Source organism: Triticum aestivum, chromosome 5D (genome assembly GCF_018294505.1).
Source record: "Triticum aestivum cultivar Chinese Spring chromosome 5D, IWGSC CS RefSeq v2.1, whole genome shotgun sequence".
Lineage (NCBI taxonomy): Eukaryota > Viridiplantae > Streptophyta > Magnoliopsida > Poales > Poaceae > Triticum > Triticum aestivum.
This window is the reverse complement of record NC_057808.1, coordinates 490,964,133-491,108,311: the sequence shown is the minus strand read 5'-3', so window position 1 is coordinate 491,108,311 and position 144,179 is coordinate 490,964,133. Positions and strand designations below refer to the sequence as shown.

General features: G+C 46.6%; 4 protein-coding genes across 5 annotated transcripts; 2 read left to right on the top strand and 2 right to left on the bottom strand.

Annotated features, from left to right (window-relative positions):
- The first annotated feature begins 29,744 nt into the window (after positions 1 to 29,744).
- LOC123123097 (CCR4-NOT transcription complex subunit 9) lies at positions 29,745 to 36,047 on the top strand. 2 transcript variants are annotated; one of them, XM_044543541.1, is made up of 9 exons: positions 29,745 to 30,006; positions 33,187 to 33,258; positions 33,447 to 33,536; positions 33,675 to 33,717; positions 33,868 to 33,974; positions 34,314 to 34,409; positions 34,884 to 35,074; positions 35,157 to 35,226; positions 35,337 to 36,047. In XM_044543541.1, exons 1-9 carry the CDS (start codon positions 29,818 to 29,820, stop codon positions 35,667 to 35,669), a joined length of 1,191 nt encoding a protein of 396 aa, XP_044399476.1. In that variant the 5' UTR covers positions 29,745 to 29,817; the 3' UTR covers positions 35,670 to 36,047. The 2 variants fall into 2 exon arrangements, with proteins under 2 accessions (XP_044399476.1, XP_044399475.1); XM_044543540.1 differs by lacking the exon at positions 29,745 to 30,006 and adding an exon at positions 31,438 to 31,753.
- Positions 36,048 to 41,423: 5,376 nt separating this feature from the next.
- On the top strand, positions 41,424 to 45,064 carry LOC123123096 (ferredoxin--NADP reductase, root isozyme, chloroplastic). The gene is made up of 6 exons (XM_044543539.1): positions 41,424 to 41,678; positions 41,754 to 41,813; positions 42,240 to 42,566; positions 43,141 to 43,360; positions 44,020 to 44,260; positions 44,414 to 45,064. The coding sequence occupies exons 1-6, from the start codon at positions 41,655 to 41,657 to the stop codon at positions 44,670 to 44,672; spliced, it is 1,131 nt and encodes a 376-aa protein (XP_044399474.1). The 5' UTR covers positions 41,424 to 41,654; the 3' UTR covers positions 44,673 to 45,064.
- An 18,016-nt stretch (positions 45,065 to 63,080) lies between these two features.
- Positions 63,081 to 63,827, bottom strand: LOC123125679 (uncharacterized). The gene is made up of 2 exons (XM_044546152.1): positions 63,442 to 63,827; positions 63,081 to 63,280 (listed from the first exon to the last, which is right to left on the bottom strand). The coding sequence occupies exons 1-2, from the start codon at positions 63,737 to 63,739 to the stop codon at positions 63,255 to 63,257; spliced, it is 324 nt and encodes a 107-aa protein (XP_044402087.1). The 5' UTR covers positions 63,740 to 63,827; the 3' UTR covers positions 63,081 to 63,254.
- A 3,572-nt stretch (positions 63,828 to 67,399) lies between these two features.
- On the bottom strand, positions 67,400 to 69,812 carry LOC123125678 (GDSL esterase/lipase At5g45910-like). Its single transcript, XM_044546151.1, has 4 exons — positions 69,487 to 69,812; positions 69,025 to 69,395; positions 68,653 to 68,932; positions 67,400 to 68,018 (listed from the first exon to the last, which is right to left on the bottom strand). The coding sequence occupies exons 1-4, from the start codon at positions 69,755 to 69,757 to the stop codon at positions 67,792 to 67,794; spliced, it is 1,149 nt and encodes a 382-aa protein (XP_044402086.1). The 5' UTR covers positions 69,758 to 69,812; the 3' UTR covers positions 67,400 to 67,791.
- Positions 69,813 to 144,179: the final 74,367 nt, after the last annotated feature.

Genomic DNA, 144,179 nt, shown 5'->3' with positions numbered 1-144,179 from the left:
GGTAAATCTAAGGACACCAAAAAGCCAAAGCTTGGGGATGCCCCGTAAGGCATCCCCTCTTTCGTCTTCGTCCATCGGTAACTTTACTAGGAGCTATATTTTTATTCACCACATGATAAGTTTTTTGCTTGGAGCGTCTTGTATGATTTGAGTCTTTTGTTTTTGGTTTACCACAATCATCCTCTCTGAATACACTTTTGATAGAGACACACATGATTTGGAATTTATTAGAATACTCTATGTGCTTCACTTATATCATTTTGAGAGTCCTACAAAACAGCATGGTAATTTGCTTTAATGGTGAAATTAGTCCTAATATGATAGGAATACAAGTTTAGTGAAAACTTTCTTATAAGTGCGTTGAATACTAAGAGAAGTTCGATACTTGATAACTGTTTTGAGATATAAAGATGGTGATATTAGAGTCATGCTAGTTGAGTGGTCATAAATTTGAGAAATACTTGTGTTAAAGTTTGTGATTCCCGTAGCATGCATGTATGGTGAACCGTTATGTGATGAAGTCGGAGCATGATTTATTTATTGATTGTCTTCCTTATGAGTGGCAGTCGGGGACGAGCGATGGTCTTTTCCTACCAATCTATCCCCCTAGGAGCATGCGCGTAATACTTTGTTTTGTTAACTAATAGATGTTTGCAACAAGTATATGAGTTCTTTATGACTAATGTTGAGTCCATGGATTATATGCACTCTTATCCTTCCACCATTGCTAGCCTCTCTAATACCGCGCACTTTTCGCCGGTATCATACACCCACCATATACCTTCCTCAAAACAGCCACCATACCTACCTATCATGGCATTTCCATAGCCATTCCGAGATATATTGCCATGTAACTTTCCACCGTTTCGTTTACTATGACATGCTCCATCATTGTCATATTGCTTTGCATGATCATGTAGTTGACATCGTATTTGTGGCAAAGCCACCGTTCATTATCTTCATACATGTCACTCTTAATTCATTGCATATCCCGGTACACCGCCGGAGGCATTCATATAGAGTCATATTTTGTTCTAGGTATTGAGTTGTAATACTTGTGTTGTAAGTAAATAAAAGTGTGATGATCATCATTATTAGAGCATTGTCCCAAGTGAGGAAAGGATTATGGAGACTATGATTCCCCCACAAGTCGGGATGAGACTCCGGACTAAATAAAAAAAGGAGGGGCCAAAAAAAAGAGAAAAGGCCCACCAATAAAAAAATGAGAGAAAAGAGAGAAGGGACAATGCTACTATCCTTTTTCCACACTTGTGCTTCAAAGTAGCACCATGATCTTTATGTTAGAGAGTCTCTTGTTTTGTCACTTTCATATACTAGTGGGAATTTTTCATTATAGAACTTGGCTTGTATATTCCAATGATGGGCTTCCTCAAATTGCCCTAGGTCTTCATGAGCAAGCAAGTTGGATGCACACCCACTTAGTTTTCATTGTTGAGCTTTCATACACTTATAGCTCTAGTGCATCCGTTGCATGGCAATCCCTACTCACTCACATCGATATCTATTAATGGGAATCTCCATAGCCCGTTGATACGCCTAGTTGATGTGAGACTATCTTCTCCTTTTTGTCTTCTCCACAACCACCATTCTATTCCACCTATAGTGCTATATCCATGGCTCACGCTCACGTATTGCGTGAAGATTAAAAAAGTTTGAGAACACCAAAAGTATGAAACAATTGCTTGGCTTGTCATCGGGGTTGTGCATGATTTAAATAATTTGTGTGGTGAAGATAGAGCATAGCCAGACTATATGATTTTGTAGGGATAACTTTCTTTTGCCATGTTATTTTGAGAAGACATGATTGCTTTATTAGTATGCTTGAAGTATCATTACTTCTATGTCAATATTAAACTTTTTATCTTGAATCTTTCGGATCTGAATATTCATACCACAAATAAGAGAATTACATTGAAAATTATGCCAAGTTGCATTCCACATCAAAAATTCTGTTTTTATCATTTACCTACTCGAGGACGAGCAGGAATTAAGCTTGGGGATGCTTGATACGTCTCCAACGTATCTATAATTTTTTATTGTTCCATGCTATTATATATATTCTGTTTTGGATGTTTAATGGGCTTTATTATACACTTTTATATTATTTTTGGGACTAACCTATTAACCGGAGGCCCAGCCCAAATTGCTGTTTTTTGCCTATTTTAGTGTTTCGCAGAAAAGGAATATCAAACGGAGTCCAAACGGAATGAAACCTTCGGGAACGTGATTTTCGGAACAAACGTGATCCAGAGGACTTGGAGTGGACGTCAAGAAACGAACGAGGAGGCCACGAGGAAGGGGGGCGCGCCTACCCCCCGGGCGCGCCCTCCACCCTCGTGGCTCCACCGACCTACTTCTTCCTCCTATATATACCTACGTACCCCCAAACCATCGAAGAGCACCACGAAAACCTAATTCCACCGCCGCAACCTTCTGTACCCGTGAGATCCCATCTTGGGGCCTTTTCCGGCGCTCCGCCGGAGGGGGCATTGATCACGAAGGGCTTCTACATCAACACCATAGCCTCTCCGGTGATGTGTGAGTAGTTTACCTCAGACCTTCGGGTCCATAGTTATTAGCTAGATGCCTTCTTCTCTCTCTTTGGATCTCAATACAAAGTTCTCCTCGATTCTCTTGCAGATCTATTTGATGTAACTCTTCTTTTGCGGTGTGTTTGTCGAGATCCGATGAATTGTGGGTTTATGATCAAAATTATCTATGAACAATATTTGAATCTCCTCTGAATTCTTTTATGTATGATTGGTTATCTTTGCAAGTCTCTTCGAATTATCAGTTTGGTTTGGCCTACTAGATTGATCTTTCTGTTGGGGAACGTAGCAATAATTCAAAATTTTCCTACGTGTCACCAAGATCAATCTAGGAGATGCTAGCAACGAGAGAGAGGGAGTGCATCTTCATACCCTTGAAGATCGCTAAGCGGAAGCGTTACAAGAACGCGGTTGATGGAGTCGTACTCGCGGCGATTCAAATCGCGGAAGATCCGATCTAGCGCCGAACGGACGGCGCCTCCGCGTTCAACACACGTACAGCCCGGGGACGTCTCCTCCTTCTTGATCTAGCAAGGGGAGAGGAGAAGTTGAGGGAGAACTCCATCAGCACGACGGCGTGGTGGCGATGGAGCTCGTGGTTCTCCGGCAGAGCTTTGCTAAGCACTACGGAGGAGGAGGACTTGGAGGAGGAGAGGGCTGCGCCAGGCAAGGGGTGCGGCTGCCCTCTCTCTCCCTCATGATATATAGGGGGAAGGGGGTGGAGGAGGCGCCCTAGGGTTCCCTAGGGGAGGGGCGGCGACCACAGGGGAAACCTTAGATGGGTTTGGGCGCCCCCACCCCTAGGAAACTTGCCCCCCAAGCCGGGAGGGGTGGCTGCCCTAGGGGAGGCGCCCCCACCTCTCCACGTTACGTGAGAGGGGTTGGGAGGGGCGCACAACCCCTTAGTGGGCTGGTTTGCCCCTTCCCCTTGGCCCATAAGGCCCCCCAACGCTTGCCGGGGCCTCCGAAACACCTTTCGGTCACGCTGGTCGTCACCCGGTACTCCCAGAACAATTCCGGACTCCAATACCCTTCGTCCAATATATCGATCTTCACCTCCGGACCACTCCAGAGTTCCTCGTCATGTCCGGGATCTCATCCGGGACTCCGAACAACCTTCGGTAACCACATACTATTTCCCATAACAACTCTAGCGTCACCGAACCTTAAGTGTGTAGACCCTACTGGTTCGGGAACCATGCAGACATGACCGAGACACCTCTTCGGCCAATAACCAATAGCGGGATCTGGATACCCATATTGGCTCCCACATGTTCCACGATGATCTCATCGGATGAACCACGATGTCGGGGATTCAATCAATCCCGTATACAATTCCCTTTGTTTATCGGTATGCTACTTGCCCGAGATTCGATCGTCGGTATCCCAATACCTCGTTCAATCTCGTTACCGGCAAGTCTCTTTACTCGTTCCGTAATGCATGATCCCGTGGCTAACTCCTTAGTCACATTGAGCTCATTATGATGATGCATTATCGAGTGGGCCCAGAGATACCTCTCCGTCATACGGAGTGACAAATCCCAGTCTCGATTCATGCCAACCCAATAGACACTTTCGGAGATACCTGTAATGCACCTTTATAGCCACCCAGTTACGTTGTGACGTTTGGTACACCCAAAGCATTCCTACGGTATCCAGGAGTTGCACAATCTCATGGTCTAAGGAAACGATACTTGACATTAGAAAAGCTCTTAGCAAACGAACTACACGATCTTGTGCTATGCTTAGGATTGGGTCTTGTCCATCACATCATTCTCCTAATGATGTGATCCCGTTATCAATGACATCCAATGTCCATGGTCAGGAAACCATAACCATCTATTGATCAACGAGCTAGTCAACTAGAGGCTTACTAGGGACATGTTGTGGTCTATGTATTCACACATGTATTACGGTTTCCAGTTAATACAATTATAGCATGAACAATAGACAATTATCATGAACAAGGAAATACAATAATAACCATTTTATTATTGCCTCTAGGGCATATTTCCAACACTTTCTTGCAATGGGAGAAGTGCTTAGCTTTGGGTTCAATCTTGCGGTGCTCGATCCCAGTGACAGTAGGGAAACGAAACGTATTGTATTGTTGCCATCGAGGATAAAAAGATGGGGTTTATATCATATTGCATGAGTTTATCCCTCTACATCATGTCATCTTGCTTAAAGCGTTACTCTGTTCTTATGAACTTAATACTCTAGATGCATGCTGGATAGCGGTCGATGTGTGGAGTAATAGTAGTAGATGCAGGCATGAGTCGGTCTACTTGTCACGGACGTGATGCCTATATACATGATCATAGCTAGATATTCTCATAACTATGCTCAATTCTATCAATTGCTCGACAGTAATTCGTTTACCCACCATAATACTTATGCTATCTTGAGAGAAGCCACTAGTGAAACCTATGGCCCCCGGGTCTATTCTCCATCATATTAATCTTCCATCAACAAATTATTTCTATCTTTGTTTACTTTGCAATCTTTGCCTTTACTCTTTATCATAAAAATACCAAAAAAATTATCTTATCATCTCTATCAGATCTCACTCTCGTAAGTGACCGTGAAGGGATTGACAACCCCTTTATCGCGTTGGTTGCGAGGTTCTTATTTGTTTGTGTAGGTGCGTGGGACTTGAGTGTGGCCTCCTACTGGATTGATACCTTGGTTCTCAAAAACTGAGGGAAATACTTACGCTACTTTGCTGCATCACCCTTTCCTCTTCAAGGGAAAACCAACGCAGTGCTCAAGAGGTAGCAAGCAGATGCACAGGACCTTGTCCAACGATGCTTTGGACGCCAACTCTTCGCCAACCAAAGCCATATGCCCCCAACTGCCCTACAAACAATCCCCATCACTTGGCCTTTCGCGGTCTGGGGACTGGATATGGTCGGACCCCTTAAAGGTGGAAGCCATAAGAAAAAATATCTGCTGGTCATGGTGGATAAATTCACTAAGTGGATTGAGGCCAAACCAGTTAAAACGGTCGAGCCTGGGCCGGTGATAGAATTCATATCTAGCGTTGTGCACCGTTATGGTGTTCCACACAGCATCATCACTGATAACGGCTCCAATTTCACAGTCGACGAAGTGAAAGCCTGGTGCGCTAATCTGGGCATCAAGCTCGATTACGCCTCTGTCTATCATCTGCAAACAAATGGTCAAGTCGAACGAGCCAATGGTCTTATTATGAGCGGCATCAAGCCTAGACTAGTGCGGTCTTTGAAAGAATCAGACAAGCACTGGGTTGAGGAGCTCGACTCCATACTCTGGGGGCTGCGGACCACGCCCAATCGCGCTACTGGATACACACCTTTCTTCATGGTGTACGGTGCAGAGGCAGTGTTACCCTGCGACATTATTCATGACTCACCTCGAGTGCGCATGTACGAAGAGAGAGAGGCCGAGCTTGATCGGCAGGACAGCTTAGATGCCCTGGAGGAGGAGTGCGACGTCGCAAAAGCCCGCTCCGCATTTTATCAATAGCAGGCTCGCAGGTATCAAAGCAGAGAAGTGCGGGCCAAGACTTATAACGTTGGCGAACTCGTTCTACGCCTGCCGGGGAAGAAAAAGGACAAACTCAAGCCCAAGTGGGAGGGTCCCTTCATCATTGACGAAGTTCTCACCGGAGGAGCGTACCGCCTGCGTGATGCGTCAGACAATCGCCTAGAGCCGAACCCCTGGAACGCGGCCAGACTCCGAAGACTCTATGCCTAGCGCCGAACTCTTTGTTCGTCTCCTTCCCCCTGTCGTTTCCATCATTTTTTCTTTTTTTCGGTTTTCTCTTTAGCCTTAAAGCTTTCGTGCGGTTAGACCGTGCACCCCTGACGCATACATCTTCAAATATGTACGTCCATTATACCTGGGGGCTTCTTGGACACAAGCTTGCTATTATTATTTTTCGAGCATCAAGCTCATCACATATGCGTTTTTTCCCATACGTACCTTTTCTTCGCCATTATATGCATCGATATGAATTAAGTTTTGGCCAAGCTGGGTTGCCTGGCTCCTGTGCTTATGCCCTACGTTCCTGTTAGTTCGGCTAGGGCATAAAGGGAGCACCTCTGCGATTATTACTGCCGGGTCATCCGGACGTGTACCTCAGACTGGGTGAAGCCGAAAGCTAGCGTTCTGAAGGGAATATTCGGTCGGTGGATTAAAGATGTTTTTTGCATTCACTCCATTGTGAACCCCCAGAAGTTACATATACTGCGATTTTTTAATCACAGTTCGGACATGCACATTAACGCATGCACACCCAAGGAAAGGAACCCTTAACGGAACTATTCTCTCTGGAAGATGTTTCTTACAATCTTAATGTAATATAACATAACTAGCCAGATACAACTTGTCTGTTCAAGCAACTATGACCCCTACGCCTGGTTTCCATGCATACCCCGGTCCATTCGGCCGCTCTGGTATTCGGAAACACTCCGCACCTTCGGGTCCAGAGGTTGAAGCGAAAAGGTCTGCCATGACAATCGTTTTACAATTCAGCTAGAGTTACATATATCAAGGAAAGTACATAGTCACTTGGACTCATAAATTTCCTCCTCTATACCGTCCAACAGGTTGTCTAACTTACAATCCTATTGGGAATATTTGGCAGCTACTGCTACTTGGTCATATACCAAATTAACGGGCACTTCTTTTCCATCTAACCCTAAACGTCCGACCCGGGCCATGCGATTCGGATCAAGCTTGGTATACCGTGTTTTCACCATGGACCAGGCCTCTCGCGCACCCTCCCGGCAGGCCGATATTTTCCATAATCGGATACGCCGCCGCGCTCCCTTGAATAGCTCTACAAGCTCTTCCATACTTCCTAGAGGGGAGGCGGATGGCCATAGGGCCTTGGCAACACTCCGCATTGCCTGCCGAGCTTGCTCGTGCATTTGCGACAACCCTTGTAGCAGATCGTCCGATAGACTGGACATCTCCTCTTCGGGACGGCCCGTCAGCATACCTGCAAACATAACTCTATCAGTTCCTTTCATCTCCGACCTGTCATAAGGTAAGTTCGGCCACATACTGAATATGCCGCCTCGCAGCCTTTTATTCTCCTTCACGGAGTTGGCCAGTTGGGCCCGCACATCTTTCAGTTCCTCGCCTAGCTGAGTGTTTGAATCCTGGAGTTTGTTTTTCTCCTCTCTGACCCGGGTCAGAACGCGCTCGCCTGCAGCGAGTAGTCTTTTTGCCTCTTTCTCGCCTGTTTGAGCGCCTTTCAATTTCTCCTCCAGTTGGTCTGACGACCCTGTTATGAGATAAGCAACGGCATTAGCACAAACTGGTATATAATTATTGTTTCTCGATGGAGGGAAATATTACTAGAGGACGCCTTCTTGGACTTTTCCAGTTCGGCGGTAACAGCAGTTAGCTGTGTCCGACACTTTTCCAACTCCTGGGCTAGCAGGTCGTTCTTCTTCGTAAGAACCTGGTTATACAAGGATCCTTAAATCATTTGTACCAACGGCTTCAAGTCTCGGGGGCTACTGGCACATGGTTATCATATTCTGACAAAGTAAACTTACCTGCACATCTTTTAAATGCTGCTCTGTGGCTCTGTTAAGCCCATCTCGAGCAGCCCGGATGTATGCATCAGCCGAGCTGAAGGCACTGAACGCCTCTTTTGAGAAGCGGGGATCTCGTAAAACGGCCCTCCGGCACCGATGATTCATGGCGCTCTCCACTTCCGAGTTGGTGACGGACATATCCTCCGAGCCCTCAGCTGAAGGACAGTCCGGCGCCACTCCCATATCGGGCCCCGTCTCCTCGGCTGGGACCAAATCCTGGCTATTGGGAGTACGACTGGCCAGGTCCCCGGACACAGTCTAGCGAACTCTTTTCCTGATGCAGGACGAACATAGGAGTCACAGTTGGACGCGACTGCTAAAGAACATAGTTGCGAACCCATACCTCTTCGATGAAGGCTCAGCCGTATCTTTGTTTGCCTTCTTCTTCGGAGGCTTGCCCGGCGTGGGGGCCGCTCTCTTTGGAGATACCCCTGAGGAAGCATGACGCGCTGAACGCCTCCCCTTTTGAGCATAGGACGGTGCGGTGGGTGAGGCAGAATGAGAGAACTCTTTCGGATGAGATGCCTCCTGATTACTTACGTGTGAAGCAGGGAGAAGACCTGGATAATCGGCGATGATGGCCACTTCTGTGCCGTCATAGCTCTCCTAGTAAAACACCCCATCCTCGAGCACCATGAATATATCCGGATCCTCTTCGAATCCGGGGTCAAGGTCCCGATTGTGGCCCTCGGGCTGCGGGGCGGGGCTGTGAAGCCCTTCGGAAATCTTTCGCCAGTGCTGTTATAAATGGACGGGTTAATTGAAAGTAGCTCAAGGAGTGGAATGAGTAGAGTAGAGGAGTTGGGGGCTTACCCAGCTAGGAGGACTGTACATGGAAAACCCTTCTCTGCGCTTGATACGCAGGAATTCCTCTTCCTCCCCTTTGAATAGTTCGGCCAATATTTTGGCCAGAGCGGCGGGGGTGTCCGGACCCTTTCTGCCAGAGCGGGAGGCGTCATCCTCCCCATTGTAGTGCCACAGGGGAAGCCCTCTGTATTGGAGTGGCTGAACCCCCCGCACTATGGAGGTCGCCATTACTTCGACTATCGAGAATCCGAACTGGGCGAGCGTCCTTATCTTGCTCAAGCGTTGGCGAACTTCCGCGCTATCTTCCCCCTCGAGGCTCCGAGGGCGCCAGCTGTGGCGTTTCTTCAAAGGAACGCTTGTGAACTCGAGAAGACCTCTCCGAACTGGGTCTGGAAGTGCGACGTCCTCAATATAGAACCATACGGAAGGCCACTCTTAGGATGCCTTCTTTGGTGTGCCGGATAGGTATCCGGTCTCGGCGATCCGCCATATTTCGGCTCCGCCCACTTCAAATATTGATCCCTCGTGATTACGCAGGACGAGGCAGAATAGTCTTCTCCACAATTCAAAGTGGGCCTCACAACCCAATAATAGCTCGCAAAGAGCGACGTAACCCGCGATGTGCAGAATGGAAGCCGGAGTGAAGTTGTGCAGTTGGAGGCCATAGTACTCCAGAAGCCCTCTGAGGAACGGATGAATTGGAAACCCGACGCCTCTTAGCAGGAAGGGGACGAAGCACACTCGTTCTCCCTCAGATGGATTGGGGAAATTCTCCGCCGGGGCCCCACCATTGAAGGAAGTCAACCCCGCTCGAACGGGGACCAGATCCGCAGGGGGGAGAAATCCCTGTGTTTGCAGCTTCTCCAGCTGACCATGGGATACGGAGCACCTCTCCCACTCGCCTTTTTCTGGGCTGCGGGGACGGGAGGAGGAGCTGGGAGCGCTAGCCATGATGGAGCGGTCTTTCCTAGCAATCTCTGAGGATTTTTTTCGCGTGGTGCCGAATGGATCTGAGATCCAACCTCTTTAAATAGACACTCCTTCTTGCACGGCCGGGGTGTTATGTGCAAAAATACCCTGACCTCTCGCATTCGCTTGACACGTGGAAGCTGAAGTCGTTGATACACAGAAGCCGAGGGGTACGACATTAAATGGAAGGCCGGATACATCACCTTGAAGTCATCGGAGGAAGAACCCGCCTTGCAATGCCGAAGACAATCTGTGCGCCGGACACCTCGTCATTGAAGTCTGGTTCGGGGGCTACTGAGGGAGTCTTGGACTAAGGGGTCCTCAGGCATCCGGCCTATTAGCCACGGGCCGGACTGATGGGCTGTGAAGATACAAAGACCGAAGACTCCACCCGTGTCCGGATGGGACTCTCCTTGGCGTGGAGGGCAAGCTCGGCGATCGAATATGAAGATGTTGGAAATATGCCCTAGAGGCAATAATAAAATGGTTATTATTGTATTTCCTTGTTCATGATAATTGTCTATTGTTCATGCTATAATTGTATTAACTGGAAACCGTAATACATGTGTGAATACATAGACCACAACATGTCCCCAGTAAGCCTCTAGTTGACTAGCTCGTTGATCAATAGATGGTTATGGTTTCCTGAACATGGACATTGGATGTCATTGATAACGGGATCACATCATTAGGAGAATGATGTGATGGACAAGACCCAATCCTAAGCATAGCACAAGATCGTGTAGTTCGTTTGCTAAGAGCTTTTCTAATGTCAAGTATCATTTCCTTAGACCATGAGATTGTGCAACTCCCGGATACCGTAGGAATGCTTTGGGTGTACCAAACATCACAACGTAACTGGGTGGCTATAAAGGTGCATTACAGGTATCTCCGAAAGTGTCTGTTGGGTTGGCACGAATCGAGACTGGGATTTGTCACTCCGTATGACGAAGAGGTATCTCTGGGCCCACTCGGTAATGCATCATCATAATGAGCTCAATGTGACTAAGGAGTTAGCCAGGGGATCATGCATTACGGAACGAGTAAAGAGACTTGCCGGTAACGAGATTGAACGAGGTATTGGGATACCGACGATCAAATCTCGGGCAAGTAACATACCGATAGACAAAGGGAATTGTATACGGGATTGATTGAATCTCCGACATCGTGGTTCATCCGATGAGATCATCGTGGAACATGTGGGAGCCAATATGGGTATCCAGATCCCGCTATTGGTTATTGGCCGGAGAGGTGTCTCGGTCATGTCTGCATGGTTCCCGAACCCATAGGGTCTACACACTTAAGGTTCGGTGACGCTAGAGTTGTTATGGGAAATAGTATGTGGTTACCGAAGGTTGTTCGGAGTCCCGGATGAGATCCCGGACATGACGAGGAACTCCGGAGTGGTCCGGAGGTGAATATCGATATATTGGACGAAGGGTATTGGAGTCCGGAATTGTTCTGGGAGTACCGGGTGACGACCAGCGTGACCGAAAGGTGTTTCGGAGGCCCCGGCAAGCGTTGGGGGGCCTTATGGGCCATGGGGAAGGGGCAAACCAGCCCACTAAGGGGCTGTGCACCCCTCCCAACCCCTCTCACGTAACGTGGAGAGGTGGGGGCGCCTCCCCTAGGGCAGCCACCCCTCCCGGCTTGGGGGGGGGGGCAAGTTTCCCAGGGGTGGGGGCGCCCAAACCCATCTAGGGTTTCCCCTGTGGCCGCCGCCCCTCCCCTAGGGAACCCTAGGGCGCCTCCTCCACCCCCTTCCCCCTATATATGGTGAGGGATAGAGAGGGTAGCCGAACCCCAGGCCTGGCGCAGCCCTCTCCTCCTCCAACTCCTCCTCCTCCTCCGTAGTGCTTAGCGAAGCTCTGCCGGAGAACCACGAGCTCCATCGCCACCATGCCGTCGTGCTGCTGGATTTCTCCCTCAACTTCTCCTCTCCCCTTGCTAGATCAAGAAGGAGGAGACGTCCCCGGGCTGTACGTGTGTTGAACGCGGAGGCGCCGTCCGTTCGGCGCTAGATCGGATCTTCCGCGATTTGAATCACCGCGAGTACGACTCCATCAACCGCGTTCTTGTATCGCTTCTGCTTAGCGATCTTCAAGGGTATGAAGATGCACTCCCTCTCTCTCGTTGCTAGCATCTCCTAGATTGATCTTGGTGACACGTAGGAAATTTTTGAATTATTGCTACGTTCCCCAACAGTGGCATCATGAGCTAGGTCTATGCGTAGATTCTATGCACGAGTAGAACACAAAGTAGTTGTGGGCGATGATTTGTTCAATTTGATTACCGTTACTAGTCTTATCTTGATTCGGAGGCATTGTGGGATGAAGCGGCCCGGACCGACCTTACACGTACTCTTACGTGAGACAGGTTCCACCGACTGACATGCACTTGATGCATAAGGTGGCCAACAGGTGTCTGTCTCTCCCACTTTAGTCGGATCGGATTCGATGAAGAGGGTCCTTATGAAGGGTAAATAGCAATTGGCATATCACCGTTGTGGCTTTTGCGTAGGTAAGAAACATTCTTGCTAGAAACCCATAGCAGCCACGTAAAACATGCAACAACAATTAGAGGACGTCTAACTTGTTTTTGTAGGGTATGCTATGTGATGTGATATGGCCAAAAAGATGTGATGAATTATATATATGTGATGTATGAGATTGATCATGTTCTTGTAATAGGAATCACGACTTGCATGTCGATGAGTATGACAACCGGCAGGAGCCATAGGAGTTGTCTTAATTTATTGTATGACCTGCGTGTCAATGAAAAACGCCATGTAATTACTTTACTTTATTGCTAACCGTTAGCCATAGTAGTAGAAGTAATAGTTGGCGAGACAACTTCATGAAGACACGATGATGGAGATCATGGTGTCATGCCGGTGACGAAGGTGATCATGCCGCGCCTCGAAGATGGAGATCAAAAGGCGCAAGATGATACTGGCCATATCATGTCACTTTATGATTTGCATGTGATGTTTGTCATGTTTACATCTTATTTGCTTAGAACGACGGTAGCATAAATAAGATGATCCCTCACTAAAATTTCAAGAGATGTGTTCCCCCTAACTGTGCACCGTTGCGAAGGTTCGTTGTCTGGAAGCACCACGTGATGATCGGGTGTGATAGATTCTAACGTTCGCATACAACGGGTGTAAGCCAGATTTACACATGTGAAACACTTAGGTTGACTTGACGAGCCTAGCATGTACAGACATGGCCTCGGAACACAAGAGGCCGAAAGGTCGAACATGAGTCGTATAGTAGATACGATCAACATGGAGATGTTCACCGTTGATGACTAGTTCGTCTCACGTGATGATCGGACACGGTCTAGTCGATTCGGATCATGTATCACTTAGATGACTAGAGGGATGTCTATCTAAGTGGGAGTTCATTAAATAATTAGATGAACTTAATTATCATGAACATAGTCAAAAGGTCTTTGCAAATTATGTCATAGCTTACGCTTTGGTTCTACTGTTTAAGATATGTTCCTAGAGAAAATTTAGTTGAAAGTTGATAGTAGAAATTATGCGGACTGGGTCCGTAAACTGAGGATTATCCTCATTGCTGCGCAGAAGGCTTATGTCCTTAATGCACCGCTCGGTGTGCTGAACCTCGAGCGTCGTCTGTAGATGTTGCAAAACATCTGACATACACGTTTTGATGACTACGTGATAGTTCAGTGCGTAATGCTAACGATTTAAAATTATGGCACCAAAGACGTTTTTGAAACGTCGCAGAACATATGAGATGTTCCAAAGACTGGAATTGGGATTTCAGACTAGTGCCCACGTCAAGAGGTATGAGACCTCAGACAAGTTTCTTAAGCCTGCAAACTAAGGGAGAAAAGCTCAATCGTTGAGCATGTGCTCAGATTGTCTGAGTACTACAATTGCTTGAATCGAGTGGGATTTAATCTTCCAGATGAGATAGTGATGGTTCTCCATAGTCACTGCCACCAAGCTATTAGAGCTTCGTGATGAACTATAACATATCAGGGATAGACATGATGATCCTTGAGCAACTCGCGATGTTTGACACCGTGAAAGTAGAAATCAAGTAGGAGCATCAATTGTTGATGGTTAGTAAAACCACTAGTTTCAAAAAGGGAAAGGGCAAGAAAGAAGGGATACTTCATTAAACGGCAAATCAGTTGCTGCTCTAGTGAAGAAACCCAAGGTTGAACCCAAACCCGAGACTAAGTGCTTCTGTAATGAGGGGAACGGTCACTGAAGCAGAACTACCCTAGATACTTGGTAGATGAGAAGGCAGGCAAGGTCGATAGAAGTATATTGGATATACATTATATTAATGTGTACTTTACTAGTACTCCTAGTAGCACCAGGGTATTAGATACCGGTTCGGTTGCTAAATGTTGGTAACTCAAAATAAAAGGCTACGGAATAATCGGAGACTAGCTCAAGGTGAGATGACGATATGTGTTGGAAGTGTTTACAAGGTTGATGTGATCAAGCATCGCATGCTCCCTCTACCATCAAGATTGGTGTTAAACCTAAATAATTGTTATTTAGTGTTTGCGTTGAGCATAGACATGATTGGATTATGTTTATCGCAATACGGTTATTCATTTAAGGAGAATAATGGTTACTCTGTTTATTTGAATAATACCTTCAATGGTCTTGCACCTAAAATGAATGGTTTATTGAATCTCGATCGTAGTGATACACATGTTCATGCCAAAAGATATAAAATAGTAACGATAGTACCACATACTTGTGGCACTGCCATTTGAGTCATATTGGTATAAAACACATGAAGAAGCTCCATGTTGATGGATCTTTGGACTCGCTCGTTTTTCAAAAGATTGAGACATGCGAACCATGTCTATTGGTAGATATGCATGAAGAAACTCCATACAGATGGATCATTTGGACTCACTTGATTTTGAATCACTTGAGACATGAAAATCATAACACATGGGCAAGATGACTGAAAGGCCTCGTTTTCAGTAAGATGGAACAAGAAAGCAACTTGTTGGAAGTAATACATTTTGATGTGCGCAGTCTAATGAGTGCCGAGGCATGCAGTGGATATCGTTATGTTCTTACTTCACAGATGATTTGAGTAGATGCTGAGTGTATTTACTTGATGAAACACAAGTATGAATTATTGAAAGGTTCAACAGGCAACCCGAAAGCGTTGTTTAACAAAGACACGTCTGAATTTGAAACGCAATCCGGCAGAGAAAATAAACTTAAGTAACCACCAGTTGAAACTGAGCGAGGATGCCTCTCCTAATGGAAGTTACGGGCTCAAACAATACCTAATGGTAGGCAACTTTGCTACCCGAGCATCTCTTTCTGTAATTTCAGAGTGAAGTTGAAGATCGTCGTGACAAGAGGATAAAATGTCTGTGATATGTTCATAGAGATGAATATCTGAGTTACGAGTTTGGCACACAATTAAGACATCGTGGAAATTGTTTCACAACTAATACCGCCTGGAACACCATAGTGTGATGGTGTGTCCGAACATCATAACTGCACCCTATTGGATATGGTGCATACCATGATGTCTCTTATCAAATTACCACTATCGTTTATGGGCTAGGCATTAGAGACAACCGCATTCACTTTAAATAGGGCACCACGCAATTCCGTTGAGACGACACCGTATGAACTATGGTTTAGAGAAACCTAAGCTGTCGTTTCTTAAAAGTTTGGGGCTGCGACGCTTATGTGAAAAGGTTTCAGGCTGATAAGCTCGAACCCAAAGCGGATAAATGCATCTTCATAGAATACCCAAAACAGTTGGGTATACCGCCTATTTCAGACCCGGAAGCAAAGTGATTGTTTCTAGAAACAAGTCCTTTCTCGAGGAAAAGTTTCTCTCGAAAAAATTGAGTGGGAGGATGGTGGAGACTTGATGAGGTTATTGAACCATCACTTCAACTAGTGTGTAGCAGGGCACAGGAAGTTGTTCCTGTGGCACCTACACCAATTGAAGTGGAAGCTTATGATAGTGATCATGAAACTTCGGATCAAGTCACTACCAAACCTCGTAGGTCGACAAGGATGCGTACTACTTCAGAGTGGTACGTAATCCTGTCTTGGAAGTCATGTTGCTAGACAACAATGAACCTACGAGCTATGGAGAAGCGATGGTGGGCCCAGATTCCGACGAATGGCTCGAGGCCATAAAATCCGAGAGAGGATCCATATATAAAAACAAAATATAGACTTTGGAAGAACTACTTGATGGTCGTAAGGCTGTTGGGTGCAGATGGATTTTAAAAGGAAGACGGACAATGATGGTAAGTGTCACCATTAAGAAAGCTCGACTTGTCGTTAAGATGTTTTCCGACAAGTTCAAGGAGTTGACTGCGATGAGACTTTCTCACTCATAGCGATGCTAAGAGTCTGTTGGAATTATATTAGCAGTTACTGCATTATTTATGAAATCTTGCAGATAGGATGTCAAAACATTGTTTCCTCGACGATTTTCTTGAGGAAAGGTTGTATGTGATACAACCAGAAGGTTTTGTCAATCCTGAAATATGCTAACAAGTATGCAAAGCTCCAGCAATCCTTCTAAGGACTGGAGTAAGCATCTCGGAGATGCAATGTACGCTTTGATGAGATGATCAAAGATTTTGGGTTTATACAAAGTTTATGAGAAACTTGTATTTCCAAAGAAGTGAGTGGGAGCACTATAGAATTTTTGATGAGTATATGTTGTTAACATATTGTTGATCAGAAATGATGTAGAATTTCTGGAAAGCATACATGGTTATTTGAAAAGTGTTTTTCAATGGAAAACCTCAATTAAGCTACTTGAACATTGAGCATCAAGATCTATAAGGATAGATCACAAACGCTTAATAGTACTTTCAAATGAATACATACCGTGACAAGATTTTGAAGGAGTTCAAAATAGATCAGCAAAGAAGGAGTTCTTGGCTGTGTTACAAGGTGTGAGTATTGAGTAAGACTCAAGACCTGACCACGACAGAAGAGAGAGAAAGGACGAAGCTCGTCCCCTATGCTTTAGACGTAGGCTCTACAGTATGCTATGCTGTGTACCGCACCTGAAGTGTGCCTTGCCATGAATTAGTCAAGGGGTACAAGAGTGATCCAGGAATGGATCACATGACAGCGGTCGAACTTATCCTTAGTAACTAGTGGACTAAGGAATTTTCTCGATTATGGAGGTGGTAAAAGAGTTCGTCGTAAAGGGTTACGTCGATGCAAACTTTGACACTAATCCGGATGACTCTGAGTAGTAAACCGGATTCGTATAGTAGAGCCGTTATTTGGAATAGCTCCAAGTAGCGCGTGGTAGCTGCATCTACAAGATGACATAGAGATTTGTAAAGCACACACGGATCTGAATGTTGGAGACCCGTTGACTAAAACCTCTCTCGTAAGCATAACATGATCAAACCCTAGAACTCATTGAGTGTTAATCACATGGTGATGTGAACTAGATTATTGACTCTAGTAAACTCTTGGGTATTAGTCACATGGCGATGTGAACTTTGAGTGTTAATCACATGGTGATGTGAACTAGATTATTGACTCGAGTGCAAGTGGGAGACTGTTGGAAATATGCCCTAGAGGCAATAATAAAATGGTTATTATTGTATTTCCTTGTTCATGATAATTGTCTATTGTTCATGCTATAATTGTATTAACTGGAAACCGTAATACATGTGTGAATACATAGACCACAACATGTCCCTAGTAAGCCTCTAGTTGACTAGCTCGTTGATCAATAGATGGTTATGGTTTCCTGACCATGGACATTGGATGTCATTGATAACGGGATCACATCATTAGGAGAATGATGTGATGGACAAGACCCAATCCTAAGCATAGCACAAGATCGTGTAGTTCGTTTGCTAAGAGCTTTTCTAATGTCAAGTATCGTTTCCTTATACCATGAGATTGTGCAACTCCTGGATACCGTAGGAATGCTTTGGGTGTACCAAACGTCACAACGTAATTGGGTGGCTATAAAGGTGCATTACAGGTATCTCCGAAAGTGTCTGTTGGGTTGGCATGAATCGAGACTGGGATTTGTCACTCCGTATGACGGAGAGGTATCTCTGGGCCCACTCGATAATGCATCATCATAATGAGCTCAATGTGACTAAGGAGTTAGCCACGGGATCATGCGTTACGGAACGAGTAAAGAGACTTGCCGGTAACGAGATTGAACGAGGTATTGGGATACCGACGATCGAATCTCGGGCAAGTAGCATACCGATAAACAAAGGGAATTGTATACGGGATTGATTGAATCCCCGACATCGTGGTTCATCTGATGAGATCATCGTGGAACATGTGGGAGCCAATATGGGTATCCAGATCCCGCTATTGGTTATTGGCCGAAGAGGTGTCTCGGTCATGTCTGCATGGTTCCCGAACTAGTAGGGTCTACACACTTAAGGTTCGGTGACGCTAGAGTTGTTATGGGAAATAGTATGTGGTTACCGAAGGTTGTTCGGAGTCCCGGATGAGATCCCGGACATGACGAGGAACTCTGGAGTGGTCCGGAGGTGAAGATCGATATATTGGACGAAGGGTATTGGAGTCCGGAATTGTTCTGGGAGTACCGGGTGACGACCAGCGTGACCGAAAGGTGTTTCGGAGGCCCCGGCAAGCGTTGGGGGGCCTTATGGGCCAAGGGGAAGGGGCAAACCAGCCCACTAAGGGGTTGTGCGCCCCTCCCAACCCCTCTCACATAACGTGGAGAGGTGGGGGCGCCTCCCCTAGGGCAGCCACCCCTCCCGGCTTGGGGGCAAGTTTCCTAGGGGTGGGGACGCCCAAACCCATCTAGGGTTTCCCCTGTGGCCGCCGCCCCTCCCCTAGGGAACCCTAGGGCGCCTCCTCCACCCCCTTCCCCCTATATATGGTGAGGGAGATAGAGGGCAGCCGAACCCCAGGCCTGGCGCAGCCCTCTCCTCCTCCAACTCCTCCTCCTCCTCCGTAGTGCTTAGCGAAGCTCTGCCGGAGAACCACGAGCTCCATCGCCACCATGCCGTCGTGCTGCTGGAGTTCTCCCTCAACTTCTCCTCTCCCCTTGCTGGATCAAGAAGGAGGAGACGTCCTTGGGCTGTACGTGTGTTGAACGCGGAGGCGCCGTCCGTTCGGCGCTAGATCGGATCTTCCGCGATTTGAATCGCCGCGAGTACGACTCCATCAACCGCGTTCTTGTAACGCTTCCGCTTAGCGATCTTCAAGGGTATGAAGATGCACTCCCTCTCTCTTGTTGCTAGCATCTCCTAGATTGATCTTGGTGACACGTAGGAAAATTTTGAATTATTGCTACGTTCCCCAACAGAAGATTCCTTTCTCTGTAAACTGATCTGATGTAACCCTAGATCCCTCCGGTGTCTATACAAACTGGAGGGCTAGGTCTGTAGAGGCCAAGACTCATAGCCATAGACATACAGGCTAGACTTCTAGGGTTTTAGCCATTACGATCTCGTGGTAGATCAACTCTTGTAGTACTCATATTCATCAAGATCAATCAAGCTGGAAGTAAAGTATTACCTCCACAGAGAGGGCCTGAACCTGGGTAAACATTGTGTCCCTTGTCTCCTGTTACCATCGATCTTAGACGCACAGTTCGGGACCCCTACCCGAGATCCGCCGGTTTTGGCACCGACACCCGTAGCAGCCACGTAAAACTTGCAACAACAAAGTAGAGGACATCTAACTTGTTTTTGCAGGACATGTTGTGATGTGATATGGTCAAGACATGATGAGATATAAATTGTTGTATGAGATGATCATGTTTTGTAAAAGTTATCAGCAACTGGCAAGAGCCTTATGGTTGTCGCTTTATTGCATGAAATGCAATCGCCATGTAATTGCTTTACTTTATCACTAAGCGGTAGCAATAGTCGTAGAAGCAATAGTTGGCGAGACGACAACGATGCTACGATGGAGATCAATGTGTGAAGCCGGTGATGATGGAGATCATGACGGTGCTTTGGAGATGGAGATCAAAGGCACAAGATGATGATGGCCATATCATGTCACATATTTTGATTGCCTGTGATGTTTATCCTTTATGGATCTTATTTTTCTTAGTACGGCGGTAGCATTATAAGATGATCTCTCACTAAATTTCAAGGTATATGTGTTCTCCCTGAGTATGCACCGTTGCTACAGTTCGTCGTGCCGAGACACCACGTGATGATCGGGTGTGATAAGCTCTAAGTTCACATACAACGGGTGCAAGCCAATTTTGCACACGCAGAATACTCGGGTCAAACTTGACGAGCCTAGCATATGCAGATATGGCCTCGGAACACTGAGACCGAAAGGCCGAACGTGAATCATATAGTAGATATGATCAACATAGTGATGTTCACCATTGAAAACTACTCCATCTCACGTGATGATCGGACATGGTTTAGTTGATTTGGATCACGTGATCATTTAGATGACTAGAGGGATGTCTATCTAAGTGGGAGTTCTTAAGTAATATGATTAATTGAACTTTAATTTATCATGAACTTAGTACCTGATAGTTTTTGCATGTCTATGTTGTTGTAGATCAATGGCCCGTGCTACCGTTCCTTTGAATTTTAATGCGCTCCTAGAGAAAGCTAAGTTGAAAGATGATGGTAGCAACTACACGGACTGGGTCCGTAACTTGAGGATTATCCTCATTGCTGCACAGAAGAATTACGTCCTGGAAGCACTGCTAGGTGCAAGACCCGCTACAGGAGAAACTCCGGACGTTATGAACGTCTGGCAGAGCAAAGCTGATGACTACTCGATAGTTCAGTGTGCCATGCTTTACGGCTTAGAATTGGGACTTCAAAGACGTTTTGAACGTCATGGAGCATAAGAGATGTTCCAAGAGTCGGAGTTAATATTTCAAGCAAATGCCCGAGTTGAGAGATATGAAGTCTCCAACAAGTTCTATAGCTGCAAAATGGAGGAGAATAGTTCTGTCAGTGAACATATACTCAAAATGTCTGGGTATCATAACCACTTGACTCAGCTGGGAGTTAATCTTCCTGATGATAGTGTCATTGACAGAGTTCTTCAATCACTGCCACCAAGCTATAAAGGCTTTGTGATGAACTATAATATGCAAGGAATGGAAAAAACAATTCTCGAGCTCTTCGCGATGCTAAAGGCTACGGAGGTAGAAATCAAGAAATAGCATGAAGTGTTGATGGTTAACAAGACGACTAGTTTCAAGAAAAGGGGCAAAGGGAAGAAGGGGAACTTCAAGAAGAACGGCAAGCAAGTTGCTGCTCAAGTGAAGAAGCCCAAGTTTGGACCTAAGCCTGAAACTGAGTGCTTCTACTGCAAAGGGACTGGTCACTGGAAGCGGAACTGCCCCAAGTATTTGGCGGATAAGAAGGATGGCAAAGTGAAAGGTATATTTGATATACATGTTATTGATGTGTACCTTACTAATGCTCGTACTAGCGCCTGGGTATTTGATATTGGTTCTGTTGCTCATATTTGCAACTGGAAACAGGGGCTACGGATTAAATGAAGATTGGCTAAGGACGAGGTGACGATGCGCGTGGGAAATGGTTCCAAAGTCAGTGTGATCGCCGTCGGCACGCTACCTCTACATCTACCTCCGGGATTAGTTTTAGACTTGAATAATTGTTATTTGGTGCCAGCGTTAAGCATGAACATTATATCTGGATCTTGTTTGATGCGAGACGGTTATTCATTTAAATCAGAGAGTAATGGTTGTTCTATTTATATGAGTAATATTTTTTATGATCATGCACCCTTGATGAGTGGTCTATTTTTGTTGAATCTCGATTGTAGTGATACACATATTTATAATATTGAAGCCAAAAGATGCAAGGTTAATAATGATAGTGCAACTTATTTGTGGCACTGCCGTTTAGGTCATATTGGTGTAAAGCGCATGAAGAAACTCCATGCTGATGGGCTTTTGGAATGACTTCATTATGAATCACTTGATGCTTGCGAACCATGCCTCATGGGCAAGATGACTAAGACTCCATTCTCCGGAACAATGGAGCGAGCAACTGATTTATTGGAAATAATACATACTAATGTATGCGGTCTGATGAGTGTTGAGGCTCGCAGTGGGTATCGTTATTTTCTGACCTTCACAAATGATTTGAGCAGATATGGGTATATATACTTAATGAAACATAAGTCTGAAACATTTGAAAAGTTCAAAGAATTTCAGAGTGAAGTGGAAAATCATCGTAACAAGAAAATAAAGTTTTTATGATCTGATCGTGGAGGTGAATATTTGAGTTATGAGTTTGGTCTTCATTTGAAATAATGTGGAATAGTTTCGCAACTCACGCCACCTAGAACACCACAGCGTAATGGTGTGTCCGAACGTCGTAACCGTACTTTATTAGATATGGTGCGATCTATGATGTCTTTTACTGATTTACCGCTATCGTTTTGGGGTTGTGCTTTAGATACGGCTGCATCCACGTTAAATAGGGCACCATCTAAATCCGTTGAGACGACACTATATGAACTGTGGTTTGGCAAGAAACCTAAGTTGTCGTTTCTTAAAGTTTGGGGCTATGATGCTTATGTGAAAAAGCTTCAACCTGATAAGCTCGAACCCAAATCGGAGAAATGTGTCTTCATAGGATACCCAAAAGAGACTGTTGGGTACACCTTCTATCACAGATCCGAAGGCAAGATATTCGTTCCTAAGAATGGATCCTTTCTAGAGAAGGAGTTTCTCTCGAAAGAAGTGAGTGGGAGGAAAGTAGAACTTGATGATGTAATTGTACCTTCTCCCGAATTGGGAAGTAGTTCATCACAGAAATCAGTTCTAGTGATTCCTACACCAATTAGTGAGGAAGCTAATGATGATGATCATGAAACTTCAGATCAAGTTACTACCAAACCTTATAGGTCAACCAGAGTATGATCCGCACCAGAGTGGTACAGTAATCCTGTTTTGGAGGCCATGTTGCTTGACCATGACGAACCTACGACCTATGAGGAAGGGATGATGAGCCCAGATTCTGCGAAATGGCTTGAGGCCATGAAATCTGAGATGGGATCCATGTACGAAAACAAAGTGTGGGCTTTGGTTGACTTGCCCGATGATCGGCAAGCCATAGAAATAAATGGATGTTCAAGAAGGAGACTGACGCTGACGGTAATGTTACCGTCTACAAAGCTCGACTTGTTGCGAAAGGTTTTCGAGAAGTTCAAGGAGTTGACTGCGATGAGACCTTCTCACCCGTAGCGGTGCTTCAGTCTGTCCAAATCATGTTAGCAATTGACGCATTTTATGATTATGAAATTTGGCAAATGGATGTCAAAACAGCATTCCTTAATGGATATCTTAAAGAAGAGTTGTATATGATGCAACCAGAAGGTTTTGTCGATCCTAAAGGTGCTAACAAAGTGTGCAAGCTCCGGCGATCCATTTATGGACTAGTGCAAGCCTCTCGGAGTTGGAATATATGCTTTGATAGTGTGATCAAAATATATGGTTTTATACAGACTTTTGAAGAAGCATGTATTTTTACAAGAAAGTGAGTGGGAGCTCTGTAGCATTTCTAATATTATATGAAGATGACATATTGTTGATTGGAAACTAGATCATTGATGGCGCGCGTTGCTGCGCCCGTCCATTTTGACGGTAGAATGGTAGAAATTGTCGTAAATATATGGAGGCAAAAGCTAAACAAAACCAAAATTTGAACTACAAGAAACTAAAATATGTTGAAATAAGTTGTTCCAAGCATGTTTCCCTTTTGTTTTGACATGTGAGGTATTCTAATCAGTAGTAAGTAGAAATTGAAAAGAGAAAATACGTTTTGTTCAGAATAATAAGAAGAATTGAAATTGCCCAACATCTGAACTCTTTTGTGTCAGCTTATATACATGATGATATACTTACTAAATATCTCCACAAGCCTACCTCTAGAGCACACGTGTTCCTGCGCCTGTAAAGTTTTTCAATAATAGGTTTTTTTTGCCAAAATATGAGTCATGACAAATCAGGTTATAAAAATCATTATAATATCAAAAATCTATCTTGTAGCTAACCAAACCAAACAATTTTTTGCCAAAATATGATAGGATTTTTTTTTGAAAAATAAAACCACACCATACTCAAATGTAAGCTTACTACTTGCAATCTATCCTATAAACTATCGATACCATGGTGTGTGAATTGCACCTTAAAGATATACCCATTATCAAACATGAGCCGAATTGTAGTTGTAATACAACGACACATCTTGGTTTCCGACTTTTATAGAGCATAAACATGAAAGATAACAAACAAGATCTATCCTATAAACCATCGATACCTTGGGTTGTGAATTGCACCTTAAAGATATACCCATTATCAAATATGAGCCGAATTGTACTTGTAATAAGATGACATCTTATTTTCCAACTTTGATAGAGCAGAATAGAAAAACATGAAAGATAACAAACAAGCCTACCCAGATAGAAATGCAATAGTGGATATCCCTAAAAAAAAGTGCATAATACTATAGTCATAGTAGTCAATTTGTCCCTGCAAAAAAAAGGTCATAGCCAATTTGTACCACGGCTACCTTAAACTGAAAATTAAATATGAACAGCCAGCAATGCAACATCACGGGCACCACCTAATCTGCTAAAATCACAGCATCAAAGATCCATCAAGAAATCCAATAATACTAATAATACTGAACTTACCTGTACTTACCTCGTACATAGTTCCATCAAGGTACACTATGTTGCATGGTTCATACCTCGTACATAGTACTAACAATACTGAACTTACCTGTACTGGAAGCATCAGAAATTTCACAAAACCAAAGATCTTATATAGCACAGATGCTATATAAAACAACACAAATCCGACTGTGTAGTCTCTGTGTTTATACACCTTGGCGTGAACCAACAGATAGGGTGATTATTTGCAAACTACATTAAAAAAACAAAGATGTAGCTTCTTTTTCTTTCATAGCTTCTGATTTTGTGTAGGACAGACATCTCATTCCAGAATCCAGATTATCACAATCATACTGAATAGCACTTAAATCACGTACTTACTTTGTTTTGAAAATAAATCACGTACTTACACTTGAACATCCAACACCTCTCAGCTAGGGAAAAAAGCAACAATCCTTTAGGTTCATATAAGTCTTGGTGTTAAAAAGTTGGGGAGCCCAAGAACCAGCTTAGCCGACGATACGAACACGACGTCCAGACCGCCTGTATTGACGGCGGCGGCAGCCGGCAACCAGTCCGACACTGCACGGACGAACTCCCTCGTATCACCAGGTTCCACTCCGAAGAGACACCATGCCGAATGCTGGAAGAACTGGAGGCAGCGGTGGTAGCGGTCACCGAGGGACTGACCGGAGGCGCTGCAGCACAAAGCTACATCCCTTCTCATCTACTTCGGCTTGGACATGCTTGAATGGTGTTGCGAGAGCGAGCCGGTGGCTCCAAACTGACGCGACGAAGACAATCTCGCGTTCCGACCTCCAAACCCTAAACGTCGGTCCGCCGGTCCGACGCTGGTCAACAACATCAAGCACCTCGCACGGATTGCATCGACCAACCCGTCCCATGTGTGCGGTCCATGATTTTTTTTTCTCGTTTGATGATGGACACGAAAGCGATTACTACAGACCGAAGGCCCAATAGGCCCAATTAACAGCAGGTGGTGGATTTTGTTTCGGGAGGCGCGGCCTAATCCATGTGCGCGATCTGCACAGCGAAGGAAGCCCAGGCAGGATTAGAGGAGGATCCAATGGCCAGAAACACCCACTACTTGAGATCTGACGGCTAAAAACGGTAATGGCTTGAGAGAGCTAGAAGAGTGCACGGTTATAATGTCTCTAGATAATACAGAATTTCTGGATAACATAAAAGGATACTTGAATAAGAATTTTTCAATTAAAGACCTCGGTGAAGCTGCTTATATATTGGGCATCAAAATATATAGAAATAGATAAAGACACTTAATTGGACTTTCACAAAGCACATACCTTGATAAAGTTTTGAAGAAGTTCAAAATGGATCAGTCAAACAAAGGGTTCTTGCCCGTGTTACAAGGTGTGAAGTTGAGTCAGACTCAATGCCCGACCACTGCAGAAGGTAGAGAGAAAATGAAAGTCATTCTCTATGCCTCAGCAAAAGTAATCCAGGAGTACATCACTCGACAACGGTCAAGAACATCCTGAAATACCTGAAAATGACTAAGGATATGTTTCTCGTTTATGGAGGTGACAAAGAGCTCGTCGTAAATGGTTACGTCGATGCAAGCTTTGACACTGATCCGGATGGCTCTAAGTCACAAACCGGATACGTATTTATATTGAATGGTGGAGCTGTCAGTTGGTGCGGTTCCAAATAGAGCGTCGTGGCGGGATCTACGTGTGAAGCGGAGTACATAGTTGCTTCGGTAGCAGCAAATGAAGGAGTCTGGATGAAGGAGTTCATATCCGATCTAGGTGTAATACCTAGTGCATCGGGTCCAATGAAAATCTTTTGTGACAATACTGGAGCAATAGCCTTGGCGAAGGAATCCAGATTTCACAAGAGAACCAAACACATCAAGAGACGCTTCAATTCCATCCGCGATCAAGTCAAGGAGGGAGACATAGAGATTTGCAAAATACATACGGATCTGACTGTTGCAGACCCGTTGACTAAGCCTCTTCCACGAGCAAAACAAGATCAGCACCAAGACTCCATGGCTGTTAGAATCATTACTGTGTAATCTAGATTATTGACTTTAGTGCAAGTGGGAGACTGAAGGAAATATGCCCTAGAGGCAGTAACAAAGTCGTTATTTATATTTCCTTATATCATGATAAATGTTCATTATTCATGCTAGAGTTGTATTAACCGGAACCTTAGTACATGTGTGAATACATAGACAAAACTGAGTGTCCCTAGTATGCCTCTACTAGACTAGCTCGTTAATCAAAGATGGTTAAGTTTCCTAGCCATGGACATGTGTTGTCATTTGATAAACAAGATCACATCATTAGGGAATGATGTGATTATTGACTCTAGCCATGGACACCCGTTTATTTTTATTGCTATTGCTTTTTTCATGACTTATACATGTTCCTATGACTATGAGATTATGCAACTCCCGAATACCGGAAGAACACTTAGTGTGCTATCAAACGTCATAACATAACTGGGTGATTATAAAGATGCTCTACAGGTGTCTCCGATGGTGTTTGTTGAGTTGGCATAGATCGAGATTAGGATTTGTCACTCCGATTGTCGGAGAGGTATCTCTGGGCCCTCTCGGTAATGCAAATCACTATAAGCCTTGCAAGCAATGTGACTAATGAGTTAGTTGCGGCATGATGCATTACGGAACGAGTAAAGAGACTTGCCGGTAACGAGATTGAACTAGGTATGATGATACCGACGATCGAATCTCGGGAAAGTAACATACCGATGACAAAGGGAATGACGTATGTTGTTGTGCGGTTTGACCGATAAAGATCTTCGTAGAATATGTAGGAGCCAATATGAGCATCCAGGCTCCGCTATTGGTTATTGACCGGAGAGGTGTCTCGGTCATGTCTACATAGTTCTCGAACCCGTAGGGTCCGCACGCTTAACGTTTCATGACGATTGGTATTATGAGTTTATGTGATTTGATGTACCGAAGGTTGTTCGGAGTCCCGGATGAGATCACGGATGTGACGAGGAGTCTCGAAATGGTTGAGACATAAAGATTCATATATTGGAAGGCTACATTCGGACACCGGAATGGTTTAGGTCGTTTCGGATAAGTTTCGGAGTACCAGGGGTTACCGGAACCCCCTAGGAAGCTATTGGGCCTTATGGGCCTTAGTGGAGAAGAGAGAGGGCTGGCAAGGAGGTGGCGCGCGCCCCCCTTGCACCAATCCAAATTGGACAAGGGGAGGGGGCGGCGCCCCCCTCCTTCCTTCTCTCCTCCTCCTCTTTCCCCCCTTCTCCTACTTGGACTAGGAAAGGGGGAAACCTACTCCTACTATGAGTAGGAATCCCCCCTTGGGCGCGCCCCATGAGGCCGATCCTCCTCCTCCCCTCCTTTATATACGGGGGAGGGGGCACCCCATAGACACACAAGTTGATCTTTAGCCGTGTGCGGTGCCCCCTCCATAGAAACACACCTCGGTCATATCGTCATAGTGCTTAGGCGAAGCCCTGCGCCGGTAACTTCATCATCACTGTCACCACGCCGTCGTGCTAACGAAAATCTCCCTCGGCCTCAACTGGATCAAGAGTTCGAGGGACGTCACCGAGCTGAACGTGTGCAGATCGCGGAGGTGCCGTGCATTCGGTACTTGGATCGGTTGGATTGCGAAGACGTTCGACTACATCAATCGCGTTACTAAACGCTTCCGCTTTCGGTCTACGAGGGTACGTGGACACACTCTCCCCGCTCGTTGCTATGCTTCTCCTAGATAGATATTGCGTGATCGTAGGCAATTTTTTTGAAATATTACGTTTCCCAACAATCCGAGCCAGTAATCAGAGAACGGAAGACAAGCTCAGCCCCTGGCAAGATTCTTGCCGGGATGGTTTGCGAAGTCCCGACAAGATTCTTGCCGGGATGGTTTGCGAAGTCCCGACAAGATTCTTGCCGGGATGGTTTGCGAAGCCCCAGCAAGACCACCACCCTTGAGGTTGAGAGCTCCGACACCATCGACAATGTCAAAAACCAAGATCCATGGGCGTCTGTGTGGTGGCACGCAGATCTTTGTGAAGACTAAAATACGAAATTCCGAGCAAGATTCTTGCCGGGAACGTTTGCGAGGCCCCGGCAAGATTCTTGCCGGAGACGTCTGCGAGCCCACGGCAAGACTCGCACCCGACGAGGATCCCACCGCCCTGCCACCGCTCCAGCGCAGCGACTAGCCTGCCCACCTGGCCCCGCGAGCCTCGTCACCCTGAACGCGTGTCGAGATGGTGTGAGGCGACAACGGACGGGACGGGCTCTGTTACCGTCCTCGATAAAGTTAGGGACACGTAAACGGCACATTAAATGCGTTTGTCCTAAGACGACAGGGATAAGTGTAAGCACTGTAGCAGCTTTACACCTCCTGTATGCCTGTATACCACTGTGGTAGCCCCTTGGTATAAAAGGAGGCCCAAGGCGATGCGGGAAGGGACTTTTGGGACTTTCTGGCCCAGTTTGTATGCGTAGCAGCTAGCCAGAGCTCAAAGAACTCTCAATACACTAAAGCAGGACTAGGGTTTTACGCTTCTCAGCGGCCCGAACCTGGGTAAAAATCCCTCGTGTTGATCGTTAGATATGCTCTTTGTGCACACTTCTTCCCTGCCAAACCGTAGAAGGGATCCACGGGATCCCATAGGTGTCATTTCCCCGACAACAACCTTAGGTGGGGAGTAGGTGGGACGAGTAAGGAGTGGGACAAACATCGACCGACAAGTCCAGTTGGATCCATGCTCTGGCTGCCGTGGCAGCTTCTAGGATGCGTGTGATACCATAGTAAGGCATTAGAAAGGACAGTTGGAGAAATGAATCCACCAACGAGTCCAGCTGGATTCATGCCCTGGCTGCCATGGCAGCTTTTAGGATGCGTGTGATACCATCGCAAGCCATTAGAAAGGACGGCTAGAAAAATAGATCCACCGATTAGTCCAACTGAATTCATGTCCTCACCGCTATGGCAAGTTTTAGGATGCGTGTGATACCAAAACAAGGCATTAAAAAGATGGCTAAAAATGTTTCATCTATTTAGAGACAAATGAGCAAAGTGGAAAACGACTGTCGATTCTTTGGCCTGCCCCTCCTGACAGCATATCGCTTCTACTATAACCTCACCCTCCACGGGGCAGAGCTACTCCTCCTCCTCCTGACCACCTCCTCATTTTTTCTCGCTCGCGACACTTCTCCCTCCTCTCCTCAATGGCAGATCTGCCGCCGTCCCTCGCCACCAGCCCCTCCTCCCCGCCTCCGCCCCCACCCCCGTACGGGCCGTCGACCGCGACGCCGGCTGCGAGGGGGAAGGACTGGAATAAGGTTCCCGCGGAGCAGCTCGTGATCGACTTCTGTGACCCGGAGTTGCGTGAGGACGCCCTCCGCCAGCTCTACAAGGTCGCTTACTTCCCCCACCCCTCCCTCCCACCGCGGAGAGCCCCATGCTTCTCTCTAGCTTTCCCCGTTGAGGAAGATTTCGCGTTTGTAGATCTCTAGTGGGTGTTTATGGGTCGGATTTGCGACGGGGAATCAGGAGATCTGTATGTGTCGTGTGGTGGTTGGTAAAGATGCGACCTTGGTGATGCAATGTTGTGTTTAGGCGAAAGTAGATTGGGGACCCTGATGATCTATCCGATGTCAGTTGTTGTGAGATTAAGTAGGCAAATCTGCTCATGTGGTATCTAGGTTCTAGGGTATAGATCAATGCACATCTTGTCTTTCCCTCTTACTCCTTGTTTCGTGTTTTGTAAGGAAATGGTGCTTTTCGACCCCCGATAGCGATTCCATGACTAGCTTGCGGTATGTTGGGTAATTTAGTGCAACTCTGCGTGCTCGTGTCTGGAGTATGACGAGAATAAGTTAGAATCTTATTTTTGATGCTAATCGTTCTTCACAAATCGGTCTTACATTAAAGATATGTTTTTAGGAGGACATTAAAGATAATATTGAAATCATGCTATTGTTTCCATGTTTGTCAAAATATCAGACCAGTCATGAATATAGCGCTCGTTTTTACCGAGTTAGGTAAAAAGAGTGGCAACAAGAAATCTACATGAAGGTACCATTCATCCACTCTTCCGCATTAATCTTCATCGTGAGCAACATCGCCTGAAGTTTACATTGAGTTCATTCACCAATTTGTTTACATGTTTGAAAATACTTGTTCCATGATTGATAATGAGTCATTGGGTTCACCCTGAACCAACTGACCATTAATTCGATGTCTTCTCTACATGTCTTGAGTGGCCACGCCACTTCCTCTGTATCGTCTCCGGCGGCGGAGGTTCCTAGGGGAGATTAAACGTCGACGGCGACGACGACGGAGGAGAAGACCGACACAAAGACGGCAGAGGTCTCGAAAGCGTGAGGCCAACGGAGGTCGTCAAAACAACGCAACCAATGTTAGGTGGCGAGCAGGTGCGTCGAGGAAGGAGTGGGGACAAACGCCCGCCGGGCAAAACAACAACCAACGTTAGGTGGCGAGCAGGTGCGCCGTGGAAGGAGTGGGGACAAACGCCCGCCGGGCAAAACAACAAACAAGGTTAGGTGGCGAGCAGGTGCGCCGCGGAAGGAGTGGGACAATCGCTCACCGGGCAAAACAACAAACACTGTTAGGTGGCGAGCAGGTGTGCCGAGGAAGGAGTGAGATAGACGCCCACCGACGAGTCGAGCCGAATTCATGCCCTGGCCGCCATGGCAGCTTCCAAACATGATGAGTAGGAAGCGTGCAACACCATTACAAGGCACTGGAAAGGACGGCTGGGAAAATGTTTCATCTCCGTTTGAAGACAAGGAGCAAAGTTGGAAACCGCCGCCGATTCCCTGTCCTGCCCCTCCTCGTAGCATACCGCTTCTAGTATAACCTTGTCCTCCGGGGGGGCAGACGGAGCCTCTCCTCCTTCCCTGTCCTGACCACCTCCTCAGTTTTTCCTCACCCTCCTCAATGGCGAATCTGCCGCCGTCCCTCGCCGCCGGCCCCTCCTTCGGCGCGCCCTCCCCGCCCCCGCTCCCGCCCCCGTCCGGCTCGTCGGCCGCGGCGCCGCCCGCCGGGGGGAGGGACCGGAAGATGGTGTCCGCGGAGCAGCTCGTGCTCGACCTCTGCGACCCGGAGCTGCGCGAGAACGCCCTCCTCGAGCTCTCTAAGGTCGTTTCCTCCCCCTGCCCCCCACCCTGCCGCCGCGGAGAACCCCGCCGCTTCCTTCTAGCCCTCCCCGTCGATTAAAATTTCGCGTTTGTAGCTTCCTGGTGGATGTTTAAGGGTCGGATTTGCGGTGGGTAATCGGGGGATCTGTATGTGTCATGTGGTGGTTGGTAAAGCTGCGACCTTGGTGGTACAATGTTGTGTTTAGGCGAAAGTAGATTCGGGACCCTGATGATCTATCTGATGTCAGCTGCAGGGCAGTTCTCTATGGGTAAATCGGCTCACGTGGTGATCTAAGGTTATAGGGTATAGATCAGTGCACGCCCGTCTTTGTCTGTTATCTTTCATCCGTGCTTGGTATGGAAATGTTGCTCTCCGATCTCCCTAGGGCGATTCTGTGACTAGCTTGTGGTGTTTGGTAATTTAGTGCAACTCTGCCTGCTCATATCTGGAGTATGAAGAGAATTGGGTGATTTTGTGCAGTCCTTTAGCTTGCTGTAGACTTGTAGATATGTAGCGAAAGCAAGTAGGGTTTGGTATGTGATTTTTGTAGCTTTTATTGTGATACATTCTTTAAACATGGGCTATGCTGTACCTGTTATTAGCATCTGTAGCGGGAACGCTTACCGATCTCTGTTGGGCACACTCGGATGGCAGTTTTGATGTGTGCATCAGATAACTGTATTCATTTTAGTTCTGCTTGCTCTGATTAAAGTGGAAAGTACTACCGTTATCTTATATGTTGTTCTGTTAGGATTGAATACGACAAGACATGTGCACATTTCTGTTATAGTACCCCTGAATAAAATGTTAAATACTGCAGTTATCATATACAATCTCTCAGGAGTGAATACCACAAGAAGCGCATTTTTGTTAATATCCCCTGCTTCCTGATGTATTTGTTTCTTGGTAGAAGTGAACTTCCAATGAATATTTTTGTGTTGGAGCAGGCTGCAAGGTCTGTATTCGGCTGTGCACATTTAATTATAGTATCTGGTGGAGATACCCTGTTCAAGGACAGGGGGGGGGGGGGGTAAACTTTGTGAAATCCTGTCCTATTGATGACTTTGCAAACTTATTAGGAGGTGGTGTTAAGAAATCTAAACAGTTTAGACTATATATAGGAAGACATTTATAGGTTAGAAACAGTCTGTTCTACTTCTGCAGATTATCTATATAAGTGATGAAGTTTAGTTAGTATAGTATTTTTTTCTGTCACTTCTTTATCTACCAAATGTGTGAACCCATGGTATGAGCCACTAATGCAAGCATCATCATTCTTTTCTTAGTGAAACATCAACTTTCCAACAATACCCCAAACTGAACAGTTGATACATGGAACTATTTTACTTTAACATTTAAAGTATGGCTGCAAATCTGGGATGCAGGAGGTGAAAATTCATTGTCTAATCTGTTTCTCAGTTTTCCTCTTTCAGAAGCGAGAGATTTTTCAAGACCTTGCTCCACTGCTGTGGCACTCCTTTGGCACCGTTGCTGCACTGCTCCAGGTAGGTTACAATTATTGCACAGTTCAAATTCAGTCGCAATGGCAAGAGTAAATATGTACTTGTGCAGTTCTTGTTATTTAAGTTAGGGTGGTTGTGCATGTGTATTGATTCTTTCAATATGAAATTTATTGATGGTTCTGCGCATTTTCCTTATTCAGTCTGCCTTGCTATTTTGAAAATCTATGCAGGAGATTGTGTCAATCTACCCTTCACTTTCACCTCCTACTTTGTCGCCAGTTGCATCAAACCGTGTCTGCAATGCACTTGCACTTCTTCAGGTATGCTTTTACATGAGAAAGAAAGGAAACCCTCACTCCTGGTGGGCCTTGTGGTGGATTGAGAATACTACTGTTTCATATCATACTTGCTTGCCATCTGCCCCTCAATTTCATTTTACTTTTGTTTTTTAATTGCAGTGTGTTGCTTCACACCCTGATACCAGGATCCCGTTCTTGAATGGTACTGAGCGCTACTGTTTCTATGCCAAGTCTTAAATATTTCCATTGTTTATTGTTAAAAAAGCTTTCCTCATTGGTTCTGACTTTACAAAATAACTAAATCTTAATTAGCAGTGGTTAACAATTGAGTCTTCTTCCTTTTCCTTTGCAGCTCACATCCCACTGTACCTGTACCCGTTTCTGAATACTACCAGCAAGACTAGACCTTTTGAGTACTTGAGGCTTACCAGCTTGGGTGTTATTGGTGCTCTTGTGAAGGTAATTTAAAACTAGATATTTATGCAAACTAGGAATGGATGGCCTATATAGATTTTTGCTTTAAATGGTGAGAGGGTTGAACCAAAGGGGAAAACAGTGATGGGGAGTGGCTGTATTCTTTATTTTTTGTAGACTCTATCTGGTTCTTTTGGTATTCTCATTCCAGTGATCAAGTCATTTTAATCAAATGGACTGGTTGGGATTTGGATCCCAGGAATCCCAACAAGAACTGTTATGTTTGAACTGAACGGGCTAATGAAATTCTATTGTTTCTTTTATTGTATATCAGTTTTGCTAATCATAAGGATATTTTCTTCGCTTTATTTTTTATATATGCAGGTTGATGATTCTGAAGTTATTGGGTTTCTGCTTCAAACTGAAATAATTCCTCTGTGTCTCCGTACTATGGAGATGGGCAGTGAACTTTCCAAAACAGTATGAACTCGGCCCTTTTTATAAATCTGATGATTGTCTAGTTCTTGGTTATATGTTTTGTAGCCTTTGACAATGCATCGGCATGGTTGATTATTCTTGTGTGAATTTGCATGGTGCAGCACTGAAATCATGCTGCAACCTAATTTGGTTATGGGTATGGGTATGAATTGCTATGATTGTATATGGTAGCGGCCTTCTGTAGGTTGCTTCAGAAATCCTTTTCATCTTATCTTACTGGGATATTTTATCTTTTAACAATTATATAAATTGTATTATTTGGATTGCCTTGGTAGTATCTAATAAATACTGATGTCGATGCCAAGAAACTTTGGAAAATCAAACTGGATGTTGAACTGTGATTACTTAAAGCTGTCATAGATAATTTTTACTAGATTGTTGGATCTCTTTGCTCTGTGAGATCTACAGTAATTGCATCAGTCTCACTAACTCCGTCGAGGTTACTGTTACTTGCAGGTGGCCACCTTTATTGTTCAAAAGATTCTGCTTGATGACATTGGGCTGCGTTACATCTGCGCGACCGCTGAGCGTTTCTTTGCTGTGGCCACTGTTTTAGCACAGATGGTCCAGGCGCTTGCTGAACAGCCGTCTGCAAGATTGCTGAAGCACATAATCCGCTGCTACCTCAGGCTGACAGAGAACCAGAGGTTGGTAATGGTAGCGCCATCTTTCCAAACCACAGCCTGTATAACTGGCCGTTCCTAAGTCTCTCTATGTGATGTTATGCAGGGCTTGTGCCGCGCTCAACAGTTGCCTCCCCACCGTGCTGAAGGACGGGACATTCAACAACTTCCTTCTTGTGCGTTTCCCAGCTCGTGCTTTCTCTAGCTAGATAGACAAGCTTGACATATCTGCAGCGGGACAGTTTGGATCGTTTACTGACGCCTACTTCTTTACCCATGGACGCAGGATGACAACGTTACAAGGCGGTGGCTCCAGCAGCTGCTGAGCAACATGTCGATCGCCGGCTTGGGCGGGGGAAGCTCCCACACTGGTATGGGCGGGGGAAGCTCTCTCGGCGGCATGGGCGGGGGAGGCTCTCTTGGGGGCATGGGCGGCGGAGGCTCTCTCGGCGGCATGGGCGGAGGAGGCTCTCTTGGCGGTGGCATGGGAGGCGGGGGCTCTCTCGGCGGCATGGGCGGGGGAGGCTCTCTCGGCGGCGGCATGGGAGGCGGGGGCTCTCTCGGCGGCATGGGTGGAGGAGGCCCTCACGGGGGCCTCGACCACCTGATGGGGCTATGAGCGAGCGAGCGAGCGAAAGAAGCCGTGTCTGCAGGCTATGCGAGAGCCTGAACCAACCCCCAGCGCATGCATGTGTCTGTCGGTCTGTCTGTTGTAGATGTAGTAGGGGGGAAGAAACTCCGTGCTGTTTGTAGTTGTTTGTGTTGTCAAAAACAGGAAGAAGAGAGTCGTCTGTCTGTCTGTCTGTCTGTCTGTGTGCCCTTTGTGGGAAGAAGAAGATAGTAGTGTGTTATAGTAGTGTGTCTAGATGTTTGGGTTGTGCTTTGTGTTTGCTGGACTGCATGTAAAAAGACAAATAAACCGGCGCAGAAGCTCTCCCTGCTCTGCTCTTTGGCAAATGTTGAAGGGTGAAGAGGGATAGCAAGTTGAAACTGAAAATCAGAGTTTTACTTTTACAGTTGTATGTGGCATGGTTTTCTGCTTGTGCTCGAGCATGCTGGGGTCTCTCTTTTGCAGGTAACGTTGAACCTGCAAGGGCAGGTGTGATGGTACCATCGGCCAATGCCATGAAAGATTCTTTTCCCCCGGCAACGCCATGAAAGGTGACATGGGCAGGGACTGAGATCCCGTGCCTTGCTGTAGTCAAGTCACCGCGCGCCTTGCCCCCTACCATCCAGCGTCCATGTTGATCCTATGGCCAGCAGCAACTCACAGTCAAAATACCCACCTGTACACAGAACAGCAATAACTGGCAGAGGAAACAGAGGCCCTTCATGCAAAGAACAGAGCAGAACATAAGTTCAGTTAACACGCAGTTCAGTCTATCAAAACAGCAAGAGTCTGACAAAACAACAGTCTTACAAGGCTGTAAACAACGTAACAAAATACAGTTTAATTTAGCAAGCAAAAACACTTCGGTTCGGTTTAGGAAACATCAAGAAAAAAGGAAAACCCAAGCCATTTTAAATACAAGGACATTCAGTTAAGAGGTTCAGGAAATTAATAGGGCAGAAAGGTGAACACGGTACAGAGCCTTTTGTAGGCGTGAATAAACTAATTTTTGAAGCAAGTTACCATAGAAATTTGTTCTTACATAATCATTCAAGTACATAGTGTTGGCCCTTTTACTTGTACACTTAGGGCACAAAAGACTATAGTTAGCCCCCAAGTCCAAAATACTATAGTCAAGCACTGTCCAAAATACTAGTCGACACTCCCAAAATACTATCTAACAAGCTTCGGTGACACGGTACACTTAGGGATTGAACAAGGTAACGGGATACCGACGATCGAATCTCGGCCAAGTAACATACCGATTGACAAAGGGAACTGTATACGGGATTGATTGAATCCTCGACATCGTGGTTCATCCGATGAGATCATCGAGGAGCATGTGGGAGCCAACATGGGTATCCAGATCCCGCTGTTGGTTATTGACCGGAGAGTCATCTCGGTCATGTCTGCATGTCTCCCGAACCCGTAGGGTCTACACACTTAAGGTTCGGTGACCCTAGGGTTGTAGAGATATTAGTATGCGGTAACCCGAAAGTTGTTCGGAGTCCCGGATGAGATCCCGGACGTCACGAGGAGTTCCGGAATGGTCCGGAGGTAAAGATTTATATATGGGAAGTCTTGTTTTGGTCGCCGGAAAGGTTTCGCGCATTATCGGTATTGTACCGGGAGTGCCGAAAGGGGTCCGGGGGTCCACCAAGGGGCCCACAGGCCCCGGGGGGGCCACATGGGCTGTGGGGTGTGCGCCTTGGCCTATATGGGCCAAGGGAACCAGCCCCAAGAGGCCCATGCGCCAAGGGATAAGATAAAGGAGAGTCCTAAAGGGGGAAGGCACCTCCAAGGTGCCTTGGGGAGGATGGACTCCTCCCTGGCCGCACCCTTCCTTGGAGGAAGGGCCAAGGCTGCGCCCCCCCTCTCCCTTGGCCCTATATATAGTGGGGGGGGGGAGGGAGGGCAGCAACACCTAAGCCCTGGCGCCTCCATCTCCCTCCTGTGACACATCTCCCTCCTCCCGCAGCGCTTGGCGAAGCCCTGTTGGAATCCCGCTACTTCCACCACCACGCCGTCGTGCTGCTGGATCTCCATCAACCTCTCCTCCCCCCTTGCTGGATCAAGAAGGAGGAGGTGTCGCTGCTCCGTACGTGTGTTGAACGCGGAGGTGCCGTCCGTTCGGCGCTAGGATCATCGGTGATTTGGATCACGACGAGTACGACTCCATCAACCCCGTTCTCTTGAACGCTTCCGCTCGCGATCTACAAGGGTATGTAGATGCACTCCTTCCCTCTCGTTGCTAGTAAACTCCATAGATTGATCTTGGTGATGCGTAGAAAATTTTGAATTTCTGCTACGTTCCCCAACAGCTAGCACCAACATAGGGGTGTGCATCTTGATTCTTGGCAATTTCTTCCTTGCATCAAATTCAGATTGCAATTCCTTTCTTCTTTTTACTTCCACTGTCCTCTCAAAATGCATCAAGAACCGAACAATATGGAAATCTGATTTCAAATGGTTTTTCAATGAATTGTTGAAGCTTTCACTAAGTTGTGTACTTCTCACTCCCAAACTAAACACATCTCTCATATAACATTCAGCCCATTTTTCTTTCAACTTGTAGATACTATCTAACCATGTTTGCTTGTGCACTTTATGCCTCATATTGTTAAATGCTTCCTGAAATTCTGTTTTGTCCTCATAGCCATACATACATTCACTAAAATCAGTGAGAATATGAGACTCCTCATCTTCATCCTCATCTTCATCTTTCCCATCATCTTCATCTTTCCCTTCATCTTTCTCTTTCCCTTCATCTTTTTCTTCACCCTTAAATGGTGATAAATGCTTGACAGCATTTTGCATTATATGAAAGGTGCACAATCCATGATATGATTCCGTGAAGACTTTTCCTATAGCTTTCCCCATTGCTGCATCTTGGTCCGTATAAATAGTTCTAGGTTTCTTCCCATTATGTGCAGCTAGAAAAGTCTCAAAAAGCCATGTAAATGAGTCACATGTTTCATCAAATAGCAATGCAGCACCAAAAATGGTGGTTTCTCTAAACTGATTGAGTCCAAGAAAAACACCAAATGGCCTATATTCTTTGTTTGTGCCAAAAGTGGTATCGAATGTGACAACATCGCCAAAGTGTGCATAGTCAAGAACCATTTTAGCATCAGCCCAGAATATGTTGGTTATATGCTCCTCACAGTCCAACTGCAAAGCATATTGGAAAGATGGGTTCTAAATGATTTTGTCATAGAAGTACTTCAACATACTACCAGCCTATCCAAAAGCCAACTCTCTCTGCCGCTTGCTTCGCAAATGATTCTTTTGGTCAACACAAGTGTAGCCGAGGTTAAGTGGTCCACCAACTTGACGACAAGCAAGCTCATGTGCAGCTTTTGGCATGATTCCAGAGTCATCAGCGGCTTCTATTTCAAAAGCTTGTACTTCGGAAATCTTCCTTTGTGATGCCATCAAGTGACAAGTTTGTGGCAATTGGAGGTAATGATTGTGTTCTAGCACAATATCTGTGACTTCATAATTTTTCCCCACTCGATCCAATGTTATAGTCATCCGGGCTTTGCAATTTGTTCTTGTTTAAGCTCTAATACGCTTTGGCACATGATCCAATGTTATCCCTTTTTTCCTAAGACCCTCATTGGAACAAACAAATCTGCATGAAGTCACTTCACCATCAAACTTGCTTACATGCTTGTTTCTCTTCCTCACATCAAACCCTGCACGGCCACCATATGCAACCCAAAACACCCAAGCTTCATCTACATTTCTGAACCTCATACCAACTTGAGGTATTCCCTTATCAATTTCACCCATTGCACAACACTTGCAAATGCACAACACTCACAACACTAAAATCTTGTCAAATTGCACAACTCCGCAGCCCAATCAGCAACAATTCTGTTAAATGGGACAGTACACACATCAATTTCACACAGCACATAAAAAAAATCAGCTAAATAGCAAAGACGACTACCTGTTTGAGTCGGCCTGGAGCTCAATGGCCACTGCAGGGGAGCCGCGGGAATGGATGGAGGGAGCCGTTGGAGCCCGTCGGATGGGGCGGGGTGGAGGAGCCCGGAGTGGCGACGGAGGAACCCGTCGACGCCGTTTTCTTCAGTGGCCGCGGCCGGAGCTCGATCCACTCCGTTTCCTGCGGCGGCGGGGCGGAGAGAGGGCGACGGGAGCGGGGACGGGCCAGAAAGAGGGCGGCGAGGGCGAGGGCGGCGACGGGCGCGGCGGGCAAGCGGAGGCGGCGGACGCGACGGGCGAGCGGCGGCGGCCGATGCCCCAGCCCGCGCAGTTTTCCCCTGCCCACGCGAATTTGTCTGGCAGCCCGCGTAGTTTTCCCCTGTATTGAGTCGCTTTGACTAGATGTGAAATGCTGCCAGCCGTAGGATTGATTTGAACGATGGATGTAGGGGGCAAGGCACTCCGTGACCCGCCTCTGGCGAGGCACTGGATCTCGGTCCCATGGGCAGATCCCTGTGCTCTGGCTGGGAAGTAAGGCCCCAGTACAATGCAAGGTGTTTAAGGAGGTGTTTAGTAAAATAAATTGAGTTTTTCTTAAGCACCAAATGCTTAGGTCTATAGAAGGGGTGCCTAATTAAGCATCTGCCCTAAGCATCCAAAAAACCTGATTTGTTTTTCTAAGCATCTTGCATTGCACAAGGCCTAATACTACTAGTAGTGTCTTGGGGCGAAAAGGCGACTAGGGTTTCCTCCTTCCGTCGACGGTTGGTGCCGTTGTCGATTTGCCTCATCTCGTGTGGCCTTATGGTATGGGGGCTTGGTGGATCCTTGCCTTTACTGATGAGAGAGCTATGGAAAATAAAGTTCTTTTCGCCTAACATTCGTCCTAGTGGTGCGTCTAGCATCGTTCTAGCGGTGCGTTTAGCGTCTAATCATGCTTGGCGGTGTCTCTGGTGGATCTCTCGGGATTTAGTCGGTGGCTGTCTTCGATGGATCTCTCGGGATTTAGTCGGTGGCTGTCTTCGATGGATCTCTCGGGATTTAGTCGGCGGCTGTCTTCGATGGATCTGGTCTTCGTTCGCCCACTTTGTGTGTGTATATGTTTGATCATGTCAATCTACGATTCTCTTAATCGACGATGATTGTTGTTCTGATGCGGTGGTCCTGTGGGGTCTTTTAGCATGACGACTTTTCGATGGGTCTACTATAACAAAGTTTGTCTGACTCTGATGAGGGAGGGATGTTGATGGCAGCGTAATGCGCGTTTTTTGGCTAACTCCCACTAAATACGCATCGCCAGAAATTCTGAAATAAATGCGAGCACCAGGACTTGAACCTTGGTGGGCTGGAGATGCCACAGTCCCTCTAATCATCCAACCACACGTTGGTTCACAATGACCGGGCAGGTTGGGCGAACGCAATGACCAGCACATTCTTCTGCTGCCCCCTGACAGTCCCGACCGATTAAAATCCCATCGGCCACTCTCTAGTTTTGGAGGGCTTCCAGGAGGTACGCGGTCACACAAGCACGCCTGCGCCGCTTCATGCGTTCACTCACCTGTCCTGAGCCAGGTTGCACGCACGTCTGACTTTGTTTATTTGGCCCTTCACGGCCACCGCGAGGCCATTTCATTTCAAGCGGCCGAAGGAGGCGCTCGAAGCAGCCAGCCAGCCAAGTAGCCACGCCACCACCTGCCTCCGGCTGAACGAGCGAGGCTCAGCTAACCTAATCGAAACTTTCATCCACTAATCTAATCACAGCCCCGGCGATTACTCTAATCGACGGTCCAGAATAATTTAGTAGACAATTTTAGGGGCCGACTGATGATCTGATTACTAGCGTGGGTCGCCGTCACCAACCCCCAGCAGCCAGCGCCAGCAGCGGACGGACGTCGCCGTCCCTTCCGTCGCCTCAAGGGCCTCCGGCTCCGATCCCCTCCTATAAACCCGCCGCCCCCTCCCCCCACCTTTCCCCAGATCAAAACCCCTCCTCCCCTCTCCCTCCTCCCTCCATCCCTCGAACCATCCGTCCGCCCGTCGGCCATGGCCACCGCCGCCGCGTCCCAGGTACGCCCGCGCCGACACCGGCCCGCCCCTGGGCGACGGCTTCCGACTTCTCACCGTTTCCCTCTCTCTCTGCAGGTGGCCTTCTCCGCGCCCGTCGGCGGCTCGGACCGCGCCGTCAGGAGCTCCGGAATCCAGGTGCGCGTCTCCACATCCCTTTACGCGGCGCCAATCGTGCGCTAGTGCGTGAACCAGTGGGAGCAGTTTTAGGCACGAGATTCGATAGCGCTGGCTGCGACTTTGGCTTCGTGCTATATGGTGTCTGGACTGCACAGATTAGCTAGTATCACCTGCACACAGACACACACACTTGTACTGGTACTGGTGCTAGTAGATGCACATTCACTAGTGATTGGTGAATTCTTCAGCGCTCTTGCTTTGGTTGCAGAGATTAGCTAGTAGTATAACTTACAAATAGGACACACATAGCAGTAGCAGTACATGCGCATTCAGTACTTCTTCAGGGCTCTTGCTTCGCTATGCCGTGGAGCCCCAGTTCACAGCCCTTTCAGCGCCGCCCCCAACACCAACAGTATGCTGATTTCACCTTTTGTTACATTTCAGGGCATCAACAGTCTCAGCTTCGGCAACAAATCATGGATCGGCACCGCATTGGCGTGCGACAGCAAGGCCGCGGCGCAGCGGGGGCATGTCTGCCGGGCTGTCCAGCAGTCGAGCAAGAGCAAGGTCTCTGTCGTGCCCCTCGACCTGGAGAGTGCCAAGGAGCCGCCGCTCAACACCTACAAGCCCAAGGGCCCTTACACCGCCACCATCGTCTCGGTTGAGCGGGCTGTAGGGCCTAACGCCCCAGGAGAGACGTGCCATGTCGTCATCGACCATGGTGGCAATGTGCCGTACTGGGAGGGGCAGAGCTATGGGATTATTCCTCCGGTAAGTGTTTAGCCCATTCCATCACTTTCTCAGCTTCATCCTCTGTCTTGTTGAATACTGAACAGGGGACTCTTTGTCTTGCTAAATATAAGAGGATAAACATATCAAGTTGTGCTGTACTGAAAAAATTATGTTCAAAGTTATAGACGTTGATTTGCGTATGCTGCTTGATTTTATTCTAGGAGAATTACCTTAGGGTTATTCCTCCAGTTAGCGTTTAGCCATTTCAACCACTTTCTCTTTCATCCTGTGTCTGTCTTACTGAATACTGAACAGAACAGGGGTTGTATATATTATTAAATAAGAGGATAAACATATCAAGTTATGCTGTACTTGAATTATGTTCAAATCTGTAGACATTGATTTGAGTATGCTGCTTGATGCTTTGTGTAGGAGAATTGCTTTAGGTTAACTCAAGTACCACATATCTGTTCATAGCATTTCCTGTCGTCCATGTTTTCACCATCTTTAGGTTAACTCAAGTACCAAATATCTATTCATTACCTTGCTGTCGTCCATCCTTGTTTTCACCACCCATCTTCATTGCTCATTGAACCTTGTGTGCATCTATCAGGGAGAGAACCCAAAGAAGCCTGGAAACCCACAGAATGTCAGGCTGTACTCCATTGCATCTACTAGGTATGGGGATTCATTTGACGGGAAGACTGCCAGTTTATGTGTTCGCCGTGCAGTTTATTATGATCCTGAAACTGGCAAGGAGGACCCCTCGAAGAATGGTGTCTGCAGTAATTTCCTATGCAACTCAAAGCCTGGGGACAAGATTCAGATGACAGGTTGGTTGCTTTCTTTTAGATGGATGCAAAAGGCTCTTGTGTGTTAGCAGTTTTATATGAGCGCCTCTAACTCTAAAAGGGCTAAGTTTTCTCGTTTACGTGTTCCTAAAGTTCATTTGTCTTAAACCATCTATTTCTGAATCCTTTGACAAAAAGAGCATTAGACATATATACACATTGTGTAGGATGTAAATTAAGATGGAGTAGGGAGTAACCATTCTTCCAGAACATTAAGAAAGAGGGGAATTTTTCACAGTGCCACTGGCTTACAGTGTACATTCTGAATAAGAGCAACTTTTTTTGGGGGGTAACTTCTGACGCACTAGCCAGACAAATAATAAATCCTTTGTATCCAAGAGCCTCTTACAGTATGGCTACCGCTGACACTAATAGCTATCTTCTTTCTGTCCTGCTGGCTGCTGCCAACTGGATCTGTTCTATTAGTTTTGTCGTACTTGATTATTATTTTTGGATAAAAGTCTAATTTCGATGCATATAATAAATGTCCTTCAAACAATGTGCTGCTTCCTGTTCCGAGATACAAACCAAACATGTATGCACATACTCTTTCTGGTAGAATTGTGTATACTCATAGTTCATGGCATATGATGGATGTTCTAAAGTTTATGCATCACACTATCATTTCTTTCTGACCCCAGGGCCCTCTGGCAAAATAATGCTCCTACCTGAGAGTGATCCAAATGCAACCCATATCATGATTGCCACTGGCACTGGTGTTGCTCCCTACCGCGGGTACCTACGCCGCATGTTCATGGAAGATGTCCCAAATTTCAGATTTGGTGGCCTGGCTTGGCTCTTCCTTGGTGTGGCTAATTCGGACAGCCTTCTTTATGACGAAGAATTCACAAGCTACCTGAAGCAGTATCCAGACAATTTCAGGTTATTAGACCTCTTCCATCTTCATACCCTGTTTCTGTTATTATCTTTACACATGCCCCAAACGCCATTTTGTTATTGACTTGGATGCTTCTGTGATCGTAGATTGGGTGTGCACAATTGAATATAACATAATTGAGTGTGTTGAATTTGTAGGTTCGACAAAGCACTAAGTAGGGAGCAGAAGAACAAGAGTGGCGGCAAGATGTACGTTCAGGACAAGATTGAGGAGTACAGCGATGAGATTTTCAAGCTTTTGGATGGCGGTGCACACATCTACTTCTGTGGTTTGAAAGGAATGATGCCAGGGATTCAGGATACACTCAAGAAGGTGGCAGAACAGAGAGGGGAGAGCTGGGATCAGAAGCTATCGCAGCTCAAGAAGAACAAGCAATGGCACGTTGAGGTTTACTAGGATCGGAACCGTTCAGTTATCTATGATTCGCTCTGCTGTGAGACGATGTCAGAAAAAGGCAGAACACACACATGGGATGATTCTTGTGATGGTGTAGAATTATCAAACATTATTTTGAGAGAATCATAAGACTGTCCATGTAATTCATAAGCTTCTGCATCACATGATGCGTGAAATGAAGCATGTAACTTTTGTTCCTATAATTTCTTGAGGTGTTTTGTCTGAAGCCGAATTTAAGCACCTGTCCTGGTTGTTCATGGATGAAGTGCAATACTATATTCTAGATTGTTATTCATTCAAATATTCAGAGGGCACATGCATATTCTGTGCGTACTTCATGATATTTTGTACGGAAATTCTTGCTAATTTCAATGATACTTATTTAGTATCCATATTTGTGTTGCCATTTTACTCTCTACCAGCCCTCGTATACGAATTAGGCTCATGCCATTGGTTTTTCAACTTCCATTGCATGTTGTGCTTCATCGGGTTCCTTACCCATTGAGGACAGTGAGCAGAATTTGCTTTCTTCGTGTATATCAGGAATGTTTCGAGCCAGCACATTCATGAAGGAATCCAACACAAAATTCGACACTCAAAAGTCAAAACTCTTGATAAACTCTTCATGCAAGAGGCTTATACAGATATAATTCAGCGAAGCTTATATTCATAAAAGGAAGTGAAAACAGGAAGAGCCAGTTTTTTTTTTGTTTTTTTTTTTTTGAGAAAACACAAAAGGCTTAGTGTCTTGATACATAGAACTGACAGAAAATGTTATGTACAAGTCCACAAAAAGACACCCAACATGCGATTGCAAGAGAAAGTCGAGGCTACTGGAGGGAAACAGACACCCTGATTCTAGGTTTGGCCCAACTGCACATACCACATATGCTTCCCAACTTCAGGTACAAATGCCAACTATCCGGGATATACTCCCAAAGTACTACTGCACATGGTGTACATGCTTGAATATAATATAGGCACACTTGCCACACAGCCCATCCGAGGGGTAAACTCATTTCTTTTATTTGTCTTAAAACACACTACAGATGCAAATGCTCACACACTCTTTCTCATGAACACACACACATCCTATCCTTGTGAACACCTTCGAGAGACCAAGCCAACAAATCTTGAGATTGATGAAGTCATAACAAACGCCTCATAGTCAATGTAAACGTCCTCTTCCACTAAACGAACATCACCAGAAAGCCTAGAAGAAATTCAGGAAAATGCACACACCCGTGCAAGTCTTGGACTTAAACCTGGCAGGCTGGTTCCACCACAAGAAACCTAACCATCTAAGCTATGCTCAATTCAGAACTCAAGTTATTAGTGATGCCAACCAATTCGAATACAATCCGGAAGTTTTGAAAGTATTGCAGAAGGAGAGATAGTCGGCGACACTATATGGCGATGGCACGACTCTGCACAAAGTGCTGTTTAAGATGTAGTTTGCCGGCTTGTTGCTTTTTGTCGGTGAGATAGTAGGCCTCAATGTGCTCATCAAATCTATCCTGAAGATCAAAGCTAAAATAGATAGTGTCACCACAAATGGAGGGGAAAACCCTCGTGCACACCGAGAAAGAGTAATGCATCCCCAAGAACAGCGCCCGCTCGCTCAAGGTCTTGACCTGGAGTAGTCTCTTGTTATCCAAATCCAGTCGATACACTTTGTACCTTGAGTTGTGTGAACGAGAAAGCATGCGGTGCACCACCATTAACTCTCCACCGTTGTCGATGAGGTGCGCGGTACTCGCCGTCCTACAAACGTTCCCCCGCAACTTGGCAGCCACCTTCATCCGTGGTCGCCGATCCGCCCTCATCTCCAGCACCATGAGGTTGTCTGTGGTGTAGTACAAGCGACCTAAGAACATCAAGGGAGCTGTACCTCGAAAATATCCGATCTGAACCAGTGTCCAACGCTCATCGCCAGGCTTGGCAATGCCAATGATGAGGAACCCGTCGAGGTAGAGAGACAACACGCACAGGTAATGCCGGAGCCCCACTCTCTAATATGGTTCGCGAATGATAAACATTTTTTGCAAATTCATGAACATTTCGCGAATGCATGAACTTTTTTTGAAATCGTGAACATTGTTTTTAAATTCGTGAACATTCTTTTACAAATTCATGAACATTTTTTGAATTCCTGAGCTTCTTTTTGAAATAATGATTTTTTTTTCGAAATCATGATTGTTTTTTTTTCAAAATTAGCAACTTTTACTGAAATTTAGAAGCTGTTGATATCCTGAATTATTGAAAAAAAGGAAAAAACGCAAAGGAAAGGACAAAAAAAAAACAGGCGGCGTGCCGGCCGCACATGGGCCGGCCCAGAAGGGAGTGGGGGGTGTGCGCCCGCTGCGTTCTCAGCGCGTGGCGCGCCATATAGGAGGACTCGTTCTCCAGTTACTTGTCCAATTTTCTTCCCAAATGGTTCTCAATTTTTTTTCTTCCCAAATGTTGCCACACATTAGGTGCGTGGCGCTGCGGCCATGACATTTTTCGATGGCAATTTCAGTCACAAATTCCAGTGACACACGACAAATTTACACATAGTTTATTTTTGACCAAAATGTGCATTACACCGATAAAGCTCAATGTTCTAGGAGATCCCATTTGTTGCACGCATTGTGTGTTTCCTTTCACCTATATAGGACCAAAATATACATATGAGGATTGTGACTCTCGGGTGCCAAAAGCATTAAAAATACCAGTTTTTTTTGAAAAATCTGGAATTTTGGGGTATCAAACCTGGTGCCTATTGTACATTCAAATTCAGTTTCGTGGGGAATGGTTGCCCATGATAATCTCGGTAACAAAGCTAAAAAATTCCTATGTATAGAAAAAACTATTTGGATGGATCGTATGTCGGACTGTACTTCCTTCGCCACGGATACCACGGTACCCATTCACCACAGAATTGAGCATGGGTGTAAAGTGGGCAGTCAAGTTTTAATATCCCAAAATTTCAGATTTTTTTTGAAATTTTCTGATATTTTATTTAATGTTATGTTCATACAGGGGTGTGTGGCACCCGGGAGCTCCAATGCATTTCCCCAAAATATACACAGAATATATTTTTTGCAAAAATATGCACACAATTTCTTTTGAGAAATCAACAAACTAGCTTTTTTTTTTATCATCGGCAATGCCGGAGTCTCGAATTGTAAATCAGTTCCGATCCAGAGGCATAAGTACACATGGTGTTTGAATCAATATCTTGTAACCCAAACCTAATATCGTGCCAAAGTTAGAATTAAGCAAAATATTCGTTCATATGTAGGACACTGGAGAACGGTTTTTTTCCCGAGAAAATGCAAAAGATTTTGCTTCTCAATGAATTGATGGAAGAAAATACAAGCATTCAATTAGGTACACCCTCCTACACATGTGATTGCAATGGAACGTCGAGCCTTTCGGACAATTATAGCCCGTCCAAGCTGGTACAATAGCTAAACGAGAACAAATACAACTCAAATCACTGATGATAAATGTTTGCAATTTAGTTTGACAACATTGCACAAGGAGAGACAGTCGACAAGAGTATGGGGCGATGGCAGCGCTACCATGGAGGTGTTCAGGATGTAGCTTGCAAATTCAGTACCTCTATCGACAACATTGTAGGCTTGAATTTGCATATCCACTCTCTCATCCAAATCGAAGCTCATGTAGATAGTGTCAGAACTAATGGAGGGAAAAACTTCTGTGGACACGGAGAGAGAGCAATGTCTAGCCATAAACAGTGCACGCCCATTGAAACTGTTTGCCGGGAACAATAATTTCCCCATGTCCAAATCCAGTCGATACAGGTTGTAGTCGAACCTCCTGGGGCTACTCCGAAGCATGCGGTGCACCAACATTAGCTCCCCGCCATTGTCCACCATGTGCATGCTATGAAAAGTTGAGCAAAGTGGCCTACACAGCTCGGCGGCCACCTCCATCCGTGGTGGTTGATCCGCACTCGTCTTTAGCACCATGAGATTATCCTCGGTGACACAGTAAAAAGTTTGGACGGATGGCTTTTGTATGAAACCGATGTCCAGCGCTCATCGCCAGGCTTGGCGATGGCGAGGATGCGAAGCTTGTGTAAATACAACACGATTACGGAATCATTGGTGATGCCGCAGCCCCACGCTGTCATGCATTGTTCGAAATGAGGAGTACTGATAAGATAGGTGTACCGGTCAGGAGGCAGCAGCGTGATCAGTGGCGGGAGCTCTTCGAGGTGGCGCGTGAGCGGATTCAGTAGTCGAATGTTGGCGCGCTTGTAGAGCAGGAAGAGGAGGCCCTCGGAAGTGCGCCCAAGTGTTTCGTGGTCGCGGAGCTCTGGTAGATCAAGTTTTATGCACTCGCCCGTGGAGACGTTGAGGAAGCGACGGCGGTGGGAAGGGGCGAGTTTCTCCTGGAGCATGATCCAGCCCCTAGCCGCACGATGCGCGCGTCTACACCGCACGATTCCTCCCCTCGCCCCCCGTGCGCTTGTCTTCTTCCTCTCGACAGCTCCCCAGGCCTCCTGCTTCCTCCCCTCGCTGACCAGCCACGACTCCGCGTTTGTCCCTGCGCCGCCCGTGCTCGCTGGCCGCCCGCGGCGCCGCGCTCGTCCTCGTCGGCCGCCTGCGCCACCGCGCTCCCGTCGCCGTCGAATGGTTGCAGCTTTTTCGCCGGGCGTTTCCAGCATCCTTGATGGGAAGTTCTAGCACTGCCGGTGGTGACCACCGCAACTCCGGGGAGCAGCGCCGCCGGCGCTCCGTCAGACTGGTTCCAGCATCAATCTCGCTCCACCGGTCCACGGTTGCATCATCCCAAAAAATCAAGATCTCGCCCCCTCCCCTTGCAGCTCCACTGCACCGCGGTTCCAGCACGCCGGACAACGGTTGCAACATCCCAGCCGCAGGGGGTCGCCTTGCAGCTCCGCTGGACAGCGGTTCCAGCTCTTGTGGCCATGGTTGTAGCTCCCCTTGCCTGGTTGCGGCACGCCATGCTGGTGGCCATGTCGTCCCGCCGTCACCGATGCAGCAAAATTGGTCGCCCGTAGTAGCAAAACAAACCACGGTTGCAGCTCCCGTTGCAGCGCCCGTAGTAGCAAAATTGGTCGTCCCGACGGATGTAGGCATGTAGCAAATTTGATCACTGGTTCCAGCAAATCCAGATGCCCATTCCAGCAAAAATAACTACCACCATCGTTGCTCCCACCGGTTGTAGCAAAAAAGACGTCCAATTCCAGCATTTGGTGTGGTCGGTTGTAGCAACAGAAGTTGCTGGTTGTAGCTCCAACCCTGGCCGGCTCTAGCACCGGCGGTGAGCAGCTGGTAGCGTCCCTCCATGGCTTAGCACCAGCGTCGGTGATGGTCGAATTCAGTGTCGGTGGTGGCAGCAGCGTAGCGTCAACCTGCCCCAAGGTGGCGCTTGCTTGCTAGGACAGCTCGCGGCCGTTGTCGTGGCGACGGCCTGGCCATGAACGGGCGGTGAGAAGAAAGAAGATGGCGTCCGTTGTGGACGAGTGGAGGGGAGTACGCGTGAAAAGATAAGGCTCGCTCGGTGTGCGGTCCCACCCCGCCTGCGTCCGCGTGAGCTGTTCAGTCAGCTTTGACCGCGTGGTGTGCGCGAGTCCGGCCCAAGATTCAGCCGGTCCACCGGCACTAAACGTTTTCCTTTTTTTTATTTTGATAAGAGATGAATTCTATTAACTCAAATGAAGCATCAAGCACAATGAGTACACACCAGCCTCTACATAGCTAGTATCCATACATTCAAATAAACACGCTGGTAAAGAGCAAAATCAAAGAGCCCCGTCATGTTCGCTTCCACACTCCTACGGCATGTCACTCTGGCGCCTGCAGCCATCCCCACTGCTTCCGCCGGCTCTGCTTCTCCGCTCAGCGCCTCCTCGTCCTCGTCGCGGTTCCCGCCTGGTTTCCCGTCACCGCAGTTCCGGGGACAGGAGCAGGTGGCCTTGCTCTTCCCGTAGCTGCTGGATGCCGCTCCAGATCTGCGGCTGAAGGTTGCCCATCCTCTGCCCGCGACTGATGCGGTCGCCTCCGGGGTTGTCAAGGTTCCCAACAAGGTGAGGTTTGCCTTCAATGCAGATCTGTTGGGGATACGCCCCTCGCCCCCCATTCATGGCGCCCACCGACCCTGCATCAAACCTGCTTCTGCTGCTTCATTCAAGTCCTTGGCGATGCGTGCGGAGCGGCGTCCCTCGAGCCCTACGCTGACCAGGGACGAGTCAAGAGGAATTACTGCAACAGAGGAGTGGCATTTGGTGCGGCCACCATACTCCCCTTTCTAGGGTTAGAAGAATTTCATCAAGCTGGGGGACCGTGAGTGCCATCGCTGCCTCTTCACTGGCCATTGCAAAGCGGACTGCCACAAACCCTTCACATGCAGGCGCTGCAGGCAGTTTGGACACAGGGCGAGGGGCTACACCAACACTCCCTCCCCTTCCCCTCTGTCCTCTCCATCGGCTTCGGCGACTGCTGCTGGGAATGCACTCCATCGACCTGCTACGCCCCCTGCTGGACCTGTGCTATGCGCCATGCCACGCCGTGACATCCGGGTGGGAGACCCGTTGCTACGCCCTGAAGAGGGGAACATGGTGATCGTTTCCTCGCCGGAGATGGAGGCAAATGCAGCACGCATGGCGTCCCTGGGTGCCTTCCTCTAGCTTGGGGGAAACACGCCCTCGGTGAGCCCCGCCGAGATCCAAGAAGCCATCCGCGTGCAATTTGGGGTCAGTGGTGTCAAGGTTGTTTCTCACTTCCAGGAGGATTTCTTTGCTCTGTTTAACTACCAGCATCACTGTGACAAGGTTATGGCAGCGCCGGGGCGGTTCCGCCACAACGGGCCTAGATCAGTTAGATTCAGCGCATGGAGGCCCAGGTCAGTTAGACTACCAGTATCACCTAGTTACAAAGTGTGTTTGATAGCACACAAGGTATTCCCCGGGTATCAGGGATCGACATGATCTCATGGTCTAAGGAACATATACTTGACATGGAGAAAACTATAACAAATAATTAAGTGATACGATCTGATGCTAAGCTTACGATTGGGTCTGTTCAACACATCATTCTCCTAATTACGTGACCCTGTTATCAAATGACAACTCATGTCTATGGTTAGGAAACCTTAACCATCTTTGATCAACGAGCTAGTCTAGTAGAGGCTCACTAGGGACATGGTGTTGTTTATGTATTCACACATGTATTTAAGTTTCTGGTCAATACAATTCTAGCATGAATAATACACATTTACCATGAACAAGGAAATATTGTAATAAATAATTTATTATTGCCTCTAGGGTATATTTTCAACAACTCTGGCTTATATAAGATACCACCCCCTGGCGTTGCAAGATTCATAGTCGGCTACGTCAGTGGAGGAGAGTCTTCGACGGATACAGATTCCTTGTCTTGAACGGCAAGGCTCATCGAATCTTCTTTGTAGGGTGCCATGGGCCAACATAGTGGCCAAGGGCAGAACCGACCTAGGGGTTCCCAGGACGGCAACCGATCAACATGGTGAGATACCCTTGGGCTGCAAATTTGTTAGTAACCCATGAACTGGTCTTCAAGATTGGTTGCACCTACAATAGTGCCAACCTGCATATCATCTTTGGTTCCCTGAGGTTGAAAATGGTTCTACGACACCCTTAACAACAATTGTTCGTCGCCGACCTCCTATGAGGAGACTGTTTCCAAAGTCGGATGAACCACTCCGATCTTGAATTGCCCTTAGGGTTACAAAATTCCTAGTCGGCTACGTCGATGGAGGGAAGTCCTCCACGTATATGAATTCCTTGTCTTGAACGACAAGGCTCCTTGAATCTTCTTTGTAGAGTGCCATGGGCCGGCATAGTAGTCCAAGCGGAACCAACCTAGGGGTCCTCAGGCCGACAACTGACATGGTGAGGTACCCCTGTGACGTAACACCATCAATGCCCAAGAACGAGGCATACATTTTGGACAAGGACTAGATCCTTGTTTTCCAAATCTATGCTATACACATCATAGAGAAGTCCTACCCGAGGATCCCACCTAGTCTCACATGGGTCTGAAGGAAACATGCCCTAGAGGCAATAATAAAGTATTATATATTTCCTTATATCATGATAAATGTTTATTATTCATGCTAGAATTGTATTAACCGGAAACATAATACATGTGTGAATACATAGACAAACAGTGTGCCACTAGTATGCCTCTACTTGACTAGCTCGTTAACCAAAGATGGTTATGTTTCCTAGCCATAGACATGAGTTGTCATTTGATTAACGAGATCACCTCATTAGGAGAATGACGTGATTGACATGACCCATTCCGTTAGCTTAGCACCCGATCGTTTAGTATGTTGCTATTGCTTTCTTCATGACTTATACATGTTCCTATGACTATGAGATTATGCAACTCCCGTTTACCGGAGGAACACTTTGTGTGCTACCAAACGTGACAACGTAAATGGGTGATTATAAAGGTGCTCTACAGGTGTCTCCAAAGGTACTTGTTGGGTTGGTGTATTTCGATATTAGGATTTGTCACTCCGATTGTCGGAGAGGTATCTCTGGGCCCACTCGGTAATGCACATCACTATAGGCCTTGCAAGCATTGTGAATAATGAGTTAGTTGCGGGATGATGTATTACGGAACGAGTAAAGAGACTTGCCGGTAACGAAATTGAACTAGGTATCGAGATACCGACGATCGAATCTCGGGCAAGTAACATACCGATGACAAAGGGAGCAACGTATGTAGTTATGCGGTCTGACCGATAAAGATCTTCGTAGAATATGTGGGAGCCAATATGGGCATCCAGGTCCCGCTATTGGTTATTGACCGGAGAGGTGTCTCGGTCATGTCTACATAGTTCTCGAACCCGTAGGGTCCGCACGCTTAACGTTACGATGACAGTTTTATTATGAGTTTATGTATGTTGATGTATCGAAGGAGTTCGGAGTCCCGGATGAGACCGGGGACATGACGAGGAGTCTCGAAATGGCCGAGACGTAAAGATCGATATATTGGACGACTATATTCGGACTTCGGAAAGGTTCCGAGTGATTCGGGTATTTTTCGGAGTACCGGAGAGTTACAGGAATTCGTATTGGGCCTTAATGGGCCATACGGGAAAGGAGGAAAAGACCCCAAAGGGTGGCCGCACCCCTCCCCATGGGCTAGTCCGAATTGGACTAGGGAGGGGGGCGCCCCCTTCCTTCTTTGTCCTTCCCCCTTCCCTTCTCCTACTCCCACAAGGAAAGGAGGAGTCCTACTCCCGGTGGGAGTAGGACTCACCCCTTGGGAGCGCCACCTCCCTTGGCCGGTCCTCTTCCCCTTGCTCCTTTATATACGGGGGCAGGGGGGCACCCCATAAACACACTTGATATACGATATTTTAGCCGTGTGCGGTGCCCCCCTCCACCATATTACACCTCGATAATACCGTTGCGGAGCTTAGGCGAAGCCCTGCGTCGGTGGAACATCATCATCGTCACCACGCCGTCGTGCTGACGAAACTCTCCCTCAACACTCGGCTGGATCGGAGTTCGAGGGACGTCATCGAGCTGAACGTGTGTAGAACTTGGAGGTGCCGTGCGTTCGGTACTTGATCAGTCGGATCGTGAAGACGTACGACTACATCAACCGCGTTGTGATAACGCTTCCGCTGTCGGTCTACGAGGGTACGTGGACAACACTCTCCCCTCTCGTTGCTATGCATCACCATGATCTTGCGTGTGCGTAGGAATTTTTTTGAAATTACTATGTTCCCCAACAGTGGCATCCGAGCCTGGTTTTATGCGTTGATGCTATGCACGAGTAGAACACAAGTGAGTTGTGGGCGATATAAGTCATACTGCTTACCAGCATGTCATACTTTGGTTCAGCGGTATTGTGAGATGAAGCGGCCCGGACCGACATTACGCGTACGCTTGCGCGAGACTGGTTTCACCGTTCGGAGCACTCGTTGCTTAAAGGTGACCGGCGGGTGTCTGTCTCTCTCACTTTAGTTGAACCGAGTGTGGCTACGCCCGGTCCTTGCGAAGGTTAAAACAGCACCAACTTGATAAACTATCGTTGTGGTTTTGATGCGTAGGTAAGAACGGTTCTTGCTAAGCCCGTAGCAGCCACGTAAAACTTGCAACAACAAAGTAGAGGACGTCTAACTTGTTTTTGCAGGGCATGTTGTGATGTGATATGGTCAAGACATGATGTGATATAATTTGTTGTATGAGATGATCATGTTTTGTAACCGAGTTATCGGCAACTGGCAGGAGCCATATGGTTGTCGCTTTATTGTATGAGATGCAATCACCATGTAATAGTTTTACTTTATCACTAAGCAGTAGCGATAGTCGTAAAAGCAATTAGTTGGCGAGACGACAATGATACTACGATGGAGATCAAGGTGTCGCGCCGGTGACGATGGTGATCATGACGGTGCTTCAGAGATGGAGATCACAAGCACGGTGCTTCGGAGATGGAGATCACAAGCACAAGATGATGATGGCCATATCATATCACTTATATTGATTGCATGTGATGTTAATCCTTTATGCATCTTATCTTGCTTTGATTGACGGTAGCATTATAAGATGATCTCTCACTAAAATTTCAAGATAAAAGTGTTCTCCCTGAGTATGCACCGTTGCGAAAGTTCTTCGTGCTGAGACACCACGTGTTAATCGGGTGTGATAGGCTCTATGTTCAAATACAACGGGTGCAAAACAGTTGCACACGCGGAATACTCAGGTTAAACTTGAAGAGCCTAGCATATACAGATATGGCCTCGGAACACAGAGACCGAAAGGTCGAGCGTGAATCATATAGTAGATATGATCAACATAGTGATGTTCACCATTGAAACTACTCCATCTCACGTGTTAATCGGACATGGTTTAGTTGATTTGGATCACATAATCACTTAGATGATTAGAGGGATGTCTATCTAAGTGGGAGTTCTTAAGTAATATGATTAATTGAACTTAAATTTATCATGAACTTAGTCCTGATAGTATTTTGCAAATTATGTTGTAGATCAATAGCTCGCGTTGTTGCTTCCATGTGTTTATTTTTGATATGTTCCTAGAAAAAAATTATGTTGAAAGATGTTAGTAGCAAAGATGCGGATTGGATCCGTGATCTGAGGATTATCCTCATTGCTGCACAGAAGAATTATGTCCTTGATGCACCGCTAAGTGACAGACCTATTGCAGGAGCAGATGCAGACGTTATGAACGTTTGGCTAGCTCAATATGATGACTACTTGATAGTTTAGTACACCATGCTTAAACGGCTTAGAATCGGGACTTCAAAGACGTTTTGAACGTCATGGACCATATGAGATGTTCCAGGAGTTGAAGTTAATATTTCAAGCAAATATCCGAGTTGAGAGATATGAAGTCTCCAACAAGTTCTATAGCTAAAAGATGGAGGAGAATTGCTCAACTAGTGAGCATGTGCTCAGATTGTCTGGGTACTACAATCGCTTGAATCAAGTGGGAGTTTATCTTCCAGATAAAATAGTGATTGACAGAATTCTCTAGTCACCATCACCAAGTTAGTAGAACTTCGTGATGAACTATAGTATGCAAGGGATGACGAAAGTAATTCCCGAGCTCTTCGTGATGCTGAAATCGACGAAGGTAGAAATCAAGGAAAATATCAAGTGTTGATGGTTGACGAGACCACTTCAAGTGTTGATGGTTGACGAGACCACTTCAAGTGTTGATGGTTGACGAGACCACTAGTTTCAAGAAAAGGGCAAAGGGAAGAAGGGGAACTTCAAAAAGAACGGCAAGCAAGTTGCTACTCAAGTGAAGAAGCCCAAGTCTGTACCTAAGCCTGAGACTAAGTGCTTCTACTGCAAAGGGACTGGTCACTGGAGGCGGAACTGCCCCAAGTATTTGGTGGATAAGAAGGATGGCAAAATGAACAAAGGTATATTGGATATACATGTTATTGATGTGTACTTACTAGTGTTTATAGCAACCCCTCAGTATTTGATACTGGTTCAGTTGCTAAAGAGTAGTAACTCGAAAACGGGAGTTGCAGAATAAACAGAGACTAGTAAAAAGCGAGGTGACGATGTGTGTTGGAAGTAGTTCCAAGATTGATATGATCATCATCGCACACTCCCTATACTTTCGGGATTAGTGTTGAAACTAAATAAATGTTATTTGGTGTTTGCATATGATTTGATCATGTTTATTGCAATACGGTTATTCATTTAAGTTAGAGAACAATTGTTGTTCTGTTTACATGAATAAAAACCTTTTATGGTCATACACACCAACAAAAATGGTTTGTTGGATCTCGATCGTAGTGATACACATATTCATAATATTGAAGCCAAAAGATGCAAAGTTAATAATGATAGTGCAACTTATTTGTGGCACTGCTGTTTAGGTCATATTAGTGTAAAGCGCATGGAGAAACTCCATACTGATGGGATTTTGGAATCAATTGATTATGAATCACTTGATGCTTGCGAACCATGCCTCATGGGCAAGATGACTAAAACGCCGTTCTCCGAAACTATGGAGAGAGCAACAGATTTGTTGGAAGTCATACATACAGATGTATGTGGTCCAATGAATATTGAGGCTCGTGGCGGATATCGTTATTTTCTCACCTTCACAGATGATTTGAGCAGATATGGGTATATCTACTTAATGAAACATAAGTCTGAAACATTTGAAAAGTTCATGTAATTTCAGAGTGAAGTGGAAAATCATCGTAACAAGAAAAATAAAGTTTCTACGATCTGATCGTAGAGAAGAGTATTTGAGTTACGAGTTTGGCCTTCAGTTAAAACAATGTGAAATAGTTTCACTACTCACGCCACCTGGAACACCACAGCATAATGGTGTGTCCGAACGTCATAACCATACTTTATTGGATATAGTGCAATCTATGATGTCTCTTACCAATTTACCACTATCGTTTTGGGGTTATGCATTAGAGACAGCTACATTCACGTTAAATAGGGCACCATCAAAATCCGTTGAGACGACGCCTTATGAACTGAGGTTTGGCAAGAAACCAAAGTTGTCATTTCTTAGAGTTTGGGGTTGCGATGCTTATGTGAAAAAGTTTCATCCTGATAAGCTCAAACCCAAATCGGAGAAATGTGTCTTCATAGGATACCCAAAGGAGACAGTTGGGTACACCTTCTATCACAGATCCGAAGGCAAGACATTCGTTGCTTAGTATGGATCCTTTCTAGAGAAGGAGTTTCTCTCGAAAGAAGTGAGTGGGAGGAAAGTAGAACTTGATGAGGTAATTGTACCTGCTCCCTTATTGGAAAGTAGTTCATCACAGAAATCTGTTCCTGTGACTCCTACACCAATTAGTGAGGAAGTTAATGATGATGATCATGTAAACTTCAGATCAAGTTACTACCAAACCTCGTAGGTAAACCAGAGTGAGATCCACACCAGAGTGGTATGGTAATCCTGTTCTGGAGGTCATGTTATTTGACCATGATGAACCTACGAACTATGAGGAAGCGATGATGAGCCCAGATTCCGCAAAATGGCTTGAGGCCATGAAATCTGAGATGAGATCCATGTATAAGGACAAAGTATGGACTTTGATTGATTTGCCCAATGATCGGCGAGTCATTGAGATTAAATGGATCTTCAAGAGGAAGACGGACGCTGATAGTAGTGTTACTATCTACAAAGCTAGAATTGTCGCAAAAGGTTTTCGACAAGTTCAAGGTGTTGACTACGATGAGAGTTTCTCACTCGTATCTATGCTTAAGTCTGTCTGAATCATATTAGCAATTGCCGCATTTTATGAAATATGGCAAATGGATAAACAAAATTGCATTCCTTAATGGATTTATTAAAGAAGAGTTGTATATGATGCAACCAGGAGGTTTTGTCAATCCTAAAGGTGCTAACAAAATATGCAAGCTCCAGCGATCCATCTATGGACTGGTGCAAGCATCTCGGAGTTGGAATATACACCTTGATAAGTTGATCAAAGGATATAGTGTTATACAGACTTGCGATGAAGTCTGTATTTACAAGAAAGTGAGTGGGAGCACTACAGTATTTCTGATAAGTATATGTGAATGACATATTGTTGATCGGAAATAATGTAGAATTATTCTGCAAAGCATAAAGGAGTTTTTTCAAAGAAAGACCTCGGTGAAGCTGCTTACATATTGAGCATCAAGATCTATAGAGATAGATCAAGACGCTTGATAAGTTTTTTCAATGAGTACATACCTTAACAAGATTTTGAAGTAGTTCAAAACAGAACAGTCAAAGAAAGAGTTCTTGCCTGTGTTACAAGGTGTGAAATTGAGTAAGACTCAAAGCCCGACCACGGCAGAAGATAGAAAGAGAATGAAAGTCATTCCCTATGCCTTGGCTATAGGTTCTATAAAGTATGCCATGCTGTGTACCAGATCTATTGTATACCCTACACTTTGGCAAGGGAGTACAATAGTGATCTAGGAGTAGATCACTGGACAGCGGTCAAAATTATCCTTAGTGGAATAAGGATATGTTTCTCGATTGTGGAAGTGACAAAAGGTTCGTCGTAAAGGGTTACGTCGATGCAAGTTTTGACACTAAATCTAGATGACTCTAAGTCTCGGTCTAGATACATATTGAAAGTGGGAGCAATTAGCTAGAGTAGCTCCGTGCAGAGCATTGCAGACATAGAAATTTGCAATATACTTACGGATCTGAATGTAACAGACCCGTTGACTAAAATTATCTCACAATCAAAACATGATCACACCTTATTACTCTTTGGGTGTTAATCACATAGCGATGTGAACTAGATTATTGACTCTAGTAAACCCTTTGAGTGTTGGTCACATAGAGATGTGAACTATGGGTGTTAATCACATGGTGATGTGAATTATTGATGTTAAATCACATGGTGATGTGAACTAGATTATTGACTCTAGTGCAAGTGGGAGACTGAAGGAAATATGCCCTAGAGACAATAATAAAGTATTATATATTTCCTTATATCATGATAAATGTTTATTATTCATGCTAGAATTGTATTAACCGGAAACATAATACATGTGTGAATACATAGACAAACAGTGTGTCACTAGTATGCCTCTACTTGACTAGCTCGTTAATCAAAGATGGTTATGTTTCCTAGCCATAGACATGAGTTGTCATTTGATTAACGAGATCACCTCATTAGGAGAATGACGTGATTGACATGACCCATTCCGTTAGCTTAGCACCCGATCGTTTAGTATGTTGCTATTGCTTTCTTCATGACTTATACATGTTCCTATGACTATGAGATTATGCAACTCCCGTTTACCGGAGGAACACTTTGTGTGCTACCAAACATCACAACGTAAATGGGTGATTATAAAGGTGCTCTATAGGTGTCTCCAAAGGTACTTGTTGGGTTGGCGTATTTCGAGATTAGGATTTGTCACTCCGATTGTCGGAGAGGTATCTCTGGGCCCACTCGGTAATGCACATCACTATAAGCCTTGCAAGCATTGTGACTAATGAGTTAGTTGCGGGATGATGTATTACGGAACGAGTAAAGAGACTTGCCAGTAACGAGATTGAACTAGGTATCGAGATACCGACGATCGAATCTCGGGCAAGTAACATACCGATGACAAAGGGAGCAACGTATGTAGTTATGCGGTCTGACCGATAAAGATCTTCGTAGAATATGTGGGAGCCAATATGGGCATCCAGGTCCCGCTATTGGTTATTGACCGGAGAGGTGTCTCGGTCATGTCTACATAGTTCTCGAACCCGTAGGGTCCGCACGCTTAACGTTACGATGACAGTTTTATTATGAGTTTATGTATGTTGATGTATCGAAGGAGTTCGGAGTCCCGGATGAGACCGGGGACATGACGAGGAGTCTCGAAATGGCCGAGACGTAAAGATCGATATATTGGACGACTATATTCGGACTTCGGAAAGGTTCCGAGTGATTCGGGTATTTTTCGGAGTACCGGAGAGTTACAGGAATTCGTATTGGGCCTTAATGGGCCATACGGGAAAGGAGGAAAAGACCCCAAAGGGTGGCCGCACCCCTCCCCATGGGCTAGTCCGAATTGGACTAGGGAGGGGGGCGCCCCCTTCCTTCTTTGTCCTTCCCCCTTCCCTTCTCCTACTCCCACAAGGAAAGGAGGAGTCCTACTCCCGGTGGGAGTAGGACTCACCCCTTGGGAGCGCCACCTCCCCTTGGCCGGTCCTCTTCCCCTTGCTCCTTTATATACGGGGGCAGGGGGCACCCCATAAACACACTTGATATACGATATTTTAGCCGTGTGCGGTGCCCCCCTCCACCATATTACACCTCGATAATACCGTTGCGGAGCTTAGGCGAAGCCCTGCGTCGGTGGAACATCATCATCGTCACCACGCCGTCGTGCTGACGAAACTCTCCCTCAACACTCGGCTGGATCGGAGTTCGAGGGACGTCATCGAGCTGAACGTGTGTAGAACTTGGAGGTGCCGTGCGTTCGGTACTTGATCAGTCGGATCGTGAAGACGTACGACTACATCAACCGTGTTGTGATAACGCTTCCGCTGTCGGTCTACGAGGGTACGTGGACAACACTCTCCCCTCTCGTTGCTATGCATCACCATGATCTTGCGTGTGCGTAGGAAAGTTTTTGAAATTACTACGTTCCCCAACAGGGTCTACATGGACATCAACAACTCCAAGCCAATGAAAGTCCAAGTTAAAAAAGAGAGCTAAAAGGAACCTTAAGTGGTCCTATCTACTAGTCAAAATAGTTCACTCGTCGGGAGAATGAGAGTCTCAAGGCTAGGCCTAGTCGGTAGTCGAGTCAGTTCTACCATTGTGATCTCAAAATAGGATTAAGTCGCGCTCCAATGAGGTGACCAAACTATTACTATTACAAACTTTTGTGATGGTTGTATCATTTTTCAAAATATATTAAAATTTCACTAACTCATTAAAAATATAAGCTATATGATAGTTTATAATCTGGTAGTGTATATAATGGACAACACAGAAAGTGCATGCATCACAAAATCAAAGTAATATGGCACAATCAAACTATATCGGATTTGTGGGCGGATTAATACACCTAACTGAATATACCACTTATCTTTCTCTTCCCTTTCCTCTATGTCTCTTCACTTTTAGCAAATTAATTTGTATATGGAGTTTTGCATCAGCTAGGAATTCAGGTAACAAAGGCGAGAAATTGGTTGAGCTCAGCCATAACTACACCCATTAACTTTGGAGGTAAGAAGCATATTGATGCGGAGCATCCCTCGACCATCACCATGGACGTCACACCACCACCGCAAGCACGGAGAGGACCTAGGACAAGAGCACACGCACGTGCCATCGAAACCGAGGTTAACTCTTTCCACTTCGAGTTTCATTCGGATTCACTCGTGAATTGGGTTCTACCTCAATCAGAAGCGTTATGCACTCTTAGGTATCAAGAAGAAGACCGTGAAGAGGCAAGGACGGAGGTACAAGCGACAATGGAAGAGGAAAGGAAGGGAAGGATCATGAAGAATGAAGAAGTGGAGAACCTGGACACTCTGGGTGCCCGGCCACTTTGGGCCCGGGTGCCCGACCTCAACCTGGGCGCGGCCCCTGCCAGCCCCGGGTGCCCGGCCCCCCTGGGCGCTGCCCCAGCCGGCCCCGGGTGCCCGGCCCTCTCGCCCGGTGCCGCCTGCCATCTCCCCCGGGTGCTCGGCCTCTTCAGTTCCAAGGGCGTGCCCCCCTGGTTGGTCCGGGTGGCCGGCCCCTCGCACCCCGGGTGCCCGGCCCCTCCCCCGGTGCCTACCTCTGACCGGACCGGGTGCCCGGCCCCTCGCACTCCGGGTGCCCGGACCCCTCCGCGTGCCTGCGTGCACTTTTGGGATTTGGTCCCTTGTATCCCCCTCTTCCTCTCATTTCGTCTCTAGACTATATATACCCCTTCCCTAGTTCATTTAGAGGATAGCAAAGTATTTGATAGACAAAGAGAGAGCTTTGCTCATCTTCCTCCTCATGGAGATCATGACCTCCTAAGGGAGAAGATCCACTTGTGGATATCAAGGCCTCCTCTTGGAGAAGGATCCCCATCATAGGATCATCAAGACCTCTCTCCTCATAGGATTGGGATGAACTAGTACCTTGTATCTTTCCTTTGTTGTCTTTGAATCATTGAGACCTCTTGTGTGTTCTTGGATCTAGCATATGTGTGATTGGATCTAGTCAATTTGAGTGTTTTCCCTCTCTTGTGTTCTTCGTGTTCTTGGGGATTCCCCCTCCAATTCGTGAAATATCTCCATCTAGGGTTCCACCCTACAACACATATGAGCGTTGTTGCTTTAACAACACCAATTTCTTCTAATATCCTTGATCCCTTCACTAGCCATGAGCCATAAATAGAACCAAACTAATGATATATGAACAAACACAATTTAGACAATTTGAGGAGAAGACTTTATTCATTATTTGTCTCATACATGGCGCTTAACATAAACTATCCTAAGCACAACCTCATCAATTACATATCTGAAAGAGAAGTTGTTGTGAGGCCAGACACATGAAAGTAAAAACCAACGGTTCTCCTCCCGCGACTAAAATAGCATCACTACGCCAGAGGAGGGAAAGTGTAACCTGCATCAATCAGTTTGACCAAACATGTGATTAGAAGAGCACAACATGCATATAAATTGCTTAACTAATAACAAAACCGTGTGAATTAGAAGAAAATTTGATATCAAAACTGCATGCAAGCAATGCCCATCATCGTAAGTCCCTTAATATATTTCACTTACTTCCACACTTGTAGCCATGTGGGAATGGCTTCTTGCAGAAATTGGCAACATAGCCGACCTTCTCCATACACCATATCTTTTCTTTCTCCTTGGTGAGACCGGCACAAAGGCATGGGATGTTCGCCTTCTGCCACACAGCACAACACGCCTTCGATGGGTCTAGCTTTGGCTCTGCTGGCCATTTCGTATACTGGCCGCACTCCTTGATCATGTCCTGTCGGTCACCCTTGCATTCATCGGCCGACACGGCCACTGCAATGGCGAGGATGATGAAACATAAGCACATGAGTTTTGCCATGGCTATTACTATGTTACACCGCCTTCTTTTCCCTTTGTTGTTAGAATGGTGCAATATAGGATTTGTGTGGCTTCTTTGTGAATGTGTGGGATACATGATTTTGTTAGCTATGGTTTGGTTTATATAGCATTGTTTGAGATATGATAGATACATTAGCTGTATATCTTGAAGCTATAGTATCGTATCAAAAAATTAATGTGTACATTAATTGCACATCCAGAGGCTACACCATACATTACTTGTATATCTTGAAGATAGGACATTTCATTAAATAATGAATGTGTACATGAATTCTATATGTACACACTATACATACATCAATTGTGTATATCTCGAAGATATGCAATAACATCGAACACTAAATGTGTTCATTAGTTCCACATCTACATGTTATGCATACATTAGTTGTATATATCCTGAAGATATTGTTTTGCTTCAAAAAAAAATGAATGTGTACATTTATCGACAAATCTATAAACTACAACATTACATTAATTGTATATATCTTGAAGATATGACACCAGATCCAAAAATGAATGTGTACATTAATTGCACACCTACAAGCTACAACATTACAGCACTCTAATGGCTACAGTACTGCATCGTTCTTTGTAAATATGCACCCGATCGTATATATTGCACTATAAGACATTGGACACGTACATTGTGTGTATTTGAAGAACCAAAAAACTTTTGAATTGAACTAAACTCAACGCCAAGCATTAACTATATATTTTTCTCCCAGCGTCCACCACATATACCTTCCATGACCACACAAAATTCAGTGCAATTTTTTTAACCCATGACTAAAATGCATGCCTGGCTTGATTAGGTGGCATGGTATGCACGGATGGATTAATGCAAAGAAGTAACTTGTGAGTACATGCATGAAATCTAACGTCACACAATTTTGGTCGGACGAATATCACCTATTGAGGTGATGTGGAAACATGCATGCGGAGAGAAATTTAGTGCATACATGTTGTTAGTTCTTTGTGAAAGTTGTGCACATGAATAAAAATTATGTGTGTGCAATTTCTAGCTTTGCTTTGGTACATCCCAACTAAAAATAAAATTGATTATTAATAAATAAAGAGGGCAGATATATGCACTCAATATTTATTCCGGTGTTCTTACCTTACCCTAATCGTTGTCTCCATTCTATTCTCATGGAAAACCTACATTATTTCAGTTGCCTTGATGCATAACTTCCTTCTACCCTCAAACCACATATTCCTTCAAAATTTATGGTTGTTCATGAAATATTCAATTCAAATTAGTATTGTTGCTAAATATATTGAATACAATATGAAAGTATTACAAAAGAGAGACACCTAGTGACACTAAGCGAGTGGCAATTTTGAGAAAGAGAAGGTAGTGTTGTTAGTTATTTGATTTTGACAGTTTGTACACATGAAATATAGACAATTCAGAGTTACGTCTGCAATTTTAGCATTTAGTTGGGTTTGTTTACAAATTTAAAGTGAATTTACTATTAAATAAAATGTTAGCAGCATGCCTTTTATATAAAAACGCTGCTAGATATATTCCATAGGAAGGGGTGTCTGGATGAGATAGTAATCTTTTAGTATACATCATGCATCAATAAAAGAGAAAGGTGTTAATTATCTGCAAACACATGCACATGGACTAAGCAGGGAGCAATCCGCTGCGTTTTCGTTGCTGAGCGATGCCTCCTATTCTAGCGACACGTGCATTCAGTTTTTCATCTGGTTTACTGCCTGTTTTTTCTCTCTGTTCGCCACCGGTTTTTGTTGGGCCTAGATTTCATTAGTTCACCGCCCCACCGCTTTGACTCAGTGTAAAAAAAGATCCACCGCTTGGATAGAGGTTTTCTTCTCTTTCTTCTTTCTTCCCCTCAAGCCCCACACGTTTATTCTCCCCCGTTTTCTCCTCCACTGCCGCTCCTATAACAATCACCCCCACACATTCGTTCCTCCTTTGCCGTCGTCGGCCCATCTCTTGCTCTCGTCGGCCCCGTCTCCTTATGCCGCCTTTCCCCATGCCTGGCTCCCTTTCCTTTTTCTTTCCCCCTAATGGGCGTGATGGGCGAGGTGCGAGCTGTGAAGGCGGCGCCTGGAGCAGCAGCTAGGGAGGAGATGCACTGGCTTGACCGCGAGAACCGGGAGGCCGCCAGCGCCATGGAAGGTGTTAAGGCGCGGTGGAGCTTCAACGTTCTTCCCATTTAGAACATGTCAACTCTCATGTGTGCGTAAAGATGTTAGACGAACCTCGAGAACATGTCATATGCGACATTCCTTTTGCTTCACGATATATGTGGTTGAGCTCAAAGCAATTACTTTTCAGCCTTATGGTAACTTGACCTCTCTTCACGAAACTGTAATACAGATTCCTAAACCGGGTTAACACTTACCCCAAGTCGCATGGCCATGTTTTCCGACTCCGATCACTCGAGAGGATCCAGAGAATATCTCTCCGTATAGGAGGGGCAAATCCCATCTTGATAAACCATGTCTCGCGGCATGTCTCATGACTCACCCGAAAGCTATCTTTATAACTTCCTAATTACTGATAGACCCTAAGTGAGTCTATCATCATCCCGAGAACATGCGAGGACCTCGGGTCTAGGACATGGCATATACATTTGTAATTGAGACTAACAGATGACAAAATAGCTCGCCGTGTCTCAGAGTGGGTCTGTCCGACACGGTAATCTCCATCCCTAAGTCCATACTATCAGTTCAGCATCTCTATGCACATGACTTGTGTAGCTCATTCTTTTTTAAGCCCTGCAAGCCTAATAGAACCTTGTTTCAAGTCGGTTGAGTGAGGGCTCCATCCATAATAGATAGATCATCAACCGAATCATATACTAGTCAAAGGATATGTGTCCGCATAACCTTATCAACTAGGGACTATTAGCACGATCATCATACAATATATAGTTCCACAAACAAGTCACATACTTATTGATACATATCACTGATGATGTTCAAAGACAGTACAAAACACTCACAAATACATAGGGAAATATCATCATCACAAGATTGCCTCTAGGGCATATCTCCCACAAATTCTTCAATATGCACGTCTTCAAGGAGAGTTTTCTCTATACATGAAATAAATATCCTCAAGTTTTACTTTCAACAACAATTTTTTTACTATTTTGTCGGCAATCACTAAAAAGGGGAGACTGTAAGTGCATTTAGTGCCCCTTGTAGGTTTTGGCTGATTAATGACAGAAGTGGTTAAGGGACTACTTTGTTTATAAGTATACACATGTGGAAGCACCTAAGGATTTAGTTTAACCGACGGTGTATGACCCCTAAAAATGTCGTGACAACAATGAAGTATTTGGTTTGCCCGTTGAAAATTGGAGCGTGAAGACTTGTAGTTCTTTGTTAGTTTTTTCTCCATTGAGTCAACAAGGAAAACCATACAGTAAGGGTGTGGGGGGGGGGGGGGGGGAGGTCCAAATGATGCCTTATCAATGTGGAACCGAACCTTATGCACGCTTTGAAATTATCAGCAGTACACATTGACCTGCCTATATGAGCTGAAATGCTCATAATTTAGATGAAACTGGGAATAATGAATAAAACTGACTTAATCATACGCAAATGCGGGTAAAACAATACATGGACACCTCGAACAATTCTTTTCAAAAGGCATCACAGAAAGGAAAAAGACCTCGAGAACTACAACAATGCTATAAAAGTAGTAGGAAATTCTTGCAGCCCCCCACAAAAAGAGACAAACTGCTGTGCTAGCTCATAGACATAAACTAATCAATTTACTCATCTGAGTTTAGGAGTTTAGAAGCTTGAATTTCGAAGCTCACAATCTAGCGAAGCATACTTTATATTTGGGGTTGGCCATCATGTCTGGTTAGGGCAACCTGATGATTTTCTTTTCGTCCCTGTAAACATTGTGATGTCATAATAAAAGCTTCGCTTGATTTGTCTCCAAAAGGAAACTAGTTTCCTCATCTTAAAACATTAAAAGGCTAAACTATATTGACCATTTTGAAGCTGCATACCACTAGTACTACAAGCTACGGTATCGTGTATCTATTGCGGCAAGCTGAGTATGGCGGGATGGGCGTAGAGTCCGGTGAGCCAGCCGTGGGCGATGTATTTGTTGGCGGCCTCGGTGTAGTGGATGCCGTCCCAGAAGAGGTGGGTAGATGGGTCGCTGCAGGCGGTCGCGCCGGGCAAGCCGCACGCCGATCCGTCCATGTTGTAGTTGTACCGGCCGCCCCCGCCGCAGCACGCTCGCAGGGGCTCCGCTGTGAACCCTGCAGTGCAGACCATCCATAGTTATCTACTGCTTCCTCCGTCCTGTAATTTAAGAGCACTTTTGGCACTATTACTGTCAATCAGGGGTCAATTAACTAATGTTTACAGAGTTGACCTATATATCTTGAAAAACCATTTTTGCATGGGGTACCCACGTACACCCAACCCAACAAAATTTAAGTGCTGCCCGCGCTTTGCCATGGTTGTACTAGTACCTTCTCGATCGGCATGCCAAGCGAATCTCTCTTGTTGGACCGAATATCGTTTAATTACCACCCCCACATGGCGCGCGGGCCACCGCAGATCTTCTTGATGGTGCACGTCTGCAGTTGATCCTAGTACTAGCTCCGTTTGCTTTTTGTCTCATGAACAAGTTTTGACTTTGTTCCTTAATTAAAGGCCACTGCGCGCGTGAATTCGTGGTCACGTCGCCACATGATGAACTACTAGCTAGTAGTCAGAGATCACACATGCATGCAAGACTATACATTGCTACAGCTAGCAGCTATCCTGATCACGATCGATCAACACTACGTACAATCGAGAAATGAAACTAAAATGTGCCTTGTTTCTAGCAAATGAATCAAGACTAACGACGCCGAAAGAATGGAGTCCGAGAGTAAACTTAATTACCGAGCTTTCCCGGGCGCCGGATGAGCCGCGCCACGGGCTTGTGGTAGTCGGCATACACCAGCGTCGTCCCCGGGTACTTCACACGCGCGCGCCTCACGCTCTCCTGCAGCATCCAGTTATGGTACTGCGAGAGGCCGTTGAGCCGCCGCAGGCACCCCGTCCGGCGGTCGTACTCCGTCGCGTTCGCCGCCACGGCGTATTTTGTCAGCGCCATCGGCGTGCACCCCATCGGCGGCGTCCCTGATACTACCACGTACCTCGCTCCTTCCTCCACGAGCCTCTGCACGTATCAAAGTGCTAATTAAGCATATATAATTAAGAAGGAACGTGCAAAGTGACAAGTAATTTGCCACGAAGTGGAGTGTCTGTCACCTCGACGCCTCTGATGATGGCCTGCACAACGTCCGGCACAAAGGACTTGGCCTCCTGCAGGCTCTTCCCGCCGGAGAGGATGTAGCTGTAGTCGGTGAGGCCCAACTCGCCTACCACGAACAGAGACCTCGCGAGGCGCTCCCTGCATTGTGCGGTGGTGTTGCAGCTGAGCGACTGCTTCACGACCTTCCGGAACCACCCTATCTGCGCGCGCAGGGAGCTCCGGAACGGCGGCACGCTACCAGAGTTGTGCCGCAGGAAGAACCCGACGTCAAGCGCCGTGCCGCCGACGATGGCGAAGTTGGCTCCTTGGGTGAAGTTCCCTGCCTTGGACATGAAAGGCGGCACCAGCGGGAGCTCCAGCGCCTCCGCTGCGCATATCATGTGCAAACAAGAAATCAGCAAGAACGCGGCATGTATTCAGCGACTATTTACTTGACATGCAGAAAATTTGTACCGTACCGATGAAGTCGATGATGAGGCGGCCGTCGGAAGGCCGGCCGGTGGGGCGACGGAAGAAGGTCTCCCCGTAGGGAGAGTTGTTGAAGGGGCTGAAGGGGAAGCCGGCGGACAGGAGGACGAAGTTGCCCGTGTCCGAGTACGAGCTGCCGAAGCTGAAGATGGAATGGAACCGCTGTGCGTGGTGGTCGGCCTCGGGGACGCCGGAGGCGCCCGTGTTATACATGAGGCACGAGATGAGGACGACGGCGAGCGACAGCAGCGGCGGCTTCATGAGCGGATCGGGAGGAGGCGAGGTATGTGGAGCAAAAGGTTCCTCGCGGACTGGCGTAAAGTCTAGGAGGAGTAGGTCGATCGAAAGTGTACACGGTGCCATAGTATAGTAGCTCCTCGGAACTTGGAACTCTTGATTGACTTTATGTACCAGTTGCACACTCAGTTTAGGACTTTGAAAAACCGCCAACGAATTTGATCTGAGTGATGGGCGGGCGACACTTGGCTCTATCACTGATGGCAGGATGGCGATAAAATGTCTCCTCTAACTGAACCTCTAAGAGCATACATGTTGCCATGTCATCTATAGCCATATAATAACCAACATGTATAGTAGTGGGCTACAAGAAAGTACTACTTTTCTACCACATGATCCACCATACACTCTCATATAGCTTCTTGGTGCCCGTGCTACAGTCGACTGTAATTCTACAGCCCGCTTACCTTCTCTCCTATTCTCTCTCATCCAACTCAGCAAAGATATAATAGTTAAAGCCTTACAACCCGCCTATATCACCTTATTATACTTGCTTTAAGAGCATCTCGAGCACATTCGCTAAAATCCGGTACTGCCCATCGATTTAGGTTTCCTTGAAAATGATTTTGCGGGAACATAAAGGCCTCGGTGGAACAAATCCCGTAAATCTCATACTGTATATTTAAAAATATCTCCGCGAAAGAAAATAGTTCATCACAACCATACTACATACATAGGAAATACATACTTCACGCTACAAATTAATCATAAAGTTGACGGTAACTCGTCGACGCTTAGGTAGAACTTGGTGGCAGACTTGCGGAGCGTGTTCGCGAGGTCAGCCTTTTCCTTGGTGGCGGCGAGACGGTCGGCGGCACCTTCTTCTCTAGCCGCCAAAGCCTTCTCCGCGGCGATGATCTCCGCATCGCCCTCCCGACACCTCTGAAAATGCGGAAAGAGTTGGCCGTGGAGCTCGCGGAAGCCGTCCCAAGGGCTCCGCCTGCCGCTCCGGGAGCCGGCCATGGTCCCGCGCTTGCTTCGAGCACCATGGCTCGACAACGGGCTGTTTGGAGCTGCCAGCTTCCGTGTCGTGTCGTGGAAGCTTGCGCGGAGGCAACCCGCCACGCCCGCCAGCACCACCAGCCATTGAGGAGAATTAAAAACGGAGGAGATTTGGCAGGATTTGTTGACGGAGTTGGGGAGGGCTAGCAGCGGTCTAGGCAAGCACCTGTGTGAATTGGTGATGGTTCTTGAGGAAATTCGCATGGAAGAAAAATAATATGGCAAAGGATTGAGGGCGGCATCTTGATCTTCACGATATGGAGTTGGCAAGGTGCCGATCACTTTGCTTCCGGCTTGATCTTCTAGCGGTAGTACCGCTTATATTATACAATAACTGGAACTACCGTGTAACCACCGCTCAGTACCACGCCACCAAACAGAGAGGAATCACCCTGGAGCGGTAGTTAGGGTGGTACTCGCTCCGGCACAACCGCCCCACAAGCGTTTGTTGATGGCTAGTCAAGTTGCCCAAATTTTTTAGTTTTACCTGATTTACTTCCTAAAAGAAAATGTGTCCTATAATGTGTGTTTAGCTACTCTTCACACTAGAAGCTTACATCATATTAACATACAACTCCTCAATGCATATGTGTCTTCAGCTACAATTCAACAAAGTAGCTACTCATGTGAACAAGATTTTCGTGAAAACGCAAAAAAATTGCCTCTTAGTGCATTGAGTTGATAGAAGAAAATGATATGTAAGTAATAGGCATCCCGCTACACACACACTTGAAAAAGAAAGACGAGCCTCACCGCAATTAGCCAAACAGCACTAATTGTAAAAGGCTCTAGGTAGAAATCCAAAATGGGAAACATAAAACTCAAATTATTGCTTCTGAATGTAGGGAATTTGCTCTGAGAGTATTGCACAACGAGAGACAGTCGGTAGCACTATGCGGCGACGACAAGACCCTATGCGGCCAATTTTGGGAGTTGTCCCACACGACGTACTTACTGTGTTCGGTCCTTCGGCGCAGCACATTATAGGCATCAACTTTCCCATTGACCCTCTCATAGAAATCAAAGCTCAAGTAGACACTGCTAGCCTTAATGAAGGGGAAAACTCTCGTGCACACTGAAAATGAGAACCGCTCTCCGATGAACAATGCCCGGTCGCTGAATCGCTTGACCGGAAATAGACCCTTCTTTTCGAAATTCACGTTTTTTTAGAAAAGGAGGATGACCCCCGGCCTCTGCATCTGGGCGATGCATACGACCACTTTATTAATTATTCTCACGAGACCTTACAAAGTCATACAACAGTAAGACTAAAGCCGCCGTCTAAGCAACAAATGTCGCTACACCTATCCAGTTGATGAAGGGGAGCAGATAGCCTGGGCCTAATACCAAACAGACATCGCAGCCAAGCCTAACATCTAAGACCCGAGACCCCAACCTAGCCACTTGCCGGGTCTGGGGCACACACTGGTCCGGCGTGCTCTCAGAGGCCGCCGCCGCCAACTGCCACCGCTCCATCTTCAGAACTGTACTGATGCATCAACCTTGCTCGGTTTAGCTATCGTCGACGCCACCACGGCGCCCATGGTGGGTGCATGTTGGTACGTGTACATGCGGGAAATTATGAGGCTATGTATATGCATGGTGTGGCTGTGTGAAGCAAACTGAAGCGGACGTGGGCGTGGTCGAATTTGCACATTGACTGGATACTCTTACCATTGCAAGACCAATGAGTAATCTTGGAGTTGTCAAGGAATCTGGGACAAAGTTTCAAGGATGGCGGCGTGCATATAAGGCTCGGAGGAGTCTGGAGTGCGTCGTGACAGGATCATGCATACACAGGGCGTTAAGCAAGGCATGGAGATGTGCGGGTGGACACGACGCAGGGTGAAGCATGATTGCAGTCGGATAATTTCGGCTGGGTTGGACTGGACAGTCTGGCAGATCGACGTGGATGTTGGTCAAAGCAGAAGACAGTGGTGATTTCAGCGACAACGACATAGGAGCGTGATGCTGATGGTGGCCGACTTCTGGGGCGTGGAAACACGTGGTGCAGGCCTGAGGGCTTGTGCGGCTTCGACAAGACTATGGCGCAGGGTTGATTCAAGGCAGTGCACACATGAGAGTTTGAAATCGACGGAGCGCGGGGGTAGCATAGCGCAGCTACATGGAGTCATGTTGAAGGTGGAGCTGGAGTCTGGCGGAAGACTTCACTCTGAGCTGATGGAGGGGCTACGACATAAGTTAACGGAGAGTCGAAGCCTATTTCAGCGGGAATAGCGAGAGACACGTGGTTTCAGGCTGGGTACCAGTGGTCTGTTGGAGACGTGATACTCGGCATCGGTCGGTGATGATCGGTGGTTCTCTGCAGTGGGGGTTGAGGCAGTGTGGGCTAGCTACCCGGGAGACTCGACTAGGACAGCAGAGGCTCGACGCGGTGATAGCGGCGAGGCGTGCGGTAAGCACAGGACACGGCGACAGGCCAAGGCACTGGTGGTCAGACATGTGGTCAGGCAAAGTGTGCAGGGGTGCTGAAGCAGTGTTGACGAGTACTAGATTCAAGTTGGTGACTGGGTCTATCGGTGCTAGTTGATGGACAAGAGTTGACCGTGGAGAATCTGAGAAAGTGGCGGAAAGTTTAAAATTGTCAAAAGCTGAGAGAGTACATGGTCGTATATTCTGTGGTGTTCAGTGCACATGGCAAAGTGCGGATGACAAGGCAGAAGGAGGTGAAGTGCTATAGCGGTGGGACATGTCAGAGACTATCCGGAAGAAGGGTGAGACAACTGCGAATTTGACTCAGGGTGATACAGGGCGACGGTGAAATTCCTTCAAGTTTTAGACAAGCAGTACAGAAAGAGCGGTGATGTTGAGTTCACGTAACTCTTATATGTGGCGTCCAATATGTGAGTTGTTCATTTGTCACGCAGACAATGGTCGGTGTGTGATGTCGTTGAACGGATACTCCGAAAGTTGGAAGCACAAGGTAGAGTAATGAGGAACGTAATTTTGCTCGAGTGTTGACTGTGAAGAAGACGAGAAGGGACTACAGTTGCAGGTGGAGTCACATGGAGTCTGGGAGTAGCAGCGGTGCTCATGGCGTATCTCAAGTCCAATGTACATGGAGGTTCGACGCACGGACGAATTCGAGGTGGTGGAGAATATTCGCCAAGGTGGAGTTTGTTAGAGTTGTGTCGAATATTATTGTACAAGTTAGGTTACAGTTGGACTTGGAGTCGTACTGTGTGTAGACAGGGTAGGAGTTGTGTCCTAATATTACTTGGAGTAATACCGCACCTCTAGATCGGGGGTAGACACACGATGTAACCTATGCCAGCATAATAGCACGGGCACGCGGGGGAGCCGGCGGCGTGTGCCGACGCCCGGGCGGCCAGGGTGCGATATTGTGACGGTGTCATGGGGAGGAGCGCCCGTAGTCATGCCCCGGGGATGTAGCCATATCGGCGAACCTCGTTAACAAATCTCGGTGTCGTGCCTCGTGTGATTGCTTGGTCCTCGGTAGATTGACGGAGTGCCTCGAATTATTCTAACAGCGCCCAATGACACCTCCTCCCTGTGCGCAAACAGCTGAGCACGTCGTGGTCGCCACTGATACACCTCAGCGCCATGCTGCCAAGTACCACCAGCCGACACAGCTTGAAGTCCTTGGAAGATCTGTCGTGCGTAGCACCTGCCGACCAGGCATGACAAAGCGTAGCACCTGTCGGTCAGGCATGACTTGACATCTCCACCGAAACTCCGTGCAAGACGAAGCCGCTCCACCTCCTGCCTCTGACTTCCAGCGTTGCTCCACAAACGATGCTCCCAAGAGAGAAACGACACCGCAGTGCCGCCATCGTCCGATCTAGAACACCAGATTCTAGGGTTTCCCCCGGAGCAGCACGAGTGGGTCGACAGTAGTTACACGACGATGCCTTCATCAAGGTAACGGCGTAGAACGCCGCCATCGCCTGCTGTCGGCTCGGTTTTCACCGGCAACCATGTCTCCCCAACTCGCAGCCGGGACTAGACGATGGATCTCGAGATCCGATCACCAAGCTTCTGGCCGGCCACCGCCGACGAAGAAGATGACCACCACCACTGGCTACACCGGCCAGAACAGATCTGCCATGGGTGCCGCCAAGCAGTCCATCAGGCCCTCGACGCCGCCGCCGATCTAAAGCCAGATGACATGCCGCCGAACACATGATCTGCCATGGATGACACAGTAGAAGCGACCCAAGAAAATCGAAGGAGTAGTATATGGCGAGCTTCCGTATTGTATGACCTTCCAGCACTCGTCACCAGGCTTGGCAATCCTTTTCTATAAAAAAACCAGGCTTGGCAATGCCTAGGGACCTAGAGAAGCAGATCATGAATGATAGAGAATTAATGACAATAAAGGAACCCCACACTAATAATTTGCCATCCAAAATAAGTTGAGGGTGATAATCCGAAGGCAGCAACGTGGTCACCGGCTGGAGCGTCTTGTGACCGTTGAGCTAGCTCCTGGAGATCCACTTCTATGGTCTTAGTGGTGGAGAGGTTGAGGAAGCGGCGTCGGTGAGCAAGCACAAGTTGCTCTCGGAGCATGATCCAGTGTAGGGGATGGAGACGCTAGGTCTAGGCCATCGATCCCGCGCAGATCGGTGCAACATCGCCGCCATGCGCGGCAGACGGCACGGAGGCGGACATAGTCGGCCACGTCATGGGCAAGGACACGATCGGCGATCACGCCGGCCGGCCCGTCGGAAAGAGTCGCCCAGTTCCTCCTGCGACAACAAGGTTCCGAAGACGGAGGTCAAATGCTAGATTTTAGCTTCAAAAAACCAGGCGAAAGATGCACGTACGTACGATTCGGTTGTTGCCATGGAGCCTGTGCGGCGGCCATTGAGCACTGTGCGTGGGCGCTTTGGTCCCCAATCACGAGAAAGCTTCGTCGTTGACTCGTTGTACAGGCAGTGCTAGCTGATGGTCAGAGCCGGGCTGACGCAGGAGCACAACGAGCATGCGTGCGGTAGGCGCCTGGACCGCCGTCTGGCGGGCTCGTGGCACTCTTTCTCCGGCATCATCCGAGATTCCGAGTGCGCACGGCGCAAACCGGGAGCTCGATCGCCTCCAGTTTGATCCTACCGAAAGTCCTGATGGAACTACTCCATCCTACTCCACAGAGTCCTGTTCCGTTCGGTGCCCGATGAGGCCGGGATGATTCCATGCGTCGAGCATATTGAATCCAGGACGCCATATGTCCGAGAGAAGAGGCGCGCCATAACAAGGTAGCAAGATAAACCGCACTATATCTCAAGTTGATGCAAGGTCACCGTTTGACCAAGGTCGGTTGATGCAGGTATTATGGATAGTACCATGAATACATCGGATTTCTTCCTCAGATTTCGTGGCTGAAATGAACGCGCTAGCTCCACAAATTTACACCCCTTAGGCTGTGTTTAATAACAAAGTACTGCAAAAAACAGAGTATTGAAAAACCGTAGTATTTTAGCCGGTTGGCATAAGATACCGCAGTATTGACATATCAAACTATTTTAGAGTATTGACGATACAGCGACCTGTTTGGCATTGCCGTATGCAGCGATGTAGAATGGGTTTTAGCTAGCGCCTAGCTAGACGTTGCATGCACAAATTGAACGGCACTGCATGGCCATTCACAAAGCTTGTACCTTTCCATGGACGACGTTCGGCAACACGACATAGCCCACGACGCACAATGAGACTGTTTGGCCTTCTTCTGTGTCAGCGTTGAGTCATGGTGGAGCGACCACTTGACGCACTGCAGTATGGCATTGCTAGTGGTGCTCCATGGGACAAAGCTACGCGAGTGTGCGTGGACTGGAACGGCCTGGCCTTCGTCCACACCGCCGTGGAGGGGCACTAGGAGCTGGCCGTGAACTCTAACCGCGCGCCCAAGATGGCGTTCGTCGTGTCCACAGCTTGCTGCAAGCCTGCCTTCTCTAATAGTGACCCCTCGTGCATTGTCGTCCCGCCACGCGCAGGTGCTTCTCTGCAGCACCTCCACCATAACTGCGTTCCAAGGCTTCAGGGTGCCGACATCGGCATTCGTCGTCATGCCAGCCGCGGAGCGGCACGGCCGGTGTCCACGGGCATAGTCTACGACAAGGTACATATCACGTAGGTAACCCATGGGGTGCTAGCGTGCACTTGTGGCTAAATCATGCGTGGTGAACTGGATTAAATCCCTTGTGCTAGCTTCTATTGTAGCTTTGTAGGTGAACACGGGCGGCCTGTGGGGAGAGGCGGGAGGATGAAGATCAGCGTATTCACTGTTAATTTTCCTTTGCTGTCTCTTGGTTTGTCCATGACCGCCGAAGGAGAAGATCTCGAGGGACAACAGGGCGGAGACGGGCTTGGACCGAGGAAGAAGATAACAGCAACCGTTTCTTTTCGCGTGCTCTGTTTAAAAAAAAGAGGTCTGGAGTTCTTTTTTTTAAAAAGAGAAAATACTGTGGTTTTGGGAATACCGTAGTATTAATAGCACAGTTTTTCTGGGCAGTCAAACACCTCACAGTAATTACAACCATAATATTTTAGAAAACTGCAGTATTGTCGGAATACTTTAAAAATACTTTGCTATCAAACGGGCCTTACTGTTTTTCTTCTTTTAACGAAGTTTTATCCAGAGTTTTGTATCAACCATGTTCATTTGTTATCACAATTGTTTTTATCAAGAGATAAAATACAAGAAACAACTGCTATTTTTTTTAGAAAAGTAGGTAGTACCCCCGCCTCTGCATCTGAATGATGCATGCAGCCATATTATTAATTATTCACAAAGACCATACAAGGTGATACATCAATAAGCCTGAAGCCACCATCTTGGCAACATCGTTGCTACTCCTATCTCCTTGATGAAGGTGTGCCGAATGTCCGGGCCTAATACCAAATAGATATCGCACCAAAGCCTAACATCTAAAGCCGGGTGTCCCATCCAAGCCACTACCTGGATTGGGTCCCACACTGTTCTGGCACACTCCCAGTGAGCACCGCACGCTGCAAGGGCCGTCACCTCCATCATCCCTCGGTCCATCCTCAGAGCAGAACTGAAGCACCGACCTTGCTTTTTTAGTTGCATTGCCCAGATGTTTTGGTTTTGCCTAATTTACTTCCAAAGAGAAGAACTATCATATAATGTGCATTTCACTTGACTCTCTGCGCTACATGCTTATATGGTAACCTATGGCCCTCGATGCATATGTGTCTTCGTCGGCAATTTACCAAAGCATTTATCTTATGAACATGTTTTTTGCAAAAGAATACAAACTTTGCATATCAATGCATTGAGTTCTTCCGCAAAAAGAAAAATGCATTGAGTTAATAGAAGAAAAGGTAATGCACACGCCTAAAAACATAGATCATGCACACGATTACAAGAGAAAATCAACCTCCTTGAAATTAGCTGAACTACACTATTCGTAAAAGGCTCAAGTACAAATGCTAAACAGGAAAGACATACAACTCAAAATATTGTTGCTACACGTACGCGATTTGCCCTGAAAGTGTTGCACAAGGAGAGACAGTCAGCAATACTATGCGGCGACGGCAAATCCCTATCCGAGTAGTCTTGGGAGTTGTCGCGGACTTTGTAGTTAGTGGGCCTGATCCTTCGATGTGGCACATAATAGGCCTCAAATTCCCAATACGTTCTCTCGTGGAAATCAAAGCTCAAGTAGATAGTGCTATCCTTGATGACGGGGAAAACACTTGCGCAGACCGAAAAAGAGAAACGCTTTCCGATGAACAACGCCCGCTTGCTGAATCCCTTGACCAGAAATAGAGCCTTCTTTTCCAAATCCAGCCGATACACTTCATATGAGGGTCGACACCCACGGTGCACCAACATCAACTTCCCACCATTGTCCACGAGGTGCAGAGTGTCTGTCATTGGGGAATATGGGATATCCAGCTTGGCAGCCACCTCCAGCCGTGGATGTGTGCTCATTTTCAATACCATGAGTTTTCTCCCAATGATGCAGTAGAAGTGGCCTAAGAACATCACCGGAGTGTTATATCTCCAGTTGTCGTCCTTATCGATAACCTTCCAACACTTATCACCAGGCTTGGCAATTCCTATGATCCCAGGGTAGGAGAAGCATAATATGAATGATAGAGAATCGGTGACAATGAGGTCGCCGTCAGCGGTCGATGTCAGCGTCGTGTGGCCGTTGAGCTCCGGAAGATCAACTTGTATGGTCTCGCCAGTGGAGAGGTTAAGAAAGCGACGCCGGTGCGCGAGAGTGAGTTGCTCCCGGAGCATGATCCAGCGACGGGGATGGAGACGGTGGTCCAGGCCGTCGAGCCCCCGCGGATCGGTGCAACACCGCCGCCAAGCGTGGCACACGGCACGGAAGCGGACGTAGTCGACCACGTCATGGGCAAGGACATGATTGGCGATCACACCAGCCGGCCCGTCGGAAGAGCTCTTTTCTGGTACCCTGGGGTAAATTATGACCGTCAGTTCGTGAAATCGTACGGTGTGTGGTGACACATACTGCGCCAGTTCGCGCGAGCGGTAGACCATACACTGGTTAGCTCCCGTCCTCCAGTATAGATGTTCTGAGGGCATTTTGGGGAGAAAAAATCGACAGAGGTAGAAAAGGCATCAGCCCGGCCGCGTGTCGAACAGGCCCATCCGCCCCTCGTGTCCAACTAGCCCACCCCGTCCTCCCCATCCAATTTCGTTCCCTCCCCTAAAAAAAAATCCGATTTCGTTCCCCACCGTTTGCCTTCGTTCTCCACCACGCTCACTAGGGTTCCGCTGGCCGCCAGCGGGGGGCTGCCATTTGAGGCGCTCGAGGAGGATTCGCCGTCCCCCGACGCCGCTGCTCCCCTGGACCCCGTCGCGCTCCGGGACAGGCCGGCGCTCACCCCCGACTTCTCTCGGCTCGTCTTCTCCACGGAGCTCCCCTGCCGTCGGCCCACGCCGGAGCCATGGGCCGACCTCCCCTCCGGCAGCACGCGCCGCCCGAACCCAGTTGGCGGCCACGGCCGCGCTCACTAGGGTTCCGCCGGCCGCCGGCGGGGGGCTGCCATTTGAGGCGCTCGAGGAGGATTCGCCGTCCCCCGACGCCGCTGCTCCCAATATTGCGCTGTCACAGTCCGGCTCTGCTCGTGCCAAGCTGTATGTATACGTTCTAATCCTCCTTGCAAATATTAGGCTGAAATTGGATGTGATTTGCTTAATTTTATTCTATTTGCAACAACTGGCGATTGGTATGAGTACTTATTGACATATCAGTCTAAGGTTTGAGCTTGTGATGCAACTGTCATTGTACTGGACAGTGTGGAACGAAATCGTCACTTTGAGCGTGCATGTACTTGAGTGTTTGGTAGATTTCTTCTATCTGGTAGTACTGATCAAGAAGGTGTTGACTTGTACATTCAGTTCACATGGCCGAGATATGCACTTGTTTAACTTCACACTTGTTATTTACAGTCCAGGATCTGCTAAACCTTGCAAGTACAGGAGGATGAGTGCTCTCTCTCCTACAGGTCAAAGAGGCCTCCAGGTCAAACAATGCTTGCTGTCATTAGAAACCGATCAAACTTAAAATTCCGTGCAAAACCATGTGCTTGAGATTTCCCACTGAAATACTCATGTACGTGCTTTATAATTATAAGTTTCCCCATTAGAGTCTGTCTACTTTGTCATGACTAAATGATTCAAAAATAGGGATCGCACCCCATGACTGCCTTCTATTTAGTTTAGATGAAGCTAAAAATTGTTCCTGAATTTCGTAGCCACTTATATGTTCAGTTGTGTGATTTGCAGGCTGAGACCTTGCTAGGTTACTTGCGTGAGCAACGAGAAGGGGGCAGCTCCAGAGCTGGACCAGGCGGCGCAGCTACGAGCATGGCTCGGTAACACGCTGGTCATGCGACAAAGCTACGAGCTTGGCTAGGCAATGCAGCACTGATATGGTGAAATACAGAAAGTAATGCTTGGTTTGTCCTTCACCTTGTCGGCGCTGTTTCTTTATTTGGGCGTCGAGAACAGAGCAGCCCTATATGTATGGGGCGCGATGATCATGTGTAAATAACAGCTGGCTTTTGGCTCAGTTTTGTGAATGTACATATGTGGTCTGCCACTGTGAGTGATGGAAGGTTAGATGGCTGGTCACTAACATCAGTTGAGAGGAGCATCCAGGTTATCTTAGGAGAGGACATGGGTTGCTGCTTAGTTATATGTGTGGTGTCGAAGTTGTAGCTGTGTACAGGATGTATGTTTAGGGCGGTAATATGGTAATGCCGGCTTGGCTTTGCGAGGTTATAGGGTAATGTTGGATAGCCAACCATGTCTTTTTAACTTGATGTTTGGAGTCCAACCCCCCCTTTGTCCGTTTTATGATCTAGCGTGACTTGTTTGGCAAAAAATCTAGAAATGGCGGACAGGCCCAAAGTAAATACCAATTGTCCCGTAAAATATAAATCTCAATTCTCACTCACAGATTATGACCAAGTGATGTTAGACCGATCTATTTGCTGACTTATTTTTTACTTTGAAATACCAGTCTGGTTCAAATTATACACTGATAATTGAGATTCCAAGTAAGATTGATAACCAGACTAACATGTAAACCTTTTGCAGGCACCTCTTCCAGCTGTAGCACCTGCTGGCTCAACATTGCTTGAAATGGCATGTGAGTTAATTCTCTGATGCTGAACTTGATGGTTTGCACTAGCAGGTAAACATAAATTCATCGTTGCAGTATTTGTTCCCACTTTGTAATGATGTCTACATTTGATAGAACTTTTTTGTCATATGAAGGTTTTGGAGACACAAACAATATATTTTGCTTTAAACAGACACTAACAAACTCTGTACAAAGAATTCGTTTGATATTGAAGAATTTCACTTAGCATTATCATTTTGTTAACCAACACTCAACACATACATGGCAAGAGAACATTATATGATACATAGCCAATGGAGGCCTCGCATATTAGAATTACTGACCAAGCACACAACCTTTTATTCACAACATCTAATGTGCATATGCACTCTCGGTTCCATCCACACATATGACAAGCATCTTGCACTGATTACCTGATTGACCATACGAATTACAGCAACACCAACACTAGCTTATGACTTGAACATGCCTTGTCTGGAGAAGGGTGGTGATATAGAAGCTTGCCCAAGGCATGCTTTTAAAATACATGATAGAGCATTACAGGAAGCCTAGAAATGCAATAGTTCATAGACAAATTTAGTTCATCTCCCAAAGTAAGCTGCAATCCTACAAGTGGATGGTTCAAAGTGGCAAATTCTAAATTGTAAAACTTTATAAAGTTCAATCAGAACTTCAAAAATACGAGCGTAAACTTTATAAAGTAGCAAATTGTAACAGCATTCAGCTCTCTTCATCCTTCCTTCACGACTTTCACTATCTTAGTCCTCGCCATTTCGCCGTCCTTTCATGTTCAGTGGAGACTCCACTAGGAGGGCAGTGAGTTGTTTCCTGAACCCGGGGATGTCATCCTGCGTAATAGGTGGAGTCGGTCTTATAGTTGTAACAACGGGAATGGTATGGTTAAATTAAGTGTGGACATCGTACCGCTGTGTAGGCTCCATCTAGATTGTTGCATGTAAACTTTTCCATATTCTTTACCGCAAAAAGCCCACATGACATGCTGCAATCATATGGATTGTTTATAAATATTTTTTTACTATGAATACTAAATGTGTGATTTTAAATGATGTGTACAGTACCTGTCTTTCTGTTGTGATATGTTTTTGATAACTTGAACTTTCCAAGTGCTGATGTTGAAATCCTTCCAAGTATCGACTTTTCGGCCACCATGCCGATATGCTACTTCCATATGGAGTTGCATGCCTTTGAGCTATAATAAATTAAGAAGCATAAGACATATAATATGAAAATTAACTCTCGGTATGTAGTTACTAAGCATTGAAAAATGTACCATGTTTTCTAGTTCCGGGTGGCCTTTCTTAAACTGTTTTATTGCTGATGCCATTGAATCCAGAACTTGCACTGCTCTTTTTTTGGCATTGACAACCGCCACGTACCAATGCTTATTCATCATATTCACAGGAAGAGAAACCTGCATTTTAGACATAATTAGTTATGTACCATTTAGTAATTGACTTAGACTACTGTGACTTACCATATCATGGGAAAGGTACTTTTTTCCATAACTACTAGTAGACGTTTTGTTCCGTAAAGCATGGGTATAACTTGGAACGCTTCCGTCTCTGACTAGCACACTGCTTACTGATGCTCTCTCTAGGAAGATATTCCCGTCGGCCCGTACATCTGGATTGGGGCGCATGTGGCGTACCCATGTTATGGCTGCATCCAAGATCTGAATTGCAAAGTAGTAAGGAATCGAAATAGAAAATAACAATTTGTTAACTATTTAAGAAGTTAGCACATACCTTGCATTGCAGCCATCCGTCCGTACTATTTTGAAAGGTTGGTGCTGTCAAGCATCTAAGATCAGCGCGATAGAGATGAATTTCATCAATTTGTACCAACACTTTCGAAGAGGGGGGTGTATTGACATAGTCAATGACCTCTTCAACTATCTTCTCATCTAGAGCATCATCCGTTCCCGTTATGGGAGTACTCATGTCTTTCGGAGTTTTCTTGCCTCTTTTAGTTTGTTTGGGTTCATCAAAATAAATAAAATCCTCATTATTTGCAAATGTGGATTTCCTTTGTCTCTTCTTCTGTACTGTCATCGTAGACCCTCCTGTTCCCTGCGTGTCCAAGGTAGGAGATTTAATAAAAAATAGTGACTCGCATAATTAATATACTTACTTACGTCTGACTTTCGTGCATCGTCTCTCTCAAACTCCTTTTGCACACTACTGATGTCATCCTGAGCACCTTGCAAGTTTTTGTCAGTAGTGATGTCATCCTGAGCACCCTGGAAGTTTTGCTCACTAGTGATGTCATCCTGAGCACCCTGCAAGTCATAGGGAGGAGCTTGTAAAATGAGAAAAATAACTCATATAATTAATATAGTTACTAAATTACATCAAAGCCTGAGGCCAAGTCACGGCCATGAAGGGGCGACGCAACAAATTTGTCGCTGTCATTGTACTCGTATTCTGGTCGGCTCCAATAGTCCTGCATAGGTGCCTAGTTGTCATTATTTTATACATAGGAAGAAAAGAGTGATTAAGTGCGTGTTTGGATGGTAGGGTACTTACATTGCCGTTCTGGTTGGCGTATAACCAGTTCCTCAAATTTGCATTTTCCTGCTCTAGGTGCCTGAATTTGCGCAACATTTGTACGCGGGTCTGAAGGTGCTGCTCCATCAAGTCTGTTCTCACTCGGCAAACGAGATCATGAAGCTTCATCACCAGCTACAGGCATATTAATGAGAAAAGTATTAACCCTTTGGTGCATGAAGAAGTACAAAACTGAAGAATAACAAATTACCTTTGAATCTGTCGGTGGCAATTCATCAAACAACTCAGGTGTCGGCGACCTTGGTACGTCCCATGGCTCCTTTAGGTCATGTACGGTCTGAAATAAATTGATGAAATTGGTTCCTATTTTATAATGAAAATAAATATGGAAGAATAAATACAAATGTTGTACAATACGTAATTTATGTACCTCTCCGGCCTGAAGGCCGTGCTTATCAAAAATAGCACAGACTTTGCGCACCTTCAGCTCGTCCCAGTATTGTACGAGTGGTCTATCTCGTTTGCTGTAATCAATTGTTCTGTCTAATCTATCTAGACGACGCTTCTCCCAGAACCAAAACTGCAAAATGTGGACGTTAGTCATTGCACAATATTGTGCTACAATCATACATCTATATGATTAGTGTGAGGGTCAACCTGCAGCAACGGAAGGTTTCCCTCAAGGTTTACTGTACCCTGGAGTGCTATTTTTTCAGGATTTTTTCTCGCTTCATTATACTTTATAATACACTTCATTAGATGATCACGCGCGAGCTTTGCAAAGTTTATGGCCTTGATACTTTCCTTTGTCTGCACAAGCGGCACATAAGCTGAGCTAACGTATCTTTGAGTTGTTGGGCACAGTACGATCCCAATTGAATATAAAATGAAGGATTGGAGGAACTCTATTCCATGTGTGTTTGTCTTTATATGTGATTTTAACATATTCTGCAGCTCTGCAAATGCTATTCTCCTGTCTCCATATTGTCGGAAGACACTGTATGCCCGGTTGACATCTTTTCCTTCGGGTTCAACCCCTACCTCCTACCAAATATGTGCTCCACATCCCGTGTTGTTATCGACAGTGGTTCCCCATCAATGATGAAGGCGTCACAGGTGGGGTCGTATAGCTCCGCTATTGATCTGCACATGTTCCGGTGAATTTTGATAGGAAGGATCCTCAGTAGGCCACCTAGGTCGACCTCTTCTATGGCTCTTGTCTGGTCTGTAGTGAAATCTTTAGTAACTCCATGATATGCTACAAGGGAACAGACTTGTGTTTCCTGATCATTTTGAAATACATTAAAATGTGAGCTACACAAAAAGACAAATATGAGGCTTTTTAGCATGTACTGTTCGTCATCGTATATAAGTTAACCCTTCTTTTCTATGCTTATTACTCTATGGGAAACATATAGGTTCGTATTCGAATATGTCATTAATCTAGCTTCGAAAGATGCTATGATCTATTATGCACATCTGCCAGATAGATTAGAGTTTCACCATGTCTAACAGTAATATGGATGATGAAGATTGATCTTTGGGAAACATAGGCGTGGATATTAATCTGTCAGAACCTACGAAACAAAATACTTTCCTCTAATATACAAATCTAAGAAACGAAATACTCTGATATAATATGCACATCTACGTAACAGAATACTCTGCCGTAATATTGATCAGGTACTGAATTTCCTTACAGTGTTCCTTTTTGCTTGTGATTTCTCTTGTGGTGTTGTTGACTTCGCCTTGTCGTTCGTGTTCCGAGGTGGCGGATTCCTTGGTGCCGGGTACCTTGGTGGCAGGTTCTGTGCTGGCTGGTTCGCAGGTGGCGGGTTGGGTGCTGGCGGTGGTGGCGGGTTCGCTGATGGAGGTGGTGGCTGGTTCGCAGGTGGCGGGTTGGGTGCTGGCGGTGGTGGCGGGTTCGCTGATGGCGGTGGTGGCGGGTTCGCAGGTGGCGGGTTGGGTGCTGGCGGTGGTGGCGGGTTCGCTGATGGCGGTGGTGGCTGGTTCGCAGGTGGCGGGTTCACTGATGGCGGTGGTGGCGGGTTCCCTCGTGGTGTCTTCCGTGGTGGCGGATGATAAGAGCGATGCTCCATGAACGAACTATGCAATGTCACACAGGCAACTTTCTGGAGGACGACGTGGAAACGGCGGCGGCGGAAACTGGAGGGAGATTAGATCGAGCGTATTAGTAGTACGTACGATGGGTTTCTGTTATTTCTTTCTCAGTATATTGGCAGCCTAACTCCCTTTTTTTTTGCGGGACAGCTATACCTAACTCCCGTGCATGGCAGTCTGCAATACATATCCCAAGTGTCAAAAAAGTTAAATAAAAACTCCAATATATATCCCCTCGCTGTGGTAGCAAATCGGGTTTACGTACTAACCAATTTCGTATCTCGAGTACCCCTCAATTTTTTTTTCATATCTCAAGTATTTTTTTATTTCTTACGAAATTTTCATTCAACAATTCCAACACATACATCATGTGCAACTAAGACCGTTCGGGTCTGCCGGAGATGAAGTTTGAAAGGCGTTTTCTTTTCCAACTCAATCAAACGAGCTCAATCTTTTTCAACGCCCTCACAGCATCATGGCAAGCATGCATGCTAATTTTCGTTGATTCCCGACGTTTGATGCATTTTCTAGGATTTTCTTAGTGAAAAACTCCTAAAGCACTGTCCGGACGTGACGCAACGTGCGTTTAGTGTCCGGCTTCGTCCAAATTTTGCGTGGGGTTATAGATAGGGCATGCACACATGCTGGCAAAATTTGGTGTCATTTCATGCATGCCATCACGTACATCATGTGCAACCAGGACCGTTCGGATCTGCCGGAGGTCAAGTCTCAAAGGCATTTTCTTTTCCAACTCAACCAAATGAGCCCAAACTTTTTCCACACCCTCACAGCACCATGGCAAGAAAGCATGCCAATTTTCGTTGCTTCCCAACGTTTGATGCATTTTCTAGGGTTTTCCCGGTGAAAAACCCCTAAAACAATGCCCGGACGTGACGCAACTTGCGTTCAGTGTCCGGCTTCCTCCAAATTTTGCGTGGGGTTATAGACAGGGCATGCACACATGCTGGCAAAATTTGGTGTCATTTCATGCATGCCATCACGTACATCATGTGCAACTAGGACCGTTCGGATCTGCCGGAGGTCAAGTCTCAAAGGCATTTTCTTTTCCAACTCAACCAAATGAGCCCAAACTTTTTCCACACCCTCACAGCACCATGGCAAGAAAGCATGCCAATTTTCGTTGCTTCCCGACGTTTGATGCATTTTCTAGGGTTTTCCCGGTGAAAAACCCCTAAAACACTGCCCGGACGTGACGCAACTTGCGTTCAGTGTCCGGCTTCCTCCAAATTTTGCGTGGGGTTATAGACAGGGCATGCACACATGCTGGCAAAATTTGGTGTCATTTCATGCATGCCATCACGTACATCATGTGCAATCAGGACCGTTCGGATCTGCCGGAGGTCAAGTCTCAAAGGCATTTTCTTTTCCAACTCAACCAAATGAGCCCAAACTTTTTCCACACCCTCACAGCACCATGGCAAGAAAGCATGCCAATTTTCGTTGCTTCCCGACGTTTGATGCATTTTCTAGGGTTTTCCCGGTGAAAAACCCCTAAAACACTGCCCGGACGTGACGCAACTTGCGTTCAGTGTCCGGCTTCCTCCAAATTTTGCGTGGGGTTATAGACAGGGCATGCACACATGCTGGCAAAATTTGGTGTCATTTCATGCATGCCATCACGTACATCATGTGCACATCATGTGCAACCAGGACCGTTCGGATCTGCCGGAGGCCAAGTCTCAAAGGCATTTTCTTTTCCAACTCAACCAAATGAGCCCAAACTTTTTCCAATTTTTAGGATGTACAGAGGGATATTAGGTGACTCCAATTATCTGTACAAAATAATTTGCGAGCCTAGTTATAATATTCTCCTATTTTTTTATTGCGAGCTATCTGAAGTGACATAAATAACTATATATCTGAAAATTTACATAAAAAATATTTATTCATCTGGTTAGGTTGTGTACTAATATCCTCAAGGTCACGGGTTCGAATCCCATTATGGACATTATTTATATTTTGCTTGTAATTATTTTTGATTATCTGTAGCTCAAAACGATAATTCATTTTGTGATTTTCACCTATTGCCTCGTTTTCAGTGTATACTTTGCATACATGTGCAACCATCCGTCCAGATACCGCCATAGCCAACTTTTCAGCTCAAGAACAGAATATATAACTCACTCAAGAAATTAGAAATTGACTCGCGAGATCATATGAACACGCTTACTATGCACTTCCTAATCCCAATGAAATGACCTTCATGCGATAAGATAAATCATTCAGGAAACACCAACACAATAAATCTTCTGCCACACAATGCAACAAAATAATGGTTTCAGGAGATGCATCAATAGCATGAGTAGACGAGTACATGAGCGGCAGCACCACTAAAAAATCAATTCATACAAGTCTGACATTATAAAAGTCAGGCATTATAAAAATAAAATTCACTTCTTCGAAACATTTTTTTCATTCCAAATCTCGTTAAACGGTTTCCACCTCTTGTTGGATGTCTTGGATGGAGCACCTTTCGGTTTAATTTTTTTTGGATTCCGGACATTTCCTGGACATGCTTGGCTTGACCTTGAAAAATATGCTGGAAGAGGGCCCAGTGATGCCGCCTCATTTTTCCCATCATCTTCGCCGCCTTCAGCTATAATACCCTTGAGAAAATCCACCACCTTCTGTGACGTCTCCTGGCTGTTTGAAGCTTTGAATAAATACAGACTACAAATGTTGCGGAGTTCATGGTAACGATCCATCCGCTCAGACCATTCATGCATATTACCATTCCTCTCTGAGTCAAATGCGGACTTGCCTACCATCGTCCATCTTGTTGAGACACAACACCTAGGAATGCTGACTAAGCCAAGGTATTTTAGAACAGAAAAAATGTGAGCGCACGGGATCTCCTCTGATTCCATCTTCAGACAACGGCAATTCACACTCTGAAGCAACGGGCCTGCCATGACAAACCTCACATCATACGTCACATGCCTACTCTCTTTGCGAGCAACTGTATACAGAACAAAAGCATCATTCTTGGTCACTTCTGCTACTTCCCATTTTGACAACTGCATGATTTGATGTTTTACCTTCTTGAACATCACTGGAGTATAAATGAGAGCAGCACTTCTCTCAAGTGGATCAGCTGTTAATTCAGTAAAAGGTACTGTCAGTGAAGCTGTAGCATCCAACTCGGCCTCATTCTTGCGGATACGCGATAAACAGTGATCTGAGTGCTCTAGCAAATCAACAAGTGACATTCTCCTATCCAGATTCTTATGAAGCCTAGAGTTTAGGCTTTCACTACGCTGATTGCTCTGCATGCCAAGGAAATATCTACCTTTCGTATAGGCCCTAGACCACTTCTTCCTCAGCTCGTACATCGTCATAATCCAAGCATCTTTTTCAGAGATATCATAATCCACCATAAACTCAACCCAACGTCTCTCAAACTCATCGACATCCCAGATGTGATAAACAAATTTCCTAAAATCCTTGAGCTTTTGCTTCCGTAGGTGTCGTATCATGTTTTTCTCGATGTGCCAGCTGCACAACCGGTGATCTGTATTGGGAAAAACCGCCGCTATTGCCTTCGCCATTGCATGGTCACCATCTGTGATTACTGATCTAGGATGTTTCTGCTGAGTTGACTCCAAAAATGCTTCAAGCAACCACACAAAAGATGCCTCGGTCTCAGCTGAGACAATACCGAAGCCAAACACGGTCGTGCTGCGATGGTGATTCACTCCTATGAAGGGGACAAATGGCAGGTTGTATTTGTTCACACGGTAAGTGCTATCAAAGATCACGACGCCACCAAAGGCATCATAGTCAATCCGAGACTGTGCGTCTGCCCAAAAGATGTTCAGCAGATGCCCTTCACTATCAGTGGTGTACTTGTAAAAAAAATCGCCATCCATGTCCTTTCGGGCTGCCATATAACGGAGCACAAATTCAGCATCACGGCCTTCTATCCTTTCCTTCTTGTACTTGGCAACAAAATTATACAGGTCCCGAGGTATAAAGCCTACCTTGCTGAAACCACCACTATCCTTCTCCATTACTTCCATTATTTGATGTGTTCGAAGGCCACCAATTCCATACTCAATGACATCAGCCTTTTGCACGTCACTCAGCCCACGATGTGACCTTATGTAAGTTGTCTGCTCAGGCTTAGCGAGTGGATGGTTATGTTCGTCCAAAAAATCTTTTACAAACCATTCACCATTATCCATACGAAGCTCGATCTCCATCCGAGCGCCACATCCACAACGTGACAACGGCCTAGGAGTTCGCACCCGTTTAGTTTTCTCAAAGTGCTTCCTCGCCCGATATCCTTCTTTAGAGCAGACATAGAGGCGCCGAGAAGCTATGTTCGTGTCCGACTTCCTAGTCAGTTCTTCCTTTCTAACACCAAAACCCTTTGACCGAGCATATGCATTATAGTAATTGTAACCTTCTTCCTCGCTGCCAAAAATTTGACTGATCACCGTGTCATATTCCGCAATGTCCTCCAGGGTGGCACTCCCATATTCCATGTCAAACACTGCAATTAATAAAGAATCAAATCTAACTTATTTAAATTCCACTTGTGAAACTGAAACTCGTTTCAGTACGAAGAATAAGATAGCCTTAGTATGTCGAGTACTTCTAGAAAAATATCTGGCCTACGCGTTTCCTAGTTCACCACGATGGATGCTAGTCATGCCTCTATAAACTAATATAAGAGCGTCTAGATCACTATTTTAGTATTCTAAACACTCTTATATTAGTTTATGGAGGGAGTACTTCTAAGATGGGGCTGTCGTGGTCGCCGTGTGGAGGCACCAGTTCCATGCCCTCCTCGACCTAGCCGATTCGACCTGTTCCTCTCCTCTTTTCTCCCTCCTCTGTGCCGGTCCTCCCCTAGCTCCGCCGCCACACTTGCTACGCCGTCATACGGATCGGTAGAGCACCACCGCCATGCATGGCACACTGCACGAAAGCGGACGTAGTCGGCCACGTCATGGTCAAGGACACAATCGGCGATCACCCAGGCCGGCCCGTTGGAAAGACTCGCCCAGTCCCTCCTGTGGCAACGCGGTTCAAACGATAAGAATGGAATACTAGTAAATTTTAGTGATAACTAGGCGAAAGATGCACGTACCATCCATTGGACACCGTGCGTGCACGCTTTTCCCCCCAACCACAAGATGGCTTCATCGTCGTAGTGCCCGCGGTGACGGATAATTTTGAAGTGGAAACGCGTAGGCCACGGAATTTATTTATTTTTAAGTGGAAACTAATATTTTGTTCCTCTATGAAATAAAATTTCTAAAGAATAATCTGTCTTGGTTTTAGTTTTATTGTGTTTTCTTTACTTTATGAGTTCCAAGAGAATAACTGGATATTGTTTTAACTTTTGGGATTTTCTTAGTTTATCTGTTTTCCTCTAATATTTCAAGAACCACTTAAAATCCTCGCCATGATAGGAATAAAAACAAAACGGGATAACCAAACACTTGACTAAATGTTGGGAGGAAAGAGCCTCTTTTTTTTGCGAGATCATATGGGAGTTTTATTTCAAACTTACAGGGTTACAATCGAGAGGCAATAAGTCCTCACAACATGGAGGCCATCTGCACATCCACACTGCAGTACATGACTCCGTACGGCTATAGTTTGCCATACAATCTGCTACCCTATTTTGAGTTCTACTAATTTTCTATGGAACAAACTCCCTTTCATTCATCATTGACTTGATTTCTGCTACTAGGTGTCCATAAGCCGAACGAGACAAGCTATCACTTGAGAGGATTGATAGCGCTTCAGAAGAATCAGATTGCACCATGACTTGCCGCTCTGTATGTTGTAACGCTAGGGCCATCCCCTGCATAAGTGCATGAATCTCCGCCTCCAACGCCTCGTTACAATTAAAAATAACTCGGTAGGCAGCGAAAATTACTGATCCGTCGTCACGTCGCAAAATCATACCAATACCCACACTGCCATCCTGAGACTCTGTAGTACCTTTATATCAGAGAGAGAGAATAGGCGCACCACAATAGTTACATGATACTCTCGGAGATACAAGCGATTCTCCCGGTAAAAGTCAAGCCTCCCAAAGAAACCATCGACAACACTATTGATTGTAAAAGGCTCCATGTACAAATGCCAAACACAAAGCATATACGACTGAAAAATACTGTTACTACATGTATAGAATCTGGCTGATAAAATCTACTCTGAAAGTATTGCGCAAGGAGAGACAATCGACAACACTATACGGCGATTTTAGGGAGTAGTTGAAGATATAGTTAGTGTGTTTGGTAATTCGAGATGGCAGATAATAGGCCTCAACATTCTCATGGATTCTCTCGTCGAAATCGAAGCTCAAGTAGACACTGCTACCCTCAATAAAGGGGAAAACCCTTGTGCACACTGAAAAACAAAAACGTTTACCCAAAAAATGAGCCCGACTGTTGAATTCCTTGAATGGAAACAGAGCCTTCTTTTCCAAATCCACCCGATAGACATCAATTATCATCGGGCAAGGCTTATACCGCGAGCTAGGTTGATAGTGCACCAACATCAGTTTCCCACCATTATCCACCAAGTGAGCCGACTGAGTTGCTGTGTAAACATGATTACACAACTTGGCTGCCACCTCCAGTCGTGGATCTATGATCGTTTCCAGTACCATGACATTGTCTCCGATAACCCAGTAGAAGCGACCCAAGAACATCAAAGGAGTTCAACGTGGGCAATAGACTCCGTATTCGCGCGGTATGACCTTCCAACACTCATCACCAGCTTGGCGATGCCTAGGAACCCGGAGAAGCAGAGCAGGAATGATATAGAATCAGTGACAATGAAGGAACCCCACGCTAATAGTCGGCCTTTAAAAAATTCACGACCATAATGGTGATCGTCCAAATTCAGCAATGTGGTCACAGGTGGAAGCGGATTTAATAATGGGGTTTGAACCGATCCCGAGTTCCCGACCCAGCACGAGCTTCAATTCCGCGGCCTACGCGTTTCCGAGTTCACTACGAATACGAATCTAGGAGTACGATGCTATTCATGTTCCGTTGTGCGCCTGCTTTGTGCGCGATGATTTCTCCAGGTGTTTTGTGGGATATATAAGGCCCCCGAACCAGCCGGAGGCCCTGATGAGGCCGCTGTGGACGTAGACGGCGTCGAACCGGCGTTTGCCGAGGCGGTTCTCGAGGAGGAGAGCGTAGTACTCAGACCCCGGCGGACGAGGCAGGCCAGGTCGACGCAGTTGACACCCAGCGGCGGGGTGAAGAGATACGGGGAAGCAAGACGTCCATGGCGGCGGCATGCCAATTCCGCGCCCACCGCGCGCACCACAGCCAGTAGACGCGCTCCACCAGAACACGATTATTCTCTCGGCGCTCCGTGTGCGTTTGTTGAGCAGGGCATCCATCCGTCCATCGCCAACACGGCTAAGAAAGAACTGAGCTTTGTATCCTCGGAGACTAAGCAGTGAGATTAGCGAAGCCTGGCTGGATGTTCCACCAGATTGTGTTTTGAGCTTTGTATCCTCGGAGATTCCAGACTTTGTTTAATTTAAATATAAAAAGTGAACCTAGCAACCCTAGAAAAAAGAAGTGAGCTACGCTGTTCGCTGCACACCAGCTGCTTGTGCAAATGCACCATATCTCACCCGAAAAAAAAAAGGCGTCGCTAGCACTCGCTAGCTTCTCCCGTCGAGGGCAAGCCGTTGCCCATTGGACCTCCGGTGGAAAGAGTCGGTGCTCCTCCGCATCCACACCCTAGACGTCGCTTACGTGCTCTCCATGCGTCACAAAGTTCGCTGTGGCCGGCGCTCTCAAAAACTACCCGACTGACTCCAACGAAGATGGCACGGCAGCGGCGGCCACGAAGAAGTGGTCGCCAATTCAAGTTGATGAAAGGTCAACGTTTGAGAGGATCCCTTTGATGCACGTATACTGGTTATTAGAGCATCTACAACCGGACCTTTCAAATCCGCATTATACGCTCGGGCGGACCGCCCGGTCACTGTCCCCTCAAACGGTTCTCAAACGCCCGGGCTGACCGGTTCGAAGCCAAAGATAAGAAGCATAGAGTTGGTTGACAACCCAAATCCTTATATATCAATCCAATTACCGGAGGAACGAAGAACTAAGGGCCTGTTTGGAGACTCTCCCGCTCCCTAAGTCCGCGCCAGGAGTTGGTTGAGCTGTAGCTAAAAATGACGGAGTGGGGAAAAGGCAGCTCCACAGATTCTCAGATTTCAGGGAGCTGGTGGACTGCCGAACAACTCCTAAGTTTGTCTGACGCCTGAAAACAACTTGTTTGTTTTGGTGGAAGAGGAAGAAATAGAGAAAGATCACCGCTTTTCATACGCCAATTCGTGATTCAAAGTAGACCAAGTGAGGGAGCTATATCCGGGACTCAATCAACATATGCCACCCCCATACCCAGCCCAAATATGGGGCGGATATGGGGGCGCCCGGGCACGCCCGCCATGTTGGCCTGACGGCGTGGCCCCACACCGTCTCTTCCTCCTTGAGCAGGTCCGGATCCGTAGGGAAGCGAGGCTACCTCTAGAACCGGAGGAGGATTTCGAGGAGGTTGAGGAGGAGGAAGAGGAGGAGGAGCAGGAGCCGGCGGAGGAAGAGGAGGAGGCGCCACCGCTAGATGGGGGGAGAAGGCGCCGGCGATGGAGGAGGATGTGGGCGTGTGGCCGGAGCATCACGCCATCCTGAACTCCATCCGCTCGGAGTCGGCTGCGGAGGCCAGGCGTCGCCGGCGGCAACAAATGGAGGCGGCAGAGGCGGCTTCGGCTCCGGCCATCGCCGATAACGACGAAATTTGAGTAGTATAGAATGCAGTACGTAGCTATATATTCTGCATGCTTTTGTATGGATTTAGGGGATGAGTATGAGAGAGTTGTATGTGAAGAAGGAAATATGAGGTGTGCCCGCGGACGCGCCCGGCGCATCCGCGGGCGTTTGAGGGGTCGGATTTGCCAAGTCCGGTTGTATATGCTCTTAGGGTGTGCGCTAGGGTCCGTTGATGCACACCAGAATTTCCCCGGATTTCGTGGCAAAAATAAACGCACTAGCTCTACAAATTCACTTGCCGTAATGTTTTTGCTCTTTTTTTATTTTAACGAAGTTCTATGTGCTCTGCGTTGTGTACCTATTTTGGCATAGTAGTGGTATTTTGCTAGTCTTTGTGTAATATTCATTTGTCATCGCAATTGCATTTATCTAGGATAATGCAAGAAACGATTGCTTTGTTAAGTCGCGCTAGCCAAAATGTCTTGCCAAATTTTTTTGCTGGAAGAGGAATTATCATGCTTAGATGTGGTATCGTAGTAACACACGCCTCTCACTGCATATGTGTCTTCGGCTAGAATTCAGCAAATGATCAACTTTCTAAGAAAATGTAAAAAGCGTGCATTTCAATGCGCTGAGTTGATAGAAGAAAAAGTGATGTACAAACCTAGAAATAGGCGTCATTCACACGATTACAAGAGACCTGTTCCCTTCGGAAATTAGCCAAACTACACTAATCATCCGAGTTTCCTAGTCCACCACGGCAAAAAAAATTCTATTTATCAGACATCATGGCAGTATAAAAGAACACGAGAAATAACAAAAAATACATCCATGTCCGTAGACCCTCATAGGAACAAGTGATTCTCCCGGTACATGTCAAGCCCCTCACAAGAACAATCGACAAACACTATTGATTATAAAAGGCTCCATGTACAATTAAATGCCAAACAAAAAACATACAACTCAAACTGTTGTTGCCACATGTATAGAATGTGAGCCGGTAGAATATAATTTGAAAGTACTGCACAGGGAGAGACAATCGACAACACTATGCGGCGACGGCAAGACCCTATGCGGCCAATTCAGGGAGTCATCAAAGATATATTTAGTTAGTTTGGTACTCCGACATGGAAGATAATATGCATCTACTTGACTATGGATTCTCTCGTCGAAATCGAAGCTCAAGTAGATAGTGCTATCCTTAATGAAGGGGAAAATCCTTGTGCAAACCGAAAAAGAGAAACGTTCACCCACAAACAGAGCCCGCCCGCTGAATCTCTTGACCGAATATAGAGCCTTCTTTTCCAAATCCACGTGGTAGACAACAAATCTTATTGGGTAAGGGTAATGATGAAAGAGCACCAACATCAACGTCCCATCGTTGTCGACCAAATGCACAGTAGTCAATGTGTAAGCATGCTTACGCAACTTGGCAACCACCTCCAGTCGTGGATTTGTGCTCGTTTCCAGCACCATAAGATTGTCTTGGATGACACAGTAGAAACGACCCAAGAACATTAAAGGAGTTCGACATGGTGAACTTTCACACTGTATTAGCTTCCAACACTTACCACCAGGCTTGGCGATGCCTAGGAACATGGGAAAGCAAAGCACAAATGATATGGAATCGGTGACAACAAAGGAACCCCACGCTAATAATCGACCATACAAAAGGTCACGGTAATGATGGTCTGAAGGCAGCATCGTGGTCACCGGTGGGAACTCTATGAGGTGGTGTGTGAGAGGGTTTAGTAGTCGAATGTGGATGCGGTCGTGGAGCAGGATGAGGAGGCCCTCGGGTGTTGTGTTGAGCGTCTGGTGGTCGCTGAGCTCCGGGAGATCTACTTGTATGGTCTTACCGGTGGTGAGATTGAGGAGGCGGCGGTGGTGAGGAAGGGCGAGTTGCTCCCGAAGCATGATCCAGTGACGGGGATGGAGACGGTTGTTCAAACTGTCGAGCCCTTGCGGACCAGTGCAGCACCGCCGCCAAGCATGGCACACAGCACGGAAGCGGATGTAGTCGGCCACGTCATGGACAAGGACATGATGGGCGATCACCCCGGCCGGCCCGTCGGAAAGACTCGCCCAGTCCCTCCTGCGGTGACACGGTTAAGAAGACAGGAATCAAACACCAAATTTTAGAGGAAACCAGGCGAACAGATGCACGTACCGTTTGTGGCCACCGAGCGCCGTGCGTGCAGTTGGGAGCAACTCCTTGTTGGTGCAAACGGATAGTCTGATTTTAGTGGAGGCTCTCCAACAAAACTCTGGGCACTCGATGGTGGCAGGCCCAATTCTTAAAGAATGCCGTTTACTGATAGTTAATTTCGGAAAGGTCGTTATTATGCATTGTAACCGCGAATCAAATATGGTGGCTCATGTGCTAGCGCATAATGAAAGTGTTGATCCACCAAACTTGTGGTTGGACTCACCTCCAGTTTTTATTTCTGATTATTTAGCGGACGATGTAAGCGTTGTTTAATTTTAATAAAGCTAGTCATGATGGCCTTTCCTAAAAAAAAAGAATAGTCCACTACGGTGTTCCCTTCGGCCCGGAGGAGACCGTCATGCAACCGACGAGCCGGCACTTGTCGACGCCACTTCCTCGCCACGCTCTCCGACCGCATCTTCCCTTCCCCGACTACGAACCGGCACTTGGCGAGACGAGGTTGAGGCCCCAGAGGACGACGACAACGTCCGCGGCGGACGACGCAGGCCGGGTCGATGCGGTAGACGCCCAGCGGGGCCAAGAGATGCGGGCAGCGATCCAAGGCCATGCGCACCCCCAGCCAGTTGAGCAGGGCATTCATCGTCCCATCGCCAACACGATCGAAAGGACTGAAGCAGGTATACTGTTCGCTGCACACGAGATGCTTGTGCAAATGCACCATATCTAACCTTGCTGGTGCTAGTTTTGTTTTTTCTTGGTCAGATGCTGATTGAGCGAGCAATGGCGTCGGCCGTCGTATAGGGAAACCTCCGGTGGAAGGAGTCGGTGCTCCACGGCCTCCACGTGCTCACCGTGCGCCACATGCTCATCGTGTCCGCGCTCTCCAAAGGCCACCTGACGATCGGCTCCGATGATGATGGCGTGGCGGCGGTCAAGAAGAAGAAGTGGTCGCACGAAGACGCAAATATGCCGGGCCACATCCTCGCCACGCTCTCGGACATCATCTTCCCCGAGTACGTCCACCACACCACCGCCAGGGGAGGTGGTGGAACGCCGTGGCGCGCCGCAAGGAGCCGCTCCTGGCAGTGGTTCCACCGCTTCGTGTCGGGCCGCAAGGAGCCGCTCCTGGAGCAGATCACGCAAACGGAGGCTCTGGGCAATCCCCCGTACGAAAATGATGTCAAATTGGCGATGGTTCCGTTGAACAATCTATCGAATGACTTCGCTTGTAAAACAGGACGCAGCCCGATCAACGGTAAAGACAGAGTTAGCATGGGCAAGTCTTGTTTGTCTTTTTTCGAGAACTCCTCGAAAGGGGCGGGGGTTCCTGCATTTCATTAAGAAGAAGAGAGTTGGTCCAGTTTATAAGGAAAACCGGACCCAAAAACCTAACATTCTAGGCTAATCAGGGAAAACCGAATGAAAAGCATAAAAGAAAAAAAAAACGAGAAAAAAGGCACTAGAACTTGGGGACAGGGACCAGACAACTGCAGCATTAAGGGACATCATCAGAGCCAGACACCAAAGCACCCAAGCCCAAGGCAGTTAGGCGAGCCTCAAGTGCAACCAAAATAACTGCCACTCGCCGAAGGGAAACTGTCCATACCGAAAGACTCTTCTGACTCGGCCTCAAAGAATTATGTGCTAACATTATCAAGTGGAAAACATCCTGACAGGTCCAACTTTGACTTCCCAGCGATCCTCGCCAAAGAGCTCAACGCCTCAATCACTTGCGGCGAGAGCGGTTTTTTGTACATGTCCAGGTATGCTTGCATCTTTTGCTCTGCCCCCTCTGCTTTGCTGACCTCCGGCAACTCATCAAAAGCCTCCGACATTCTATACTCTGCACGCTTGGATGTCGGGATGTTGCACGCCTTGTTCTTCTTATCCAGACGCCCGCTCCGTCGCCCGCCATTCTTCTCCCCATGCGAAGGCACTGGGGTCCCGAGCAGAGGTTGCGGGAGCGAACAAGTAACCTTGCTGAGAAAATCCTCCAGAGATAGTGGTGCCGCTTTAGTTTGCGCCACCTTCGCAACAACATTGCACACCTCATCCATAGGCTCAACCAGAACATTAGGCGCGTTGAAACCGAGCGGCTCCTCTGGACTCGGCATCAGACGTACAAGGGAGTGCACCACAGAAGACGATGAGCCTCCATGGTGTGGCGACAGAAGAGTAGCCTCCAAGCACATAGGATCGACATATTCCTCACTCCCTACGGACGAGGCACCATGGCTGAACCACATGTCATCGCCCTAAGAGGAGCAGTCCCTAGGACCAAGGATGACAGGCAAAACCTGAGGGGAAGACGCCATTGCTTCATCAAGCATAGGATCATTAGGCCACGGATCGATGCCCACCGGCCTAGCCGGGAGCATAGCAACAAGGAGATCCTGCTCAACCGGAGCGAGAGGGAAGACGCAGCCATCCACACTACGAGCCAAGCGATCTCCAAGGGGTGGCGCTAAGAGAGCCTCGGCGTATGAGCGCTGCCTAGAAGCATGGCTGGCCGGCGCGTCACGGCGATCCCCAACACCAAGTCGAGGACCGTGGGAAGGCGCCGTCGAGGAGAGCTTCGACGAAGGGCCAGGGCACTGACTGGCAAGATGGAAATCTTTGTAACAACGCCAGCACTTTAGCGGCTCCTCGCAATCCTTGGCGAAATGCTTGCGGCTGAGACACCGAAAGCATCGTCCGTCCATCCATCTGAGGTAGGCGGCGCGCTCAGACGGACTAACCACCGGCCGAGCCTTCGGCGGCACAGCCCGACCGCTGCTGGAAGCATTTGCACATCCCTTGCTCCCACGCACTTCAATCCATCCTCCAAGGTCTGAGGCAGGGGAGGAATCCCCTCCCCCCGGAGCCAAGGCTGCGTCCTGGATTACCACAGATTTGGGGCGAGTCCGTGAAGAGGAGGGCGAAGCAGCAACAACAGCATCAACCTCCGGGAAAGCCCGCACGCAACAGGCAGACCGCAGCACTCCAGCAGCGACCTGTGCAACATCGGAACGGCCGTCAGCACAAATCCCGGCGGCGGGCTCCCGGACCACAATGGATCGAAGAGGTCCATAGAAGAAACTCACATCCAAGATGAATACAGCAGAGGATCAAGGGCGGCGGCTTGATCTTCACGATATGGTGGCGTCTGCCGATGCTGGAAGAAGGGTGCCGGGCATTTTGCTTTTAGATGTCATTCTGCCAGAGTCGTTATCCGAATCTTATCTGTTTGGTGTTGCTAGTGTCAGGAGTCTGCAACGTAGGTTTCATGCTTATTATTTCTCGAAATACTCTGTTCTAAAATATAAGCATGAGTTATGTCAGTTTGATGTTTCAGGTGCTTGTAGATGAAAATGCTGAAATGTTCTAATATTTTGACCGAACGTTTTGATTACTATTTTTTTGAATGGAGCTCAAGGCCATAAATTAACGGAAACACTAACGTCCACACGTGTGGGCGTTACCCAACTCGCACATACGCCTGGATCGTCGTTTACTGTCTTTTGCACGAATCTTGACACGAAAAGGTGGATTTGGTGTGCCACGTAGGACGGGGCTGGTGTGTGGGCATTGGAGAGTTTGCCCACACGCCCGCACCACGCTGTTTGCCAGCTGTGCTGTGTGGGCGAGCTGCTTTTCGCCCACACAGCCACCATCTAGGTCATGCGCGTGTGGGCGAACTGCTTTTCGCCAACACGACACTCCTACCTTGTGGATGGCAACTGCAGTTACGTGAACGTGGCAACTCGGTACACACACATAGCAACTATGATTCTTTGCTACACGGCAACTGCAGTTACGCGAACGTGGCAACTCGGTACACACACATGGCAACTGTGATTCTTTGCTACACGGCAACTGCAGTTGCGCGTACGTGGCAACCAGATAAACACATGGCAACTGTGATTAACAATACATGGCAACCATGGTTGGACCACACGTGGCAACTAGGTAAACACACATGACAACTACTGTTTTTGACCATATGTGGCAAGTAGTTAATCACACACGACAACTACGGTTTGATTACACACGGCAACTACCATAAATTAGACATGGCAACTATAGTTAACCAAAACAGATAGAGTTGCCATGCTTTTACAACTACACTTGCCATCCCGGATAACTACATCTGCCAACCAGGATGGCAACTAAATCGTCATCCCGCGGGGTATCTAACGTAGCTGCGCCAGGACATGTGGGCATTTTTGCTTCGTGCCACACGCACGGGGTGGAGATGAGTAGTACTTGTTGGGCATGTGGCACGAAGTAGCGGCGCCCACACGTGTGGGCAATTCTAATGTCCGCCCACACACAGCCCGTGTGGGCTGCCTCCTGCTCACACCACACACGGTGTGTGGGCACATGTCGAATATACCACACGTGTGGCAGTTATCGTCGTCCTAAATTAAGTATCACAGGTCCTTACAAACATACTCATACAGAAAAATTAAAATTACATTCAATTCTTGGGGTGTTAAAGTCTTCTTCCTTCTGCATCTTCTTGGGGTGTTAAAGTCTTCCAGAAACTTATAGAAGCAGCAGCCGGAAAGTCATCGATGTAGACCAAGTGCTGGGGAGAATTTTTGTGTAAGGGAGCGGATTTGGGGCAGGCAAGTGTGGGGGCACCGAGTCCCTCGCGCGTGATTTTACTTTTGATCTTTGATTTTCAAACTTCCATATCTTTTGAACAAAAAGTAATTAAGTTATGTTTTCATATTTGTGATTTTCGTGATGAGGGCTTTTAAATAGGATCAATTTTAAATATGATTTGACGAATTTTGAAAATAAATGTTAAGTTTCTACTCTTAAAACTTAGTACGAGCGACCGATAGAAAAAAAATCTTAAACTTTTTATCTATGAAACTTGGTAAGAGCGAGAGAGAACAATCACAAGTTTCAGATGAAAAATCGTAAGTTTCAACTATTGAAACTTAAAACATATTGTATCCTCGTGCGGGATCCAACTACTTCGCGAATTGCGAGCAATCGAGCGGCCGGGCAGGGCTTGGCAGATGTGTGCTCCCTCGCCCGCGTGCCCCTGCGAATTTCCGTGTAGACTAGGAGATGCCAACAACTGTGATGTGGGAAGCAAATCGCTGCCCTGAAGACGAAAACTTACAATAAAGGCATCTAGAAACTTTGAAGACCATGAAAGCTAGTTGAATCCAGATGGATCTAGCTGAACCCTAAATTGACCGGTTGCTGAAAAACACATCGGACTACTTATGGTTTATCTTCCATTTTTACATTGTTTAGAAGCCCTAGGTTCTCCGCATCCTTTCCACGCTCTCTCACCATATCTTGGCCGACTACGTCCGCCACGCCACCGCCAATGAGGTGTGGTATGCTGTGGCGAAACATACGACCTTGACATGCGCGGCAGCGGTTCGAGGACATCCTGTACGACAACGACAAGCCTCTCCTAGAGCAGATCACGCACGCGGAGGATCTAGGCAGGGGCCCAGTACAAAGAGGATGCTGACTTGGCGAGGGCTCTACTAAGGAAGTTTCGATTGAGCAATGGCGAATACAAGGGCTGCGTAAGCATCGCTATTCCATTAAGCTTGAGCAAGGTCTGGTATATTGCTAGGGCCATGGAGGTAACTCACATGGAATACGAATATGACGGAACCTCAAGGGCAAACGCTTGATCACGATATGGTGTTGTGTGTCGATGCTGGAAGAAGGGTGTTGAGCATTTTTTGCTTCCGGGTGTTATTCGACCAATGTTGTTATCCCATTCTTCTCTGTTTGGTGTTGATAGTGTCAGGACTCAGGAGTCGATTTTATACTTACTTATTAGTATTTAGGTACTTATTATTTCTCTAATTACTCCAGTTTATAATTTAGCATGTTTCGTGACAGATCTAAGCTAGTAGTTATATCAATTTGATGTTTCAGGTGCTAGTAACTATTTGTTTCATAGATGGAAATGCTAAAATGTTTCCTCAAAAAAAAAAAAATGCTACAATGTTTTACATGTTGAACCGAATGTACCGGAGTAGTCATGATTGTTTTTCCCTTTTCGCATTGTTTAGAGGCCCTAGCTTTTCAGTAACTCTTATTGAATATAGTAGTTACTTTTCTATCCTGTCTTAAATATTAAGATATTGGTTACTTTGAGATTCTAGAGAATAATCGGATCTTGTTTTGCTTTTCAGGATTTTCTTAAATTATCTTTCTATTCTATTATTTTTCTGAGCACCACTTAGAACCATCACCTTGACATAACAGGGATGAAAACAAACTTGGACAATCCAGCACATGAGTAGACGCTAGGGGGGCAAATAGCACTATACCACATATCTCGGACAGGGGCTGCCTATTTTCAGGAAAACAGTGTTCAGTTCGGCGTGTGTTCATACTGAACCCAAGACGCCTTATACCAGAGAAAAGAGGCCTCATCGAGTTAGCATCACACATTCACACAGCACCGTTTAACAGTATTGCACAAGGAAAGACAGTCAACAACACTATGTGGCGACGGCAAGACCCTATACCGGTTACCCCAAACGTCGTAGTTAGTGGGTTTGGCACTTCTGTGTGGCACATAATAGGAATAAACTTTCCCATCAAATTTTTCACCGAAATCAAAGCTCAAGTAGATAGTGCTACCCTTTATGAAGGGGAAAACCCTCGTGCAGACCGAAAATGAGAAACGCTTGCCTAGAAACAATGCCCACTCGTTGAATCCTTTGACCGGAAATAAAGCCTTCTTTTCCAAATCTACATGACACACGTCATACCTTAAACAGCCAAGTTCACGGTGCACTAACATCAACTTCCCACCGTTGTCCACCAGGTGCGCCGTTCGATATGCCGGGGAAACTGGGTGGTGCAGCTCAACAGCCACCTCTAGTCGTGGATCTATGCTCGTTTCGAGTACCATGAGATTGTCATCGGTGACACAGTAGAAGCGGCCCATGAACATTAAAGGAGTTGTATATGTTGAGCTTTCGTACCGTATTATCTTCCAACACGCATCACCAGGCTTGGCAATGCCTAGGAGCCCGGGAACGTGTAGCACGAATGATATAGAACCAGTGTCAATGAAGGAACCCCACACTAATAATTGGCCCTCCAAAAGGATACCGTGGCCGTTCGACTTGAGCAATGTGGTCACCGGTGGGAACTCTATGAGGTGGTGCGTGAGCGGGTTTAGTAGCCGAATGTAGATGCGCTCGTGGAGTAGCATGAGGAGACCCTCAGGAGTCGACGTGAGCATCATGTGGGCGTTGAGCTCCAGGAGATCCACTTTTATGGTCTCGCCGGTGGAGAGGTTAAGGAGGCGACGATAATGCGAAAGGGCGAGTTGCTCCCGAAGCATGATCCAGCGACGGGGATGAAGGCGGCGGTCCAGGCCATCGAGCTCACGCGGATCGGTAGAGCACCGCCGCCATGCACGGCACACTGCACGAAAGCGGATTTAGTCTGCTACGTCGTGGTCGAGGACGTGATCGGCGATCACCCCGGCCGGCCCATCGGAAAGACTCGCCCAGTCCCTCCTGTGGCAACACGGGTCAGAAGACCAGGACCGAATACTGCTGAATTTTAGTGGAAAACCAGGGCGAAGGATGCACGTACCGTCCATTGGGCACCGAGCGTGCGCGCTTTGCCCCCCAATCACAAGAAGGCTTCGTCGTCGTACTGGCGGCGGTGATGTTTAGGGCCGCCGGGTGGGAGGAGGAGCAGCATGAGCAGCGGTGCGGTAGGGTTCTCGACCGCCGCGAGGCGCGCCCGTGGGACTCTTTCTCTGCCATCCTCTTTCGTGTTTGAGCCGGATCGATGCCGTGCTGCTGCCTTTTATGTATCGTACGCAGTGGTTCCGGACGGATCCCGATTGGGCACTAGGTCCAATTCCGTCGCCTACGCGCGCGTTTCCGAGTTTACTACGAATCTACGATGCTATTCCTGGTCCGTTCGGTGCCTGCTTTGTACACGATGCTATTCCTAGGACATGTAAGGCCGTGAGGAGATCGCACTCGGCTCGAGCACACCCAGCCGGCGGCCCGGATGAGGCCGCTGTGCACGTAGCTGCACTGTTCGATGCACACCAGGTGCCTGTGCAAATGCACCATACGTCCATACCTATGGTTCTCATTGTGTTTTTTACATGTCAATGTTGATTGAGCTTGCCATCGCGTTGGCCGTTGAGCTCAAGCCGCTCGACGGCGCTGAGCGCTACCTCCGGTAAAAGGAATCGGTGCTCCTCCGCTTCCATGCCCAGACGTCGCCCGGCCCATGTTCTCACCACGCGCCACATGCTCGCCGTGGCCGCGCTCTCCAGAGACCACTGGACGATCGGTTCCCACCATGATGGCGCGGCGGCGGCCAAGAAGAAGAAGTGGGCGCTCGAAGACGCCATATGCCGCGGCCACATCCTCGCCACGCTCTCCGACCGCATCTCCCCCGACCACATCTACCACACCACCGCTATGGCGCGCACGTACGACCTGCCGACCTGGACATGGGACGCATCACGCGGCAGCGGTTCGAATAGCTTCTTGCTGGGCGACAGTTAGCCGTTCCTGGAGCAGATCGCACACGCATTAGCTACATTTCAGTCAGCTGAAATTTCACTTTTGGGTCAGTCAATTTTGTGGCCATTGGATTTTTCTCTGAGATTTTCTGACCTATGTTGTTTGTTGTGTGGGCTTCTTCTTTTTTTTGACCGACCTCTTATTTGGGTCAGTCGATTTCCTTCTGGGCCGAAGCCCATTAACTGTGTGATCCAGCCCTCCTCTCTCTCCCTTCATTTTAAAATATTTTTTTACATGATTTTGCTTTTGTTTTTCTGTTCCTCTTTGCTAGTTGGTTTTATTTTTATTTTGTGGATCTGTGTGGGATGTTGGGTGAGTGTAATCTACGCACATAAATAATTTGCAATATGTGCAAAAATTACACTACTATATGATTATTGTTTGTGTACTAAAAAAGTGTAATTTAAGAGCGAAGTTGCGTACAAGTTTTGGAAACTTTTTTTGTTATTTTTTAATGGGTAATAATAATGCTACTATTGCATTCTCCTTATTTTTATCTATTTATTTATTTTAATTTCTTCTTAAAGGGTAATACTAATGACACTAATTTATTCTTTCTTAGAAAAACTTATTATTTTGATTTTGTTTTAGTTTCTATTTTATTTTTTCTTCTGAGTGGGTAATATCAGTGTTAATAATCCATTCTTCCTTAGAAAATCTCTTAATTTTGATTGTGTTCTAGTTTTTTTAAAGAGTAATATGTAAACCCTAATTCATTCTTCCTAGAAAACTTTGGTATTTGGTTTTTTAGTATTACTTTTATTCTTTAATGATAATACCAATGCCGCAAATTAATTTCCTCTCAAGAAACTTCCTTTTTGTGAAAATTACACTATTATATTATTAATCCTGCATGTTATAAAAAGAGCAACTTCTCTGCAAATTGTTAGCAAAATATCTCATTATTTTATTATTATTTTCAGTTCCTTTCTTCTTAAGAGGGAACCAATGACACTAATTCATTGTTTCTTACAAAACTTCACTATTTAATTTTCTTTATGTTTTTATTTCATTTTCTTTATTCTTTAAGGGTAATACCAATACCTCTAATCCATTCCTACTTCGGATTTTTTGTGCGAAATTTCACTATTTGTGCTTATTCTTGCATATTATAAAAAAGCACAATTTATATTCAAACAGTGTGCCAATTTTGTCATTTTTTGCCTTTTCTTTGTTCTTAAACGGTGATACCGAAACCACTTATTCATTAGTTTGATCCAGAGAAGTGGAGACACCATGGATCAATACCAATGCCATTAATTCATTTTTTCTTTAGAAAATTTTATTCTTGCGATTTTTTTACTACTATGTGTTTATTCTTGTATATTATAACAAATCGCAATTTATGTGCAGATTGTGTGCAAATTTTGTCATTATTTTGTTTTAGTTTTTTATATCACTTTCTTTCCTGTTGAAGGGTATTTTTGCTTCATTTTCTACATTTCTGTTTTCTGTTTCTATGGGTTTTTCTTTTTCCCTTTTTCTTTCCTTTATTGGTTATTGTTGTTTTTTTGAGGTTTTTGGCTGAGCGTAATTATATACAAACAAATACTATACAATATGTGCCAAAATTTCATGACTATATGATTATTTTTGCATAATATGATAAAGTGCAATTTCGGTGCATAGTTGTGCGCAAGTTTTTTTAGTTGTCTTTCTTCTTAAGTAAATACATTATTTCAGTTACGCTATGTGGAAATCATAGTAGAATGCAAAAAATGCACTATTATATGCTTATTCTTTGCATATTTTAAAAAGTGTAATATCGGTGCAACTCAGTATAATTGAAAGCATGTTTCAGGCAGTCGACCATGTTTCTTCTTTTCGTTATCAGGTTGACAACTCAGTATAATTAAAACCATGCTACTCATGCAACCACCTTCCTGATTAAGCTGCATCACTATGATTAATTTGCAGACTTGGAAATGTGTATATTACCATCTGTACAACGGTTTTCTACGGAAGTCTTGAAGGAAATATGCCCTAGAGGCAATAATAAAGTTGTTATTTATATTTCCTTATATCATGATAAAATGTTTATTATTCATGCTATAATTATATTAACCGGAAACTTAGTACATGTATGAATACATAGACAAACAGAGTGTCACTAGTATGCCTCTACTTGACTAGCTCGTTAATCAAAGATGGTTAAGTTTCCTAGCCATGGACAAGAGTTGTCATTTGATGAACGGGATCACATCATTACAGAATGATGTGATTGACTTGACCCATCCGTTAGCTTAGCACTATGATCGTTTAGTTTATTGTTATTGCTTTCTTCATAGCTTATACATGTTCCTATGACTATGAGATTATGCAAGTCCCGAATACTGGAGGAACACTTGGTGTGCTATCAAACGTCACAACGTAACTGGTTGATTATAAAGATGCTCTACAGGTGTGTCCGATGGTGTTTGTTGAGTTGGCATAGATCGAGATTACGATTTGTCACTTCGATTGTCGGAGAGGTATCTCTGGGCCCTCTCGGTAATGCACATCACTGTAAGCCTTGCAAGCAATGTGACTAATGAGTTAGTTACGGGATGATGCATTACAGAACGACTAAAGAGACTTGCCGATAACGAGATTGAACTAGGTATTGAGATACCGACGATCGAATCTCGGGCAAGTAACATACCGATGACAAAGGGAACAACATATGTTGTTATGCGGTTTGGCCGATAAAGATCTTCGTAGAATATGTAGGAACCAATATGAGCATCCAGGTTTCGCTATTGGTTATTGACCGGAAGTGAGTCTCGGTCATGTCTACATATATAGTTCTCGAACCCGTAGGGTCCGCACGCTTAACGTTCGATGACGATCGGTATTATGAGTTTATGTGTTTTGATGTACCGAAGGTAGTTCGGAGTTCCGGATGTGATCATGGACATGACGAGGAGTCTCGAAATGGTCGAGACATGAAGGTTGATATATTGGAAGGTTATGTTTGGACACCCGAAAGGTTTCGGATGAGTTCGGGAACATATCGGAGTACCAGGGGGTTATCGGAACCCCCCAGGGGCTAAATGGGCCTACATGGGCTTTAGTGGGAGAGAGAGGAGGCGGCCAAGAGGTGGGGGCGCCCCCCCAAGCCCAATCTGAATTGGGAGGGGGGCCGACCCCCCTTTCCTTCCTCTCCTCTTCCCCTTCCTTCCCCTCTCCTATTAGGACTAGGAAAGTGGGGAAACCTACTCCTAGTAGGAGTAGGAATCCCCCCATTGGGGCGCACCATGAGGGCCGGCCGGCCCCCTCCCCCCTCCTTTATATACGGGAAGGGGGGCACCTCATAGACACACAAGTTCACAGTTGTCTTAGCCGTGTGCGGTGCCCCCCTTCACAGATTTCCACCTCGGTCATATCGTTGTAGTCCTTCGGCGAAGCTCTGCGTCGGTAACTTCATCATCACCGTCATCACGCCGTCGTGCTGACGAAACTCTCCCTCGGCCTCAGCTGGATCAAGAGTACGAGGGACGTCATCGAGCTGAACGTGTGCAGATCGCGGAGGTGTCGTGCGTTCGGTACTTGATCGGTTGGATCGCGAAGACGTTCGATACATCAACCGCGTTACTTAACGCTTCCGCTTTTGGTCTACGAGGGTATGTGGACACACTCTCCCCGCTCGTTGCTATGCATCACCTAGATGGATCTTGCATGTGCGTAGGAAAATTTTGAAATTACTGCGTTACCCAACAGTGGTATCAGAGCCAGGTCTATGCATAGATGTTATATCCATACTTGTAACGCCCACGATGCGGCTATATCTCCCACGTGTCGAGGCACGACTTAGAGGCATAACCGCATTGTGGTTTTGTCGCAAGAAGGGTCATCTTCACACAATCCCATGTAATGAACAAGAATGGGATAACGAGAGTTGGCTTACAATCGCCACTTCACACAATACATAAATATAATTCATACATCATCCAAAATCCACACATAGACCGACTACGGTCAAATCCAAATGAAAATAAGATAACCCCAAAAGCTAGATCCCCGATCGTCCCAACTGGGCTCCACTACTGATCATCAGGAAAGAAACATAGTAACGACCACGTTCCTCATCGAACTCCCACTTGAGCTCGGTTGCGTCATCTGCACTGGCATCGTCGGCACCTGCAACTGTTTTGGTAGAATCTGTGAGTCACGAGGACTCAGCAATCTCACACCCGCGAGATCAAGACTATTTAAGCTTATAGGAAAGGATGGTGTAATGAGGTGGAGCTGCAGCAAGGCACTAAGCATATATGGTGGCTAACATACGCAAATGAGAGCGAGAAGAGAAGCAACGGAACGGTCGTCAACTAGTAATGACCAAGAAGTGATCCTGAACTCCTACTTACGTCAATCATAACTCAAACCGTGTTCACTTCCCGGACTCCGCCGAGAAGAGACCATCACGGCTACACACGCGGTTGATGTATTTTAATTAAGTCAAGTGACAAATACTCTACAACCGAACATTAACAAATTCCCATCTGCCTCATAACTGCGGGCACGGCTTTCGAAAGATAATACCCTGCAGGGGTGTCCCAACTTAGCCCATTATAAGCTCTCACGGTCAACGAAGGATAAACCTTCTCCCAGGAAGACCCGATCAGTCTCGGAATCCCGGTATACAAGACATTTCGACAATGATAAAACAAGACCAGCAAAGCCACCCGAATGTGCCGACAAATCCCGATAGGAGCTGCACATATCTCGTTCTCAGGGCACACCGGATGAGCAGTCCGTACAACTAAAACCAGGACTCAAGTTTCCCCGAGGTGGCGCTGCAAAGGGCTCTAGTTTGGACCAGCACTCAGAGGAACACTGGCCCGGGGGTTTAAATAAAGATGACCCTCGGGCTCGCGAAAACCCAAGGGAAAAGGCTTAGGTGGAAAATGGTAAAACCAAGGTTGGGCCTTGCTGGAGGAGTTTTATTCAAGGCGAACTGTCAAGGGGGTCCCATAAATCACCCAACCGCGTAAGGAACGCAAACTCAAGGAACATAATACCGGTATGACGGAAACTAGGGCAGCAAGAGTGGAACAAAACACCAGGCATAAGGCCGAGCCTTCCACCCTTTACCATATATATAGATGCACTAATTAAATAAGAGATATTGTGATATTCCAAAATATCCATGTTCCAACATGGAACCAACTTCAACTTCACCTGCAACTAGCAACGCTATAAGAAGGGCTGAGCAAAAGCGGTAACTTAGCCAAACAACGGTTTGCTAGGAAAGGTTGGTTTGAGGCTTGACATGGCAATATGGGAGGCATGATATAGCAAGTGGTAGGTAGTGCAGCATGGCAATAGAACGGACAACAAGCAAAGCAAAGATAGAAGTGATTTCGAGGTTATGGTCATCTTGCGTGCAAGGTTCTCAGAGCTGTCGAAAGCTTGATCCTCGTAAGCATACTTAACAGGTTCCTCGTTCACGAACTCGTCTCCTGGATCTACCTAAAACAAGAACACAAGCAATGGAACCACAATCAATCACGGGAGATGCACAAGCAACATGATGCAATACATGAATGATATGCAAGATATGATATGTGATGCATATGCGTGCTCCGGAAGGAAAATGATGAACAGGGCAGTAACTTGGAAAACCAAGCATGCCACTGGAAAGATGAGATGATTTCGGTTGAAATCGATATAAAGATCAGCGGAAACGGATGCACGGTTTGCAAATGGCAAGCAAAACAAGAATGACACGAATATGTGATTAACAGCATGATAGCACTTAGAATGCAACAAGAAACTATGCAACAGCACTCCAACATAGCAACAAAGTATATGACAGTAATATACAGGAGATGCTTGACAAAAGATGAACACTGAGCTATGGCTAGATCACAACATAATAGGTTCAAACAAGCATGGCAAAAGTGGAAAGATAACAGTTCACAGACTTGGTGAAATTACTGGACATGGCTGAAACAGCATCATAGCAATGTTCAGAGCACGAATCAATGCTACAGAGAACTTAACATAGAAAATAAGGCATGATCAACTATAACAAAACGTCCTTACTGAACAAACCAAAATGACATGGATCTCTAGAAGCCAATGGAACAATAGAACAAAATAATTGCAGTCCACAGACTTACAAAAAAGAACTAAGTATGGCTGTTAAATCAGACATAAAGCAGTTTGCATCACAGCTTGGTTACGTCAACATGAGAAAAAAAAGTATAGCAACAAGTCTGTACACTCCATAATTGCAAACAAGGGCATGAATGGATAGAGCACAACTATATCTACAAAACATCCTTACTGGACATCACCAAAATAAGCATGGATCTCTCTGTAGCCAGATGGATACATAGCAACAAAATATCAGCAGTCACAGACAGCAAAATTACTCTCTGAAAACAGAAACATCACGAAGCCTAGTTTGCATGCTTGTGCTAGTCACCACATAGATCACAAAAATACATGGCATAAATCTCTGTAAAGATGGCATAACATACATCAAAACACATGTAGAACTCATACTCATAAGATTTACTGATTAAATGCAACAAAAATAACAAAACCCTAAGATCTGATAAGCAACAGCAGTTAACAGCAATTAGCACTCTTGCACCAGAGATTTGGGCATCAAGATGGACTCAAATGAACATGGTACAATGGAACAAAATGAAGAGCATCTAGACGAACATTTTGATATATTACACGCACGAAACGGAGCTATATGCAGAGAGTTATGATGCGATGAACAGGTGCACATATTGTAAAACTATTAGGACTTGGGATTTTCGGAAGAGGGGAGAAAAAGTCAACCCGAGTTTAGATCGAGATCTGGCCGAGCTCGAGGCTGCGGCTCGCCAGAGCTCCTGCCGGTGAGAGAGGAGGGAGAGGGCGGCCGGCCGGAGGGAGAGGGCGTCGGGGTCGGGGAGGAGGCGCCGGACGGGGAGGGAGGCGACCGCGCGCGGGGCGGCGAGTCGATGCGGCGGCGGCGGCGGGCGAGCTCGTCGGCGAGCGGTCGCCGGCGCGGCGGCGGAGCGGCGGGGCCGCGGCGGCGGGAGGCAGGGCTGGCGCCCGGGCGAGGAGCGGGCGGCGGCGCGGGAGGAGCGGGCCGGGAGGGCCCCGCACGGGCTCTCCGGGCCGGCGGCGCGGTGAGGGCGGCGGTGACATGTGGCAGCCTCTGAGTGGACGGGGGCAGCGGCGGCTTCGTCCGGCGCCGGGCAGACACGTCCAGCGCGCGGAGGGAGAGGCTAGGGTTTCGGGGATCCGGAAATTTCGGGGAGGCTCACATATATATGGCTAGAGGGAGCTAGGAGAGTCCAAACGGAGCGCGGTTTTCGCCCACACGATCGTGATCGAACGACCTAGAGCATGGAAGAGACTTGGAGGGGATTTGGGCTGTTTAGAGAGGGGTTTTGCTGCAACACACAAACGAACTTTGCGGTTGCCCGGTTAACCGTTGGAGTACCAAACGACCTCCAAATGGAACGAAACTTGACCGGTGGTCTACCGGTGGTATACCAAGGCCACTTGAAAAAACTCGGTCCATTCCGAGAACGTTCAACACCCGCTCACGAAAAGAAAACAAGAGGGGTGCGCCGGAGGAGATGGGAGTGCCGGATTGCAAAACGGACAACGGGGAAAATGCTCGGATGCATGAGACGAACACGTATGCAAATGCAAAGCACATGATGACATGATATGAGATGCATGACATGAACAAAATGCAAAAATGGAAAACAAAACCCGACCACGAAGGGAATATCATAACACAAAGCCGGAAATGGCAAGAGTTGGAGTTACAAATATGGAAAGTTACATCCGGGGTGTTACAAAACTCCACCACTACGAGAGGATCTCGTCCCGAGATCTAGGACTGAAAGAACTCCGGATATTCGGAACGGAGGTGGTCCTCGCGTTCCCAGGTGGCTTCTCGGTCGGAATGGTGCGACCACTTCACTTTCAGGAATTTGATTGACTTGTTGCGAGTCTTGCGCTCAGTTTCTTCAAGAATAGCAACGGGGTGCTCATGATAAGACAGATCTTCTTGGAGGTCAAACTCTTCGAAGTTGATGGTGCGCTCAGGAGTCTTGAAGCACTTGCGAAGCTGTGACACGTGGAACACATCGTGCACGTTCGCGAAGTTGGAAGGAAGCTCAAGTTGATAGGTGAGGTCGCCTCTTTTGCCAATTATCTTGAAAGGACCCACGTATCTGGGGGCAAGCTTCCCTTTGATACCGAAGCGACGAGTGCCTTTCATTGGAGAGACGCGGAGGTAGACATGGTCTCCGATCTCGAAAACCAAATCACGGTGCTTACTATCATAGTAACTCTTCTGTCGCGATTGCGCGGCTTTGAGATTTTCACGGATGACTTTACACATTTCTTTAGCCTGTGTGATTAAGTCATTGCCAAGAAGTTGGCGTTCACCAGTCTCTGACAAATTGAGAGGAGTACGGCACTTTCTGCCATAGAGAATCTCGAATGGGGCCTTGCCCGAACTTGCTTGGAAGCTGTTGTTGTAGGAGAATTCGGCATATGGAAGACAATATCCCCATTTCATGCCAAAGGAAATGACACAAGCCCTGAGCATATCTTCAAGAATTTGATTTACTCGCTTGACTTGGCCACTAGTTTGAGGATGGAAAGCTGTTCTGAAGCAAATGTTGGTGCCCATGGCCTTCTGGAAGGAGTCCCAGAACTTAGAAGTGAAAATGCTTCCATGTTCTGAAGAAATCAATTGTGGAATGTCGTGCAAGGAGACAATCCTGGAGGTGTATAGCTCTGCCAACTGAGCTGCTGTGATAGATTCTTTGATTGGAAGGAAATAAGCCACTTTAGAAAGCTTGTCGATGACAACGAAGATAACATCATTTCCACGCTTGGACTTTGGAAAACTAGTCACGAAGTCCATTTCGATATGATCAAACTTCCATTCTGGGATAGCAAGAGGTTGGAGGAGACCAGCTGGTCGTTTGTGTTCTGCTTTCACTCTTCGACAGACATCACATTCATTCACGAATTGAGCGATTTCTCGCTTCATTCAAGTCCACCAATACGACTGCTTGAGGTCATGGTACATCTTCGTACTTCCAGGATGAATGGAAAGAAGAGAATTGTGCGCCTCGTTCATTATGACTTTCCTTAGATCACCTTTAGGAACCACAATCCGGTCCTCGAAGAATAAAGTGTCTCTGTCATCAATGCGATAGCACTTGTATTTGGAAAGACCCTTGTCAATACCACGTTTCACCTTCTTCACCATGGTATCCAGGAGTTGCGCCTCACGAATTTGATCTTCCAAAGTAGGAGAGACTATGAGGTTGGCAAGAAAGCCTTGAGGAACAACTTGGAGATTCAGTTTGCGGAAAGCTTCACAAAGGTCCGGTTGAAATGGCTTGAGAATTAAGCTGTTGCAATAAGCCTTCCTGCTCAAAGCATCTGCAATGACATTGGCTTTGCCTGGAGTATATTCAATACTCGGATTGTACTCTTGAATCATTTCGACCCATCGAGTCTGCTTGAGGTTGAGGTTGGGCTGAGTGAAGATGTACTTGAGACTCTTGTGATCGGTGAATATGTCCACTTGTCTTCCCAACAAGAGATGTCTCCATGTTATTAATGCATGGACAACTGCCGCCAACTCAAGATCGTGAGTGGGGTAGTTTTTTTCGTTGGGCTTCAACTGACGAGAGGTATAGGCCACAACTTTCTTCTCTTGCATTAACACAGCACCGAGACCTTGAAGAGAAGCATCACAGAAAACTTCAAATGGCTTGGATTCGTCAGGAGGAGTTAAGACAGGAGCTGTGACGAGTTTCTCTTTGAGAGTGTTGAAAGCAATGTCACACTCAGGAGACCAGACATACTTCACATGCTTCTGGAGGAGGTTGGAAAGAGGCTTTGCAATTTTAGAGAAATTCTCAACGAATCTTCGGCAATAGCTTGCAAGACCAAGAAAACTGCGGAGCTGCTTGACATTCTGAGGAGGTTCCCAATTCACAATTGCGGACACCTTCTCGGGATTAACAGCGATGCCCTTGACAGAGATGATATGACCAAGGTAAAGAACTTCATCAAGCCAAAACTCACATTTGGAAAACTTCGCATAAAATTGATACTCTCTGAGCTTGTCGAGCACCAATCGCAAATGTTTGGCATGATCCTTCTTATTCTTGGAGAAGACCAAGATATCATCGAGATACACCAGGACGAATTCATTGGTATAGGGGTTGAAGATGAAATTCATCATCCGAGAGAAAGTTGGAGGAGCATTGACAAGGCCGAAAGACATGACAGTATATTCATAAGAACCAAAGCTTGTTCTGAATGCTGTCTTGGGAATATCCTCTTCACGAATGCGAATCTGATGATAACCCATACGAAGGTCAAGCTTGGAGAATACTTCAGCACCTTTGAGTTGCTCGAATAGCTCGTTGATGTTGGGAAGTGGATACTTGTTCTTGATTGTCTTCTTGTTCAATGGACGGTAGTCGACACAAAGTTGGTCCGTGCCATCCTTCTTCTGGACAAAAAGAACACCACAACCCCATGGAGATGAACTCGGTCTGATCAAACCCAGACGTTCTTGTTCATCGAGCTGTTTCTTCAATTCCTTCAGCTCCTTGGGTCCAAGCTTGTATGGACGCTTGCAAACGGGTTCCGTGCCCGGCTCAAGATCGATAACGAACTCAACTGGCCGGTGAGGAGGCACACCTGGAAGCTCTTCTAGAAAGACATCTTGATACTCACAAACGACTGGAATTTGAGAGATGGCATTCAATCCGCCCTTCTCATTGAGAGAAAATAACCGAATGGTTTCATCACGAGCGGCATAGATGATAACATCCTCAGAAGAGTGTGTCAATTGAATTTCCCTGGCAGCACAATCAAGTTGAGCCTTGTGCTTAGAAAGCCAGTCCATCCCGAGAATTAGATCAATATTCGAGTCACCAAGAACAATTGGTTTGGCCAGAAATTTATAGTCGCCCATCTTGATAACGGAATCCCGAACGAATGCTCGAGAAGTCATTTGTCGAGCCGGGGAAACAATAGACAAAGGACTCGGCAATACTTCAGTAACCAGATCATGCATAGCCACAAAAGGTCTTGAAATGAAAGAATGCGATGCACCTGTATCAAAAAGAACTTTTGCAGGAATATCATTAACTGAGAGATTACCCATTATCACATCAGTAGATTCCTCCGCTTGAGCTGCATTCATCATGTTCACCTTTGCAGACTTGGGATTATGCTTGACCACTGCATTGCTGGAAGATCTGACAGGAGGAGGCGGGATACGCCTTTGGTTGAAGCACTTGTTAGCATAGTGACCTTTCTGCTGACACTTGTTGCAAGTCACCTCTGAGGGTGCACGATGATAAGGAGCATTCGACTTTGGAGCTTGATTCTGAGACTTGTTTTGATAGCCAGGGTTGGAAGAGTGGGAAGATCCATGGCCACCTTTGTTCTTCTGCTGGTAAGGCTGACGAAACGGAGGAGGAGGAGGCAACCAGAACTTCTGTTGCTTAGCAGCCACTAGTGAGGAAGAAGAAGACTGATCTGCGTCCCTGACTCTCTTCTTAGAAGCCTCACACTTGAGCTGAGCAGCCTCTTGTTTCAGTGCCATGTTATAGAATTGATCAAACTGAGTAGGCTCAACAAGAACGAGAGCTAACTGCAGATCCTCTCTAAGGCCACCTTTGAAGTGATAGATCATGCTCTTTTCATCAGGAACGTCTTGTTTAGCGAAGTGAGCAAGTTTCTGAAACTGGATGTTGAATTGATACACAGACATGTTGCCTTGCTTGAGATTGTGGAACTCCTCACGCTTGCTCTCAACAACACTTTGTGGAATGTGGTGCGCTTTGAAGTCCTGACAGAAGTCAGTCCAAGTGATCACACGACCTCCTCTGGAATCTTGGTATTGTTGATACCAATCAGCAGCTTGGTCCTTGAGTTGAAAAGAAGCGAACTTGACATAGTCCTCAGGCCTGACATTGCTACATTCAAAATGCTTGTTGATGTCCACGAGCCAATCATCGGCATTTGTGGCCTCGGCACAGTAGCTGAAAGACTTGGGCTGATTTGCGAGAAACTGGTTGAGGATAGCGAAGTGAGGCTGATTGTTGCCTTGACCTTGATTTCCTTGATTGCCTTGCCCTTGGGTGCGTTCTTGCAAGAGTTGCAGAATCATCTGAGCATTGGCGTTGGTGGCTGCCATGATAGCTTGCCATGCCTCCAGAGGCGGAGGTGGTGGCGGAGGGTTCGCCTGACTCCCTTCATTGCGTTCCGGATTCTGACGCATTGGCGGAGCCATCCTGAAGAGGGTGACATCCGTTAGCATCTTGATAGACAAATAGTCAAGTTGAATCAACAAATAGAAATTGCAACATATAGTCTTCACAATAAACATTCGAATGAGGATGAACGAATGAATTCCATAGTAAATCATCACACTTCCATTAAGGTGAGAAGCCACTTAGAAAAAGGTATGTAATCAACATTTGACTTCGAAGCAACTCGAATACCACAATTCAAAACAAAACAAAGTATTGGCTTGCAGAATAAGCCGGAACAAACATATGATAGAGATTTCGTCCAAAGTTTTCGTGGTGGGGCCCACACGGGCTCGATCGTACAACACCATCATGTACAAGGCAGTGCACATGACATACGAAGCGTCCCCGAGTCGGCATAGCCAAGGACTCTTTAGGACACTACGAGACCACTATAAAACCAACCGTGGAAAGGCGGACCACTAGACATCGAACCCCAATCTCATATCATGCGTCTGTCGGAAAGATATCCTAGGAGCTACTTGAATTCCCACTTATAAACTCCCCAAACTTTCTGGTTATGCAATCTGGTGTTGGGGATACAGGGGACACAAAATATATCACCCAAACTAGCAATCCCTAGATCCAGTTGTATCCGTCCGTCAACACATAACCAAGAAACCTTCGGAAATCGTGTACCTCAACCTTTGAAAAGCATCCGTTATACGAGTTATGGCAATACTCCCGAACTCCCGCCCCAATACTGGGTGGCGTCAAGGTGATCTCACCAACAACTGCATAAAAGAGATTTCGATGTCGTCGAAACTCAGGTATTCCAGAACTGAAACGATAAAATTGTGACGACAACACCTCGGAGCTCAACTCCCCGGGACACTGCCACAACCCCTAAATGTCAGGAGGCACCAAGAACAAAGTTCTCGTCACAAAACCATCGGAACGATTCTAAGATACCCGCGTGATCCTAAATTTTTCTTACTGAAATTTGAGGAGAGAAGAGTCAAAACTTCTACGTCAGGAGACCTCACCAGAGCGACGAAGGGACTGAGGACTAAAAAGAATCCTACTCTCCGATATATATAATCCTAAGACTCAAAACATTTTTGTTCTAGACTCAACAACGCCAGCGATTCGATCAAGCAGGGGGCCCCTAAGTCGGGGATGGCTCCTAAGTAACGCCCACGATGCGGCTATATCTCCCACGTGTCGAGGCACGACTTAGAGGCATAACCGCATTGTGGTTTTGTCGCAAGAAGGGTCATCTTCACACAATCCCATGTAATGAACAAGAATGGGATAACGAGAGTTGGCTTACAATCGCCACTTCACACAATACATAAATATAATCCATACATCATCCAAAATACACACATAGACCGACTACGGTCAAAATCCATATGAAAATAAGATAACCCCAAATTCTAGGTCCCCGATCGTCCCAACTGGGCTCCACTACTGATCATCAGGAAAAGACACATAGTAACGACCACGTTCCTCGTCGAACTCCCACTTGAGCTCGGTTGCGTCATCTGCACTGGCATCGTCGGCACCTGCAACTGTTTTGGTAGAAACTGTGAGTCACGAGGACTCAGCAATCTCACACCCGCGAGATCAGGACTATTTAAGCTTATAGGAAAGGATGGTGTAATGAGGTGGAGCTGCAGCGGGCACTAAGCATATATAGTGGCTAACATACGCAAAAGAGAGCGAGAAGAGAAGCAACGGAACGGTCGTCATCTAGTAATGACCAAGAAGTGATCCTGAACTCCTACTTACGTCATTCATAACTCAAACCGTGTTCACTTCCCGGAATCCGCCGAGAAGAGACCATCACGGCTACACACACGGTTGATGTATTTTAATTAAGTCAAGTGACAAGTTCTCTACAACCGGACATTAACAAATTCCCATCTGCCTCATAACCGCGGGCACGGCTTTCGAAAGATAATACCCTGCAGGGGTGTCCCAACTTAGCCCATCATAAGCTCTCACGGTCAACGAAGGATAAACCTTCTCCCGGAAAGACCTGATCAGTCTCGGAATCCCGGTTTACAAGACATTTCGACAATGGTAAAACAAGACCAGCAAAGCCGCCCGAATGTGCCGACAAATCCCGATAGGAGCTGCACATATCTCGTTCTCAGGGCACACAAGATGAGCAGTCCGTACAACTAAAACCAATCCTCGAGTTTCCCCAAGGTGGCGCTGCAAAGGGCTCTAGTTTGGACCAGCACTCAGAGGAACACTGGCCTGGGGGTTTAAATAAAGATGACCCTCGGGCTCGCGAAAACCTGGGGGAAAAGGCTTAGGTGGCAAATGGTAAAACCAAGGTTGGGCCTTGCTGGAGGAGTTTTATTCAAGGCGAATTGTCAAGGGGGTCCCATAAATCACCCAACCGCGTAAGGAACGCAAACTCAAGGAACATAATACCGGTATGACAGAAACTAGGGCGGCAAGAGTGGAACAAAACACCAGGCATAAGGCCGAGCCTTCCACCCTTTACCAAATATATAGATGCATTAATTAAATAAGAGATATTGTGATATCCCAACATATCCATGTTCCAACATGGAACAAACTTCAACTTCACCTGCAACTAGCAACGCTATAAGAAGGGCTGAGCAAAAGCGGTAACTTAGCCAAACAACGGTTTGCTAGTAAAGGTTGGTTAGAGGCTTGACATGGCAATATGGGAGGCATGATATAGCAAGTGGTAGGTAGCGCAGCATGGCAATAGAACGAACAACTAGCAAAGCAAAGATAGAAGTGATTTCGAGGGTATGGTCATCTTGCCTGCAAGGTTCTCAGAGTTGTCGAAAGCTTGATCCTCGTAAGCGTACTCAACAGGTTCCTCGTTCACGAACTCGTCTCCCGGCTCTACCCAAAACAAGAACACAAGCAATAAAACCACAATCAATCACGGGAGATGCACAAGCAACATGATGCAATACATGAATGATATGCAAGATATGATATGCGATGCATATGCGTGCTCCGGAAGGAAAATGATGAACAGGGCAGTAACTTGGCAAACCAAGCATGCCACTAGAAAGATGAGATGATTTCGGTTGAAATCGATATAAAGATCACCGGAAACGGATGCACGGTTTGCAAATGGCAAGCAAAAACAAGAATGACACGAATCTGTGATTAACAGCATGATAGCACTTAGAATGCAACAAGAATCTATGCAACAACACTCCAATATAGCAACAAAGCATATGAAAGTATTCTACAGGAGATGCTTGACAAAAGATGAACACTGAGCTACGGCTAGATCACAACATAACAGGTTCAAACAAGCATGGAAAGAGTGCAAGAGATAACAGGTTCACAGACTTGGTGAAATTACTGGACATGGCTGAAACAGCATCAGGTAGCAATGTTCAGAGCACGAACTCAACATCATACAGGAACTTAACATAGTAAAACGAGGCATGGCATGAAGCTACTAAACGCATATGACAAAAGTCCCTTAGTGACCATAAGCCAAAAAGGACCAGAAGATATGATGGCAACCATGTAAACATAGCAAGTTTCGTTAACAGGTTTCAGACTTAGTAGAAAGCAGAGCATGGCAGAAACAGTAATATGAATGCATCTTGGTGAGTTTGATTCACTCACCACAAAGCAATGCATGATACAACAAACATACCTACAGAAAGATGGCATGTTTTTGAAGCTATGCATGGCAAGAGCAAGTACATATCATGTATGAAACAATTACAACAAGCTTGGCAAAATTGAATATCATGTTAACAATCTGCCAGAAATATTTTATAGCAAAAGTAGAGCAAGATTGAGTCATACTATGGCACTCCATAATTGAAAACAAGGGCATGAATGGATCAAATATAACATTATCTACAAAACATCCTTACTGAACATCACTAAAATAAGCATGGATCTCTCTGTAGCCACATGGATACATAGCAACAAAATAACAGCAGTCATAGACTTAGTAAAATTACTAAGTCTCTGAAATCAGAAACATCACGAAGCCTAGTTTGCATGCTTGTGCTAGTCACCACAGAGATCACAAAAATACATGGCATACACCTCTGTATAGATGGCATGGCATACATCAAAACACATGTAGAGCTCATGCCCATAAGATGCACAGATTAAATGCAACAAAAATAACAAATCACGAAGATCTGATAAGTAACAGCAGATAACAGCAACTAGCACTCTTGCACCAGAGATTTGGGCATCAAGATGAACTCAAATGAACATGGAACAATGGAACAAAATGAAGAGAATCTAGAGACAAACATTTCAATATATTACATGCACGAAACGAAGCTGTATGCAGAGAGTTATGATGCGATGAACAGGTGCACATATTGTAAAAATATTAGGACTTCCGATTTTCGGGAGGGGAGAAAAAGTCAACCCGAGTTTAGATCGAGATCTGGCCGAGCTCGAGGCTGCGGCTCGCCGGAGCTCCTGCCGGTGAAGGAGGAGGGAGAGGGCGGTCAGCCGGAGGGAGAGGGCGTCGGGGTCGGGGAGGAGGCGCCGGACGGGGAGGGAGGCGACCGCGCGCGGGGCGGCGAGTCGATGCGGCGGCGGCGGCGGGGCCACGGCGGCGGGAGGCGGGGCTGGCGCCCGGGCGAGGAGCGGGCGGCGGCGCGGGAGGAGCGGGCCGGGAGGGCCCCGCACAGGCTCTCCGGTCCGGCGGCGCGCTGAGGGCGGCGGTGACACGTGGCAGCCTCTGAGTGGACGGTGGCGGCGGCGGCTTCGTCCGGCGCCGGGCGGACATGTCCAGCACGCGGAGGGAGAGGCTAGGGTTTCGGGGATCCGGAAATTTCGGGGAGGCTCACATATATATAGCTAGAGGGAGCTAGGAGAGTCCAAACGGAGCGCGGTTTTCGCCCACACGATCGTGATCGAACGACCTAGAGCATGGAAGAGACTTAGAGGGGTTTTGGGCTGTTTAGAGAGGGGTTTTGCTGCAACACACAAACGGACTTTGCGGTTGCCCGGTTAACCGTTGGAGTACCAAACGACCTCCAAATGGAACGAAACTTGACCGGTGGTCTACCGGTGGTATACCAAGGCCACTTGACAAAACTCGGTCCATTCCGAGAACGTTCAACACCCGCTCACGAAAAGAAAACAAGAGGGGTGCGCCGGAGGAGGTGGGAGTGCCGGATTGCAAAACGGACAACGGGGAAAATGCTCGGATGCATGAGACGAACACGTATGCAAATGCAAAGCACATGATGACATGATATGAGATGCATGACATGAACAAAATGCAAAAACGAAAAAAAACCCGACCACGAAGGGAATATCATAACACAAAGCCGGAAATGGCAAGAGTTGGAGTTACAAATATGGAAAGTTACATCCGGGGTGTTACACACGAGTAGAACAAAAAGAGTTGTGGGCGATAATAGTCATACTGCTTACCAGCATGTCATACTTTGATTCGGCGGTATTGTTGGATGAAGCGGCTCAGACCGACATTACGCGTACGCTTACGCGAGACTGGTTCTACCGACGTGCTTCGCACACAGGTGGCTAGTGGGTGTCTGTTTCTCCAACTTTAGTTGAATCGAGTGTGACTATGCCCGGTCCTGGTTAAAGGTTAAAACAGCAAACTTTACGAAAAATCATTGTGGTTTTGATGCGTAGGTAAGAACAGTTCTTGCTAAGCCCGTAGCAGCCACGTAAAACTTGCAACAACAAAGTAGAGGACGTCTAACTTGTTTTTGCAGGGCATGTTGTGATGTGATATGGTCAAGACGTGATTATATAAATTGTTGTATGAGATGGTCATGTTTTGTAACACAGTTATCGGCAACTGGCAGGAGCCATATGGTTGTCGCTTTATTGTATGAAATGCAATCACCATGTAATTGCTTTACTTTATCACTAAGCGGTAGCAATAGTCGTAGAAGCAATAGTTGGCGAGACGACAACGATGCTTCGATGGAGATCAAGGTGTCAAGCCAGTGACGATGGTGATCATGACGGTGCTTTGGAGATGGAGATCAAAGGCACAAGATGATGATGGCCATATCATATCACTTATATTGATTGCATGTGATGTTTATCCTTTATGCATCTTATTTTGCTTAGTACAGCGGTAGCATTATAAGATGATATCTCACTAAATTTCAAGGTATAAGTGTTCTCCCTGGGTATGCACCGTTGCTACAGTTCGTCATGCCGAGACACCACGTGATGATCGGGTGTGATAAGCTCTACGTTCACATACAACGGGTGCAAGCCAGTTTTGCACACGCAGAATACTCGGGTTAAACTTGACGAGCCTAGCATATGCAGATATGGCCTCGGAACACTGAGACCAAATGGTCGAGCGTGAATCATATAGTAGATATGATCAAGATAGTGATGTTCACCATTGAAAACTACTCCATCTCACGTGATGATCGAAAATGATTTAGTTGATATGGATCATGTGATCACTTAGATGATTAGAGGGATGTCTATCTAAGTGGGAGTTCTTAAGTAATATGATTAATTGAACTTTAATTTATCATGAACTTAGTACCTGATAGTATTTTGCATGTCTATGTTGTTGTAGATAAATGGCCCGTGCTGTTGTTCCATTGAATTTTAATGCGTTCCTTGAGAAAGCTAAGTTGAAAGATGATGGCAGCAATTACACGGACTGGGTTCGTAACTTGAGGATTATCCTCATTTCTGCACAGAAGAATTACGTCCTGGGAGCACCGCTAGGTGCCAAACCCGCTGCAGGAGCAACGCCAGATGTTATGAACGTCTAGCAGGGCAAAGCTGATGACTACTCGATAGTTCAGTGTGCCATGCTTTACGGCTTAGAACCGGGACTTCAACGATGTTTTGAACGTCATGGAGCATATGAGATGTTCCAGGAGTTGAAGTTAATATTTCAAGCAAATGCCTGGATTGAGAGTTATGAAGTCTCCAATAAGTTCTACAGCTGCAAGATGGAGGAGAATAGTTCTGTCAGTGAGCATATACTCAGAATGTCTGGGTATAACAATCACTTGATTCAACTGGGAGTTAATCTTCTGGATGATAGTGTCATTGACAGAATTCTTCAATCACTGCCACCAAGCTACAAGAGCTTCGTGATGAACTATAACATGCAAGGGATGGATAAGACAATTCCCGAGCTCTTCGCAATGCTAAAGGCTGCGGAGGTAGAAATTAAGAAGGAGCATCAAGTGTTGATGGTCAACAAGACCACCAGTTTCAAGAAAAAGGGTAGAGGGAAGAAGGGGAACTTCAAGAAGAATGGCAAGCAAGTTGCTGCTCAAGTGAAGAAGCCCAAGTCTGGACCTAAGCCTGAGACTGAGTGCTTCAACTGCAAAGGGACTGGTCACTGGAAGCGGAACTGCCCCAAGTATTTGGCGGATAAGAAGGATGGCAAGGTGAACAAAGGTATATGTGATATACATGTTATTGATGTGTACCTTACTAATACTCGCAGTAGTGCCTGGGTATTTGATACTGGTTCTGTTGCTAATATTTGCAACTCGAAACAGGGACTACGGATTAAGCGAAGATTGGCTAAGGACGAGGTGACGATGCGCGTGGGAAATGGTTCCAAAGTCGATGTGATCGCGGTCGGCACACTACCTTTACATCTACCTTCGGGATTAGTTTTAGACCTGAATAATTGTTATTTGGTGCCAGCGTTGAGCATGAACATTATATACATATCTTGTCTGATCTGAGACGGTTATTCATTTAAATCAGAGAATAATGGTTGTTCTATTTATATGAGTAATATCTTTTATGGTCATGCACCCTTGAAGAGTGGTCTATTTATGTTGAATCTCGATAGTAGTGATACACATATTCATAATATTGAAGCCAAACATGTAGAGTTGATAATGATAGCGCAACTTATTTGTGGCACTGCCGTTTAGGTCATATTGGTGTAAAGCGCATGAAGAAACTCCATTCTGATGGACTTTTGGAATCACTTGATTATGAATCACTTGGTACTTGCGAACCATGCCTCATGGGCAAGATGACTAAAATGCCATTCTCCGGAACAATGGAGCGAGCAACAGATTTGTTGGAAATCATACATACTGATGTATGTGGTCCGATGAATGTTGAGGCTCGCGGCGGGTATCGTTATTTTCTCACCTTCACAGATGATTTGAGCAGATATGGGTATATCTACTTAATGAAACATAAGTCTGAAACATTTGAAAAGTTCAAAGAATTTCAGAGTGAAGTGGAAAATCATCGTAACAAGAAAATAAAGTTTCTACGATCTGATCGTGGAGGAGAATATTTGAGTTACGAGTTTGGTCTTCATTTGAAACAATGCGGAATAGTTTCGCAACTCACGCCACCCGGAACACCACAGCGTAATGGTGTGTCCGAACGTCGTAATCGTACTTTACTAGATATGGTGCGATCTATGATGTCTCTTACTGATTTACTGCTATCGTTTTGGGGTTATGCTTTAGAGACGGCTGCATTCACATTAAATAGGGCACCATCTAAATCCGTTGAGACAACACCTTATGAACTGTGGTTTGGCAAGAAACCGAAGTTGTCGTCTCTTAAAGTTTGGGGCTGCGATGCTTATGTGAAAAAGCTTCAACCTGATAAGCTCGAACCCAAATCGGAGAAATGTGCCTTCATAGGATACCCAAAGGAGACTGTTGGGTACACCTTCTATCACAGATCCGAAGGCAAGATATTCGTTGCTAAGAATGGATCCTTTCTAGAGAAGGAGTTTCTCTCGAAATAAGTGAGTGGGAGGAAAGTAGAACTTGATGAGGTAAATGTACCTACTCCCTTATTGGAAAGTAGTTCATCACAGAAATCTGTTCCTGTGACTCCTACACCAATTAGTGAGGAAGCTAATGATGATGATCATGTAATCAGAACAAGTTACTACTGAACCTCGTAGGTCAACCAGAGTGGTACAGTAATCCTGTTCTGGAGGTCATGTTACTTGACCATGACGAACCTACGAACTATGAGGAAGCGATGATGAGCCCAGATTCCGCAAAATGGCTTGAGGCCATGAAATCTGAGATGGGATCCATGTATGAGAACAAAGTGTGGACTTTGGTTGACTTGCCCGATGATCGGCAAGCCATCGAGAATAAATGGATCTTCAATAAGAAGACTGACGCTGACGGTAATGTTACTGTCTACAAAGCTCGACTTGTTGCGAAAGGTTTTCGACAAGTTCAAGGAGTTGACTGTGATGAGACCTTCTCACCCGTAGCGATGCTTAAGTCCATCCGAATCATGTTAGCAATTGCTGCATTTTATGATTATGAAATTTGGCAAATGGATGTAAATACTGCATTCCTGAATGGATTTCTGGAAGAAGAGTTGTATATGATGCAACCTGATGGTTTTATCGATCCAAAGGGTGCTAACAAAGTGTGTAAGCTCCAGCGATCCATTTATGGACTGGTGCAAGCATCTCGGAGTTGGAATAAATGTTTTGATAGTGTGGTCAAAGCATATGGTTTTATACAGACTTTTGGAGAAGCCTGTATTTACAAGAAAGTGAGTGGGAGCTCTGTAGCATTTCTAATATTATATGTGGATGACACATTGTTGATTGGAAATGATATAGAATTTTTGGATAGCATAAAAGGATACTTGAATAAGAGTTTTTCAATGAAAGACCTCGGTGAAGCTGCTTATATATTAGGCATCAAGATCTATAGAGATAGATCAAGACGTTTAATTGGACTTTCACAAAGCACATACCTTGATAAAGTTTTGAAGAAGTTCAAAATGGATCAAGCAAAGAAAGGGTTCTTGCCTGTGTTACAATGTGTGAAGTTGAGTCAGACTCAATGCCCGACCACTGCAGAAGATAGAGAGAAAATGAAAGGTGTTCCCTATGCTTCAGCCATAGGCTCTATCATGTATGCAATGCTGTGTACCAGACCTGATGTGTGCCTTGCTATTAGTTTAGCAGGGAGGTACCAAAGTAATCCAGGAGTGGATCACTGGACAGCGGTCAAGAACATCCTGAAATACCTGAAAAGGACTCAGGATATGTTTCTCGTTTATGGAGGTGACAAAGAGCTCATCGTAAATGGTTACGTCGATGCAAGCTTTGACACTGATCCGGATGACTCTAAGTCACAAACCGGATACGTGTTTATATTGAATGGAGGAGCTGTCAGTTGGTGCAGTTCTAAGCAAAGCGTCGCGGCGGGATCTGATGACCCACAAGTATAGGGGATCTATTGTAGTCCTTTCGATAAGTAAGAGTGTCGAACCCAACGAGGATCAGAAGGAAATGACAAGCGGTTTTCAGTAAGGTATTCTCTGCAAGCACTGAAATTATTGGTAACAGATAGTTTTGTGATAAGGTAATTTGTAATGGGTAACAAGTAATGAAAGTAAATAAGGTGCAGCAAGATGGCCCAATCCTTTTTGTAGCAAAGGACAAGCCTAGACAAACTCTTATATAGAGAAAAGCACTCCCGAGGACACATGGGAATTATCGTCAAGCTAGTTTTCATCACGCTCATATGATTCGCGTTCGTTACTTTGATAATTTGGTATGTGGGTGGACCGGTGCTTGGGTGCTGCCCTTTCTTGAACAAGCATCCCACTTATGATTAACCCCTATTGCAAGCATCCGCAACTACAGAAGAAGTATTAAGGTAAACCTAACTGCTGAGGATATAAATCTTAGAGTCACCCGCCCTGAGGGGCCGGGTTACTCATAAAGGTCATCGCCTGAAGCCCGGTGCCAAGCTGGAAGACGGCGGGCCACAGATGGGCTTAAGACCCGGAGATGGCTTAAGGCCCGTAGTTACAACCGCCGTTATGGTAGAACTTGTAGTGTAAGGCAAGAATAGTTGAGAGTCCGAGCCGGACACTTTTATGAGCCGGCCGGGACTCTGAGAGCTGCTGGGCGTCAACCTCTCTATATAAAGGGACGACCCGGCAGCGGTTTAGGGGCAAGAAAGATCTCGTCGAGAGCCAGGCATAGCAATTAAACTCCCTGGTCATCGAAACCCTAATCAATACCACCTCAACTGGACGTAGGCTTTTACCTTCACCGTAAGGGGCCGAACTAGTATAACCCTCGTGTTCCTTGTCCCGTTTAACCCCTCCAAGCATCCTAGCTGCGATGGCTCCACAACTAAGTCCTAGCTCGAGGACATCTGCCGTGACAATTCCACGACAGTTGGCGCCCACCGTGGGGCCAGCGCATGGTGGATTTGAGTTCTTGAAGGGCAGCTTCGAAGGGCTCAAGGGATACGCTGTGGGCCGGATGACCAAGAGTCGTCGCGGCAAGCTCTACATCGACGATGCAAACTGGGGCCCCGACGCCGGCTCAATTAAGTATGGATACCGGGTCCCCTTCGGCGGAATTCATGTTTTCATTGGCAAGATTGGTGAGCCGGGCCCTGAGTCAGATCTCTGCGCCGATCTCATCGAGACGGCTCAGCGCGCACGACCCGCCCGGGCCCGCCTACCTTGAAGCATGCTTTTATGGGATGTATCCATGGAGGGCTCTCTGATGGATCTGGATCTGGTGATGAGACGGCCGCCGGCTCTGACGGCGAGTCGTCCACAGATGAGTCAAACTCGTTGTATCAACTTCAAGATGGCAGGCTCATGGGTTGTTCCGATGGTGACAGTATTCCGGACCCGTTTGAGCCGCCGAGCCGGGTTGGAATCTTCATGGCCGGTGCACAGCCTGTTCAGAACCCTGCTGCTGGGGCGGGAAACCCGGTGCTCTCGCCGGCTCAGGTGCTGATGGATCTCACGGACAAGATGACGGCCCTGTTGACCGCCGCGGTTGACCCGGCGGATCAAGCTCAGCATGACGCGGAGGTGGCGCAGTTAAAGTTAGATCTAGTGAAAGCCAAGGAGGATCTGGCAGCGGAAGGGATCAGGATGGCTGCGGAGAGGGCGGCTCTCGACGCCCAAACTCAGTTGATTCAGGGGCAGTCCTTCCGGCTCACGATGGATCAGAACGCGTCCAATGAGGTCATGAGAAGGAGGCACCAAAAGGCCCAATCTCGACTCCCTCCGGTCTACGATCCTCGAAACCTCTTCAACACGCCAGGTGCAGGGTCTAGTAACCCGCCAGGGATCATAGTGCCCGGGTCTGGGACCCCTGTCCAGCCGCAAGTGATGGGGCCTCCCCGGGTGAACCCTGCCCCGCCTCAGTATGTGCCAATACCACCGGGTCATTATGCTAACCCGCTGGAGAACATGGTCGCCGCAGCAGCATGGCTGGCGGCTCTCCCAATTGACGGCGACTCTCCAACGGCTATTGAAACCCGCCGGGTCAGAGAACTCCTTCAGACAGCGTTGGCGCAGCAAGAGGCGTACTCTTACAGCCGGGACAGGATCCACTCGACCCCTCGTCCAGGCCGGAGCCCGAGTTATAGCAGACACATGGTCTCAGCGACCGGCTCAAGTAATGTCCGACGCCATGACCCGCCCCCTGGCCATGGCCCGGCTCATAACGGAGCCTTTCACGCAGCAGACCAAGACAGAGCGCGGCAAGAGGCAGAGCAGGTGCCTCAGTTGACGGCTTACCAAACACCCCCGGCTTACCCGACGACTTCCGTTGACATAGGTATCCCTACGAGGACTGGAGGTGTCCCTTGTTTAGTACCGGCTCTCCGCAATGAACGTCTACCCAAGGACTTCAAAGGACCTAGGAAGGTGCCTAATTACACGACTGATTTACAACCCGGAGCCTGGATTGAGAGTTACGAGATGGCCATGGAATTGCTGGAGGTCAGTGAAGCAGCGATGGCCAAGTACTTCACCATGATGTTAGATGGGACTGCCCGCACTTGGTTGAAAGGGCTACCACCGAACTCCATCGGGTCTTGGGCTGAGCTGAAAGCGTGGTTCATCCAAAACTTCAAGGATACCTGTAGGTATTCTATGTCAATCGTGGATTTGACTAACTGTAAACAGCAGGAGGCTGAGTCTACGACACATTGGGTTCGCCGGGTCAAAGAGATCATACATTCATCGGATAAGATGGATGCCAGCTCTGCAGTCTTAATGTTGGAGCAGAATTTTCGTTTTCCGCCCCTGAAGATGAAACTCGGGCGGCTTAAGCGCGACTGCAATGATATGGGTACGCTGATGGCGGCTCTCGTCAAGTACGCCGATTCTGATAGTACCAAGGACCCCGCTTCAGATGATGAAAGGACAGGGAAGGGAAAGAAGAACGGCAATGGCAAGGGTCCTCAGCATAACCCGGGGAACCAAGGAGGTGGTAAGCGTAAGGCCGACGGCAGCCTAGAGTTCGTGGCCAACGCTAGCTCACAAGGTAATAACCAGCGACGCAAGGGGAGACCGCCTCCCCGAGCCGGCGGGTCAGGCCCGACGCTGGGGCAGCTGTTGAATGAGCCCTGTCTGAGGCACGGCTCTAGGGAGAAGCCAGCTACTCATCTATGGAAGGATTGCACGATCATGAAGGCCTTTAAGAATTCCAATGCCTTTAATGGCAACAATGGCCCGGGCGGCGGCTCAGGCGCCGGCGGTTTTCATGGCCTGGGCGGCGGTTCAAATTCTAATCCTCAAAACGGTCAAGGGGGCTTTAATCAGCAGTCTGGCCAGGGTCATCAACAGCAGCAGGGGGGTTATCAGACCAATCCAAAGCAGCTTAGTGGTGGACAGTATCATGTATTTACCACCAGTCTGTGTAAGCGAGATCAGAAGCTTCATAAGAGGGCTGTGAATGCTGTTGAGCCGGCGGTTCCACGCTATTTAAGATGGTCTGAGCAGCCTATCGTGTGGAATAGGGAGGATCACCCTCCCCGGGTTGATAATCCGGGTCACTTGGCCTTGGTGGTGGCTCCTCAGGTGGGAGGATATAAGTTCACTAAGGTGCTCACGGATGGAGGCAACAGCATCAACATCCTCTATTATGAGACTTTCCGTCGTATGGGGTTGATTGATAAGAACCTCAGCCAGTCCAACACTATTTTCCATGGGGTGGTGCCTGGTAAGTCGGCTTATCCAGTTGGCAAGATCGAGTTGGAGGTGGCCTTTGGAGACGAGCACAACTACAGGGTGGAAAAATTGACCTTTGAGGTGGTCAAGATAAGAAGTCCGTATCATGCCATATTTGGGCGGCCGGCTTACGCCAAGTTCATGCCACGGCCGTGTTACGTGTATTTACAGCTCAAGATGCCGGGTCACAATGGGACCATTACGGTTCATGGCAGCCGAAAGGTGGCCTTGGAGTGTGAGGAAGGCGATGCAGCCTATGCAGAATCTGTTTGTGCAACAGAGGAGTTGAAATTTTACAAGGACAATGTTGACCCAACAGATATGACCTCTCTGAAAAAGCCGACTACAGAGCATGAGCCGGCAATGAAATTTAGTCGGCTAATGAGACTAAACTTGTCGATTTCGTTCCAGGTGATTCATCTCAGCAGTTTAGCATCAGTGCCAATCTGGATCCAAAATAGGAAAGCGCGCTCATCGAGTTCATCCGTGAGAATAGGGACATTTTTGCATGGAAACCTTCTGACATGCCAGGTGTACCTAGAGAACTCGCTGAGCACACTCTCAATGCTGATCTGAAATTTAAGCCGGTCAGGCAATTCCTTCGGCGGTTTAATGAAGAGAGGCGGAAAGCCATTGGTGAAGAGGTGGCCCGGCTCTTGGCGGCCGGGTTTATTGTTGAAGTCTTTCACCCAGAGTGGTTAGCTAACCCGGTGCTCGTGCTCAAGAAGAACGGCACCTGGCGGATGTGTGTGGACTACACAGACTTAAACAAGGCGTGTCCGGCTGATCCTTTTGCCCTTCCCCATATTGATCAAATCATTGATGCTACGGCGGGTTGTGAGCGCTTAAGTTTCTTGGATGCTTATTCTGGATATCATCAGATTAAAATGGCAGTTAAGGACCAGGAGAAGACGGCGTTCATCACTCCCTTTGGAGCCTTCTGCTATGTGTCTATGCCCTTTGGACTCAAGAGTGTACAGGCGACTTATCAGCGTTGCGTGCAGAACTGTCTTCATAACCAGATTGGGCGCAATGTTCATGCTTACGTGGATGATATTGTGGTTAAATCCAGGAAGGAGGAAACCTTGATAGATGATCTGAGGGAAACCTTTGATAATCTCCGGGTCTACAAGATGATGCTTAACCCGGCCAAGTTTGGTTTTGGTGTTCCTGCAGGCAAGCTCTTGGGTTTCTTGGTTTCTAACAGAGGCATTGAAGCTAACCCGGAGAAGATCAAGGCCATCACCTCCCTGGCTAAGCCGGCGTGTATAAACGACGTCCAGCGCCTGGCGGGTCGTATCACTGCTTTAAGCCGGTTTATAAGCCGTTTGGGTGAGAAGGCCATGCCATTATATCAGTTGATGAAGAAAACTGATGACTTTGTCTGGAATGATGCAACTAATACTGCTTTTGAGGATTTGAAGAGGCAGCTGGCAGAGCCCCCAGTCCTTGCTGCTCCGGTTGACCAGGAGCCTTTATTGCTGTATGTGGCTGCTAACACACGAGCCGTCAGTGTGGCTATGGTGGTGGAGCGCAAGGAAGAGGGTAAGGAGCATCCGGTTCAGCGGCCGGTTTATTACGTCAGCGAAGTGCTCATCGAGTCCAAGCAGCGGTATCCGCATTGGCAGAAGCTTGTTTATGGTGTGTTCATGGCAAGCCGGAAGCTTAAGCATTACTTCCAGGGTCACCCTATCACTGTGGTTAGTTCTGCTCCCCTTGGAGATATCATCCAAAACAGAGAAGCTACAGGGAGAGTGGCTAAGTGGGCTATAGAGCTCGGGCCTCATGGTCTAAAATACGTACCACGCACTGCTGTTAAATCACAAGCCTTGGTGGATTTCATCAATGATTGGACAGAGCTACAAGTGCCCGAAGAAAAGCCGGATAACACATATTGGACTATTCACTTCGATGGGTCCAGGCAATTGGAGGGCTCGGGGGCTGGAGTTGTATTGGCTTCCCCGAAAGGAGACAAGTTCCATTATGTGCTACGGTTGATGTTTCCTTGCACTAACAATGCGGCTGAATACGAGGCCTTGCTCCATGGTCTTCGGATGGCTAAGGAGATGAGCTTGAGCCGGGTAAGGTGCTTCGGTGACTCAGACTTAGTGGCTCAACAAGTATCAGGCAAGTGGGATTCCAAGGACCCTCTCATGGCGGCTTATTGCCGTGAGGTTGATGCCATTGCTGGACATTTTCAGGGTTACCAAGTAGAGCACATCGATCGCAGGAAGAATGAGGCGGCTGATGCTTTAAGCCGGCTGGGCTCTCAGCGAAAACCGGTGCCGCCTAATACTTTTCTGGACGTCTTGCATAACCCTTCTGTTAAGTTGCCTACAGAGGAAGACTTGGCTGTCCCTGACCCGGAGGCACAATTAGTGGCGGCTCTCCACATCATCCCGGACTGGACAGTGCCCTATCTGGCTTACATGACCCGAGGAGATTTGCCTGAGGATGAAACTTTGGCCAGACAAATAACTCGGTGGTCTAAGTCAATGGTTGTTATCAATGGTGAGTTGCATCGCCGCAGTGTTACGGGTATTGGAAATATGCCCTAGAGGCAATAATAAATAGGTTATTATTATATTTCCTTGTTCATGATAATCGTTTATTATCCATGCTAGAATTGTATTGATAGGAAACTCAGATACATGTGTGGATACATAGACAACACCATGTCCCTAGTAAGCCTCTAGTTGACTAGCTCGTTGATCAATAGATGGTTACGGTTTCCTGACCATGGACATTGGATGTCGTTGATAACGGGATCACATCATTAGGAGAATGATGTGATGGACAAGACCCAATCCTAAGCCTAGCACAAGATCGTGTAGTTCGTTTGCTCAGAGTTTTTCTTATGTCAAGTATCATTTCCTTAGACCATGAGATTGTGCAACTCCCGGATACCGTAGGAATGCTTTGGGTGCACCAAACGTCACAACGTAACTGGGTGGCTATAAAGGTGCACTACAGGTATCTCCGAAAGTGTCTGTTGGGTTGGCACGAATCGAGACTGGGATTTGTCACTCCGTGTAAACGGAGAGGTATCTCTCGGCCCACTCGGTAGGACATCATCATAATGTGCACAATGTGACCAAGGAGTTGATCACGGGATGATGTGAGTTACGGAACGAGTAAAGAGACTTGCCGGTAACGAGATTGAACAAGGTATAGGGATACCGACGATCGAATCTCGGGCAAGTAACATACCGGTAGAAAAAGGGAATTGTATACGGGATTGATTGAATCCCCGACATCGTGGTTCATCCGATGAGATCATCGTGGAACATGTGGGAGCCAACATGGGTATCCAGATCCCGCTGTTGGTTATTGACCGGAGAACGTCTCGGTCATGTCTGCATGGTTCCCGAACCCGTAGGGACTACACACTTAAGGTTCGATGATGCTAGGGTTATAGGGAAAGTATGTACGTGGTTACTGAATGTTGTTCGGAGTCCCGGATGAGATCCCGGACGTCACGAGGAGTTCCGGAATGGTCCGGAGGTAAAGATTTATATATGGGAAGTCCTGTTTTGGTCACCGGAAAAGTTTCGGGTGATATCGGTAATGTACCGGGACCACCGGGAGGGTCCCGGGGGTCCACCAAGTGGGGCCACCGGCCCCAGAGGGCAGCATGGGCCAAGTGTGGGAGGGGACCAGCCCCAGGTGGGCTGGTGCGCCCCCCAGGGCCCAAGGCGCCTAGGGTTTGGGGAGGGGGCGCCTCCACCTTGCTTGGGGGGCAAGTTTCCCCCTCTCCCCCCTTGGCCGCCGCCCTAGATGGGTTTTGGGGCTGCCGCACCCCTTGGGGTGGAAACCCTAGAGGGGGCGCAGCCCTCTCCCTCTCCCCTATATATAGTGGAGGCAAAGGGGCAGCCCAAGACACGAGAACCTCTCTCTTGGCGCAGCCCTTCCCCTCTCCCTTCTCCTCTCCTACGGTGCTTGGCGAAGCCCTGCAGGATTGCCACGCTCCTCCACCACCACCACGCCGTCGTGCTGCTGCTGGACGGAGTCTTCCTCAACCTCTCCCTCTCTCCTTGCTGGATCAAGGCGTGGGAGACATCACCGGGCTGCACGTGTGTTGAACGCGGAGGCACCATTCTTCGGTGCTTAGATCGGAATCAACCGCGATATGAATCGCTACGAGTACGACTCCTTCATCCGCGTTCTTGCAACGCTTCCGCATCGCGATCTACAATGGTATGTAGATGCACTCCCCTTCCCCTCGTTGCTAGATTACTCCATAGATTGATCTTGGTGATGCGTAGAAAATTTTGAATTTCTGCTACGTTCCCCAACAGTGGCATCATGAGCTAGGTCTATGCGTAGTTTCTATGCACGAGTAGAACACAAAGTAGTTGTGGGCATCGATTTTGTCAATTTACTTGCCGTTACTAGTCTTATCTTGATTCGGCGGCATCGTGGGATGAAGCGGCCCGGACCGACCTTACACGTACACTTACGTGAGACAGGTTCCACCGACTGACATGCACTAGTTGCATAAGGTGGCTAGCGGGTGTCTGTCTCTCCCACTTTAGTCGGATCGGATTCGATGAAAAGGGTCCTTATGAAGGGTAAATAGAAATTGGCATATCACGCTGTGGCTTTTGTGTAGGTAAGAAACGTTCTTGCTAGAATCCCATAGCAGCCACGTAAAACATGCAACAACAATTAGAGGACGTCTAACTTGTTTTTGCAGCATGTGCTATGTGATGTGATATGGCCAGAAGATGTGATGAATGATATATGTGATGTATGAGATTGATCATATTCTTGTAATAGGAATCACGACTTGCATGTCGATGAGTATGACAACCGGCAGGAGCCATAGGAGTTGTCTTTATTTTTTGTGTGACCTGCGTGTCATTGAATAACGCCATGTAAATTACTTTACTTTATTGCTAAGCGCGTTAGCCATAGAAGTAGAAGTAATTGTTGGCGTGACAACTTCATGAAGACACAATGATGGAGATCATGGTGTCATGCCGGTGACAAAGATGATCATGGTGCCCCGAAGATGGAGATCAAAGGAGCAAAATGATATTGGCCATATCATGTCACTATTTGATTGCATGTGATGTTTATCATGTTATGCATCTTATTTGCTTAGAACGACGGTAGCATAAATAAGATGATCCCTCACTAAAAAATTTCAAGAGACGTGTTCCCCCTAACTGTGCACCGTTGCGAAGGTTCGTTGTTTCGAAGCACCACGTGATGATCGGGTGCGATAGATTCTAACGTTCGAATACAACGGGTGTTGACGAGCCTAGCATGTACAGACATGGCCTCGGAACACATGCGAAACACTTAGGTTGACTTGACGAGCCTAGCATGTACAGACATGGCCTCGGAACACAAGAGACCGAAAGGTCGAACATGAGTCGTATAGCAGATACGATCAACATGGAGATGTTCACCGATGATGACTAGTCCGTCTCACGTGATGATCGGACACGGCCTAGTTTGACTCGGATCATGTATCACTTAGATGACTAGAGGGATGTCTATCTGAGTGGGAGTTCATTAATCAGATGAACTTAATAATCATAAACATAGTCAAAAGGTCTTTGCAAATTATGTCATACGCTTTAGTTCTACTGTTTAAGATATGTTCCTAGAGAAAATTTAGTTGAAAGTTGGTAGTAGCAATTATGCGGACTGGGTCCGTAAACTGAGGATTGTCCTCATTGCTGCACAGAAGGCTTATGTCCTTTATGCACCGCTCGGTGTGCTGAACCTCAGCGTCGTCTATAGATGTTGCGAAACATCTGACATACACGTTTTGATGACTACGTGATAGTTCAGTGCGTAATGCTAACGGTTTAGAATTGTGGCACCAAAGACGGTTTTTTGAAACGTCGCAGAACATATGAGATGTTCCGAAGACTGAAATTGGAATTTCGGACTAGTGCCCACGTCAAGATGAATGAGACCTCTGACAAGTTTCTTAAGCCTGCAAACTAAGGGAGAAAAGCTCAATCGTTGAGCATGTGCTCAGATTGTCTGAGTACTACAATCACTTGAATCGAGTGGGAGTTAATCTTCCAGATAAGATAGTGATGGTTCTCCATAATCACTGCCACCAAGCTATTAGAGCTTCGTGATGAACTATCAATATCAAGGATAGACGATGATCCTTGAGCAACTCGCGATGTTTGACACCGCGAAAGTAGAAATCAAGAAGGAGCATCAATTGTTGATGGTTAGTAAAACCACTAGTTTCTAGAAGGGCAAGGGCAAAAGGGATACTTCATGAAACAACAAATCATTTGCTGCTCTAGTGAAGAATCCCAAGGTTGAACCCAAACCCGAGACTAAGTGCTTCTGTAATGAGGGAACGGTCACTGAAGCGGAACTACCCTAGATACTTGGTAGATGAGAAGGCAGGCAAGGTCGACAGAAGTATATTGGATATACATTATATGAATGTGTACTTTACTAGTACTCCGAGCAGCACCAGGGTATTAGATACCGGTTCGGTTGCTAAGTGTTAGTAACTCGAAATAAAAGCTGCAGAATAAACGGAGACTGGCTAAAGGTGAGATGACGATGTGCGTTGGAAGTGTTTCCAAGGTTGATGTGATCAAGCATCGCATGCTCCCTCTACCATCGAGATTGGTGTTAAACCTAAATAATTGTTATTTGGTGTTTGCGTTGAGCATAAACATGATTGGATTATGTTTATCGCAATACGGTTATTCATTTAAGGAGAATAATGGTTACTCTGTTTATTTGAATAATACCTTCAATGGTCTTGCACCTAAAATGAATCTCGATCGTAGTGATACACATGTTCATGCCAAAAGATATAAGATAGTAATGATAGTACCACATACTTGTGGCACTGCCATTTGAGTCATATTGGTATAGAACGCATGAAGAAGCTCCATGTAGATGGATCTTTGGACTCAGTCGTTTTTGAAAAGATTGAGACATGCGAACCATGTCTATTGGTATATATGCATGAAGAAACTCCATGCAGATGGATTGTTTGGACTCACTTGATTTTGAATCACTTGAGACATGCAAATCATACCACATGGGCAAGATGACTGAAAGGCCTTGTTTTCAGTAAAATGGAACAAGAGAGCAACTTATTGGAAGTAATACATTTTGATGTATGCGTTCCAGTGAGTGCTGAGGCATGCAGTGGATATCGTTATGTTCTTACTTCACAGATGATTTGAGTAGATGCTGAGTGTATTTACTTGATGAAACACAAGTCTGAATTATTGAAAGGTTCAAGTAATTTCAGAGTGAAGTTGAAGATCGTCGTGACAAGAGGATAAAATGTCTGTGATATGATCATAGAGATGAGTATCTGAGTTACGAGTTTGGCACACAATTAAGACATTGTGGAAAGTATTTCACAATTAATACCGCCTGGAACACCATAGTGTGATGGTGTGTCCGAACATCATAACTACACCCTATTGGATATGGTGCATACCATGATGTCTCTTATCGAATTACCACTATCGTTTATGGGTTAGGCATTAGAGACAACCGCATTCACTTTAAAAGGGGCACCACGCAATTCCGTTGAGACGACACCGTTTAGAGAAACCTAAGCTGTCGTTTCTTAAAAGTTTGGGGCTGCGACGCTTATGTGAAAAGTTTCAGGCTGATAAGCTCGAACCCAAAGCGGATAAATGCATCTTCATAGAATACCCAAAACAGTTGGGTATACCTCCTATTTCAGATCCGGAAGCAAGGTAATTGTTTCTAGAAACGAGTCCTTTCTCGAGGAAAAGTTTCTCTCGAAAGAATTGAGTGGGAGGATGGTGGAGACTTGATGAGGTTATTGAACCATAAACTTCAACTAGTGTGTAGTAGGGCATATGAAGTTGTTCTTGTGGCACCTACACCAATTGAAGTGGAAGCTTATGATAGTGATCATGAAACTTCGGATCAAGTCACTACCAAACCTCGTAGGACGACGAGGATGCGTACTACTTCGGAGTAATGCGTAATCCTGTCTTGGAAGTCATGTTGTTGGACAACGATGAACCTATGAGCTGTGGAGAAGCGATGGTGGGCCCGGATTCCGACGAATGGCTCGAGGCCATGAAATCCGAGATAGAATCCATGTATCAGAACAAAGCATGGACTTTGGTGAACTTGCCCGATGATCGGCAAGCCATTGAGATAAATGGATCTTTAAGAAGAAGACGGACATGGACGGTAATGTTACCGTCTATGAAGCTCGACTTGTGGCAAAGAGAATTTTCACAAGTTCAAGGAGTTGACTACAATGAGATTTTCTCATCCGTAGCGATGCTTAAGTCCATCGGAATCATGTTAGCATTGGCTGCATTTATGAAATCTGGCAGATGGATGTCAAAACAAGTTTCCTTACCAGTTTTCGTAAGGAAAGGTTGTATGTGATACAATCAGAAAGGTTTTGTCGATCATAAGGATGCTAAAAGGTATGCTAGCTCCAGCGATCCTTCCATGGATTAGAGCAAGCATCTCGGAGTCAGAATATACGCTTTGATGAGATGATCAAAGATTTTGGGTTTATACAAAGTTTGTTAGAAACTTGTATTTACAATAAAGTGAGTGGGAGCGCTACAACATTTCTGATAAGTATATGTGAATGACATATTGTTGATCCGAAATGATGTAAAATTTCTGGAAAGCATAGAGGGTTGTTTGAAAGGAGTTTTTCAAAGGAAGACCTGGATAAAAGCTGCTTACATATTGGGCATCAAGATCTATAGAGATAGATCAAGACGCCCGATGATACTTTTAAAGAACGCACACCTTGACATGATTTTGAAAGAGTTCAAAATAGATCAGCAAAGAAGGAGTTCTTGGCGGTGTTACAAGGTGTGAGTATTGAGTAAGACTCAAGACCTGACCACAGCAGAAGAGAGAGAAAGGACGAAGGTCGTCCCCTATGCTTCAGACATAGGCTCTACAGTATGCTATGCTGTGTACCGCACATGAAGTGTGCCTTGCCATGAGTTGGTCAAGGGGTACAATAGTGATCCGGGAATGGATCACATGACAACGGTCGAACTTATCCTTAGTACCTAGTGGACTAAGGAATTTTCTCGATTATGGGGGTGAAAGGGAGTTCGTCGTAAAGGGTTACGTCGATGCGAACTTTGACACTAATCCGGATGACTCTGAGTAGTAAACCGGATTCGTATAGTAGAGCAATTATTTGAAATGGCTCCAAATAGCGCGTGGTAGCATCCACAAGATGACATAGGTATTCGTAAAGCACACACGGATCTGAAAGGTTCAGACCCGTTGACTAATAACCTCTCTCACAAGCATAACATGATCAAACCAGAACTCATTGAGTTTAATCACATAGTGATGTGAACTAGATTGTTGACTCTAGTAAACTCTTTGGATGTTGGTCACATGGTGATGTGACCTATGAGTGTTAATCACATGGTGATGTGGACTAGATTATTGACTCTAGTGCAAGTGGGAGACTGTTGGAAATATGCCCTAGAGGCAATAATAAATAGGTTATTATTATATTTCCTTGTTCATGATAATCGTTTATTATCCATGCTAGAATTGTATTGATAGGAAACTCAGATACATGTGTGGATACATAGACAACACCATGTCCCTAGTAAGCCTCTAGTTGACTAGCTCGTTGATCAATAGATGGTTACGGTTTCCTGACCATGGACATTGGATGTCGTTGATAACGGGATCACATCATTAGGAGAATGATGTGATGGACAAGACCCAATCCTAAGCCTAGCACAAGATCGTGTAGTTCGTTTGCTCAGAGTTTTTCTTATGTCAAGTATCATTTCCTTAGACCATGAGATTGTGCAACTCCCGGATACCGTAGGAATGCTTTGGGTGCACCAAACGTCACAACGTAACTGGGTGGCTATAAAGGTGCACTACAGGTATCTCCGAAAGTGTCTGTTGGGTTGGCACGAATCGAGACTGGGATTTGTCACTCCGTGTAAACGGAGAGGTATCTCTCGGCCCACTCGGTAGGACATCATCATAATGTGCACAATGTGACCAAGGAGTTGATCACGGGATGATGTGAGTTACGGAACGAGTAAAGAGACTTGCCGGTAACGAGATTGAACAAGGTATAGGGATACCGACGATCGAATCTCGGGCAAGTAACATACCGGTAGACAAAGGGAATTGTATACGAGATTGATTGAATCCCCGACATCGTGGTTCATCCGATGAGATCATCGTGGAACATGTGGGAGCCAACATGGGTATCCAGATCCCGCTGTTGGTTATTGACCGGAGAACGTCTCGGTCATGTCTGCATGGTTCCCGAACCCGTAGGGACTACACACTTAAGGTTCGATGATGCTAGGGTTATAGGGAAAGTATGTACGTGGTTACTGAATGTTGTTTGGAGTCCCGGATGAGATCTTGGACGTCACGAGGAGTTCCGGAATGGTCCGGAGGTAAAGATTTATATATGGGAAGTCCTGTTTTGGTCACCGGAAAAGTTTCGGGTGATATCGGTAATGTACCGGGACCACCGGGAGGGTCCCGGGGGTCCACCAAGTGGGGCCACCGGCCCCAGAGGGCAGCATGGGCCAAGTGTGGGAGGGGACCAGCCCCAGGTGGGCTGGTGCGCCCCCCCAGGGCCCACGGCGCCTAGGGTTTGGGGAGGGGGCGCCTCCACCTTGCTTGGGGGGCAAGTTTCCCCCTCTCCCCCCTTGGCCGCCGCCCTAGATGGGTTTTGGGGCTGCCGCACCCCTTGGGGTGGAAACCCTAGAGGGGGCGCAGCCCTCTCCCTCTCCCCTATATATAGTGGAGGCAAAGGGGCAGCCCAAGACACGAGAACCTCTCTCTTGGCGCAGCCCTTCCCCTCTCCCTTCTCCTCTCCTACGGTGCTTGGCGAAGCCCTGCAGGATTGCCACACTCCTCCACCACCACCACGCCATCGTGCTGCTGCTGGACGGAGTCTTCCTCAACCTCTCCCTCTCTCCTTGCTGGATCAAGGCGTGGGAGACGTCACCGGGCTGCACGTGTGTTGAACGCGGAGGCACCGTTCTTCGGTGCTTAGATCGGAATCAACCGCGATCTGAATCGCTACGAGTACGACTCCTTCATCCGCGTTCTTGCAACGCTTCCGCATAGCGATCTACAATGGTATGTAGATGCACTCCCCTTCCCCTCGTTGCTAGATTACTCCATAGATTGATCTTGGTGATGCGTAGAAAATTTTGAATTTCTGCTACGTTCCCCAACTACGGGAGCTTTCCAGCGTTGTGTCTCCCCTGAGGAAGGTCAAGAGATCTTGCGTGAGATTCATGAAGGGGATTGTGGCCATCATGCCGGCTCAAAATCCCTTGTGGCCAAGGCTTTTCTTCATGGTTTTTATTGGCTGACGGCTCATGCTGATGCGGAGGACTTGGTCGGTAAATGTGATGGTTTCCAAAGGTTCTCGCGACGGGCTCATGTGCCGGCTCAGGAGCTGAGGATGATACCAATAACTTGGCTGTTTGTGGTCTGGGGGCTTGATATGGTTGGGCCTTTTAAAAGGTCCAAGGATAAGAACACCCACCTCTTGGTGGCAGTTGACAAATTCACAAAGTGGGTTGAGGCAGAGCCAGTTAGCAAGTGTGACGCGGCCACGGCGTTCAGTTCATGAAAAGGGTGATATTTCGCTTTGGCTTTCCACACAGCATTATAACTGACAATGGTACCAATCTGCCCAAAGGCGCCATGGAGGAGTTTTGTCAACGAGAGCATATTCGACTTGATGTTTCATCAGTGGCTCACCCTCAATCCAATGGTCAAGCTGAGAGGGCTAATCAGGAGATTCTGAAAGGCATCAAGCCCCGGCTTTTTGTCCCTTTGCAACGGACGCCGGGTTGTTGGGTGGAGGAGTGACCCTCTGTGTTGTGGAGCATCAACACTACTCCTAACAGGTCTACGGGTTTCACGCCTTTCTTCATGGTTTATGGAGCGGAAGCAGTCCTCCCCAGTGACATCCGTCATGACTCACCTCGAGTGGCGGCTTATGTGGAGGCGGATAATGAGCCGGCGCGCCAAGATGCTCTTGACTTGTTGGACAACAGCGTGATGTGGCGGCAGCTCGCTCACCGATTTACCAACAAGACCTGAGCCATTATCACAGTCGCCGAGTTAAGTCTCGGGTCTTCCAAGAAGGAGATCTGGTGCTCTGGCTCATCCAAGATCAAACAGATACGCACAAGCTATCCCCGCCTTGGGAAGGACCCTTTGTGGTCAGCAAGAACTTGCACAACGGGTCATATTACCTCATTGACATTCGGGAGCGCAAAGATTCACGAAAGTCGGAGGATGAGACCCGTCGGCCATGGAACATAGCTCAGCTTCGGCCTTATTACACTTGAGCCACCGGCTCTCGTGATGTACATATTTCTATAAGCCATGTATATATTATGATACGT

Excerpts from the sequence above, each read along its gene's own strand:
- LOC123125678 (XM_044546151.1), bottom strand. The coding sequence starts at position 69,757 with ATGAAGCCGCCGCTGCTGTCGCTCGCCGTCGTCCTCATCTCGTGCCTC. Across the intron at positions 68,933-69,024 it reads CCATCATCAGAGGCGTCGAG|AGGCTCGTGGAGGAAGGAGC; the intron begins GTGACAGACACT and ends TGATACGTGCAG. Across the intron at positions 68,019-68,652 it reads CCGGCGCCCGGGAAAGCTCG|GGTTCACAGCGGAGCCCCTG; the intron begins GTAATTAAGTTT and ends TCTGCACTGCAG.
- LOC123125679 (XM_044546152.1), bottom strand. The coding sequence starts at position 63,739 with ATGGCAAAACTCATGTGCTTATGTTTCATCATCCTCGCCATTGCAGTG. Across the intron at positions 63,281-63,441 it reads ACATGGCTACAAGTGTGGAA|GTTACACTTTCCCTCCTCTG; the intron begins GTAAGTGAAATA and ends TGATTGATGCAG.
- LOC123123097 (XM_044543540.1), top strand. The coding sequence starts at position 31,553 with ATGGCGAATCTGCCGCCGTCCCTCGCCGCCGGCCCCTCCTTCGGCGCG. Across the intron at positions 33,537-33,674 it reads ATGCACTTGCACTTCTTCAG|TGTGTTGCTTCACACCCTGA; the intron begins GTATGCTTTTAC and ends TTTTAATTGCAG. Across the intron at positions 35,227-35,336 it reads CATTCAACAACTTCCTTCTT|GATGACAACGTTACAAGGCG; the intron begins GTGCGTTTCCCA and ends CCATGGACGCAG.
- LOC123123096 (XM_044543539.1), top strand. The coding sequence starts at position 41,655 with ATGGCCACCGCCGCCGCGTCCCAG. Across the intron at positions 42,567-43,140 it reads GCTATGGGATTATTCCTCCG|GGAGAGAACCCAAAGAAGCC; the intron begins GTAAGTGTTTAG and ends TGCATCTATCAG. Across the intron at positions 43,361-44,019 it reads GGACAAGATTCAGATGACAG|GGCCCTCTGGCAAAATAATG; the intron begins GTTGGTTGCTTT and ends TTCTGACCCCAG.